The sequence below is a fragment of the Daucus carota genome, chromosome 4 (assembly GCF_001625215.2).
Source record: "Daucus carota subsp. sativus chromosome 4, DH1 v3.0, whole genome shotgun sequence".
NCBI classification, from domain to species: Eukaryota; Viridiplantae; Streptophyta; class Magnoliopsida; order Apiales; family Apiaceae; genus Daucus; species Daucus carota.
Genome location: NC_030384.2, coordinates 25,576,821 through 25,714,606, shown reverse-complemented (window position 1 = coordinate 25,714,606; position 137,786 = coordinate 25,576,821). Strand labels below are relative to the sequence as shown.

At 34.3% G+C, this 137,786-nt stretch overlaps 13 protein-coding genes across 31 annotated transcripts; 6 read left to right on the top strand and 7 right to left on the bottom strand.

The window, feature by feature from the left end:
• The first annotated feature begins 11,194 nt into the window (after positions 1 to 11,194).
• On the top strand, positions 11,195 to 11,710 carry LOC108217079 (uncharacterized). The gene has a single exon (XM_017389929.1). It carries the CDS (start codon positions 11,195 to 11,197, stop codon positions 11,708 to 11,710), a length of 516 nt encoding a protein of 171 aa, XP_017245418.1.
• Positions 11,711 to 12,698: 988 nt separating this feature from the next.
• Positions 12,699 to 16,210, bottom strand: LOC108215702 (uncharacterized). 4 transcript variants are annotated; one of them, XR_010291346.1, is made up of 4 exons: positions 15,608 to 16,210; positions 14,330 to 15,196; positions 13,204 to 13,933; positions 12,699 to 12,961 (listed from the first exon to the last, which is right to left on the bottom strand). XR_010291346.1 is itself a non-coding variant. In XM_017388250.2 (3 exons), the coding sequence occupies exons 2-3, from the start codon at positions 13,921 to 13,923 to the stop codon at positions 12,866 to 12,868; spliced, it is 816 nt and encodes a 271-aa protein (XP_017243739.1). In that variant the 5' UTR covers positions 13,924 to 13,933; positions 14,330 to 14,485; the 3' UTR covers positions 12,699 to 12,865. The 4 variants fall into 4 exon arrangements, 2 of the variants coding, with proteins under 2 accessions (XP_017243739.1, XP_017243738.1); XR_010291347.1 differs by lacking the exon at positions 13,204 to 13,933 and having other exon boundaries at positions 14,218 to 15,196; XM_017388250.2 differs by lacking the exon at positions 15,608 to 16,210 and having other exon boundaries at positions 14,330 to 14,485.
• An 8,072-nt stretch (positions 16,211 to 24,282) lies between these two features.
• On the bottom strand, positions 24,283 to 31,494 carry LOC108216206 (ENTH domain-containing protein C794.11c). Of its 3 annotated transcripts, none has more exons than XM_064092556.1 (5): positions 31,325 to 31,494; positions 25,866 to 25,982; positions 25,569 to 25,691; positions 25,297 to 25,458; positions 24,283 to 25,201 (listed from the first exon to the last, which is right to left on the bottom strand). In XM_064092556.1, exons 1-5 carry the CDS (start codon positions 31,342 to 31,344, stop codon positions 24,586 to 24,588), a joined length of 1,038 nt encoding a protein of 345 aa, XP_063948626.1. In that variant the 5' UTR covers positions 31,345 to 31,494; the 3' UTR covers positions 24,283 to 24,585. The 3 variants fall into 3 exon arrangements, with proteins under 3 accessions (XP_063948626.1, XP_017244390.1, XP_017244388.1); XM_017388901.2 differs by having other exon boundaries at positions 31,328 to 31,493; XM_017388899.2 differs by lacking the exon at positions 31,325 to 31,494 and having other exon boundaries at positions 25,866 to 26,146.
• Positions 31,495 to 40,336: 8,842 nt separating this feature from the next.
• On the bottom strand, positions 40,337 to 41,840 carry LOC108215972 (fasciclin-like arabinogalactan protein 4). Its single transcript, XM_017388616.2, has one exon. The coding sequence runs from the start codon at positions 41,682 to 41,684 to the stop codon at positions 40,449 to 40,451; it is 1,236 nt and encodes a 411-aa protein (XP_017244105.1). The 5' UTR covers positions 41,685 to 41,840; the 3' UTR covers positions 40,337 to 40,448.
• A 15,476-nt stretch (positions 41,841 to 57,316) lies between these two features.
• Positions 57,317 to 59,772, bottom strand: LOC108217078 (uncharacterized). The gene is made up of 3 exons (XM_017389928.2): positions 57,931 to 59,772; positions 57,759 to 57,850; positions 57,317 to 57,668 (listed from the first exon to the last, which is right to left on the bottom strand). The coding sequence occupies exons 1-3, from the start codon at positions 59,770 to 59,772 to the stop codon at positions 57,317 to 57,319; spliced, it is 2,286 nt and encodes a 761-aa protein (XP_017245417.2).
• A 1,455-nt stretch (positions 59,773 to 61,227) lies between these two features.
• On the top strand, positions 61,228 to 78,536 carry LOC108215910 (pentatricopeptide repeat-containing protein At1g71490). 12 transcript variants are annotated; one of them, XM_064092501.1, is made up of 8 exons: positions 61,228 to 63,534; positions 64,569 to 64,685; positions 64,805 to 64,906; positions 65,078 to 65,155; positions 65,764 to 65,841; positions 67,097 to 67,695; positions 67,952 to 68,273; positions 78,069 to 78,536. In XM_064092501.1, exon 1 carries the CDS (start codon positions 61,364 to 61,366, stop codon positions 63,530 to 63,532), a length of 2,169 nt encoding a protein of 722 aa, XP_063948571.1. In that variant the 5' UTR covers positions 61,228 to 61,363; the 3' UTR covers positions 63,533 to 63,534; positions 64,569 to 64,685; positions 64,805 to 64,906; positions 65,078 to 65,155; positions 65,764 to 65,841; positions 67,097 to 67,695; positions 67,952 to 68,273; positions 78,069 to 78,536. The 12 variants fall into 12 exon arrangements, with proteins under 12 accessions (XP_063948571.1, XP_063948573.1, XP_063948572.1 ...); XM_064092503.1 differs by lacking the exon at positions 78,069 to 78,536 and adding an exon at positions 69,776 to 72,742; XM_064092502.1 differs by lacking the exon at positions 78,069 to 78,536 and adding an exon at positions 68,858 to 69,485.
• A 255-nt stretch (positions 78,537 to 78,791) lies between these two features.
• On the bottom strand, positions 78,792 to 82,512 carry LOC108217728 (laccase-14). Its single transcript, XM_017390607.2, has 6 exons — positions 82,380 to 82,512; positions 81,776 to 81,927; positions 81,439 to 81,683; positions 81,113 to 81,241; positions 79,471 to 80,418; positions 78,792 to 79,176 (listed from the first exon to the last, which is right to left on the bottom strand). Exons 1-6 carry the CDS (start codon positions 82,467 to 82,469, stop codon positions 79,046 to 79,048), a joined length of 1,695 nt encoding a protein of 564 aa, XP_017246096.1. The 5' UTR covers positions 82,470 to 82,512; the 3' UTR covers positions 78,792 to 79,045.
• An 11,471-nt stretch (positions 82,513 to 93,983) lies between these two features.
• Positions 93,984 to 97,313, top strand: LOC135152443 (protein MAIN-LIKE 1-like). Its single transcript, XM_064092761.1, has 2 exons — positions 93,984 to 94,187; positions 96,233 to 97,313. Exon 2 carries the CDS (start codon positions 96,239 to 96,241, stop codon positions 97,022 to 97,024), a length of 786 nt encoding a protein of 261 aa, XP_063948831.1. The 5' UTR covers positions 93,984 to 94,187; positions 96,233 to 96,238; the 3' UTR covers positions 97,025 to 97,313.
• A 7,706-nt stretch (positions 97,314 to 105,019) lies between these two features.
• On the top strand, positions 105,020 to 107,129 carry LOC108218722 (probable receptor-like protein kinase At1g11050). The gene has a single exon (XM_017391803.2). It carries the CDS (start codon positions 105,068 to 105,070, stop codon positions 106,955 to 106,957), a length of 1,890 nt encoding a protein of 629 aa, XP_017247292.1. The 5' UTR covers positions 105,020 to 105,067; the 3' UTR covers positions 106,958 to 107,129.
• Positions 107,130 to 108,035: 906 nt separating this feature from the next.
• Positions 108,036 to 111,709, top strand: LOC108218721 (scarecrow-like protein 14). Its single transcript, XM_017391802.2, has 4 exons — positions 108,036 to 108,112; positions 108,350 to 108,433; positions 108,771 to 111,089; positions 111,305 to 111,709. Exon 3 carries the CDS (start codon positions 108,799 to 108,801, stop codon positions 111,070 to 111,072), a length of 2,274 nt encoding a protein of 757 aa, XP_017247291.1. The 5' UTR covers positions 108,036 to 108,112; positions 108,350 to 108,433; positions 108,771 to 108,798; the 3' UTR covers positions 111,073 to 111,089; positions 111,305 to 111,709.
• Positions 111,710 to 113,022: 1,313 nt separating this feature from the next.
• On the top strand, positions 113,023 to 114,564 carry LOC108215981 (uncharacterized). Its single transcript, XM_017388624.2, has one exon. It carries the CDS (start codon positions 113,023 to 113,025, stop codon positions 114,562 to 114,564), a length of 1,542 nt encoding a protein of 513 aa, XP_017244113.1.
• A 2,028-nt stretch (positions 114,565 to 116,592) lies between these two features.
• LOC108217783 (uncharacterized) lies at positions 116,593 to 118,977 on the bottom strand. Of its 3 annotated transcripts, none has more exons than XM_017390669.2 (9): positions 118,852 to 118,977; positions 118,243 to 118,314; positions 118,087 to 118,152; positions 117,897 to 117,994; positions 117,772 to 117,809; positions 117,588 to 117,675; positions 117,250 to 117,501; positions 117,106 to 117,171; positions 116,593 to 117,004 (listed from the first exon to the last, which is right to left on the bottom strand). In XM_017390669.2, exons 2-9 carry the CDS (start codon positions 118,295 to 118,297, stop codon positions 116,849 to 116,851), a joined length of 819 nt encoding a protein of 272 aa, XP_017246158.1. In that variant the 5' UTR covers positions 118,298 to 118,314; positions 118,852 to 118,977; the 3' UTR covers positions 116,593 to 116,848. The 3 variants fall into 3 exon arrangements, with proteins under 3 accessions (XP_017246158.1, XP_063948320.1, XP_017246159.1); XM_064092250.1 differs by having other exon boundaries at positions 118,243 to 118,380; positions 118,852 to 118,957; XM_017390670.2 differs by having other exon boundaries at positions 118,243 to 118,317; positions 118,852 to 118,922.
• A 1,456-nt stretch (positions 118,978 to 120,433) lies between these two features.
• LOC108216697 (laccase-2) lies at positions 120,434 to 123,222 on the bottom strand. Its single transcript, XM_017389528.2, has 6 exons — positions 122,988 to 123,222; positions 122,747 to 122,898; positions 122,419 to 122,663; positions 122,204 to 122,332; positions 121,117 to 122,070; positions 120,434 to 120,833 (listed from the first exon to the last, which is right to left on the bottom strand). The coding sequence occupies exons 1-6, from the start codon at positions 123,210 to 123,212 to the stop codon at positions 120,703 to 120,705; spliced, it is 1,836 nt and encodes a 611-aa protein (XP_017245017.2). The 5' UTR covers positions 123,213 to 123,222; the 3' UTR covers positions 120,434 to 120,702.
• Positions 123,223 to 137,786: the final 14,564 nt, after the last annotated feature.

Genomic DNA, 137,786 nt, shown 5'->3' with positions numbered 1-137,786 from the left:
TCCGCAGTTCGGAAAGTTCTGTCATTCCTAGGTTAAAACCCAACCCCTAATCTCAGGCTCAAAAAGTCCTTTTATTAATCACTTCTCATTTATTTGGTCTAAAAACTATCCATTATACTTTTATTTGAATTGAAAATTTTAAAATATGAAGTAGGTTTAAAATTTTAAATGATATAATTTGATAATGATTATATCTTTACTATGAGTGATATTTGTAGAAAATACGAATTTAAAAAGAAAAAGAATACTTGTGAAATCTTAAGCACTTTGAGTTTAAAAAGAAAAGACCTTTTTAATTACTCTCAACTTAACCATTTTTTTTTATTAAACATATACTTGATCGTATATATTGTATCCAAAGAAGTATACATAACTTGACCTTAATATTTTTAAGTTGAATATTATTTTAAGTTGAATATTATTATCTCGGAGAATATTTGTCTGTATTCCGATAAAATTTTTGCGGATCAACTGAAATCCAGCTTATTGATAGAATCTGCGATCCCAATGAAGGCACAAAGAGTGGAAACAATTTTATCTGGTTTGGGTTACGTTGATTTGGAAGTCAAACAATTGGGTTCGAGGAATTTCTTCATTCATTTTAATGGGGTTGAATCTACGGAACATCTGGATAGAGATCTTCTGGAGTTATGCTTTGAGAAAGTGGAAGATGTACAGAAAGGGCGATTAACTGTTTCTAGAGAATGCTGGTTGGAATTTAGAGGACTTCTTCTACTGGGCTGGACTGAGAAGAATCTGGAACAATTAGTTGGAGGCGTGGGTAGAGTTGTACACTGGAAAATGGGGGAAGATGAGGCGGGCAGATATTGGAATCCTCTGATCCTGATTGAAACTTGGGAGAATTCCAACATCGACATAGAGCTTAATATCATGTTGGATGGAGAAGACATAAAAATTAGATTAATTGAGGTGTGTCTTCACTCTCGGGAGATTCATTTGCCTTCCATATCTCCTTCCCCGAATTGTGTACACAGACCAAGTTCTTCTCCTATCCTTTCGAATAAAGTGTTCAGTAATCCCCCTCCCACATTAGGAACTTTATCTCATGAGAAGGCCAAGGATGAAGAAGCAGATGTAAAAAGTGGGAAAATTGCGTCAAAAAGCGATGAGGAAAGTACAGTGGACTGCTATAGTCTCCCCAAAATCAGTTTTAAGTTCGGGCAATAGCTTCGTGGAGGAATCCCAAATGGATGTGGTAGCATCAAGACTTACAAATCAGGAGTTAGTAAGGGTGTCTTCTGAGGAAAATTCTCAGGTAGATCCCGAGCACTTTGTGGACATAGCCAACTGGAAACCAAGGGCAGCGGAGTCTGACTCTACCATTACAGGTAAACAGGATTCTCACTCGATTTCCTCTTTAGATCATGCCTCAGGCAATGATACAGCAGTTATCGGAGAGGTCTCCAACTCTATTATGAATGACTTGGTAAAAATGAGGATTAAGCCTAAGCGAGGTAGACCCAGATCGTCAAAAAAAGAAAGAGATAACAAATCGCTTAAAGTCCCTAAGAGAAAATGCTCTCATAAAGGGCCGGGTCTACCGAAAATCTGTGTAGGTAAAGGAATTGACAATAGAGATGAAGCTCAAGCCATCTTTGAGACAGGTATTATGATGGGGCTTATTCCAATTCATGACAAGGAAGCATCTCTAAAATTAATTAGAGATAATCTGGGTGTTTGAATAGTTTTTTCCTTCCATCATTCAAGCTTTCTATGGATTGTCTTAAAATAGCAAGTTGGAATATTAGAGGTGCAATCAGTGGAGTGAACAGACATCATGTTAGGACTAATTTTTCAGGAGAAAATATTGCTATCTTGTGTCTCCAAGAGACGAAGTGTGGAAAATGGAATCCAAGGGAAGTTATGGCCCTTATGCCAGGGAAACAAGTTGATTGGGCGGAAGTGGCTTCGACTGGTTTATCTGGGGGCTTGATTACTGTATGGGATAGTAACCTAGTTAAGATTGATTCAATGGAAGTTGACAGGAATTGGATAATGATGCTTGGATCAGTAATCAGTTCAGGAGAGAAATTCTTGTGCGTAAATGTATATGCTCCTCAGAAGGGAAGAGAGAAGACCAGAATGTGAAGCGAAATTTCGAGCATGCTAGACTCACTAAGAAATGTTCCTCAGCTGCTTATTGGAGATTTTAATGCAGTGTTGTCAGATCAAGAAAAGGAGAATTGCATCTTCAGGGAAAGGGATTCTATGGAATTTTCTAAATTTCTATTGGATAATTCGTTGCTAGACATTCAACTGTGTAACTGCGACTTCACTTGGTTTGGCCCAAAAGGCAGGAAGGGCAGACTAGATAGGGGCCTTCTGAATGCTTCTTGGATGGTCACTGGAGATTGGTTCTCTCAAGGTGTTCATAGGAAATCCTCAGACCATAGACCGATAATAGTCAAGTCAGGTAATACCTCTTGGGGTCCAAAACCTTCCAAGTTTTTTAATTGTTGGCTGAAGGAGGATGAATTGATGTCTACACTTAGACATAACTGGTCTCTACAAGGTAGGAAAAGTTTGGCCTGGAAATTAAAGAAAGTGAAAGCTTCCTGGTTGATATGTTTTCTATGGAGGAATTGGAAGCAACTCTGAATTGCATGAGTCCCTCTAAAGCCCCTGGTCCAGATGGTCTCAACATGGGCGTTCTAAAAGCATTATGGGGCCAAATAAAACAGGAAGTGTTTGATTTTTTTGTCGATTTTTACCACTCAGGCACCATTCCAGGGGGGTTAAATTCTTCCTTCATTGCTTTAATTCCAAAGATAAAAGGGGCCAAGCAAATTACAGACTTCATGCCAATCAGTTTGATGAACTGTGTCATGAAGTTGTTGACTAAAGTCCTGGCGTCTCGCCTACGGGGAGTTATGGACATGTTGATTTCAGAAAATCAAACTGTGTTTATTAAAGGTAGGCAGATGACAGAGGGTATTCTGCTTATGTCGGAAATGTATGCGAGCCTGAGAGCCAAAAATAGCGAAGGTGTCATCCTTAAGCTTGATTTCACCAAGGCCTTCGATACGGTGAATTGACAATTCATAAAATCGGTATTGGAAAAGATGAATTTTGACTCCAGATGGATTAACTGTATTATGAACATATTCAACTCGTCTCGTATCTCTATTCTGGTTAACGGTTCCCCAACGGAGGAGTTTTCTCCCATGCGGGGATTGCGGTAGGGAGACCCTCTTTCCCCCCTTTTATTTCTCCTCTGTGGGGAGGTGCTTTCTTCCATGCTCTCCAAGGCCAAGGCCATAGGCCTTTTCGAAGGAGTTTCTCTCCCTTCTAGCTCAAGATCCATTTCCCATCTTCAATACACAGATGATGTAATCATGTTCATCAAAAATGAGTCAGATTCAATAAAAGGGGTTAAGATAATTCTTCAATGCTTCCAAGGAACGTCCGGGTTAAAGATCAATTTTCAGAAAAGCAACATCTATGGTTTTGGCGATCCTGAAGAGAAGATGTTGGAATGGTCTGATATTTTAAATTGTCGAGTAGGGGTAGGTCCCATCAAGTATTTAGGTGCTCAAATAGGAGTCTCCCCTAAGCGATTGGCCTTCTAGGATCCGTTGTTAGGCAAACTAAGGCAGAAATTGAAGGGATGGTTTACGGAAGGTATGTCAATGGCTGGAAAATTAATTCTTCTGAAGGCATCCATTGATAGCATTCCTATATTTTGGTTTGGCATGTACTCAATCCCCTCGGCCACTCTTCATGAAATCGAAAAAATCAGAAGAAATTTTCTTTGGGGCTCCTCTGCAGACAAAAATAAAATTCATCGTCTTAAGTGGGGAGAGATTTGCAAGCCTAGGCAAGATGGAGGTCTAGGGCTGGTCCCTCTTAGAACTAGAAATACATCTTTACTAACAAAGTGGTGGTGGAAGTGCTATCATGATAGGAATAAATTGTGGAATGAAGTTTTAAAAAATCATCATGGTCCTCAAATTCAGTACAACTTGGCAGGGGTAGTCAATAGGTCCAACTGCTCAGATATTTTTAAAAGCTTTTAATCCATCCATTCAATAGACTCAGCTGCTGCGCTTATTTCTCGGCTCTGTTTTAAGTGGAAAGTCAGAAATGGCAGGACAACCTACTTCTGGGAGGATTTCTTGTGCTTAGATGGGCCATTACAACTCAAATTTCCCAGCATCTATAAGGTGTGTTTTTTAAAACATGTGTCAGTTAAAGAATTCTGTGATCGATGGAAATCAGAAGAAGTGGGGAAATTATTCAACCTCAATTTCTAGTCTCCACTTTACCAATCAAAATTTTCCCATCTTAATATCTTAGTCTGGGCTACTTAGCTAGACTGCACAAACAATGATCAGTTGTGCTGGATCCCAGGTAATGGGGAATTCACTACGAAATCGTTCTCAAGGCTAAGTCTTTCTACAAGCTTACCAGTGGATCGTGATCGTTTCTGGAAGGTCTTATGGAGAATTAAAGCCCCTCCGAAAGTTTTGATTTTTTTATGGAAGATTCAACGCATGATCCTCCCAACTAAAGTTTTCCTGAGTTGCCGTATCAACTCCATTAATCAAAGATGTTCTTGGTGTGACATCGAGCCTAAAGATTTAGATCACCTTTTTCTGGAAATCCTCCTTAGCAAAATCTTGCTGGCTATTCCTATCCTCATGGTGGAGCAAGCCTCGCTTGTTAGGTCGTAATCATTTCTCTCTGAAATCCCTATTGTTTACCATTAAAGATGTGAGGTCCTCCCCTATCTGGCACCTTTCAGTTAGTGCTGTGCTTTGGACCATTTGGCTAGCTAGAAATGACCAAGTGTTCAATGGTACTCGCATGAGCTCAAAATCCTTAGCTAATTTGATAATTGCAAGAATTAATAAGTGGGGTTCTTCTTCAAAGATAATTTCTTTTGGTAACGACACTTTGTGGCATGTAAATCCACAAGGGGCAATTGCTTTATATTTTTATAGAGTCAACAAAGATTACTGGAAATTCAAATCAGACAATTTTGATTTGGTGTGTGCGGTAGACGGGGCCTGGGGTTGTAACACCTCGAAAGTTCTGGTGGGTGCAATAGGAGGAAAAATTTGGAAAGGGAATTCAGTCATTCTTCACTCCTTTTCTACGCAAATTAACGCTCAGACAAGCAAGCAAGCAGAGGTTGATGGTATTATTTATGTAATTAGGCTATTTCTGGATAATAGAATTGCATGCCGAAATTTAGTGATATGCTCGGATTCGGTGGAGGCCATTGGGCTGGTCAACTCTGGATTAAAAGCATATTATCTGATTGAAGGTCCATTAAATTTGGCCCATTTAATCAATTCCTCCATTTTTGTTCATTATGGTCTAAAAGAATTAAATCTGGATGCAGACTCCTTTGCAAAAGCGGGCCTGGACAGGCCTCGTGGCTCCTTCTTTTGGGCTGAAAATTCAAACTCTGGCACCAATGGTTGATCAACTCCGGGATGAATATTATTGCCTATTTTTTGCCCGTTTGCTAATAAAGGAGGCCTATTCTATTAAGTATAATTACTTCTTGGATTCTAATATTTGGTGGTACAGCTTAGGGAGACGCTTGCCCAATCACAGTGGTGCAGAAAAATATTTTGCTTGCTGTTTTTCCCAAGCCAGGATCTCTTTGTTCATTTTCAATGCACATTTGGTTTCCCTCCATGCAGGCCGCCGTTTTTTTGCTCTTCCCAGTGCAGTTCATGATGCCATTTGCTCCAAAGTTCAGATATTTAAGCAGCTCTTATCCTTCACTCTTAGCATCACTTCTGTTTTTTCTCAAATCTGTTGAAGGCATGGATGATGTGTGGCGCCCTCCAGATGCCAACTATGTTAAACTAAACATTCATTGCCTTCAGATTGATCACCCTCTCCCCAATGGAAACTCGATTAGCATAGGGGCAATCCTTCGTAACAAGGCAGGGGACAAGCTGTGGGGTGGTCTTGGCCCTCTAAATGAAATGACTGAGGGTCAGGCCTTACTCTGGGGCATGCATGCTGGTGTCATAGAAGCTCTGAAGTGGAAGGAACATCGTGTTCATATCGATTTGGATAATCAAGATATCTTTGAAGTCCTTCGATTCCAGGATGAAATAGTGGTAGTCGACGAACTGGTGGAAGCATTAGCTCAGTTCAATTCTTTGCACAACAACCACTTCGAGGAAGGTCTCACAGCTCAAAGGCTCTCGCTAGTCAGCCCAAAAATGAATGCCACTGCTATCTACATGGCAAGCTATGGGATGGAGCATCTCTCTTTGTTTGTTGAGGCTCCAGGAATGTTTGGAGATCTTCATACTTATCTTGAGAGGGATATGGGGTTATACCTTCCAGCTTTCATGGTGGAGAATATCGAAAAGTTCGATTCTGGAGAAGTGGAGGATCCCCCCTCTCCTCCCAGCCCTTTACCTAAGAAAAGGCGCATCTCTCCCTATCCTCACTCTTCAGTGCCTGATCACTGTCCTATTGGTGAGAAGTGCGCGTGCCTAGGCCCTCCTGCTTCGATGAAAGTCGCCTTCAGGTTTGCGCCTGTTAAGCCTCCGGTTGGGGTTATTGACCCTGGTGCCTCGACTTCCAAAGGCAAAACAAAAGTTCTATCGGGTTTCAGCTTTAATAATGATGGTCTTTTCTCTCAAGAAGCAATCCAGATTATTGACAGTGGAGAACTGGCTTCTATCCTAAATCTTAAAGCTAAAGCTGGAATGGATCTTGATATGCAGATTCGGAAAGACAAATCAGTTAAAGACTTTCTTGAGGATCTGACTCGCAAAAAGCTTCAGAGTTTGAATCTTGCAGAAGAAATGCGTCGTCTGGAGTCGGAAGAGGATCCTGCTTTCAACTATATGGGCTTGGAAATCTCTGTCTCATTCTCATCTCCAAAACTGGAACTGATGGAAGTTGAAGAAGTGCTTTTAGAATTGAAGAAACTCAAAGATTCGAACGCCCCAGCTAGCATCTAGTGGCTTTAGTCTTATTCATGTGTGCTTTTCTCTAGTGTCTGTTATCTAGGTTAGCTAGCAGGTCAAGGTCATGTGTCGGTAGTAGTATTTGTCAGGTAGTATCTCCAGTTGTAGTTGCTGTGTTGCATGTTTTAGGTCCTTTTTTTCCAGTGGCTTCTGTTTCTCTATCATTATTAATGAAATTCTCTGTTTATCAAAAAAAAACTCTACAACAATGCATGGTAGAGAACTAGAGATTATGAAAGTGGGAGGGTCAAATAGGTATAAAATTCCACATATGAGCAAAACAGCTTTGGAAAGACAGGGCCAACTCCCTCGTCAGATAAAATGTGATAAAAAGCTTGTTGAGGATGTTTTAAGTGTTTTGTGAGAAATATAATTTAAACAAAAAATTTGGATCTTGTTAAAGTTTACTTTAATTATATATGTTTTGATATGTACAACTTTATATATTCAACTCTAAATTAATTAGTCATATATAACTATCAAGTATGTACAAAGTCTAAATTTTGGCTTTTACATTAATTTTTTTTATAAATAATGCTATTTTTTTATCAAATCAAAGATTTTTTTTAACAAATTAAAACTTTAATATAAAAAACTTGTGATGATGTTTTAAGTGTTTTATGTGAAATATAATGTAAACAAAAATTTTGGATCTTACTAATGTTAAAATTTAATTGAATTATATATGTTCTAAATTTTGGCTTTTACATTAGTTTTTTTTTATATAAATGATGCTAATTTTTAATCACATTGAAGATTGTTTTAAAAATTAAAATTTTAATATAAAAAGCTTGTGATCATGTATTAAGTGTTTTATGTGAAATATAATCTAAACAAAATTTTTGGATCTTGTTAAAGTTTAATTTAATTATATATGTTCTTCATATTTACAATTAAAAAATATTGCACATTAGTACAAATTACAAATAAAAGAAATATAATTTGAAAAGCAAACATCCAATTATATTTCACTAAACATAAAACATTCTCCATTACAAATCATAATATACTTCCAATGATATCTCAAACTAGTTAGAATTACTTCCTAAACAACATAGAAATTTAGGAAAATATTTTTTCCACATCATAAACACAACCGGGTGACTAGAAACTTCAGTTTCATCTTCAGGAAATTCATTCAAATCAAATTTGATTTTTTGATTCACACCTTTTTCCAAATTGTTGATGCTTTTACTTTCCTCTTTGGCCTTTTCTCTTTTCTCCATCTTCAATAAGAAGTGCTGTAAAAAGTTTAAATAAACAAGATAATCTAGAATAATGTATATGAATGTATAAACAAAATATACACAGTGTCCTTTATATATAGGATGGGGAGAAGATGAATACTCACGTATTAGGTGGTGGGTAGGTAACTGTAAATAATAATAAATGACATAGCGTGAAAACAAGAATATAAGTAGGTGACAGTAATAGCTGTGTTTTGAAAATACAAAACGACTATTAAAAACGAATTCAAACTAGGTCAAAGAACGTCTAATATATAGGAACGGAGGGAGTATATTATAAAAAATTTAAATAATTATAATATTATAAAGTACATAATTTATTTTAAGATATAATATTAAAAAGTTTATGTTTAAGTTTTAATTAAAAAATAATTAAATTGATAATTGAAAGGTTTTTTTTTGACAAAATAATTGAAAGTTAAATGAACAATTGTAAAAAAAAGACGGAGGGATTACATGGTGTACCATCATCATTAATAACATGAATTGTTCGGAGACAATGTAAAACTTGAATAAAAGCAGAAGGGTTCAGATCCTAACATACGTATGACAGTCACCACCAACATTAATAACATGGATTGTTCGGGGACTATGTAAAACTTGAATAAAAGCAGAAAGGTTTAGATCCCAACATACGTATGACAATACCGGTTTAATAACATATAGTCGTTCATCGGATGTATATCCAACGGCCAGGATTAAAGTACATCGTTTTTTAAGTGCTGGATTAGGCATGTCCAATGCTTAACCGTTGGACGGGGTCGTTTTCCCCATCCAGCGGTTAAAAATGCTGGATGTATTAAAAATTTTCCTATAATCTTGTCGCTGAATATTTATCCAATGACCAGAAAATTATATGTTGTTTAACCGGTCCCTGGCCTAAATATGCTTGGGATGTGAACCCAAAACAGATTTATGGATCATTTCAGAATTTTTTTTACGGAATGATCGTCCAAAAAATTGTATGTTGTTTAACCAATCCCTAGCTTAACTATGATCGTCCAGAGTTTTTTCCGAAAAAATGATCACCCAGAGTTAATGATAACCAGTAAAATCATATCATAAAAAATTGACGTAGAAATCGGAAGTTTTAGGTTGAGAAATTGTACCAACCAATATTGAAATACCAGTCTCATCATCATGAGGATGGTTATACTAGAACCGATTGTACTAACAAATATTGACTTAACAACAAACAACTATTAGGGCATAAAATATAATGATTGAATTGGATGCCATATTTATGAACTTTTTCCTTTAATCAATTAATAATAAATATATGAATTAGTGATAAATCATATGTGATTTTAATATGCAAAACATTGCGGATGTTATATAAAATGTAGTAGAATTGATGCAGAGTTATTAGGATTTAAATAGCATTTTAAAAAATTCATGCATTATGGTGGGACTTCAAAATGTATAAAAACACTGAATAATTCACAAAAGTCATTATTTATGAAGTCCAAAATATTTTGTCAGCGTTCGAATATCATCAAAATTTAATGTATTGAATTTTTTTTATCAAATATTACCGGATTTTGAAGAATAACTCAAAATCTAACTGATTATCATCAAATTTTTGTAATATTTATAATCTTGACCGAGTAACCCAAATAAATTTTTTAAAATCTGTTGGATTAATAAACAAAGAAATCTTCAAAGATTTCAATTGAATATGTCTGTCGTAACTATATCATGTTATTATTTACACAGTTGTCGTCAACAAGAATTGATTTAGCTTCACTAAATGCTGTCGTCCGAACAAATAGTAGTGCGTTTAATTAGCAAGCAGAAAGTATATAGGACTGAGAATCATATAGGAAATCTGATACAAAGGGGCACATCGGAAACAGCTTTAAATTTAAGCTTTCATCGTCATGGTTCATGTATTCATATTTTCTTATATTTCATTCTCTTTTCGATTGCCGTACGTGGTGTATGTATATTATGCATGCCACATGGGTCGAAAAGATTTATTGTCCAAGCCCAAAAAGCCAAATAAACTACAAAAAGTAGATGACACTATAAAATATTGAATAAAACGTAAAATAACAGGTGGAATGGAATTTTTTATCAAAAGAGTGACCGAGTATGTTATGAATTTAACTAATATATTATATAATTAGAATCGAAATATAAAAGTTTTGATCATTTTAATCCAACTAGTTGAAAATCCGCGCGTTGCGGCGGCCTATAAAAAATTATATTAATGATTTAATATTAATATTTGTAGAATAAAATAATTTTGTGGCTGTCTATAAAAAGTATATTAATGATTCAAAATTAATATTTGTAAAATAAAATAAATTTTACATTATTAAAGTCTTGATGCAATACCAATAATAATATATAAAATTGCAAAACTGGACTATAATTCATGATGAAAAAATGAAAATAAATTTATACACGTAATTAACATATATAGGGGTATTTATAAAGTTGTGTTTAGATGATTCAAAATCCTACAATCTATAGGGGTATTTATAGGTGTAGAGAGACTTGTGTGCTACAATTTCCCATAATTAAATAATCTGAAACAAAATCAGATTAAAATTTTCAAGCTACTATATTCTATAAATTCCATTCAAAAATTCCAAAAAATTTGAAAAATAGAACGAAGCGATGTGAGAGGCGCCACATACACGTTCCTCGCTTCTCCTTTATATTGATATATTGAATATTGATGATTGATTGATTGTAAATTTTAATTAATTAAATGAAAATATAAAATATTATTAATGAGAAAATAAATTATATTTCATTATAGATGTGTTTGGACAAAATATTCCGAACAATAGAACCTTTTTTCTGCGTTCAAAAAATAGAACCTTTTTTCTTGCACGTTAAAAAGCGCTTACAACAATATAAAAAAAATTCCTTATTCTGAAAGGAATCACAAATTCATCGTGTATGTGATTCTGCCCAGCTATTAAACTCGAGACATTCCTCTGAATAACGTCAATTTTAATTGCAAAAATGGTTATCTCTCTTGGTCTCGTCATTAGCTTGAGTTTCTTGTGTGCCACCCTCCTCTTAGGACTTGCAGCAAAGCTGTATTATCTATCAAGGTCGAAAAAACACCCTTCTCCTGTGAAGGTCAGCTGTTTGCATGAACAGGATTTAGAAGTAGGCGGAGACGATGAAAAGAACACGCAGGATCTGAAAAATTGTTGCGGTGAAGGGGGTGTTGATACAGAGCTTATGAGGCTGCACAATCTTAATGGGCCGCCAAGATTTCTCTTCACAATCAAGGAAGAAACTAAGGAGGAGTTGGAAGATAAGTGTTTGAATGATTTTCTTGATCTTTCTCCTTTGGCTTCGCCAAACTCGAGAGTTGAGTCGTCTCATGAAGGGATTAGTACGTTGAGATCTTCACCGCCTTCTAGGTTCAAGTTCCTGAGAGACGCGGATGAGAGATGGCTGAGGAAAATGATGGAACAAGTTGAGACCGTAGAAGTTGAGAAAAGAACTGGCCGGGCTGCACTTTGGTAGTAAGCTTTTTTTTCAGAAGTTGGAGCGCTAGTTAGGTAATGAATGTGGTTAAATTGTTAAAATTTTGTTATTAAGGGATGTTTCTGAAATTTGGAGAAAACAGGGGTAATGCATGTTAACTCTGTCACTGTTACCATACGTGTAAAAAGAGTTTGTTGCGGACGTTTAGTATTGCGCTGGTTCTTGTTCTTTTGCTATTTATTGCTAGTTTGGCCTCATATAATTTATTCATGACTGTACTATCATCATTCTTGGTAGAATTCGATGATTGATGGCGCAAATTAAGGGTGAGGAACACGGAAATCATTATTGTTAATATGGTAGTACTAGTAACTATTATTATTAGAGCGAGTGAAATCTATTAAAAATCATTAACTAAGATTTTGAAAATAAAGTTGAGAACTCTAACACGTTTCTTTTAATTTTCCGGTCTTGGAGGTTCGAAATGTTAGGAGTTGTCCCACATTGTTTGTGCGAGAGACATAAAATTAGAATTTAAGTCAAAACAACTCCAATAGTTAGTATGAAACCTTTTGGGAGGTGTCCAAAAATAATGTCGTGCGGGCTAGACCCAAAGCGGATAATATCGTGTTATCGTGGAGTTAGGCTCGTTTAGTTAGCCAAACACGGTTCCGTTTATTCAAAATAACAATTTCTATGAAGTGTTTCTCTTGATGGCCTTATTTTGGGTACGCAACATCAAATGCAGCTCTAGATTAGCGATTGCCTCTGTTACCTTATCACATGCAGAACTGCCTTGACAACATCACTCATCTTTACAACAATTTATCGAGTTCTTCAAACAAAACAAAATAAAGCCTGCAAATAACTGATTTTACTCCATCGGACAAATGTAGTTACTGCTATGGTAGTTTTGTTCATCGAGTTGTAGTGTTGCATACTTAAGAATTCGAATGCCAAACATTAATTCTTTAAATAACGTTCTGGAAACATCATTTGTAGTAGTGTCTGGTGCGGAACATTATGCTAAAACAAAAGAACACGCAACACTGCAGTTTTTTATTTAACAATCAAAATACATGCAGATAGTAAACGTTCTCTTCGACAAAAGTTTTAGGAGGAGCGGGGAGGGGGTACTAGAAGAAACAAAGTTTTAACTAGGACATACATTCTTTGTGGAGTTGGAAGCACTCATCACTCATCAGTATCACATTTCTTCCCCGTCTTTCCAACAAATACGTCCGTGAGAACAGTACTGGATTCAAAGGAAGTCTTCACCAACTGCAAAGCCTGAAATCGGCCAATATGTGAAGAAATAGTTAGACAAGAACAGAGCCTAATACTGAGAACATCTCAGTCTCAGGATGAGGAAAAATGTTATTATAAGAGTTAAGAACCATATACTAAACCATATACTTTTGATATTAGATATGCTAAAGAGATTAATCATATGAATGTTGATGTAAACTTTAAATCTGGATTCTAATATTGTTGCGGAGACATTGTAAATTGGATGTTGAAATCAGGGAGACCTTCTTGGCGTCGATCTTCACAATTTTTTCTTCCACGGTATCCATGTCTTTGACACCTAAGCTCTTAAGAAACCTTACACAAGAAATGCCTGGCTTGGGCTTCACTGTCAGGTCATCTGATATCATGTACGTCACTGATCCTTTAACATACCCATTCACTTCCTTCCTATCATCATTTCTTGGAGCCCTGAATAAACCACTAAAATCAAAAGAACCAGGACTTGTACCAAAAGAACTAGGACTGGGGCCAAAAGAACTAGGACTGGAGCCAAAAGAACCAGAACCGGAGCCAAAAGAACTAGGACTGGAGCCAAAAGAACCAGAACCGCAGCCAAAAGAACCAGAACCGGAGCCAAATGCAGATTCAAATAAATTAGGAGGAATGGTGCCAAAAGAACCAGGGGTGGTGCCAAAAGAACTAGAACTGGTTGAAAAAGGAGGGGCGCCCTTGGTGTTTGAAGGAGGCATGTTCGGATTCAGTAAAGTCTGCTTGGTTTGTTCGGTCTGTAGGTACTCGTCACCAAGTTTAGTAACACTCAGATAGACTTTGCTCAAAGACCAGGATTGACACATCCCTTCCTTAGCAAGATCCCTTATCAGAGATCCCAGAGGAGTTCGTAGCAGTCCAAATAAGAAGTCCACGAAATCCTTTTCCGCCTCTGCACAGATTACCTTTTCGGTGCTGTTGTCTATGACCAGTTTCAAGCTTAAGGGGGCCATCTTACAATTCCTGGTTATACCGATACACAGAGAATGATTATGGTTGTATCTACTTAAGTTATTAACAAGCGAAAAAGGACCCGAATTGATCAGGTCATGTAAGATCAAGGTCTCACACCTGATTTTACATATAATTATCCTATTGAATGACTAGTGAAAGCTTCGCTATATATTAGTAGGTGTATTTATGCAACACAAAACTAAAATTATAACATATAGTATGGGATGTCATGAATTGCAAGCATATGTTAAAGGCCAAACAAGAGATATCACTGATACAGCAAAGAGAATCACCAGGAGATGTGAATACAAAAAGAACCTCATTGCGAAAGCAGACAATTCCTCAGATGTAATCTTATTATAGCAAACACTGAAATCACGAAGACATAAAGAGCAGTGCACTTACCTTGAAGCAGAAAACACTGAAATCACGTAGAGTCTAAAGACTGTTGATACTTAATAATGTCTAATTGAAAAAAGTAAAGGTGGTGCCAGGGAGATGTGGATATCCAGTGGTACCCAATAGGAGATGTGGACATCCTGTAGTGACATATCCAATTATCCAAACTTGAGCCAACTTTACTCAGTACATCTCAAATGATTTACTTTACTCCAAACCAATTTCAAAAAAAGATTATATGAAACTAAACAAGATTTAGCATTAACATAATCTTTCACTTTCACCTGTACTCTGTACATATGGTAAAACCCCCCAATTAACATCAATCTGATACCATGACAAATATGTGGCATGGTTTCACAAAAATCAAGCCACAGAACCATTCCTTTCAAATGCCAGTGTATAGCTTCATTTTAAGTAAACCAATTAATATCATACTTAACCAAAAAGAATCCTCCTGAAGTAAAGTCATCCTTTGATTCAAATTTTCATCTATTTCTTATCTACTTGGTATTACAATAAATTGTATGTATGTTAATCTTTTGCTTTCATTTTCTTGTATGCTTTTTTTGTTTTGTCCGAGTCCACACTTTAATCTTAAAAAAAGAAAAACTTCATGTATTCATCAAAAGTAAATCTTACCCTCAAATCTGAAATCTCAAATTCGATAAAAAAAAAAAACAATAGTTTAGAAGCTGAGCAGGAAACATCTGTTTAATAATAAGTTGCATGAATTAAAACTAGAAACTGCATCCCTCATGAAGTGCCGAGCACTCATCAAGCACCATTCTAACATTTCTTTACTGCCTTCCCAACAAATACATCTGTGAGAACAGTGCTGGATCCAAAGGAGGTCGTCACCAACTCCAAAGCCTATAATTGATAACAATACAAAATAAAGAATCGAATAAGAAGCGAGCAGAAAAAAGATCAGAACATGCTACAAACCATAAAACGAGACATATACACAAAAAATTAGATATGTTAAAGCGGTCAATTATTCCTTTTAGTAAGAATGTCATTCACTTTTAAACTAAACTACCCGGACTCGGCTAAAAGTGTCCAATATGGATATGTGTCAGAGTGTCGGACTCGACAATAATTTGTAAATTTTACAGGTTTTTGGCTTAAAATAAGTGTCGGAGTGTCCATAACCATGTCCAAGTGTCGAGTGTCCGACACGGGTACTCGAGACAAAATGAAGAGTCCGGGTAACATAGCTTTTAAAACATAATGTAAATATTATGATTCTAAGTTTATATTGGATGTGAGGATCAGGAAAACCTTTTGCATGTCGATGTCCACGATCTTTTCTTCCAGAGTAGCAATATCTTTGACACCTAAACTGTTGATAAGACTGATGCTGGAAATGCTGGACACAGGCTTCACTGCTAGGTCATCTGATATCATGTATGTCACCGATCCTTTAACATACCCATCCACTTCTTTCCCAACACTACTGTTATAACTGGAACTGCTTGACGACTGTGACTTTCGATATCCCAATTGTTGCATTAAAGGGGCACCCTTGGTTCTTGACGAGGACATTATGGGATTTAGTAGAATGTTCTTAGTTTGATCTGGCTGTAGGTACTCTTTGTCAAGTTCATTCACACTTTGATAGACTTTGCTCAAAGCCCAGGATTCATACACGCCTTGCCTGGCGAGATGGCTCAGCAGAGATCCGAGGGGAATTTCCAGGAGTCCAAACAAGAAGTCCACAAAATCCTTTCCTGCCTCTGCAAAGATTACCTTCTGGGTACTGGTGTCCACAAGGAGTTTCAAGCTAACAGTGGCCATCTTAAAAGTATCTGGTTTAACCAATAAGAAGAGAAATTATGTTTAAGTTATCCTACTGTATGACGATTGGGTTCTCAGGGGCTTAAGCCCCCCGAGGCCCCGACTCTTGCAATTTTTCTTATTTACAAAATAATTTAAAATATTTTATGTTAAAAGCACCTTCTTCTGAATATGTCACTACCCAGAAAGTTATCAATCAAGCATATAAACTTTTCTATGAAAAAGAAGTCCCTATCTTAGTGGATTTCTGAATTGCCACTCCACATGCATTGATCAGTCAATGTTGTCGCGATATAAGAATTTGTATTTAGGTAACCCAGAGAGTCAACAATAATTTTTTTTTTGGAGAGATATCATAGGATGCAAGCATATATGAAGATATAATCCTTCCGTCCCTTGTAGTTGTTACGTTCATTGTTTGTACACATTTTGAGACTCCTATAAAGTATAGTTTCATAATTTTTTTCTGAAAATTCCTTTTTTAGAATAAAAGTTCAAACATCAAACTTTTATTGATACAAATTTTTTTTTAAAAAAGTTATGGAACTATACTTTAAATGAGTGTGGAAAAATGTGCCAAAAAGTAACGTAAAAAAATGAGAGGGACAGAGGGAGTATATAAGTTAATAAGAACAATACTTAACATGGAAAATCCAAATGGAAGAACCACAAAACAAACAAAATTTATCAAAAGAATAAAGAAGGTGCCACCACAAATATGCAAATTCTTGCACTAACGACAGTGACTAACTCATCATCTCATATCCCATAACCGAAATAATGAACCTGTAAATTGATCAATTTTAGAGGACGTCACATATGTACGTACTTCACAATTTCAGAGAACAAAAAATATAAATCAAGCAAGACCACATTCGAATTAGTAATAAGATTCAAGAGAAAATAACTACAGTACATTTTTGGTGTGGCAAGTAAATGATTATAGTAATTAACCGTATTAACTTGACCATATATTACAAGTGTTCAATCAACCATTACAAATGTAATTTTTTGTTCGAACCTAGAAATAGAAACCATTAAATAGCAGATCTCAACTTCATGTTCAACACCTACAAATATCATATTCCCTCTATCCTATTCATTTCTATAGACTTCCTTTTATTGATGTCCAATTCAATTCTATAACATCCCACAAGCTACCAAAAATTATAAAGTTTTATTTATTATATAAAAATCCACTTACGTACATCTATTATTCTCTTCCACAACACTCACTTTATATATTAATTATTCATCGGTTCCACCACTTTAACTACTTTCCTTATGCTTTCCGTGCCCAACTTCGGTGCCCAAACCGAATGTATACTATTGGGTGGGATGAAGGGAGTACTGTTAAGTTTAAATTCACGGACTAGATCTGTCAGTTATTATGAAAAAAAAGTACATAAATGTGAATAGTGACCTGTTTCATCACAGAATAAGGTTGTTTATATACTGATCAAACCCTCACAGAATAAGGTTGTTTATATACTGATCAAACCCTAGTTAAGATCATCATTATGTATGAAACTTGTGTGCATGTCGTCACGAACACTAGATCCGTTACGGACTAACTAGATCACGTGAGCAAGTTAGTGACTACTCACTAAAATGGAAGTAAGAGAGCGAAAGCCAAGACGATACACAAAATGATGATTAAAAACATTAATAATAAAGTACGGTGGGTACAATATGACGATGATATATACACACATAATGAATCAAACAAAGTGACCTTACAAGCTGCGAGATGGTGTGGAGGGCGGTAGACTCTCGTTGAGACTAGTCTGTAGGTTTTGTGTTCTCGCGACACTTTATAGTCGCGGAGACCGGGGAATTAAGCATCAAGGCCGTGTTTGTCGCCTAGTTTTATGAGAAAACTTAAATATGATTTTCTCTTAATTTATCTAATTATTTTAAACTAAAACTGAATATTGTATTGATAATAATAAATACATAAGAGCATCTCTAACGGCGTTGACTATAATCGTTGGCTAAATTGGACATGTAAGACATTATGTAAAATTTGCTGAACCTGTAAGACATTTTGCTTCAATGGTACTGGCTATATTGGTTGGCTATAATTTAAAAATAGTATGTTATTAATATTTTAAATTGTTAAAATAGAATATATCAGTTCAATATGGTAATAAATTATGTACAATCTTCCTACAGATTTTCTTACAGACCTGTAGAGGTTCGACAAATTTAGCCATCCATAGGAGGTTGGCTAAATTATAGACAACAGCTGAGCATGGTTGGAGTTGAGTTTTTGGAGCTGTTGGCTAAATTTTTTTATTTTAAGTATGTCAACTCACCTTTTAACCAAGAGATTTAGATGGTTGGAGATGCTCTAATATTACACGTAAAGATAAATGGATATAGAAAATTACAAAAAATACAAAGAATAAATAAGCCACGACATTATATATGGTCTATGAGCATAATTATATGTCACTAGTTATGGTCATAAAAAACAGTCTGAGATGTATGTCATCAGTTATGTGATTATGTCCATAAATAAACGATACAAAAATGATACATATTCTTGATTCATATCACTTCCCAAATTTATATTATTTATTATAACAATTTATAAATATTATTCATATATATTGACAATATTAAAATTAAACCTCATCAATAGCCTCTTTTCTTTCTTCTTTTTTGGCTGTCGTCGAAAATTTCATCGATTTTCACCGATGAAAAGTTTCGAATCAGTTTAATTCTTTTGATATGTTCTCATTTTCTCAATAATACTCCCTAAAGCTTCCAAATCATTCCACCAAATAAGTCTTATTGCGACTGAGGAATCATATCGTTTGGGCAATATAATTCCTTCTAATGGTGACAGAGTGCCCAAAGGAGGACTATTTTTGGGTCTTTTTGAAAGAATAATAATGGGTCTCACGATAATGGAACGGAAAGAGGAGTGCTGGTGATTCTTTTCCAACATCCATGATACACACTTCTTCTAATCGTTGTGTTGGGGCTCATTTACGAATCTACATGTCAAGATTTCGACATTCAAAAACAAAGGTGTACTCTCTCCAATTCTTAATTTATATGTTTATGTGACTATTTATTTTCTTAGTATATTCAATGTTTTATGTTTTTAAAAGTGTTGATGTAAAACTCGAATTTTCTCTTTAAGTTTGTATTTGTTCGCGATTATCGATTATTGTAGGTGTTGTTTTATGTCTTAATTTTGTTTTTTTGATTTATCTGGTAGATGAGAATGTACGTGAAGTGTAGTCAAATTTATTTTGTATATTATGTGCCTAATATGTTGTCTTCTTATCAATTTTTTTAGTCACAAGTTTTATTTGCAATTGTGTTTTTTGAGTTTTTAAGGTTAGAATTTGTTCATCGTTGTTGTTAGTGACAATGACGAGTTATGGTGATTCAATATTGGTGATGATAAGATGGTACTGTCAATTAGTGTGATTTTGAAAAAATATTATCCAATAATTTCTTGCATGATTAAAGGTTTTGCTTTGTAAAATTGGTAAGCGCTTCTTGCCCTCTTTTATTTATTGAAATGGCTTTAATAGTAGTAATTGCAGATTTAAATTTCAGCTATTTTAAATGGTAAGTTGACTCACTTGATTGTTGCTAATTTTTGAATTTTAATTTTTCTCGAGTGATTGCTTGTATATATATGCTCTAAATGCTTTAATTCTCATTGATTAGAGTTTAATTCAATATGTTAACCGGTGTATATTGACTTGCAGTCTTAATTAAGGGGCTTTTATTTGTACCATTTATAGGTGGCCATGATTGATGACGTATATTCTTGGCCTAATAAACGGCAATTCAGTGCCATTTTGTTGGCTTGTATATTACATTTTATTTAATTTGTTACTTAAAATTTTAGATATTTTTTTAAGGTTACGATTTCATATTTTAATATGTATATTATTAATTATTCTTAGTAATTATTTATTTTGTTATATATCTAGCCAAAGGGTCTCCTTTTGGTTAGATATATTTTTTATGTTTTCTTTCTTATATTATCTTCTTTTTGTCGAATTATTTCTATATTTATCATTTCATTCATTTTTACCATCTTTTGATAAACTATACTGATTTTAATTATTAAATTTATTATTATTATTTTCTTGTTATTAATGAATCGTATTTGTTTTAGGTAGGGTGGTCTAACAAGTTGGGACGTTTTCTTTTTGGAAATTAAGATCTTATTGTCTAAACTTCCGGAGACATTTTCATGTCTTTCGGTTAGATGATAAACTTTTTTGAATGAAAAAAACTCCTCGAAGTATTGGTGTATATCGGTAAGAGCAAGTGCATTTTCTGTCAAAAAAAATTAAACCTCAATCAAAGAATGCAAATGTCACGTTCCGAAACCCGCATCTCGTGCATACTCGTCACACTATTTCCCGCATACTTGTAAGGGATCGTTTAGCTGAGGGTATCAGCAATCGGGTATTAATTTCGTCCATTCTAAACCTACAGCTGGTGTTTGGTTAAAAGAAAACAAATTTTCAAACTCATTCCTTCAACTCACAAGATATGATTTTTGATACCTAAGAGATGAGGTGGGTATGAAATGAGGGTATGTGTATCAGTTTTATATTTTATTTTTTTGTCTTTATTTAAGTAATTAAATATTAATATTTAATATAAAAATAATCAATAATGCAAAAATATATAACAATTATAATTTTATTAATATTTTAATTAATATAAATAATTAATATAATTATTTTTAAAAAGTTAAATATATTGATTCCAGCAATCAGTCAAACACATGATATCAGATATGATGATATCTTAGAGACTTAAACCCATACCAACTTAACCCGACTCCTCATTCCAAACTCATATCACTCCGCGAACCAAACAACCCCTAAATACACATAAAAATATTAATTTTGAAAATAAAAAATTGAAAATGGTGTCAAATACCGCCTTAAACTCTTCCTCTATCTCACTTTGAAAGGCTCCTGGACAGAATAATGAGAGGTCTTCTGTATATCTAAGAATAAATTGTTTTATTTTTGTTTGATTATTGTCATAATTTTAACATATGATTATAAATAATCAATATACTTATATAAAGGAGAAGCATGAGGCGTTTAGGTGGCGCTTCTCGCATCGCTCCGTTTTATTTTTCTAATTTTTTGGAATTTTTGGATGAAAAATATCAAAAATTAGAACTACTCTTTTTAGTTTCAGATGTATTGGAAGCAAGTTTCGAATCTGATTTTGTTTCAGATTATTTATGAAATATAGCAGCTTGAAAATTTTAATCTAATTTTGTTTCAGATTATTTAATTATGGGAAAAAATAGCACACAAGTCTCTCTGCACCTATATAAAGGAGAAGCATGGGGCGTTTAGGTGGCGCCTCTCACATCGTTTCGTTCTATTTTTCTAATTTTCTCGAATTTTTGGATGAAAAATATCAAAAATTAGAACTATCTTTTTTAGTTTCGGATGTATTGGAAGCAAGTTTCAGAATCTGATTTTGTTTCAGATTATTTATGGAATATAGCAGCTTGAAAGTTTTAATCTGATTTTGTTTCAGATTATTTAATAATGGGAAAGAGTAGCACACAAGTCTCTCTGCATCTATAAATATCCTTATAGGTTGTAGGGTTTTGGATCATCTAAACACAGCCTATTCTCTCTCAATACCACAACCCTACCTCTCTCTGGTGATAGTTCTCTTACTCGATTTCTAACTCGATGGTGCCGTTCTTCTACAACAATAAGTGAAGGCTGTTTCTAACTCGATGGTGCCGTTCTTCTACAACAATAAGTGAAGGTTGTTTATACGATATTAAAAAACATAAAGGTTGTTACAAGCAATGGTAGTCATAGACCGCTATGTGAGAGTCGACAAATCCAAAACACGGGAGAAAAATATAGTCTTGACATGATATTGATGGATAATATCAATAAATTAACTATTAGTGATGTATGTTTGTTGGTTATTCTTTTATAATATTTGTTTTGTTCATCGGACATGTTTGTTGTTAATTTTTATATGATTTACTTTGTACACAGGAAAATATTATTCATGCATTATTTGTTTGCTCCGTTCAAACAACTTTTAAGTGAAGACTGTTCATATAGTATTAAAAAGTAAAGGTTGTTACAAGCAATGGTAGTTATAGATCGCTATCTCGCGGATTTAAGTTAGACGTTTTTGTGCACAATCAATCCAAAAAAATTGGAGGAAGGTGACAATGTAAGAACATGATTACTTTTAAAAAAAAAACACAAATAAAATTAAGATTCGTCGTGTTTTAAATTGTTAATTACGTGCACAAATTTATTTTTATTTTTTTAACGTGAATTATAGTCCAATTTTGCAATTTTATATAGTAGTATTGGTATTACATCAAGATTTTTATGATATAAAATTTATCTTAACCTACAAATATTAATATTTAATCATTAATATAATTTTTATAGACAACCACAAAATTATTACATTCGACAAATATTAATATTGAATCATTAATATAATTTTTATAGGCCGCCGCAACGCGCGGCTTCTCAACTAGTTTGAATTAATAGGTTGATCTATTAGAAATATATTAGAAATTTATAATTAAATCAGAGTATAATCAGTATATCAATAAAATATTTCTTAAAAATTAAGAGTGTTGCTAAATTCAGTAAAAAATTACTCTTTCCAGTAATAAAAATTTACAAGTAAGACCTTCACCTTATTAAATACTTCAAACCTCACTAAATGTACTTATTTATAGATTTGTGTATAATAAATTGTCACCGGCAAGGATGGTAGTTCTGTTTGACGCGCTGGATACTCGAGCCGTTCCGAATCGATGGTATCTACCTGAACCCGATATTTTTGGACGGATTTTCTTTTCAGACCCGAAAAATTTTGAATCTAGATTTGGGTTTCACGTATTCCGAACCGAGACCTCACCCAAAACTCGATCCATACCCGAAACCTGTATTATATATATGTATATTAAATGTAAAGTATATATAGGGAAATATTATGAATTATTAGATATGTATATTAACATTTTATTTAATTTTACATGCACGATACATAATTTACATTCATTTCATCAGTATTGCATTTTTCTTAATTTTTGTGCATTAAATAATCAAAATATAATAAAAATATAAAATGATAATTTGAATGATTATAAACAATTAAATTAGTATGTTTCACCCGTTTATTATACTAAATGAAACACGTGAAGCCTTTTTTTCATATACTTAAAATTAAAAAAAATCAATCATCATATTTTTTATAAATATACAATTTTTAATATTTTTTTAAGTATTCGAATTTAACTCGAACCCAAACTGAAATCTGGAAAAGACCCAACAGATGGGATTTGGATCTTCATTTCAAATATGCGGACCCGGACCCGACCCGAACCGGAAATAATAGATCGAATTTAGATCTGAAGAAACCCGAGCCGATCCGACTCGTTATCATGCCGATCAAAATCTAGTTAAACTAGCAGTCCCAATTTGATCGGTAAATGCTGAACTCAGACTATTCAGATATTTACTTATAACAGCAGTCCCCATGACAGATGTACACGATGAGGCACATTTAGTGTTTCTCATTATGCAGTCTTTCTCCTTACTTCCCTGTTGAGAATTGTAGACCTAATCTTTTTCTGCATTTGACTGAGAAATATAAACCACGCATTGACATTTGAATTTCTGCAGAACTGTGATCTCTTAGACCAATACAATAGACTGATAAATTAGAAAGTGCAAATTTGAAGGTTGAATATAATATCTGTGGATGAGTGCGCCAAGCATTGAGCTAACAACAAAATCAGTTCTAATTTAACTCGAACTAATGTTCATTTTAGCTGGCCTCTAAGATGTGCTTTTTTTCCTTAAATCAGTAATATCTGAGCATGGAATGTTTGAGCAGGAACTTTCACCCTAACTGTGACACGTCAAGGTCTGTTTTGTTGAGTGTATGAACTCCTTTCTGCCAGAAAATGTTTTACATTGTCGTAAGCAGCCAGATCGCTTAAGTTAAAATTCAGCTGTAAAGTATAAGATATTGTACATCTATTCTAGTCAAGCAATCGTCGACAGGATGCAAACAAGAAACTACACATAAGGAATCGATTAGCATTTATGTAAGTAGTTGAAGATTTGTTGATGGTTCGAAAATGGCAATGGACCTAAAGAACAATCACATTCATTCTTAACCATTGTGATCAGCAATTCACAAAGGCTTAATTGCAGACTTTTTTTCTTAAGATGATCATTTACAAACACCCTGATGAGGCTCAGCAAGTATATTGGCAACTACGGTTCGATCAAGATACTAACTTAAAAACTCATAAAAGTTGCCACTTTCCATGCTTACTTGTACAATACAGGTGCTTGGAGTTCCAATGGCAATCACACTTGCAACTTTAACATGTAGACTTTTACAAGATGTAAATTGAAAGATCCCAACGCTATAGATATTCAATCTTAGAATGCCTGAACAGTATGATCCTTTGACAGAAGGGAGGCACCGGTTAGATGGGCCGCATCATTGAATGGATGATCTTCCTCTACAAGGATATTGATCCTGGACTCATCATTTTCATCATCCAAAAGGGGTTCTGAATCTCCAACACTAGTGCTCCTTTCAACGAATCCTCCTAGTATATATTCTTTCTTGGGAGCTACATTTTCTTTGGAAACACTCTCAGTTTCTATGTTCGCAAGTGGCTGGCTATTGAAGGAATTGTTTAAAGTCATATGTTTCACCTCCTTGTTTGACACCAAGCAAGCATTCTCGTCACTTGAGTCACATGAACCATTAGCCATTGTTTTTGTTGTTTCTTCTCCGTGTTTGGATGAAAACCAGTCTTCCTGGTCACCATTCCCAGTAAACTGAGACTTCGACCTTGCATACTTCGTGATGGGGGATTCACTCAGAATCCCTTTGGCAGATGAAGTCCTCTGCGAGAAGCTCCCAAACCCCTCAATACCTCTACTTACTTTTCGAGCTCTATTTCTTTCTTCTTTGAGGAGGGACCCCTCTTCAAGGAGCATCAGTATCTTTTCAGATTTCAATCTAACATTAAGGCCCCAATTAAATCTGCATATCGAAGGTATCCCAAATTTATAATCAATATCAAATCATCAAAATTATACAAACACCTACAAACAAATAATCAGGTAAAAAAAAGGTACCCCTTCTCATCAATAAGCTGAAAGCATCCCATATCTCTAATAACATCTTTATCAGCCTGAAAAACTTTTGCAACACTTTCCGGTCCATGGGTCATCAAATGCTCAATTACAATCAGTGCCTGATATGATGTTCTCCAGTTCTTTTTATCAAATTTGGACAATCTAATAATTCCAAAAATATCAAACAAGTAAAAACACATCAACATTTACATTTCAATTTCAGATACAGAAAGACCAAACTCTATCAAACAAGACAAGACAAACTAGTAAACCTGCTACGCAAAATCTCAAGTATTCTGAAATAATCATCAACTTCAAAAGCAGCCTTGGATATCGCCTTCAAGGTACGCGTATCAGGAGCCGATGAACTCCCATTTGTTGCCTCTTCTGTCAATCTTGAAAACCCCAAACATGATCCAATTTGAAACACAATCGAATCAGATTAATTACAGCACATCAAAACTGATATTCAAACACATCTTCAAAACTAGCTTTAAAATAACACACATACATTCTTCTTATTTCAAAAACAACTAAAATGTCAGACTATCGTATACAAGAAAACATACAGTTGAGCTGGGGTAACATCAGTAAGAGCCAAACGGGCAGTCTTGATCTTCTCCTTAAAGAAAAAAGAAGCTTGTTTCTTGAATTCTTGAAATATCGGACCATTATTGCTGCTGCTGTGATACCATTTCATGCCAGGCATCCAATGAGCACATGGGCACAGCTGAGCTGGCAAGAAAGGATAACAAAATGGTGGCCCAAATGAAGGGGACCAGCTCTGAGGAACAGATTCCAGCCAACAACCTTTAGCATGTTTCGTTATTTCCATTACTCTAGTACTTTTCAGAATTAGGCATGAGCTATATATAGCCCATGAGAACAAGGCAGATGTATGCCAAATTTCACTATTCTCTCTCTTGCATTAAAAACTCTTGTCTGTCCCTTCCCAGCTTATATTTCGAGATATCTATTCTCAGCTGATTATCTCCTGGTATTAAGCTAGATTCAACCTCCATTTTACTTAGTAAAATCTGGTAGAATCATTTATCTCTTGTCCAGTTAAGTGTAAGGTATCATTGGTATCAGAGCAGTCCTTTCTCGGCCACCATGGTTTCATCACGCAAAAGCAGAAGCCAAGACGGCGACGATGATATTCATCGTATGGAACTCATTCTGAAATCTCTTCTCGATGAGCAGAGCTCGAAGCTCGACTCCACTTACCAGTTGCAGGGTAACACTATAGCTGCCAATGCTAAAGCCATAGCAGATCTGAACGAGATGATTGTAGGTGTCTCGGTTCAGTTAAATCAACTCATGTCTGAACGAGATGCTGTATTTGTGGGTCGAGGCGCAGGTTACATTCCTGGCCCTGGTCCAGGCCCTCGTGGAAATCAAGAGCGACCCCTAACTCACTACTCTGCTCGACTCACCAAGGTCGATTTTCCAAGGTTTGATGGTACGGAGTTAAAATCTTGGCTGTATAAGTGCGCCCAATTCTTTGAGCTCGATGGCATTCCAGATCCAGATAGGGTCAAGCTTGCAGCCATTCACTTAGAGGGAAAGGCCCTACTATGGCACCAGACGTACATCAACCGCAGAGGCCATGCCATTCCAGCTTGGAATCAGTATATTGAGGATATAACTGCCAGATTTGGTGACCTTTATGATGACCCTATGGCTGATCTTAAGGCCCTCACTCAGAAGGGTTCTGTACAAGATTATCACGATAGTTTTGACGCTCTCGCGAGCAGATTAAACTTATCGGAAGAATATCTCTTGAGTTGTTATGTGGGGGGATTAGAAGAAGAGATACAACTTGCAGTGAGAATGTTTAAGCCAAAAACAGTACAACAAGCCCTCTGTTTAGCCAAGCTTCAAGAAGCCGGTGCCCAAGCTAGAAAAACCAAAACCCATGGCAAACAACCCTTATTACCCACGCCCGTTACACCAAAACACCCAACTCCCACCACCACTTACACCAAACCAAACCCTACACCTGTGAAACCCCAAACCCTCCCATCCACAAACAGAAAAACCCTGACCTCGGCTGAGTTTAACGAAAAAAGGGCTAAGGGCATTTGCTTCTGGTGTGACTCGAAATACGAACCAGGTCACAAATGCAGAGGTAAGAAACCTCAGTTGTACCATATTGAAGTGGAAGAGGTGGATGATACTGGAGATGAAGAACCGAGAGAGGGGGATAATAGTGTCAACCTGGAAGATTCACAATGTGCCCAGATTTCGGTACAAGCTCTTGATGGGATGACTGCATTTCAGACTATGCGCATCCAGGGTCACCACGGCAAGAAACCATTGCAATTGTTGTTAGACACGGGAAGCACCCACAACTTTATTGATGCCTCCAGAGCCTTAAAAATGGACTGCAAGGTGGAATCTATACCACCTATGTGGGTGAAGGTTGCTGATGGAGGACAGCTACAATGTAACTCACTGATTAAAGAGTTTAGGTGGAAAATGCAGGGAACAGAATTTCAAGCAGATGTCCTCCTGCTCCCACTTAGTGGCAGTGACTTAGTATTGGGGATTCAATGGTTTACTTCTCTGGGTCCTATTCTATGGGATTTCAAGAATCTTACAATGGAATTCCAGAAGGAAGGCAAGAAAATCAAACTGAGGGGGTCTACAAGCCATAAGTTGAAACGAATGCAGGGCAACCAACTCAACAAAATTATGGGGAATGTGGGGGAGCTCTCAATGCTACAGCTGATTCCACAGGAAGCTGCTCTCAAAACTGGTACCACCAATAACTCTGATCCTTCCTTATTGCAACTACTTGATGATTATGCATGTATATTCAAAGACCCTACTACCTTACCCCCTGCTAGAAAGAATTTTGATCATCACATTCCTCTTAAGGAGGGCACAAACCCAATCAACCTACGACCTTATAGGTACCCTGTGTTACAAAAAGATGTCATTGAACAGATGGTGGGGGAGTTACTAGAACAGGGAATTATAAGGCCTAGCAACAGCCCGTTTGCTGCACCAATTGTTTTGGTTAGAAAGAAAGATGGGGGATGGCGTATGTGTGTAGATTATAGAAACCTAAACAAAGCCACTGTGAAAGACAAGTTTCCAATTCCGATAATTGAAGAGTTGTTAGATGAGCTTAAAGGTACTAAGTATTTTTCGAAAATCGATCTCAAATCTGGGTATCACCAGATCAGAATGCACCCTCCAGACATACCAAAAACAGCCTTTAAAACACACTTTGGCCATTATGAATACCTAGTGATGCCATTTGGCCTCACTAATGCACCTTCTACCTTTCAAGCCCTCATGAACCATGTCTTCAAACCCCTGCTCAGAAAATGCATTCTCGTGTTTTTTGATGATATATTAATTTACAGTCCCACTTGGGAAGATCACCTGAAGCATTTACAAGAGGTTTTGACACTGATGAAAACCCATACCCTTCACGCCAACCTTAAGAAATGCTCATTTGGGACTACTCAGATTCACTACTTGGGCCACATCATATCGGAAAAGGGGGTCGAGACAGAAAAAGACAAGGTCCAATCCATACTTCAGTGGCCTCAACCCACCAATCTGAAACAACTCAGAGGTTTCCTTGGCCTTACTGGTTACTACAGAAGGTTTATCAAAGATTATGGGAAAATTTGTAAACCGATGACTCAACTGCTCAAAAAAGATGCTTTTCATTGGGATGATGCAGCAACAGCTGCCTTTGACAAACTGAAATTTATCATGACTTCCCCTCCAGTTTTGGCTCTACCTGATTTCAACCAACCCTTCCTGATTGAAACTGATGCCTCAGGGCAAGGCATGGGAGCCGTGCTAATGCAATCCGGACATCCTATTGCTTTTGCCAGTAAAGCATTCTCAGAAAGAACCATGCAACTCTCAGCCTACGAAAGAGAGCTTCTGGCCATAGTAATGGCTGTAAGAAAGTGGCAACATTACCTGATGGTACAGCCGTTTGTGATAAGAACAGATCAGCAAAGTTTGAAGTTCATCTTGGAACAAAAATTGGCAACCCCATTCCAGCAGAAGTGGCTCTCTAAACTAGCAGGATTTGACTACTCGATAGAGTATAAATGTGGTGCAGATAATAAGGTAGCTGATGCCCTGTCTAGAATCAACCACTCTGAGTTACAATCCTTGATAGTCTCAACTGTACACTCGACATTATGGGAAGAAATTGCTCAGACCTGGCAGGATGATGTGAATTTAAAGAAGATCATTACAGAACTACAGAATGACTCTACTACGCATTCCAAGTATACCTGGAAGGACCAACAGCTGAGAAGAAAGGGGAAACTAGTGATTGGCAACAACAATTTGGTCAAGCAAAAAATTCTGGATTGGATGCATGACTCTGCACAGGGAGGACACTCTGGTATAGAAGCAACTTACCACAGAATCAAAAATCTATTCTATTGGAAGGGTCTAAAACCAGCAGTTCACACTCATATTCGGAATTGTCTTACTTGTCAAAAATGCAAATACGACAATCAGGCATATCCGGGCTTATTACAACCACTCCCTATACCCACCACTGTATGGGAGGCCATTACAATGGATTTTATAGAAGGCTTGCCGAAGTCCCAGGGGAAAGAAGTGATACTGGTGGTCATTGATCGGTTAAGTAAATACGCTCATTTTATAGCGTTGTCCCATCCATATACCGCTCTGAAAGTCGCACAAGCTTTTCTGGATCAGGTATACAAACTACATGGCTTCCCTACATCTATTATCTCTGACAGAGATAAAGTTTTTATTAGTCAATTCTGGACTGAATTCATCAAGTTGCAAGGAGTTCGGCACAATTTGTCTACCTCTTACCATCCTCAGACGGACGGACAATCCGAGGTTCTTAACCGGTGTGTGGAAACTTACCTGAGATGCATGTGTTTTGAAAAACCTAAGGAATGGGCCAAGTGGCTTCCTCTCGCAGAATTCTGGTACAATACTACGTATCACACAGCTGCTAAAATGACCCCTTTTGAGATTGTGTATGGGCAGACCCCCCCTATTCACAGACCATACTTGCCCGGCGGTTGTATGGTGGAAACAGTGGACAGAAGCCTGGTGGAACGAGAAAACACCATCAGGGTCCTCAAGGAGAATTTAGCCAAGGCTCAGAACAGAATGGTGCAATTGGCTAATAAGAAACGTTCAGAACGCAGCTTCCAAGTGAGTGACTGGGTTTATCTCAAGCTGAAGCCTTACAGACAACATTCTGTAGAAAACAGACCCCACCAAAAGTTGGCAGCAAGGTATTTTGGTCCGTATCAGGTCATCAAGAAAATAGGGAATGTTGCATATACCCTCGACTTACCACCCACTGCAAAAATCCACCCCACCTTCCATGTGTCAATGCTCAAAAGGCACCATGGCCCTCCTCCCCTGCACCCTGTAGTAGAAGCACCACCCTCCTGGGATGATCCCACAGAAAATTCACCTCTTGCTGTACTGGAGAAAAGGAGTATCAAAAGGAGAAATGCAGCTGTAGTTCAATGGTTAATTCAGTGGAATGGGAAGCAGCCCGAAGAAGCCACCTGGGAAGATGCATCAAGCATAATGCAACAGTTTCCTCAATTTGATCCTTGGGGTCAAGGATCCTTTCAAGACGGGAGTATTGATACCATTTCATGCCAGGCATCCAATGAGCACATGGGCACAGCTGAGCTGGCAAGAAAGGATAACAAAATGGTGGCCCAAATGAAGGGGACCAGCTCTGAGGAACAGATTCCAGCCAACAACCTTTAGCATGTTTCGTTATTTCCATTACTCTAGTACTTTTCAGAATTAGGCATGAGCTATATATAGCCCATGAGAACAAGGCAGATGTATGCCAAATTTCACTATTCTCTCTCTTGCATTAAAAACTCTTGTCTGTCCCTTCCCAGCTTATATTTCGAGATATCTATTCTCAGCTGATTATCTCCTGGTATTAAGCTAGATTCAACCTCCATTTTACTTAGTAAAATCTGGTAGAATCATTTATCTCTTGTCCAGTTAAGTGTAAGGTATCATGCTGCTCCCTAAGATTGACATTTTTGATGTAAAGAATGAAAAAACAGGAAACTTAGATCATGAAAGTAAAGATAACAGAGATTTATTTTGTTAAAGTGATGTAAGAGATGATAAATTAATGTAAGAAATTCAACACTGACTCCATTTATCTGATTAAGTGGGCTGTAATAAGGTGACAAATGTATTCAAATGATGTAACATAGGTTTGACAAATTCAAATGTGAGTTTGGAAAAAATAGTACTACTAGTAATGCTTTTGTCTGTGAGTATATTGCACGTATGTGGGTGGGAGGTTAAGATCTGGATCCTGTTTGAATATTGAATTGGTTAAACATCTTATGTGCATTGTTGTGCGGCCTTTCACCTCTGCATTTGAATTTATTGTTTGGCTTGTTTCTGGGGTTAAATGGCGTTTTGGTCACTTAACTGACCGGAAATTTGCAATTGGGTCATCCAACTCAAAAAGCTGTCAGTCACATCATTATACTCTTAAAAATTTTCATTCAGGTCACTGGCCGTTACACTCCGTTAAAAACTTGACGGAAAGCTGACTAAGCGGCGTGACTTGGCTTAAATAAATCCACCGTGGCATGTACAGTCAGCTGAAGTGGCATTTTGGTCACTGAACTGACTACAAACTTGCAATCAGGTCATCAAACTCAAAAAACTTTTATTTAAGTCACTTATCATAATATCCGTTAAAAATTGAAAAAAAAAGAATTAAAAGCTATCATGCATCATCTTTTTTCCTCTCTTGAAAATTTCGAAACTTATTGACAAATGAAACATATACACACATGTAAAATCAATAGCTTCAACCACGAAAACTTAATATTTAGTTATCTCTTATCATTGTATATATTCTAAGGCCATTTTGGAAAAACTCATTAAATTTTTTATGGACTTTTCCACAATGACCAAAAGATATTATAAAATGACAATATATTTATAAGTATGAAGTTTTTCAGAAATGACCTTAAGATATATAAAACGATAAGAGATAAACAAAGACTAAGTTTTTGTCGGTGAAACTATTGATTTTAAGTTCGTCAAAAAAAAAACTATTGATTTTAAGTGTGTGTATTTGTTTCATTTGTTAATAAGTTTCGAAATTTTTAAGAGAGAAAAAAAAAGTGTTGCATGATAGCTTTTAATTCTTTCTTTTTTCAATTTTTAACGGATATTATGATAAGTGACCTAAATGAAACTTTTATGAGTTTAATGACCCGATTGCAAGTTTGTAGTCAGTTGAGTGACCAAAATGCCACTTCAGCTGACTGTACATGCCACGGTAGATTTATTTAAGCCAAGTCACGACGCTTAGTCAACTTTCCGTCAAATTTTTAACGGAGTGTAACGGCTAGTGACCTGAATGAAAATTTTTAAGAGTATAATGATGTGACTGACAGCTTTTTGAGTTGGATGACCCAATTGCAAGTTTTCGGTCAGTTGAGTGACCAAAACGTCATTTAACCCCTTGTTTTTGAGCGTGTGCTCGTTTAATTGGCGTTTTATTTCATAATTTTGCCAAATGATAGTATTCAAGTAATATATTCTGAAAAGATGTCGTAAATATTATTCTAACATCATTTTAATTTGCGTTATAACATCGCCTAGCGTTTAAATAGAAAACGCTAAACGCTAATTCAATATTTCAGCTAAAAAATGAAATTTAAGTCAGTTTTTTTAAGAAAATGAAAAAAATAAATTAAAAACATTAAATAATCTAGCATTTTGGATTATAATCGAAAACAGAACAGGAATTAGCATTTGCACAGTAATATTTGAGGACATTTTATGAGGATGTGATATCGGACATTATTTCTAAAAAATGTGACAAGGGATGCCCATTCTCCTCGTAAACAAGGATGACAAATAAGTTGATCCACAGATTTGGCTACATTATCGATTTAATTCCGAAAATTTTGAAATATTAACCCCGGACTCGAAATCGTCGAGTTTCAATTGTGTTCGGGTTTCTCGAAACTCGAAAAAATTCATAATTTTCAAACGTCTAAAAAATCACAAATTTTTAGAAATGAATAGAATAAAAAAATTTATAAAGACATATAAACCAGTGAAATATCTTGTACATTTTGGAATTTTGGATTGAGTTGTAAATTGATAAATCAATCATGCTTTAATTCGCTCTCAATTTTATTAGTCACATATACACATGTTGATCGATCTAAATAAAAACATAGAATGAGAAATTATAATATTGTCACAAAAATAAAACTTAAAGGTTTGTTAATGCAACAATAATGTTAGATTTATATTAATATCATTTATATCCTAACTCGTGTTTTCATAAAAAAAATTATAAAGCCATCATTTTAATGTTCATCAACTAGTTATTATATTATAACAATTAATTACTTATGATATAATATGAAACAAATAGATGATGTGTATAATGAATTATTATATTTTAATATATAATATATCAGGAGACCGAACTATATCAGACAAGTTATCTGTATTTATTGAATTTTTTTGTTCAAATATATTTATTGAATTATAGATCAACTAATAATTTTTCAAGTAGAAGTGACAGAAGTGGTGGAAACGGCTAAATCAGTCCTTGTTCAGTGGAAGAATGCGCAAGAAAATTTTTTTTGTTCCATTTATTGGGTTTATGACTCAAACCGATGGAGAAGCGCTCTGGAGCTTACCAACTGAAGATATGATCAAGGTAAATGCCGATGCCGCCATTTTTGAAACTTCGCATTGCTTTACTTATTCTCCGGCGGCTCGAAATCATAGGGGGGAGTTGATAGAAGCCGAAATGTGAAGAGGTATTATTGCAGCAGAGATAACAGAAGCTATATGTATTTGAGAAGCGCTAAGTTGGATAAAGAAGAAACGATGGTCTAGAATAGCTGTATAAACAGATTGCATTGTAGTTGTTCAAGCTATTAGAAGTTCTACAACCAAGCTTTCTTACTTTGGCAGAATGATTGAACAATGTAAGCAAGCACCGGAAGAGTTAAAAGAAGAATCCTTTCCCTGACTGCCCATGTTGGTGTTCAAGTTTCCCGCACTACTCATATTCAATCTTTCCTTAACTACCCACCTTTTGCACTGTATGCTTGAAAATGTTTAAAAAGCATGGCCCACAACCTACTCTATACATTAAATATGATGCGTCTGTATATATCTGTCTGGACAAAAATGCAAATAACCACTGGAGTTTAAACAATTTATATGTATGCTGAAATTAAATTAAAATATTTCAATTTTAATATATTTATATCATTAGAAGTATTGAAATTATATATAAATAAATACTTTATAATTAATAATAATATGACCAATTTATATTTATAAACTAATAAAATAAATAATTTAAAAACTTTTTCTGAGTTATCAAATCCACTATTTATAAAATAATACATACTGTATGATATCTAACTTTTTGAAAATAATGTCTAACTTTGCAGTGCATTGTCTACTCAAATTTTAATAATGAAATGTCAATTCAACTGTTTGACTCATTTATCAATGCAACTATTCACACTTTATGTCTTGTCAAACTTGCTAAATTATGATCTAGTTGCTCGGCTATATATAACTTGCAATATGAGGTGAAATATACCAAGCTGATCATGTTTGTTTTTTTAGCACTTTTTAAATTCATATATTTTAGTGTGTTGTTACTAATTATCTTACTATATTGCAGATGGAGAATTCTATCAGTGATGATATAATGAGATCAAATCTTATTTATAATTTGAGTAGAGACGATAAATTTAGTCATTTATATGATTCAGAAATTGAAACATATTATGAGGATATTGATGATGATGATGATGATGATGATGATGATGATTCCGATTCGACAAATACTGATAATGATGATGAAGAAGAAAAAGAATACGTGCCTACTACACCATGGTTTACAGAAGAAACCACTTCTAACAAGTTTGCTAATAGTTCAGGTGCTTCTTTTAACTTAAACCCTCTTACTGATGACTTGTTTGTTGGTCAATATTTTGTAGATAAGCAAACTGCTATAAATGCAATACAAACGAGTCATATAAGAAATTCTAGAAACTATTGTTGGAGACGGGGTCAAGAAGGTCACCCAAGACGTAGTCGCCGATGCCCACAACATGGACAATAATTTTAAAGTAATTATGTTGTTGTATTTTAATTTTTACCTAAGAGTCGCTATCATGTAATATTTAAGAATTGTTAAGTTTAATGTTGGATTTTAATATATTCACATTTTCAAATAAATATTAGTTAATAATTTATAATTATTATAATTAATTAAGTTAACATAGAATCAATTTAATAAAGATAATAAACTTAAGTGACCTATATGTAAAATGTATGTGTGCATGCTTGTAGGTTCATTATAATTGAAATATTTTAATTTAATTTCAGCATCCATATAAATCGTTTAAACTCAAGTGGCTTATTTGCATTTTTGTCCGGACAGATATATAAAAACGCAGCATGTTTAATGTATAGAGTAGGTTGTGGGCCAGGCTTTTTAAACATTTTCAAGCATACAGTGCAAAAGGTGGGTAGTTAAGGAAAGATTGAATGGATGTGGGTAGTGTGGGAAACTTGAACACCAACATGGGCAGTAGGGAAAGAATTCGTTAAAAGAACATCGAGTGTCTTTAAGGTTTGTAAAATGGTCTGCGAATAATGTGGCTCACTAATTGGCGAGACATACTTGTTTTGTAGCTGATCATGTTTGGAGAGTGGGTTCTATATCCACGGATTTTTATGATGTACTTCTGAATGATTTGAAAAGTTAATGAAATTGTTTTCCTTTCCTGGCCAAAAAATAAAATAAAATTTCAAGCACGTCATCTACTAAGAAATTACATCGCAAACTGTGTGCATGCACATATATACTCCATCTACGCTCTTATCTTCCGGCATGTAATACTGTCAACGAGGTTAATTATATAGGATTTTACAGGATGTTATATATTTTGAAAAGGGTGAAGATGATGCTAAGAAAGGTTACAGTGAGTCCATACTCAAGTAATAAGTACACAAAAATATATTGCTTGTTCTAGTTATCATCGGAAAGTTTTGACTTTCCTCATTTCTATTAGTGAGTAACTATATATATTTTTCAGTTTTCCAATAGCAGCAGTTGTATTCTAAACCAATAAGGAAAGTATTATCTTAAAATCATTCAGTCTTTCTTCTTTATATTTTCTTTATTTTTTAATCTAGCAATGGAGAATGTAGAGTTACATAAAAGAGTCGAATAGTTTGAAGAGGAGAATGCAGAGTCGTAGAGAAACAAACAACTGTTGAGGTTTATAATAAAAAAACTAGGAGAGTATGATAGCACTGTTGAAAAATCATAAAGAGTGTTCGAAGTTATGTCATACATATTGTAACGGACCAGGAGAAGGAAGCAATACAGTTGTAACTTTTTTTTTAAATAAGTCAAAGAAAAAGATATTTTATGGATGAAAAGAAATATCTAACCAAACTATAAAATATATCTACATTCGGTTATTGTAGTTTACTAATCTTAAACTAGTGCGAAGTTCTAGTTTACTAGTCTTAAATCCGTGCGGAACACTGTTTGAGTATATTTTATTATCACTTTATTATCGATTTAGTATTGTTGGATGCTCATGATATTTTTGTCTTTAAAAATTTTATGATGTATGAAAAATTCTATGATAATTAATTGAAATTTGATTAAATTATATTAACAAATTGATTATATTTTTTGTTATAAATTTTGCTTTTACAATATTTTTTATATTGTAAATCAGTATCAACAAAGAATATTTTTATAAAATATATGTTTTTATAATATTAATATGTGATAATGTGTCCTTATTAATTTTAAATCATATTTTTCATATTTTATACTCCCTCCGCCCATGTGCTTGTTTATGTTCATTGTTTGCACATATTTTGAAACTCCTATAAAATATAGTTTCATAACAATTTTTTAAATTTTTTTAATAAATATTTAAATATCAAACTTTTATTTAGGGAAAAAAATTAAAACAATCATTATGAAACTATACTTTTTAGGAGTTTCAGAATACGTGTCAAAAAGTAACGTAACGATCCTGCTGGGATATAGGGAGTATTTGTTTATTTGTAAGGAAAAAAATATTATCTATCTTTTATTACTGCTTCATGTTTGTCTTGTAATAGATAATTTTAGAGTTAAATGGTTGTTCGTATTTGTTAGGAATCAATAATTTTTGATGATAATATAAACATTTTGTAACATGTCTTGCTTAGTATCTTTATTAAATTTCAGTTGTAATTGTTATATTTTTTGTCTTTGGGAATTGTCAACGGATGGGTAGAATAGGATGGCTAATTGTAAATATCAAATGCCATGAAATTTTATCTAAGTGAAGGACATTCAACTGATGAGATGTAACTATTCAACTGATGAAGACTGAACCATGTTTCAACTGATGAAAACCAAGCATTCAACTGAAGACAAAGTATTCAACTGATGATACAAAGGATTTCAACTGATGAGATTGGAACAACATTCAACTGATGAAGCTCGTAATTCATTCAACTGATGAAGCTCATAATTCATTCAACTGATGAGAATAGCGCACCTTTCAACTGAAGCCAAGAGCGGTTGAATGTAATCAGAACTTTTAACTGATGAAACAAAGAGCAGTTGAAAGCGACTAGAGCTCAAGTCTGACAAATCACATGGATTGAAAATCACATGGATCGAATTACACTAAAATAGACATGGAAGCCTAATTAGGAAAATAAAGAAGAAGCAGAAACATACTTATCTCATGCAATGCAATCTGGATCAAATCAAGATGATGGTCAAAGATGAAGACATCTCAGAAAGCATGCATAAGACAAAGATGTGCAACATTGTTTTTAGATTAGAGTGCATTTTGTAATCTAGCTAAAAGCTTTGTAAAACTTGGAGTATATAACCAAGTTAGAAGCATCAGTTGAACTTGTTCAAATTACTTGAGAGAAAATCTGAGAGTTAGAACTTGTTTTTGAGTGATGAACCAGCAGTTGTGCGAATTGTAAACAATCCACAGATTCTTCTATATAAAATCTCACGGGTGGATCATTCAATCCACCCGTATTTTTAATACTTGGTGTTTTTCTGTTTGCTGTATTCTTAGTGTATTGTTCTTGAATCTTTTAAATTTGTAAAAGATTGTATTCAACCCCCCCCCCCCCCTTCTACAATCTTTCTTATAGTCAGTGTAAAATAACAGTATTTATCTTGGAGTGGGATATTTTAGAATTAAGAAGAGTTACATGATGGTTCGTGTTTATTTTCGAGTAGAAAATGTTACTCCCTCCGTCCCTCCCATTTCTTATCGAATGGGTTGGGCACGGAGGTTAAGAAGTATGTATAAAGTAGTGGAAAAGAGAAAGAAAAGTGGGTGAAGTGGTGAGACCCATTGATTTTTAATGTTGAAAAAGAAGATAGTGGAGTAAAAGCAGTGCGAAAAGGAAAGAAAAGTGGAGAAGTGGTGGGACCCATTGACTATTTTTGGTAAGTTTTGAAATGTAAAGAATTGGGTGGGACACCCCAAAAAAGAAAGTGTAAAGAAATGGGTGGGACGGAGGGAGTATAATTAAGAATAGATATGTTGATAAATCTCTTATTATTTATATAATTATTCATATTTATTTTCTAAATAAAATAGAGAAAATGATAATTTAGGAATGATTAAAAGTATGTAACCAAATCCCTTGCTCCAACCATGGGGGCAACACATCAACTGCTAAAATTTTATACTACAAATGAATAAGTGCTATTGATCCTGCGGGGCAGGTACCCCAGTTCCCCAGCTCTGTCCTGCTTATAGTATTATCTACATACTAAGGCCAGTTCCAACCATGAAAAACCATAAGCTTAGAAATGAGTTCACATACTAAAATTGGAAAATATAAATAATCTCATAAAAATATCACAATTCAACCATACTTTCCCTTCGTTTATAAATTTAGCCAAACTCATATAAATAACTATATTGGTCGAACCACTACAGATTTGTATCAAATGTCACGTCATCAATTACCATATTGAAAGAATACATTATATTTGTAACAACCTAAAATAATAATAACATATTATATATAAAAAAAATATTCAATCAATAGACAGTACGATCATTAAAAAATGTGTTACAAGTTCAGCAAATTTCACATAATATCTTACATGTGCAATTTAACCGATCATTATAATCAATCTCATCAGAAATTCTCTACGATAATTGTAAGAAGACTAAGCGGAATAGAGATGTTGTAACTTCAATTTTATATTATGAGGGTGTTTGACCCCGGTTTTTAAGCCTGACTTCTAAGTTTATAAGTTAGAAGCACTTATTTGTATCGTTTGTGTAAAAGGTCAATAAGTACTTATAAAGAAGTTAAGAATACTAGTTTTCGTTTCATGATTTCTACTTCTTTCTAAAACACTATAATCACCTATAAATTTTAACTTACTTCTACTTTTTACCTCATTTTTTTTATTTTAAGCGAGAAACACTTATTTTAAATTCATTGTAAGGATCTCGTGTATACAACAAACTACAACTAACCAAACTAATTCACAAAGTACTTCATAAACATTTGAAGCGTGCGCCTCAGCCAAACAATTACCACGTCTCTCACGCAAAACCCATCTTCGTATGTCTATAAAAAACTTGTTGCATAAAAATATAGTAAATCGTACTCTTGTAACTCTTTCCCTTTAAACAAAAATCCAATATTGACTAGACATGCTGATGCAACAAATGCATAAAAATTGACCATATGTGAACTAAACAAAGTTACCAGAAATGAGGAAAACTCATCTTCACTTTCTCAATTCATCAAAACAAATATACTTGTGCCATACACTATCGAATAATTCATCTCATCAACAATAATGCAGCTTCAAAGCTTAAATGATTAAGATGTAATAGTGAAATATTCTTTCTCTAAATATCTTTCCAACCTCAATTATGATATACACCATAAATTCAATCATTAATCTCCCACCGTCAACCCCACCAAGAAAAGAAATGGCTTTGTTTTTCAGCCAATTTCGAATATCCGTGTTAAATATTACAAAAATGTATAATAAACAAATTCAAGAAAAAAAATGTAACAATTTTAAAGAAAACATATCAATGTGACAATATATACAGCAATAACGTACAACAAAAACCAGCAATGTCGAACCTGTCCAGCCGAGTCGCCTCCGATTTAATTTCTCGTTGTAAAACCGGAGGCGACGACGACGCCTGTGAGCTCTCGGGCGATACCGCCGTCTGTGGTGGTTGCGCAATTGCGTAATGGCCCCCGATACTCGGTTTAAAAATAATCGGATTGTTCCCGAATATTTCTCTAGGTAACAATACTCTCGAAACTCCGAAAATCGCAACCGGTTTTTGATCGAAAACGGTTTGAGTCACCGAGGCCTGTACGATACCCGAATTAATCGAAACCGAACCATTGACTCGGGAAATATTTAATGTAAAACTACCGGCTCCCGTGTCTTCGGTGGCTAAAGTGGGCTGAGCCGGGTTCACTATCGACTCGAGTGAACCAAGCGGATAATACGAATGTAACACGTGGAATTTAAGCACCACAGCTTTTTTATCGGCTGGTAAGGATTGGAATCTCGCACTGGGTGGCAGATCCGCGAAAGATTCGTCGGTAGGAATAAAAAGTGTAATCCCCGCGCCATTTTCGTCAGCTTCGAATTCATCGATCACCCCCGATGCTTGTAGCATCGCGACGGCCACATTAAAATTGTGGCCGTCGGTTATCGCTTTCGTGATATTCAGGTCTATCCTTGGACCGGACTCGGACGCCAAGAGATCAGCCCTTACAGGAACCAATAAATTATTTACCGAAAAAATCGAAATGTTGTACGGGACTGATTTAATGACACTGAGTAGAGTTGCATTGCTTTCCGGGGATACGAAAGACGTGACATCTGTTACAGGATCATGCGTGACATTGATCGAGCCGAAATTGTTAGGGGCTCGGCCAGTGGTTTGGAACAGGGTGGTGATTATTTTTCCCGATTTTGAAAATTTTTTAAGATCGGATAACGAGAGGTATTGCAGGAGCACATGATATCGCAGAATGTCTGCGATATCGGGGCGTGGGGCGGCGGTGGAGGAGCGGAGGAACGCGTTAGGGACAGCGAGGATAGTGAGGGAGGTGCGGCGAGTGAGATCGAGGGGGATAGCGGTGGAGAGGAGGAGGTTTGTGAAGTCGGATAGGTCAGGGTAGGAGGAGAGGAGAGTGGTGATGTTAGTGAAGGAGAGAATGGGGAGGGGAGATAAGAGGAGGAGAAAGAGGAGAGTGATAGGGGTAAAATTGGAAAGATGAGATGGAGGAGTAGTGGCCATGCTATGGGTTTTTATTTTCTTATTTTTGGGGTTGGTTCTTTGATCTGCAGAATGTGAAGCCGTGAAGGTAAGGTAGAGTTTGAGTTGAGTTGAGTTGGGTTGGGTGGAGAGTAGTGATGAGTGTGAGATGGATGGAGATGTGTGATTGGTTGAATATTGTACTCATAAATTATTGTATATTCTGTCTTTGTTTTTCTTCTTGCCTTTCTCAGTGGGTTAGACGAGCCGGGTGCTAGTCTCAAATGTCATTATTTAATAATAAAATATTTTATTTGAGAAAATATAACCTTAAAACGTAAGTTTTATTGTGTTTAAAATATCAGAAAAAACACAACTCGTTGAAATTGAGGTTTTCAGCTTAACATACAATTTCAAGTGTGTCTCCCTTAGAAAATTAAAACACAACACAAAGTTAAATTTTGGAGTGACAGTTGAAACTTTTTTTAAAAAAAATGATACTAAAACTCATTTATCTTAAAATAGTAATGTTTGGAGCCTTTTCTTGACTATTTCCTAACAAAATTCTGAAGCTGTCAGTATTGTTCAAATAACACATAAATTCATTAGAGCATCTCCAACGGTGTTGGCTATAATCGTTGGCTAAATTGGACCTGTAAGATGTTATGTAAAATTTGTTGAACCTGTAAGACATTTCTCTTCAATGGTATTGGCTATATTGGTTGGCTATAATTTAAAAATAGCATGTTATTAATATTTTAGATTGTTAAAATAGAATATATTAGTTTAATATGGTAATAAATGATGTGCAATCTTCCTACAGATTTCTTACAGACCTGTAGAGGTTCGACAAATTTAGCCATCCATAGGAGGTTGGCTAAATTTATAGACAACAGGTCACTGTGGTTGGAGTGTGAATTTTTGAAGTGGTTGGCTAAATTTTTTATTTTTGGCATGACAACTCACCTTTTAGCTAAGGGGTCTTGGTGGTTGGAGATGCTCTTAGAGGTGGCAATATGGATGCAAAACCATTAAACCAATTCAAACCAAACCAAAATTGTGAATTTGGATCCATTTGAAATCACATTTAGAAAAATGGATTTGGTTTGGTTTCTAGTCTCACATTTCTCACAAAATATGGTTCTAACCACATTTGGTCTCACTTTTAAGAATTCTTATAACTCTCCACACACACACTATTATGTTTTTTTTCTTTTCTTTCTTTCTTTTTACTAATTATCACACATGCACATCTCATGATTCGAACTCATGACCTTACTTGGAGAAGCCAAGAGCTTAAACCACTCCATCAACTCACACACTCACACATACTTTTGTTATATTTAGTATTCATTATATTGTGATTTGAGTGTACTAACTTTTGTTCATTATGTAATACTTATTTTTACTTACCAAACTAGTTACCCAAAATTCAAACTAAAACCATAACCACATTTATTAATATATGGTTTGGAAATGGTTTTGGTTCATCTATCCAAAACAAATCCATTTTATAAGAACCAAAACCAAACCAAAACCATATTTTGCCACCTCTAAAATTCATCTTCACCAACACCTTAATTAAAAGGGATCAAGCTTTTAAACTAATCCTTAAACCACTTAAAGGCCCATTTGGTTTGCTCAACCAATTTTTATGTATTAAAAACTATGATTAAATATAAAATGAATGAGATTATTTTAAATATACAAATTTATTAAATAATTTTCACTCAAAAAACAATAAAAGAGGAGAAACCTAAACCATATAAGCAAAACTGGGATGCAACTGTTTCCTTAATCATTATACTCCCTCCGTTTCTTTTTTCTTTTCTTGTTTCTAATATCAGTACTGTTCATAACATGAGACAAATTACTAATTTACTTCTAATCTATAAAACTAAATATAGTCATGAGTGATCTTGTTAGATTCGTATTCACGAGTACTTTAATACGATGAAGTTTTTATATTTAATGCTACTACGAAATTAAAGATATGAACGATCAAAAGTGTGTGTTGGCAAACGTGAAAAGTACAAACAGAAAAAGTATTTAGAGACGGAGGGAGTAATAATTTAGATCTCAGGCTTAATTTAATATTGCTGTAAGGGTCATTAGAATGAACAACTTGACAGAGTGATAGTGGAATCTTTCTAGTGCTTGAGGATTATTCTCATCCACCTATAATAAAAATAATAAAACTCTAATAAAAAGTGAGAAATTAGACCTATCTTTTAGAGATAGGGACACAAAGAAGAGAACTTTAATAAAAATGACAGGCTGTAGTGGGTTGGATAAATTATAAATAACTACTGGCCATTGGAAAATACTAGTGAGCTAGGATTCCTCCAAACATGAACTACAACAATATCCAGAGCTTTAATTTCTATCTACTAACTGTATGAGTTATTGTATTAGAAAAAACTGTATCAGTTATTACGAAAAGTTTGCAAGCAGACGTGAAGCAAATAAATCTTACTGTTAGAAAATAATATAATAAAAGAAAAACCAAAAATGTAAGAATACCGAAAAGAGTTTGAATATGTTTCTTATTAGGGCTGTTAACAAACTGAGCTGTTCGCGAACAAGTTCGAGCTCGGCTCGATAAAAGCTTGGCTCGGCTCGGTTCGTTAAGAACTCGAGCTCGAGTTCGAACACATAAATGTGCTCGTTAAGAAAACGAGCTCGAGCCGAGTTTTTACTGTGTTCGGCTCGAGCTCGGTTCGAACTTGTTCGCCTCGAGCTCGGCTCGTTAAAGCTCGAAAAATATAATTTTTTCAGGATAATTTTATAATATATACATATTATGAAACTCAGTATTCAACATATAATATATCAAATCGATCAGAAGAATATTAACTAGAGTTTATTGCAAAACACAACCCACTGGATTTCCGAAAATTCACTTTTAGACATATACTTTATATAATTGCACTTTGCACCCTGTTGGTTCGTTAGGCGCGTCACTTTACACCCCTTCCGTTAATTTTGACTGTTATGGTTAAAAGTCTCAGGGGTAGTTTGGAGAATTCAAAAAAATTAATTTTAACAAGATTTTATTTAATTTTTTTGACCCTCTAAACGATATTTTTTGAAAAATCTTAAAGAACGAAAGTTGTAGAGGACGAAAAGATCCTTTTAAAACAATAAAATTCAGAATTATTGATGATTCGGAAGCCTCTTTCAGTTGCCTATAACTTTCGTTCATGTTATTTCCTCATATTATGTTTCGAAATATTTTTGAAATAATGTTTACAACTCATTTTTTAGTTTTAAATTCAATTAGAGTAGGTTTCAATTGATTCCAGCTTCAAAATAAAATTTGAAAGTTATAGGTAATTGAAAGTGTTTTCCGAATCATCGAAAATCATCGAAATCTGAAATTAATTGAATTCGTCACGACTTTTTACAAGATATCAAAATTTTATAATTTATTAAACAATTACAAAAAATATTTCAATAATTTTGAATTTCATTGTTTTAAAAGGATCTTTTCGTTCTCTACAACTTTCGTTCTTTAAGATTTTTCAAAAAATATCGTTTAGAGGGTCAAAAAAATTTAATAAAATGTGGTTAAAATTAATTTTTTTAAATTCCCTGAACTACCCCCAAGACTTTTAACCTTAACAGTCAAAATTAACGGAAGGGGTGCAAAGTGACGCGCCTGACCAACCAACTGGGTGCAAAGTGCAATTATATAAAGTATATGCCTAAAAGTGATTTTTCGAGAATCCAATGGGTTACGTTTTGCAATAAACTCTATTAACTATAATATGATACCATCAAAACACACTAAGTACTAAGTGTTGGTTTTCAAGCATCAAGCATCAGTTTAACTAGTACCACTGACTAGTGTTTAGTCCTAAATTAGTATTTCGACTTTTTTAAAAATATTTTTCATTGATCCAACTGTATGGATGTCAACGTTTATATATTTTAGTGATGTAACCAAAGTTTCAGCTAATAATAATTTTATTTGGTTTGCTATTTTAACAGTCAAATGGAGGTTTGACTAGTATCTATAACAAGTGTTTAATCCTAATTTAGTGTTTTGATTTTAAAAAAAAAAATACTTTTTACCTATTCAACCGCATGGATGTTAAAATATATACATTTTAGTGAAATGACCAAATTTCAAAAAAAATAAAATTTATTTGGCTTGTTATTTTAAGAGTCAAATAGCGGTTTGACCTTATTTTCTTCTAACTCGGCTCGGCTCGTTAAAGCTCGTGAACAAGCTCGTGTTCGGCTTGTTAGTTAACGAGCTCGAGCTCGACCACAATTTTTGTTTGATAAGAAAGCTCGGCTCGACTCGATACGAAAAAATTTAAAGCTCGGCTCTGCTCGGTCAAAACTCGGCTCGGCTCTGTTCGTCAACAGCCCTATTTCTTATTTTATCAAGAGTAAAGTGCATTTTGTGTACTACTACTTTACTGACACTATTTGTAATACTATAGTTCAAAATCTAGCACTTGCAATATCAATCTTTGAATTTCATTACACTTTGTTGTATTCCGTTAATTTGGGTTAACTCCATTAATAATTTAGGAAGTAAAGTGCATTTTGTGTACTCGCACTCTACTCAAAAACATCACTTGCAATACTCTAGTTGAAAATATACAGTAAAGTGCGAGTACACAAAATGAATTTTAAGTAAAGTGCGAGCATACAAAGTGTACTTTACTTTCTAAATTATTAACGGAGTTAACCCAAATCAACGGAATGCAACAAAATATAATGAAATACAAAAATTGATATTGCAAGTGCTCGATTTTGAATTACAGTATTGCAAGTGGAGTATTGAGTAAAGTGCGAGTACACAAAGTGCACTTTACTCTTTTATCAAATATTTTCGTACAAGATTAATGAATCATAGATCCTTTTATAGGACAAAACATAAAATTGACTAAGTATGAACATTGAACTAAGTCATTGAAGTAATTATTTGAACATGTTGGCTAACTTGTGCCCTCAAGGTTAAGGTGTATTAAATACACCTTGTTGTGGCTCATAATTGTACTATATTGTTTTTCAGTTGTTCAAACTCCACCGCTTCTTTTCATTTTCACGGCCTTTTAAAATTTTGATGTTTATTTTTCTAATTTTTTTTTAACCATCATATTTAGTCTTACTTATTTTTAAAAAAACATGTATAATACAATATTTATTTTAATATAATAGTCTATACCTAATCTTTATATTTTTTATAACTAAAAAAACAAATATGTATATAAAAATATAAATTAATTTAATCCCACATATTATAACGAGGCCCCCCTGCATGCAAACTAATTTTCTAACTAAAATTAGCCTTCTAATTAAAATCAGCCAATTTGAAATTTAATAATAAATTTATGATTTTTTATCATTTTAATAATATTAAAAATATAGATGATAAAATTATGATTTTTAATAATAAAATTGGAAAATTGATATTTAATAATATTAAAGAACATTAATGAAAAAAATCATAAATTTATTATCAAATTGGTCGGTCAAGGCACCGCCCAACATTTAATCGGATAATCGGAGATTAATCGAAATGATTAATCGGATCATTAATCGTAATCAATGCACTATTATTTTTTAATTTATATATATTGTTGTGAGAGGAATTGATACAACACCCCCAGAACCGTATAACACAATTATAGGGATATCTGCTACAACTACGAAAAATACGGCTAGCTCTTAGGGGCTACCGTTAACATAAACTAAAGAAAAACAAATGTGTTTAAGGGCTGAGCTTGCAAAGAACCAAACAACGAGGCCGGAATTGTGGAATTCCGTCCTGCAATTGCCCGGAAATGTACGTCACGAAGGTTACACGTGCCTCTCTTTAGAGTGTAGAACCCGTGAGTTTATGAATCCGAATTTGTTCCCTCTACAAGGTGCCTACATACCCTATATTTATAGGGATCAAGCCCATGTAGTTCTTGATTTAGGACTCTGAAGAGATAAGCTCTTATCCCCTCTATTTTAGGATAAAACAACTTCCTCTTGTAGTTATCTAGCGGTATCCCACTCCAAGTAGGTCACTTGAAGCCTTCATCTTGCATAATTATCCGAGTATTTATGAATTATCTCCACCGATTGTAATTATCTCCATAATACACGTATTTATCCCTTAATTTGCAGATAAATTATAGCTGATATACTCCCAATATACTTCCAACTCGTCCTCCTAGAAACAAGGAAGAATAGTCCTGCTTGGAGTCTGCCTACCGTCATGCCCAGGCGGCGGAAGCCCTACCAGCGGTATCCCCTAACTACAGCCATGTGGCTGCAAGCCAGGATGCACTTAGCGGTAACCCCTAGCAGAGGTAACCCCTAAAGCGCCTTCAGGTGCAACCCCATTCTGATGGCAGCCTCCACTATGCCCCCAATGCAAGTCCGTATGCCTTCTTGTATGTCTTCTCTGGTTCACCCAGCCATGGTGAAGCCCAATATCCTTAACCAGATGACTCTAGTAAGCCCAAGTAAAGCCCAAATAATATGATGGGCTATAAAATAAGCCCAGAGAGATTTTATGGCACAACATATATATATATATATATATATATATATATATATTTATATAGTATAAATTTATAGTCATAAAAAATCAAAAGATTAATAATTTTTCATAACACAAAACATGCATTTATATACATATATAAGTCCAGTCATCTCAGAAATAAACTTGAATTTGATTGAATCTGCAAAGGAAGATATTGCAAATTTATGTAATTAGAGTTTACGAATTAATATTGAAAGAGTGAAATGTAATAAAAACAACTTTAATTTCTGTGTTTTGTCATTTCCGTGCCTTTTGTTTTATTTAAAATTAAATTTAAAATTTTGAATGTTTTTACTTTTTATTTTTAAAATTTTTAAATTCACTGATTTTTGACCGACTTTTGACCGATTAATCCCGATTTTGACCGATTTTCAGAAAAAATGATTTTTCACCGATTAACGCTTAATCGCGACGGTGGCCGACTGAACAGCGATTAATCGGCGATTAATCCCGATTAATCACCGACTTTTAGAACAACGGTTTTTAGTTATAAAAAATAAAAAGATTGAGTATAGACTATTATATTAAAATTAATCTTTTATTATACATGTTTTTAAAAAAAATAAGTAAGATTGAATATGGTGGTTAAAAAATAAATATAAAAAAATAAACAACAAATTTATGAAAGGCCGTGAAAATGAAATGAAGCAGTGGAGTTTGAACAACTGAAAAGCAACTCTAATACAGATGTGAGCCACAAGCAGGTGTATTTAATATACCTTAACCTGTGCCCTGAGGGCACAGGTTAGCCAACCCGTTATTCGAATTACGGCTTGTATGTATCGGTAATAAGAGATAACTGTAGAATCTAGCGGCCACTTTCAAACTTTAACTTCCAAATACGTTTACGGAGAAATGAGTTATTTGACAATCACACCATCATAATTTATAACACTCTCCCTTAATTGTTATATATAAATTATTATAGAGATTGAATGTCTCGTTAAAACCTTACGACGAAAACCTCAACTTCTTCGGCCAAACGCCCGCGCGCACAGTTTAACAACTAAAATATCCGTAGTTGATCCTGATAAAAAAAAAATATCTGTAGTTGATAAAAGAATCATGGAAGAGAGAAAGAGAGTGTCTCTCACTTTTTACTTTTAATACTCCTCATAATATTGAAAGTAATTTTTTATAACAGAAATAATTATGGTTCATGCAAAAATAAATAGATACTTAAGTAAACCAACACAATGCATTCAACACAAATTATCAAAAACATAAAAGTTATGCAATCGTTAAAAATATTTAGCATAACAAAATTATTTTTTGAAAGTGAATAAAAAATCTTTAATCCGACAATCCAAAATAAATTGTGACCAAATGAAAAGGCTTTAAACCCATAAACATTTTCACAAAATTATAAATGTCATTTTTAAAGTAATATCCTTGTGGTTTGTTGGTCGTATGATTATTCTTTGTTTTTGTGATTTATCGATGCATATGGGAGGTGGGAAGTGTCCTCAAACATGTACAAAGTACATACCACTAAAATACATGATATCAAATATATAGTGCCATAATGCAGATTATTGCAACTGTCAAGCCTGTATTGCAGCAGTCTTAAATGTCTTAAGAGTTGCTACATTAGCCTTATTGAATGAGGCTCATGATGAGAAATTGTGCTTTTGGCAAAGCTCTCGTACTGAATGAGAAACACTCTATAGTTATCTCCGATATAAACCGAGTGTTAAATATGAATTCTCACATAGAAGGAGGTGAATGTATTTGTGTATGTTATATTTGAATAAATCTTTGGATTTAATGAAGAATCAAACAAGTAACTTGAGTTTAGTTGCACAGGATGAAAATTGTGACAATATAATTTGCACAAATATATGTATGTTGATATATTATTAAGCAATAGATATTACAATCAAAATTTTCCTTGAAAAAAACTCAATTGCTTTTTTAGGGGTTTCAATAGAGTGATACATGTTTAGTCGACTTACTTCTTATAAAAAAAATGCTAATGATGGCTTATAATCACCATCACATGTGCATATTACAAATTCATAATCTATCACAACATAATTGCACAACGGATTTATCTATTATTGGATATAAAAACTATAGATTTTGATCCCGACATCTTTCTTATTATTTGTCTTATTCATCCTCTCATCCTAGCCTTTCATTTATGCGTGAGCTACAAAGGTAAAATTGTAGAAATGACACAAGTCTGATGCAGGTACACTTCTGTAATTATACTAGCGCTATAGTGTTTATCTCCCTAAACTTGTTTATACAATTTTTTTTTCTAAATTAATTCTATGTGTTCATGTTGTAAACTCGAATTTCCTCCGGCTTATCTTAATGAATTCACTTGGCAGTATAGAGAATAGACTTGCCTACATCTCCACTTTGTTGTGTAAATAATGACTTTTGCAATGATTGAGAAGATATAAGTCTGTTACTTTGTGTCATTTGCCCAGCACCCATGAAAAAAGTAGCACGCTTGTCAGAAATTTATAATATGAAAAGTTTATATGGTTTCATAATGAAAAATAATTTTAGAAATATTTCGTTCACAACCCCAAAAAAGTAAGGAATGCTCTGTTGCAGAACTAGAAGACCAACTAAGCTTTAGTCAAAGTATTATATGAATGTACATGTATGATTAAGATAAAATGTACGATAAAATGCATAATGCACGAAAAGTAATAAAATATACATAATCAAGTTACCTAATTCATTTCATCATTCTCTAATGTACTAAAATTGAGTCATAAGTATATTTTTTTAATTAACAAAATAAAAAATTCTAGACACATTGTAATACTCAATGTAGGACCATAATCACTTTTATGCTCGAATCAAGAAATTTTATCGACTCCAATTAGTCGGTACATATAGAAAGGCGATTAAGAAACAAATTTAATAGCAATCAATACAATAAAAAACACAAAATTATAACAAAATCCCAATATCCCACATAAAATTAATTCAATAAACTTATCTATGCAGGATTAGATTCTTATTTATCATATGCTATTTACATCATGTCCAAATTGTCACCAATGCCAATGAAAACCTAATTCCAAAAAAAAAAAAAAAAACTGTTGTCCAAATTACATCTAGCAAGGGTTCGAAAAAGACAATACAACAAGAGTTTGTTTTATATTATTTGATGTATAATTCATTTATTCTTGGAACTGACTTATATAAACACAACATGCAACAACCGAAAAATAGAAGAACAAATTTTTAGGGTAATACATTGCTCAAACAACTCCAAGACAACATAAATACAATTTCAAAACTGATGAACAGTCATACCCCCACTCATGATTCACGAAAGGTCATTTTTTCTGAAAAGTCCCAAAAAACAGGATATTCTTCTAATATTACAAACTAGCTGGATCGTATCCTGCGCGATCGTGAGAAAGAAATTAATATCCTCTTGAAAAAGATGACATTATTGCTAATTGATTGATTTTTAAAATATGTAACTGCCGTAGTATAAGAGCGCAATTAACCTAAGTGATAGATAAGGAGACTAAGTGCATGTCTCGTGTTCTAGTTTTGATTAAAAAAGAAATATATTATCTCATTCTAGATTGGAGTCGCATGATCACAATCTAATTTAACGATGATAATATTACTCTGAAGTGTCTTTAAAAGATGTTAGTCTCTGAGGAACCAAATTTTTTTTCCCTTTGATAACTTGTTTTCATTAATGTTCTATTGTTCTTGATTAGTATACTTCACGTTAGAGATGATTAAATAGAGATGATAAAAGTATTATATATGATGAAATTTAAAGAATATTTTCTTGTAAGGTCTTTAGCTATTAAAAAGGTGCATTCAGGGAAATTATTCATTTAACACATAGTTCTCGCTTGGACAAAAAGTTATTTATTTTAGGGAATTTGCCAGAAATACCCCTTTCTTACAATTTTATTGCACAAATACTATCTTTCTACTTTTATTGCACAAATACTGTCTTTTTAAACATAACATTTATTATTTGCGTAACTACCAACTGTGCGTGCTCTCCTCTCTCTCTTTCTTCTCTCGTTTCTCCGGCGTTTCTCACGGCGTTTCTCGTCGATTTTCCACGATTCTCGACTATTCTCTCTTCCAGCGAGTCTTGGTATGATTTTGTCATTCTTTTTTCCCTAATCTTTTACATATGCTTACGATTGCGGTGGTTATGTGTTACAATTTTATATATACTAACTCTAGCTTCATTGTTTGTTTAGAGCTTCATTGTTTGTTTAGAGACTGATTTAAGAAGATTTGAAGCTATTTGTGACTAGGCAGTTCCAATTAGGTTGGATATGTATGTTTTAGTTTGGATGCCTAATTTAGTCGATGTTGTTGATTTATTATGTATTTCGTTGATTTTTGTATGTTTAGTAGGTAGTCTGAATTAGGTTGCATATTTCTGATTAAGTTTGCTTTTGTTTATGTTGTGCTTAAAGTTATAAATTACATGATATTTGATGTTTTTTCCCTTTTCTGTTTTGTATTTTAGTGTTTTTAGTAGCATTATGGTGCATACAAGGTTCTCTTCTGCTTCTGCTACTCCATCTCCAGCATCGGCTTCTTCTTCGAGAGTGAAAACTAGAAGTATGAAAATGAAGAAGCCGAAGTTAGCTAAAAAAAGTAAGAAGCTCAAGCTGACTTCTACTGATGACTGTGCTGGTCCTCCTGAGGTGTGTTTTGACTGCTGATATATTTTTGGTTGTTATGTTTTTGTAGTTTCGTGTAGTTTACTTTGTTAAGTTGGTTCTTGCGTTGTATGTGTTGTTCTTCATACTATGTCTAAGTAGTTGCTGTAATTATTCATGTTAGTTTAGTGTTTTTTGTTTGCATTTTTTGTTAATGTTTGTTTTGTTGTTTAGGGAATGTGTTATGAAGTCTCCCTAGATAAGCACAAGGGTGCCAAAATCAGCACTCTAAACAAATTTGATCCAATCACAGACATGCGTGCATTGTTATCTGAGTCACAGCTTGCTGATTTTAGTCAATCTTGTTTTGGACATTTGATGAATTTGCCTAATTTTAAGATCCAGCATCAACTCATTCATAATCTCTTGCTTCGTCAACTGAAACAACCAAATAATCATGAAATTTGGATTGGCGTTGGTGGGGTGAAGCTTAAATTTGGGATTGAGGAATTCGCTGTTATATCTGGACTTAAGTGTGTTGGTAACTCTGATAAGATGCGCTTTGCTAAGCCAACGAATAATTTCCTTAGCACTTATTATTCTGGTTACAACATAATCTGCAAGAGCGCTGTTAAGAGTTCATTTTTCTTAAAAGAATGGGAAAATGATAAAGATGCTGTGAAGATGGCAAAGTTGTTCTTTCTGCATCACTTTCTTTTAACATCAAGTACTGATACTCATGTTCCTAAGGGCGATTTTGATATGTTGGATGGGGATAAGTTTGATGAGTTTCCATGGGGTAAAAAAGTCTTTAGAATGACTGTAGAATCACTAAAGAATAGTGGAAAAACTACCTCTAAAGATAATTATTATAGGTTGACTGGGTTTCCGTATGTTTTCCAAGTATGGTTTTATGAGAGTTGTCCTTATCTCAATGGCAAGTACTGTGAGCATAATGGAAGCTCCATTCCTCGTATGCTCAACTGGACAACGGATTATTCTGGAAGGTTTGATGAATTTTATACAACTCTTTCGCTTGACTCTGTTCAGGTATGTATTTGTTTCTTATTTTTCACTTTCCATGTATATTATTTGTGTATCTGCCATTTTCTAACATTTTTGGTTGTTTGTAGTTGCAACTGAAGAAAATTACTCCAACTGCGAAGGAGATTAATGAGTTGGATTTAGGCAGTTTAGTTGGAAAGTCTAAAAATGTTATCATCAGAAATAAAGAAACAAGTCAACATGATAGTGATGATGATTTTGTCGAACCAGTTGGTAGAGCTGTTAAAGGAGTTTCATCTGTGGAGGTTGTTTCCCGCAGTGCTATTTCTTTGTCAAGTAAATCAGAGGCTGCAATCAAAAATAGGTTAAAGGAGTTGATAATGTAGTTGCATCCATAGTTGGTTTATAGTAACTGCTTTAATTTTGAGATGTAATTAGTTCTATAATTAAATGAAGATAGTTGGATATTATGGTTGAATGGTGTTAAATTTATTTAAATCTTATATGTGTAATATAGGTTAATTTAGTGGTTGACTTTAATTGCACTTTGTTTAAGGTATGAACATATAAGTACTTGCATATATCAGTTGACTTAGTTGCATATGAGGTTGAATATGGTTGTATCAGTTATTTTTAATAAATAATCAAAAATAGTTAGTTGCATATATAACTCATTATAGTTGCATGTGAGGTTCTATATGGTAGTATGTATGAGTTAATATAGTTAGTTGCATTTATAATTTAAAGTAGTTGAAGCTCTAATTTGTTTATAGGTAAATGCATATATTAGTTTGCTTAGTTGCATATGAGGTTGAATATGGTTGTATTAGTTATTTTTAAAATAGGAATATGGTTGCATATGAGGTTGAATATGAGGTTGCATGTTAGATATTTTCAAAGTAGGAATTTGGTTGCATATGAGGTTGCATATGGTTGTATAAGTGATTTTCAAAATTTTAAAAAATGTTTCATATGATGCGCGCACGCTTTCGCGTAACCGACGACCGTTAGGGTTTAGGGGTGAGGGTTTAGGGCCTGTGTCCCTAAACACTCGCCCCTAAACCCTAACCATGCGAGGCTTCAGGGCCGAAGGCCCGGAAGCCGAGACGTAGCACCTAGAAATAGTTTGCGTTTTTTAACTTTTTGGGTTTAGTGTTGGGGTTTTAGAATGATTCGCGCACGCTTTATAATAACCAACGACTGTTAGGGTTTAGGGGTGAGGGTTTAGGGCCTGTGGCCCTAAACACTCGCCCCTAAACCCTAACCATGCGAGGCTTCAGGGCCGAAGGCCCGGAAGCCGAGACGTAGCACCTAGAAATAGTTTGCGTTTTTTTAACTTTTTGGGTTTAGTGTTGGGGTTTTAGAATGATTCGCGCACGCTTTATAATAACCGACGACTGTTAGGGTTTAGGGGTGAGGGTTTAGGGCCTGTGGCCCTAAACACTCGCCCCTAAACCCTAACCATGCGAGGCTTCAGGGCCGAAGGCCCGGAAGCCGAGACGTAGCACCTAGAAATATTTTGCGTTTTTTAACTTTTTGGGTTTAGTGTTGGGGTTTTAGAATGATTCGTGCACGGTTTCGCGTAACCGACGACTGTTAGGGTTTAGGGGTGAGGGTTTAGGGCCTGTGGCCCTAAACACTCGCCCCTAAACCCTAACCATGCGAGGCTTTAGGGCCGAAGGCCCGGAAGCCGAGACGTCGGCGGAATACATAAATTTACAACCGTTAGCACTTGGGGCACATAATATCTACCATCCGGGGAACGTACATTCAGCAATTTGGGGCACGTAGGTTCTAGAGTTGGGGCACGTAATTGCTACAGGTTCGGGGCACGTAATTTCTAAAACTTGGGGCACATAATATCTACCATCTGGGGCACGTACATTCAGCAATTTGGGGCACGTAGGTTCTAGAGTTGGGGCACGTAATTGCTACAGGTTCGGGGCACGTAATTTCTAAAACTTGGGGCACATAATATCTACCATCTGGGGCACGTACATTCAGCAATTTGGGGCACGTAGGTTCTAGAGTTGGGGCACGTAATTGCTACAGGTTCGGGGCACGTAATTTCTAAAACTTGGGGCACATAATATCTACCATCTGGGGCACGTACATTCAGCAATTTGGGGCACGTACATTTTAGAGTTGGGGCACGTAATTGCTACAGGTTCGGGGCACGTAATTTCTAAAACTTGGGGCACATAATATCTACCATCTGGGGCACGTACATTCAGCAATTTGGGGCACGTAGGTTCTAGAGTTGGGGCACGTAATTGCTACAGGTTCGGGGCACGTAATTTCTAAAACTTGGGGCACATAATATCTACCATCTGGGGCACGTACATTCAGCAATTTGGGGCACGTACATTTTAGAGTTGGGGCACGTAATTGCTACAGGTTCGGGGCACGTAATTTCTAAAACTTGGGGCACATAATATCTACCATCTGGGGCACGTACATTCAGCAATTTGGGGCACGTAGGTTCTAGAGTTGGGGCACGTAATTGCTACAGGTTCGGGGCACGTAATTTCTAAAACTTGGGGCACATAATATCTACCATCTGGGGCACGTACATTCAGCAATTTGGGGCACGTACATTCTAGAGTTGGGGCACGTAATTGCTACAGGTTCGGGGCACGTAATTTCTAAAACTTGGGGCACATAATATCTACCATCTGGGGCACGTACATTCAGCAATTTGGGGCACGTAGGTTCTAGAGTTGGGGCACGTAATTGCTACAGGTTCGGGGCACGTAATTTCTAAAACTTGGGGCACATAATATCTACCATCTAGGGCACGTACATTCAGCAATTTGGGGCACGTAGGTTCTAGAGTTGGGGCACGTAATTGCTACAGGTTCGGGGCACGTAATTTCTAAAACTTGGGGCACATAATATCTACCATCCGGGGCACGTACATTCAGCAATTTGGGGCACGTAGGTTCTATAGTTGGGGCACGTAATTGCTACAGGTTCGGGGCACGTAATTTCTAAAACTTGGGGCACATAATATCTACCATCTTCAACCTCATATGCAACTAACTATATATCATTATTTTTAAAAAATAACTAATACAACCATATTCAACCTCATATGCAACTAACTATATATCATTATTTTTAAAAAATAACTAATACAACCATATTCAACCTCATATGCAACTAAATGAACTGAGTATATGCAACTAAATGAACTGAGTATAAATAAACACCTTTCAACCAAATATTAATGCAATTACTATAAACCAAATATGCATGCAACTACATTCAACATAAAAGCAACTTAAGCTAATAACAACTGATTACAACTAATTAGTATAAAGCAAGTTATGCAACTACATAATACCCTTAAATAAGAGAAAATGAAAAACACCAAGTAAATTCTTTAAAAACAGAACCAATAGTAACAAATCATCTCACAAAATATGTCTTGTAATAATAACGTAAACTTCCATAAGCAGACATACAATTAATCAATGAAATTAGGAGAATATCTATTTGTTTTTCATTGGATTCCTACATGTTCTTCTGTTATGTCCAGTTTGGTGACATTTGCTGCATTTAATTGGTTTAAAAGTCTTTGCATTTCTTTCCCAGTGGGGTTTGCATCTGTTTTTCTTTGGCCTGCCAACTCGAATTCTTCCTTCTGGAGGGTACACTATCAATGCCTTCACACTGTCGGGCACTTCCCAGTTTTCTTTGCTGCCAACAGGATACACATTTTCTTTATATGCTGAAATCATCGTCTCCTTGCGGTAATAAGTTGAACAGTAGTCATAAACATCAAGGCCAGACATTTGCAGAACTGCAATGGCATGACCACATGGAATTTGATCCAATTCAAACCTGAAAATTATTTTAACAATCAATAAATTATGCCAAAAAGGATAAACATTACTGATAAAAGTATGTAAATGATACAGTAGTTGCACAAACCTTTTGCAGGTGCAAGTTTTGTTGCTGAGATCAACTATGTTCTTTTTGTCAGCATTAACGACTTCAAAAATGATGTGATTTGTTGGATGAACCTAATCATTTACAGTAAATTTAGACAAGAAGATGTCAAAATCATAAATAATTAAGTTGCATTAAAAGGCAAAACTCTTACAGTCAAATCAACTGAGAACGTGTAGTTTTTCTTCAACTGATCTTCATATTTCCTAGTTAATATTGTTGATGTAGCAGTAGCTTCATTCCTATTTCTCCAGCTCCATTTTTGAATCAAAGATCTTAAACTTTCTAACATTGTGCAGATTGGGAGTTCCCTGATAGAAATTATGACAGAATTGAGAGACTCTGCAACATTTGATGTCATATTAGAGTACCTGTTATTTGTTGAATGCACCTTGGACCACTTCTCATAGCCAATCTCTTCCAAAAACAGTTGCACCCTGTTGTCAACTTTTTCCAATTCCTTCATGTGGTAATTAAACTTCTTTAAAGTATAAGCATTTGCAGCACACCAGAATGCCTCTTTTATTTTCTTCAAGTTTTTCTTGAACTTGCTTTTAATGTTTCCAAGTAGGTGAAAAACGCAGAAAACATTTGGTACCTCTGGATACACTGTGTTGGCAGCCTTGATTATACTTTCATGTCGATCAGATACTATCACCATGTCTTCTCTTCCACCATAAGCCTTTCTAAACTTCTCAAAGAACCACTGCCATGAATGATCATTCTCTGAATCAACTACAGCAAAAGCTAATGGAAATATTTTCCCTCCAGCATCTTGAGTTGCTGCAACCAATAAAGTCCCTCCATAAGATGATTTTAAAAATGTGCCGTCAACCACAACCACAGGTAGACAGAACATCCAGCCTTTTATTGAACAATTCAATGCGACAAACACATATAGGAAACAATTATTCTGAGTCAGCTGCAACTCAACTATTGATCCTGCATTTGTAGTGTAGAGCATATACAAAAAAGAGTATAAATCAGCAAAAGATTGGGTTGCACTCCCTTGCATAATTTCCTTAGCTTTCTCTTTTGATCTCCAGGCTTTGTTGTATTTGATTTGCACATTATGATCATGCTTCATATCTCTAATAATATCAGCAACATTGTATTTTGTCTTGATATTCGCAAACTTGTGTTTTATGACATCTGCTATAACACTTGTTGTTGCTTGACGCTGATTTTTGAACCTTATTTCAAGAGAACAAGTATGATTGTTGACAAATGTTCTGATGATAAAGTGATTTGTGTTGCCACTTCTTGATGCCCGCAACTTCCACTCGCAATTTATGTCAACACATACTAGAGAGTACTCATTCTTGCAAGACTTTTTAACTTTATACTGAAAATTGTTGTTGATAGCATAGAAACTAAGAACCATCTGCAATGTTTCCTTATCTTTATATTTCTGAAACAATGCTAAATCTTTATGGTGCTTGTTGTTGATAACTGCTTCCTTGCTGATTTCAATTATTTCTTCCTGTGAACTTGCTATAGGTGACAAGTCCATCATTTGTCGAGATATTTCCTCTGCATAATCAACATAATCTTCAACAATCTCTGTATTCACCTCCTTGCTGTTAACAAGGTCAGTATTTGAAGATATACCCTGAATACTTTGAACCTCAGCACACAATTCATCATTTGTCATTTCACTACGATTAGACAGAGATGATAGTTGCTGAATTCGGTTCTCAAACGACACACACAAAGGATATTTGGTTAATTCTGGTTCCCTTTTCTTGAGCTCTAGATAGAACATAACATGGAGGTCATCAACTATTTTGAAAGGAGGATAACCATCTTTGGCTTGATATTCAATTATCACCGAAGTTGATTCTGTTTTCAACTGAAGTTCATTGCATATCATTCCCAACAGCTTGGCATAATCACAATTCGGAGCAACTAACAAACCAACAACCTTAAAAGCCGTATAGTTTGTAGTTTCATTCCAATGCCCACTATGCTGAACAATAACTGGAATATTAGACATCCCTGCAATGTCAATAAGCCAAAAAAAATCAATTGCAGTGCTAAATGGATTCCACAAACCATGTAAGATCCAAGATAATGCAACCAAATTAAAGATAAATGACACAAGACAAATGATACACAAAATATTGCAGAACTTTATCCAATATGGCAAAAAATACATCCTCTAAGAGATGCTGCAGGAGTTATAATATTCAATTGAATGCCACTAAACTAAATTCAAATAAAAACAGTCCAAAGTGAGGCAGTTGAATCAAATCAAAATAATCCACAATTTTAGCAAATATTACAAAAAATAAAATCTCTAAGAGATGCTGCAGGAGTTATAATATTCAATTGAATGCCACTAAACTAAATGCAAATAAAAACAGTCCAAAGTCAGGCAGTGGAATCAAAACAAAATAATCCAGAACTTTATCCAATATGTGAAATAGAACAACTTCTAAGAGCTGCTGCAGGCCTGGTAAGATTCAATTGAATGCCACTAAATTCAAGCCAAATGAAACCAGTACAAACTGATGCAGTGGAATAAGACAAAATAATCCACAACTATATCCTATATCTGAAACAGAACAACCTCTAAGAGCTGCTGCAGGCCTTGTAAGATTCAATTGAATGCCACTAAATTCAAGCCAAATGAAACCAGTACAAAATGATGCAGTGGAATCAAGACAAAATAATCCACAACTATATCCTAAATCTGAAACAGAACAACCTCTAAGAGCTGCTGCAGGCCTTGTAAGATTCAATTGAATGCCACTAAATTCAAGCCAAATGAAACCAGTACAAACTGATGCAGTGGAATCAACACAAAATAATCCACAACTATATCCTATATCTGAAATACTACAACCTCTAACAGCTCCTCCAGGCTATGTAGAAGTGAATCGAATGCAACTAAATTAAACTCAAATGAAACTACTTCAAAATCTTAAATGAAATCAACACTATATCATCCGCAATTTTATGCAATTTGTGTAAACTATCAACTGAACAAATTATAAACAGTACATCTACAGATCTCTGTTTTAAGCTTAATCGATTCAAAAACAAGTTCGAAAGACAATCAACAACATATAAAAACAAAGAACATACCTTTTGATCGTTAATCTGAGTGAAAGAGTTGCGAATTCGATTGAAGAAATCGCCAGTTTGGTTGATGTGTTTTGACGAGATGGAGAGGAACAAGAGCTCGATTGTTAACTGTTTTCTTGGAAAGGAGCAACCAAAACTAACCACCTAATTAAAAGCCAGTATTTCCGCAATTTTCAAAAGTAAGGGGATATTAGTGTAATTTTGGTTTTTTTGAAAAAGTAAATATGCAAAAAACTACTTTTTAATATATATTTATCAAAAATTCCCTTTATTTTATGAGATTATTAATTTATTATGTTTATATGATAAGAATTTTTTTTAAAAAAAAAAATCCTAAAACCTCTTACCCCTGTGCTTTGCCGGTTCTAAAACCCTCACTGCAAGAATATTCAAACACAAAGCCTTCAAACTCTTGAACACATCAAACTACACATCCGTGTTTGTGTACATACAACGATTGTGTATGCAGTCATGCATTCACTACCACTTCACATTGTATGCCATCATCTTCATTCTCCTCACTACCAAACCCCCACTATTTCCTCTCACAACTCCAGAAATGCATTCCTCGAAATTGGAAACAAAACCCATCTATTCCTAAACAACCCATGATTGATTCTTTGGTTATTTCCTTAAAAAGGTTTGCAACTCAAGGCCATTTAGAACAAGCCTTCAAAACATTCGCATCTATTCAGACACATTTTGGGTCTGGTGACTCATTTTACATAATTGTAATCTCATTGTCTCGTCTTTTGTTGTGTTGTTCTAATCTTAAGGCTTTGTCACATGGTAGACAGGTTCATTCTTATATTGTTACTTCGGGTTTGGAGAAGCACTCTATTTTGGTTCCTAAGCTTGTTACATTTTATGCTAATTTAGATGTGCTTGATTATGGTAAAATTATAGTTTGTAGTTCTGGGATTAAGGATCCGTTGTCGTGGAATTTGTTGATTTCGGGTTATGTAAGAAATGGGTTTTGTGGGGAGGCGATTTCGATGTATAGAGTGATGGTGGAGAAGGGGGTTAGGCCGGATAATTTTACTTACCCTTCGGTTTTGAAGGCTTGTAGTGAAGAATTGGATGTTGTGGCTGGGAGAGAGGTGCATAGGTCTATTGAATGTAGTGGGGTTGAGTGGAATTTGTATGTTTATAATGCTTTGATTTATATGTATGGGAAATGTGGGGAAGTGGATGTTGCGCGGAAGCTGTTTGATGGGTTGCGTGAAAGGGATGCTGTTTCGTGGAATTCTATGATTTCGTGTTATGCTTCTGGGGGGATGTGGAAGGAGGCGTTTGAGGTTTTTGAGTATATGCAGGGAGAGAGTATTGAATTGAATATGATAACGTGGAATACAATAGCTGGGGGGTGTTTGAAGACGGGTAGATATGATACGGCGCTGGAATTGCTTTGTCGGATGAGGAAATGTTTGATTCACTTAGATCCTGTTGCGGTGATTAACGGTTTAGGTGCATGTTCTCATGTGGGTTCTTTAAAATTGGGGAAGGAGATTCATGGTTTGGCGGTGCGTAGTTATTGTGATGAATTTGATAAAGTTAGAAATTCATTGATCACTATGTATTCTCGGTGCAAGGACCTTAGGCTGGCAACTGTTTTGTTCAATTTAGTACAAGTTAAAAGTATGATTACGTGGAATTCTATCATTTCTGGTTACTCGCAGTGGGACCATACTGAGGAAGCTTTCTTTCTATTTAGAGAAATGATTCTTTTTGGGTTTGAACCTAATAATGTGACAATTGCAAGCCTTTTGCCTTTATGTGCTAGGGTAGCAAATCTTCAGCACGGTAGAGAGTTTCATTGCTATATGATTAAGCGTGAAGTGTTTAAAGATTACTTGCTGTTATGGAATGCCCTGGTGGACATGTATGCAAGATCTGGAAAAATATCCTTAGCAAAAAGATTATTTGATTTACTAATCAAAAAGGATGAAGTGACTTACACATCACTAATAGCTGGGTACGGGATACAAGGAGAGGGCAAAACTGCGTTGAAACTTTTTGAAGAGATGATTGCTTCCCAGATAAGACCGGATCATGTAACCATGATTGCTGTTTTGTCAGCTTGTAGTCATTCTCGTCTTGTTATTGAAGGTCAGTTGTTGTTTGAAAATATGTCACGTGTCTATGGCATAACTCCTCGTTTGGAGCACTTCGCTTGCATGGTTGACCTCTATGGGAGAGCTGGTTTAATTCATAAGGCAGTGGGAATATTGAGAGGGATGCAATACAAACCAACCCAGGCAATGTGGGCCACTCTTATAGGATCTTGTAAAATTCATGGAAATACAGAAGTTGGAGAATGGGCGGCAAAAAATCTGTTAGAAATGAAGCCTCAGAATTCAGGGTATTATGTCTTAATTGCAAACATGTATGCTGCAGCTGGATGTTGGAACGAACTAGCAAAGATTAGGACTTCCATGAGGGACTGGGGTGTAAAAAAGGCTCCTGGTGTTGCATGGATTGATGCTGGAGCTGGAATTTCGCCTTTTATGGTGGAAGACATGTCCAACACCCAGTCTGAGGAGATTTATCCTTTGCTCAGGGGATTACTTAAACAAATGAAAGAAGCTGGATATGTTGCATGTGAAGATTCTTATGTAGAGTATGAAGTTATTGAAGACCAAATCGAATACAATATTTCTTCTTAAAGGTAGGACACTCAATCTTTCTATGTATTCTCTCTCTATATTTACTAATGAGACCTTTATACAAAGATGCACTTCTGTTTATATTGATTTGTAATTATTTACTAGTTCAAAAGTTAAACAATTAAGGTTATCACTTTTTTATGTTTTAGGTTTGTCCTAAACAATATATAATATATTATAATACAGCATAAAATATGCAGATAGTCCATTTCTAAAATTTCCAAACTTTACTATAATACATTTTTAGTTGGCCAGTCTTGAGAATTAGAAGTAATATACGCTTTTTTAAGTTGCTGTACTGTCGCCGTTCTTGATAGATCCGGAAGGTTCTGCTTTTTTTTGCTTGTCAATGTCTGCATGACCTTCTTATAGTAATGACTTCGTTTTTAAGTTACCAACAAGTTGATGGATTAATGTTTTTGTGAAACTTAGAGTTAGTTTCATAATGTGGATGCAACTTTATGTAGTAAGTTCATATAGCCCATCTCCAATGCAAAGTTGAGTTGTCAAAACGTCATGCTTCACATCTCATCAGCTGAGACCTGAACCTCATCGAAGCTGCTGCTTTCCGATTCTGTTATACAGGGTGTTGAGAGATGCAAAGGTGATTTAGTTTGCCACCTTTGAATAGTACATTAGTAAAGTATTAAACAGTAGAACAAGAAAATTTTTCCGATAAGTGTTTGAGACTTTCAGTACAGTAAGTAGCTTGATACTATGCTAACATGTTCTGTAAAAAATTGGTGTCCAGTATGTTTTCCTAGAGGTTTTTCGAGTGAATCGTTTATGCGGTAAAAACTGATGCAGGGAGCATTGAGGCATATTCCCAAGAAATCACGTGCCATCTTACTAAAATTGAACAGGTTCAGGCATAAAACACCAAAAAAGCTGTTATTTGCTTTTAATTTTGGGTGTGTTCCTCATGGTTGCAGTTTTAGCCATGTAACCTTTTGCTGCTCTCCCCACTTTTCTAGTGTAAAGTTGAGTCTAAATTTGTTAACTCGGTGCACACTTAGCAATCAATGTGCCTTTTCAGATGATGATAAATCAGCTATAGTTGTTGGAAATTTGTGAGGCATGGCATGGAGGCTGCTCAATCCAGTTGTCTATGACATCATAGCTAATATATGGTGTTCTGTAATCAGATGTACAGGTAGGACCATCAAATGCTTGGGTCGCTTTCTGCGTAATACTTGAGAGTAGTATGTTACAAATATAGGTAAAACTTAGTTATGGTAGCTAAGTTATTCTGCTCTCATGATTATAAATCAGCTATAGCTGTTGGAAAATTCTTAGGCATAGCATGGAGGCATCTTAATCCAGTTGCCTGTGGCATCATAACTAAGAGAAGGTGTTCTGTAATCAGTTGTACAGGTAAGTCCATCAAATGCTTGTGTCGCTTTCTGTGTAATACTTTTTTTTTTTTTGACAGAATGTAATACTTAAGAGTATTATGTTACAAGTATAGGTAAAACTTAGTTATGGTAGTTGAGTTATTTTGCTATCATGATTATAAATCAGCTATATCTGTTGGAAATTTCGTAGGTATAGCATGGAGGCATCTCAATCCAGTTGCCTGTGGCATCATAACTAAGAGAAGGTGTTCTGTAATCAGATGTACAGGCAAGTCCATCAAATGCTTGTGTTGCTTTCTGCGTAATACTTAAGAGTATTATGTTGGCTTAATGACCTTTTAGCCCTTGAAGTTTGGGTGGAAGTTCCGATGCGGCCTCGAAATTTAAAAACGCACCTTTCGACCCTCAAAGTATCTTTGTCGTACCTTTTAGCCCTTATGGCGTATACCGGTATATAACGGGGTGGACAAAGTTGACACTTCACACGTGAGGGTTAAAAGGGGCATTAAACGTTAAGGGTTAAAAAGAACATCTAATGTATTTTAATGTATTCTTTAGGGGTTAAAAGGAACGAGATGTATACTTTAAGGGTTAGAAGGTACGCCCAAACTTTACCCCGAATATGAATTGTCAAGTTTATCCCCCGATTTATACCGGTATTTTTAAAAAGGGCTAAAAGGTACGACAAAGATACTTTGAGGGTCGAAAGGTACGTTTTTAAACTTCGAGGCCGCATCGGAACTTCCACCCATACTTCGAGGGCTAAAAGGTCATTAAGCCTATTATGTTACAAATATAGGTAAAACTTAGTTATAGTAGTTAAGTTATTCTGCTCTCATGATTATAAATCAGCTATAGCTGTTGAAAATTTTATAGGTATAGCATGGAGGCATCTCAATCCAGTTGCCTGTGGCATCATAACTAAGAGAAGGTGTTCGGTAATGAGATGTACAGGTAAGTCCATCAAATCTCTGAGTCGGTTTCTGTGTAAAACTCAAGAGTATTATGTTACAAATCTAGGTAAAACACTTAGTTGCGGTAGCTAAGTTGTTCTTCTCTCATACATGGTTATGCTAAAAAACAGAAGAGACCTCTGGTGCTGTAGTAATTTTAAATCACCAACATAGTCAGTTAATAGGATCTCGTTAGCTTTCTTAGGTACTGTTTGGGGTTGCTGTTGCAGACAACAACAACTTTTTGCTGAAAAGCAGGTGAAAAACTGTTTGGTAAATCTAAAAGCAGCTTTTCTGAACAGCAGCTTTTAGCTGAAAAGCTGCTTTTAGAAAAAGCAGGTCCTCCCATGCTTTTGGAAAAAGCTGTTTTCAGCTTTTGCAGGAAGCTGTTACGAATTTCACTATCAAATCTCACCGGCAAAATTATTTTGTTTATATTATAACTCAAAATAAGCAAATATCAAAAATATTACCAAACAGTTATCTGATTTCTACAACAACACTTTTTTCACCAGCACTTTTTCTGACCGCACAACAATTTTTAACAGCACTTTTTGAGTTAATTTTACTTGATAAGTGGTCATTTATAGGTCCTTCTAGAGCAGCTCCAGTGCTGCTGGCTATTACTCTTCACTAGCTATAATAGCTAGTGTGTTCACTTAAATGGGCTGATGTGACTAATGTATAATTTGCATAGCGGAAAAAATCCTGGCAATATGTAGCCTGTTCCCTGGCTATTATATTAGTTATCTTATTTTCGTTACCTGCCACCTTTGGCAGCAAACAAACACTACACAATCTCATATTTCCTATGTTTGTTTTTATTTTTCTTGAATTTCAAAATTAGTTAATGCAATAGCAAGCCAATTTAGCCAAGCATAATTGGTGGAAAAAAGAAATTTGACTAGAAAAATTCTAGATAGTCAATACTTTATAAATATTCTAGCTAGCCGAAGGGGCAGTACGTTTGGGGTTGCTCTTACTATTATTTTTCCTGTATTTTTATGATTTGTCACAGCCCAATAGATTAGTAAATTTTGGTCATTTGAATGATATTTGGTTAATTATATAGAATTCCCATCAAAGGTTGGTACTTAATCGTTCCTTTATATGTTTCCTGAATTACACTTGGTGTAAAATGTTAATCACAAATTTCATAGATTTTATAGATATTAGTGTCATGCTGAAGGTAAACCTCCACTTTTTTTTGCTTTAATTTGTTTGAAAGACTCAACAACTTAAGCTTTCTAATGCAGTGATCAGGACACAAGTTGTGCCAGAACTAGCATATTGTATTTTGGCAACTATAATTCAACGTGGGAACACAAGTTGTGCCGGAACTAGCATATTGTTCTTTGTGGCATCTCTGGAGGTGATCGAGAGAAATATTTAAGGTCTGATTTAGATGAGGCAACTAAACTGGAGTTGATGCACATGCTTGTGTTTTTTTGCAAGTAGAGAGACCACTGATTAGAAGCAAGTGCTAACGTAGATGTTGGTGAATGAACACGACTAGTTGAGGCATATTCAAGCCCTTTTGTTGTGGATATGGGCATCTACCTGCTGCGATTCGGGGTACTGAGTGCAGGGGCAGATAAAGTAGACCATGGTGTTGAATTCTCAGTGACTGATGAGTGGGTTAGTTGTTCTGCAGGGGAGTTTAAATTAAGGCCTCTAAGGCATGCTTTGATGCTGATGTTAGCTGGTTTTACAGTCTACCAGAAGTGCTTTGTAATTCTAGCTATAGAAACGCTGCATATCTGATGCTTGATGTGGCCTTTTATTGCAGCTTGAAGGCTGGGAGACGGATAACATTGTAAAAGACTTTCTTATTATTTTTGTACCAGTTTTCCAGGTACTCATTTTTAGTCAAAGCTGAACGCCTTTTCTAGTTAAGAATGACGTCTTTCTGTGTATCGTTTCTTTGTTCTTCAACCTTGGGATAAGAAGAATTTCTTTAGTACAAAAGCTATAATGAAAATATATGTCTGTCTAAATTAGGTTCAGTGATATATGTTGTACTTCACGCATGAAATTAAGAACAACAGTCACAAACAAGGAGAACAATTTTACAAAGATTTGTTGCACTATTAATGATCTTGTGATTCCAGGTGAAAAATTAACAGGTTGTTATGATGGTGGAAGAGCAAAAGGAAATAGAGATTAGATACTATACTGATCGTGGAAGCACAAAAGAAAACAGAGATTAAAACTTTTATTAGTGATTCAGTTTGCGAATTCAATGAGACTGCGGTAGCAAGGAATCATCGTCTTGGGCGCTTTCCTGGTAGTGAGATTCTGGGAAATGGGAATAATCAAGAAATTTGTCAAACTTGATAAATGATCTCTTTGTCAAGGTCAAGAAGAAAGAAACTTCTTCACCCAGGCAATAAAACAGTATGATGCAGAAGCTTCTTCAGACTAATGGATAAGGTATGTGCTACCGATTCAACTTTTAAATAGGAACTGGTGAACTTTCCTTTCTCAAAGCCTTGTTGTCTCTCTGGTTCTAGCTGCTACCAAAACATTTAAGCTTGCTGTACTTCAAAAATTCCCACACAAAAGACTTTTTAGCCCAAGATCTCAATAACAATTTTGTTTACAATTTTACACTAACCCGTGATAGTAACTGCTACCCTATTATTACAGAGACTAAGAGCATTTCCAACTCACAAAACCCTTAGCTAAAATTTAATATATTATACCAAACTAAAAAATATACTAATAACATGTAAAATGTTGTTTACTCCAACCACATATTATCCTTGTCTAAAAATATAGTCAACCCAACTAAAAATATAGTCAACCCAACTGATTTTGGTTATATTTGGCCAATCTCGGAGACTTGTAACAAGATTTAACATTATCTATTATCACTATATTAAAACAATATATATGCTATTTATAACAACTTAAAATAATAATATCATTTTTTAAATATAGCTAATCAATATATTCAGTACCACCAAAAGTAAAATATTCAGCAACTTTAGCAACTTTTACATGATGTCTTATAGGTTCATTTGAGCCAATCATTTTTATCTAACACCACGGCGGCAATTCCACAATCTTTCACTTGGGGAGATTGTTATCGAGTTTCTGATCAGTATTATCCCCTTTGCATGAAGAGATAATACGTGAAGGCTTCTTGCCACGACTTCAGTTCAGTGGGACAAGTTGCATGAAATAATACATGGAATGATAACCAAATCTACATAAACAGGGAAAAATAAAACTCATCATGTCACTAAAGCTAGAAAGGCAGAATATAAGTACGTGTGAATTGTGATCTCCATATTACAATAAAATTCAGCAATTGTGTGAAGAAACAGTTCCAGATCTTTGGAACGAGTCCCTATTTTGTACTACAAATCTGACATCTATATTTTGAGAAAAGCTAATTAATAAACATAAATTTTAAATTGATGTCTTGTCAATTTTTTTTAATGATCTGTCAATATATTTAAGCCATTGCTTCATATATATAATAATGTCATATAAAGGAATGAGGGTTACAAAATCTCAAAAAAAAATTCATTTTAGATTATAATTTTAACATCAATTATATCTTTTTATGTATAGAATTAAGATATAACACGAAATTAAACCAAAAAATAGCAGTAAGCATAACATTATTATTACAAATGAATTTTATAGATAGAATACATATTAAAATTCTCATTTTAAATTCAATATTTAATTTGAATAATCAATTTTATTACTAGAAAAAGATTAAGGTATTATGATTGTGTGTCTACTGCTTTTGACAACCCAAATATAAATCTGATTGAAATAGTTATGTCGATCGCATTCGGTTGAAAATAGAAAATTTTTCCTGACGTCGAAATTATGCTGGTTGAAAATAAAAATGATCAAATTATTTTTGAACATTTACTTTCAACTGAAAATTTTGATTGGGTAACGCTCAATAACAGGTTCGAGGCAATTTATGATTGTTACGTAAAATCTGATTTACTAAGTTGAAACAACTCAGCAAAACCATTGTTACTGTCCTTGTTATTCGAAGTTGGGATGAGGATAATTCGTTTACGAACTCACATGAATAGTTGAAATTATTTGTGTATAGTGAGTTTCAACACAAGTCACACATCATACGTATAAAAAAGATTTGTCTCGAATATCGAGTATAAATAGTCAAACAATTTCATTAGTATGATACCTTTTGTGAGAAGTCCAAAAATACATACGTGCGAGTTTGGTCATGATTGAAAGTAGACAAAAATTTAACTAATGTACAATTTATGAGTGTTGCGCGACCTTAGAAGTAGTTCTGTGATGTGGGATGCTCTCACTTGAATAGCAAGTGACAACGGATAAACAGTGGAGGCATAAGAGTCACGTAGTGGTTCTTCAAGTGTGTGTTAACCCAAGTTGACATTATTTGTGTAGGGTGAGTGTCAACACAAGTCCCACATCATAAGTATGAAAAAGATTTGTTTTGAATATAAGCAGTCAAACAACTTCATTCGTATGAGACCTTTTGTGAGGAGTACAAAATCAAATACGCGTGGGCTTGATCACGGTTCAAAGTAGACAATATCATATACTAACATGGAGTTTATGAGTGTTGCATGATCCTGCAACTAGTTTTGTGATGTGGGATACTCTCACTTAGATTGTGGTCAAAGATCTTAGACAGATTGTGTTTAAAATATTCCTAACATTAAAGTCGTCGGGCAGTATGTCCCACAAGAGAAGTAGCAGCTGATAAACAATAGAGATATATATAAGGGTCACATAGTGGTTCTTCAAGTGTGTGTCAACCAAGTCTCACATCGTAAATATAAAGAAGACTTGTCTTGAATGAAGTAGTCAATGAAGTAGTCAAACAACTCCGTTGAAATAAAGCCTTTTGAGAGGAGTACAAAAATAAATGCTTGCGAGTTTGGTCAAGGTCCAAAGTGGACCGTATCATTAGTATTAGGGGCCGTTTGTTTTGAGGTAACTTACAAAGGGAAGAGAATTAACTAACTCCATTCTGTTTGTTATTATTTGTTTACAAAAAAATATCATTCTTTTTGACCATTTTTAATTTTGGGATTTATCCAAAACTCTTCAATTCTCTCCGTGCTACCAACTAGGATTTTGTATTCTCTTTCCCGTTTCATTACTGGTCATTACCCGCAAACATCTCCCAAAAAGAAAAAGACTGAACATCTTCACTACTCTGCTTCATTGGATCTAGAGAGAAAAAAAATAGGCACTTCTTTCTTCTCTTTCTTAATCTTTTCCTTATTCACCTTATCACATGTTTATGGATCGCTGCTTTAGCATCTCCAATATATGTACATGTTTTAGATTGTATAAGTAAGGCAGTTTGGTTATTTTCTTAATTTGGTCTTTAACGTTTAACCTGTGTATTGAATTTCACATTGAAACAATTCGAGAAAAGTGCGCCTTGGGGCAGTCAAGGAACGAGGCTTGTGCTTACTAATGCTATGTTTACTTTGCATGTCTATTTTCTTCATTTTTGTTTTATTACTGGATTCGCTTATAATTTAAATTCAATGGAAATTCAGGTTTTTAATGTTTTCATATATATAATATTTATAATGTCCTTATATAGAAAATGGCTCGAATCGGTGATCCATTCAGAAATAGGAGAAATTGGGACAATATTTGTTTTATAGTTACAATAAGTAATTGTGTTGTAATCTTGCATCTAGTGTGTTACTCGGTTAGAAAAACATTAGATAATTCTCAAAGTATACAATTTAACAAAAGGACTAGAATATGAAGGAGATCGCATAATTTGAATCAAATTATAAGAGAGGGTGACACTATGTGTAGGAATTTTTTTCGCGAAGAACATTTTGTGTTCTTGAGATGGTCAGAGATGTAGGTGGATTGAATGAGACAAAAAATATGTGTTTAGAAGAGATTCTTGCAGGTTTTTTATACGCACTAGCTCATCATAAAAAATAGAACAATCAATACTCAATTTTATACAAGTGGTGAAACTATTAGTAGACAATTTCTTGCATCTTTGTTTTCTATCCTGAAATTACATCGTTTGCTACTTAAAAAACCAACACCCATATCCGAAAACCGTAATAATGAGAGATATAACTGCTTTTAGGTATGATATTCATTTTTTATATATATAAAAAAGTTTAGATATAATATATAAGTTATGGTGGTTATATTTTTGTAGAATTCTGTAAGTGCGCTTGATGGTACAATGATATGTTAACTATGTTTCGAGGAATTCATATATGTGTTACTTAGTTGGCAGGGATCCACACATGATGTCCGGGTTTTTCGAGATGCAATTTTTAGGTCTAATGATTTAAATGTGCCAAAAGGTAGTTAACATATTTGATACTCTTATATTATTATTATTATTATTATTATAACACACCTACAAGAGTGAATAGTAAAATAAGTTTTGTTTTTTTCTTTGTGTCAAGGTTGTTATTGTGTATGTGATTGGGGATATACTAATGGAGAGGGATTAGCTTCATATAGAGGACATCTTTATCACCTCAGAGAGTGGGATAATGGTGCATGTCAACCACACATAACTAATGAGTATTTCAACTTGAAACATTCAAGACCTAGAAATATATATTTTGGATTATTGAAAGGAAGACAGGGGATCTTAAAATGTCCATCCTAGTTTAGCTTACAAACAAATGACCGTATTGTGCTTGCATGTGCTTTATTACATAACATGGTTAAAAGAAACACTACAAGAAAAACGCAATCAGACAACACACATCAGACAACGCTCGGTTAAAAAAGTGTTGCCTAAAAACGACAGACAACTGTTAATGTTCAGCATTTAGAAAGTATTGCCTGAACCATGATTCTTACAAGAGTTTTAAAACCGTTGTCTAGCAAATCAAAACAGACAAGTGTTTTTCTAACGGTGGTGTTGTCTAATCCCAACGCTCAGACGACGGTTTACGTTGTATTGAGTGACAATCATTCAGACAATAGTTTTTAACCCGTTGTCTAAATTTTTTAGTAAGACAATTGTTTTAAGTAGTGGTGGTGTGTTTAGGTGAACGATTACACAACTGTTTTAGTTAGTATTGTGAGAATCAAAATGAGACAATGGTTCTGGAAACCGTTGTTATAATTAGACAAGTGTTTTATGTATGGGTGTTGTTGAAGATGAGTTCAAATAACATTTTATCTTGGTCATCTAGACAAGTTTTTAGTTATAAAACCATTGTGCCATTTCTACTTATACAACACATGTGTGTTAAAAAACCGTTATCTATTAAACACTAAAAGACAAAAATGACCTTTTTATAATAAGACAAAATTATGATTATGACTAGTTTCGTTATAAAAAGCATATAAATAAGCATAAAAAATTTTGAAAAAATTTGTACATAACTAATATTTGTATATACTGACATCCGTACGGTTAGATCATCGAAAAAAATATTTTAAAATTAATATGAAGCAAATCGTATAGATAACAAAAGTTCTATTCAGTATGTCTCATATTGTAACCATAAAAGACATATTAATACTCACGTTTGAGTCGCAAAATTATCTTCTTATTACAAATGAATAATACACATTCATGTATATGCATAATTTAACATATTTCTTTAGACAAATATTACAAAAATTTGAATTGATCAAGGAAATGAGAATTTTTAACTCTTGAAAAGGAAAATTAAGCATACAACGGTTTCCTTCGCATAATGTGTTGTCTATACTACTTACATAGTTTCAATAAACCATTGTGTGAGTCTATTTTAGACAATGCCTCTCTTACAAGTGTATTATGACGTAACCGTTGTTTCATTTCTACTCATTCAACACATGTGTGTTAAAAAACCGTTGTCTATTAAACACTAAAGGACAAAAATGACCTTTTTATAATAAGACAAAATTATGATTATGACTAGTTTTGTTATAAAAAGCATATAAATAAGTATAAAGAATTTTGAAAAAATTTGTACATAACTAATATTGGTATATACTAACATCCGTACGGTTAGATTATCGAAAAAAATATTTTATAATTAATACGGAGCAAATCGCATAGATAAAAAAAGTTCTATTCAGTATGTCCTAAATTTGTAAGCTTAAAAGACATACTAATACTCACGTTCGAGTCATAAAATTTTCTTCTTATTACAAATGAATGATACACATTCACGTATATACATAATTTAATATATTTTTTAAGACAAATAGTACAAAAATTAGAATTGATGAAGGAAATGAGAATTTTTAACTCTTGAGATCCTGCCCAAGATAATTTTTTAAAACAATTTTTCGGACGATCCAACCGTACAAATGTCAAGATATATTGATTCTAGTCTTGTGAAATAATAATAAAGAATTTGCAGATTTATATTGCATGAATTAATAAGAGAAATCCAGAAAAAGTTTTACACTCTTAAACGAGATCAGTTCCCGATTGACCATATATTTTTTAATTTTTATTTTGGACGATTCAACTGTACGAATATCAAAATATATTGATTCTATTCTTGTGAAAAAATAATTACAACAAATTTATCTTACATGTCTTTATAAGAGAAATCGAGGAAAAGTGCTACTCCCTCGAACCAAATCAGTTCCTGATTAATATCTTTGTTTTATATTTTGACACATCACTAAAATAAGTATATATTAATATTTGTACGATTTGAAATAATTTTAATTTTTTAATTATTTTAAATCTTTTAAATATAATATATGAAAAAAAATTATTATAATTAATATCTCACCAATTTATTTAATATTATAAAATGATTTTTTTTTCATTTCTATTAGTGTTATCTTAATACTATTTGTGTCTTTCATATTCAATTTGGTTGCCGGCTAATCCATTTTCATTCCCCCCCCCCATTCATCTCCCACCCCAAATTTTGAGTTCCCCCCTCACCTCTTATCTCTAATTTTTATCCCCCTTTCCAATCTCTTTCTCCTCTCCTCTGGTGAAGCTCTTCTGCAATTGTATAGGGTATTGAAACACAAACACCTCTCTCGATTCCAAACATATCCATTTTACAAATTTTAAACCTCTGATTGATAGTTACAAACTCCATTTATAAACTCTCTCTACAAATTAGGGTTTCAACTCTTGGGCTTTCATTTTGCTGGTAATCTCGTTTCTTTATGAGATTTTGTAGGTAATCTCGACTCTATGCATAAGTGTGAGATGGGGTGAAGTTGTTTATGTTTTTGTTTTGATTGTTCACTTGCTGGTTCTCATACCAAATCCTTCTTGGCATTGATTAGTCTTCTCGTCTATCACAGGCTGTAGGTAAGCTTCAGATTGAGATGCATAACTCTATTTCTTGAATTAGGACCTAGGACATGTCTAAGAAAACAAAGCTCCTGAATTCAGTTTTTCTCTTTAATTATTATGTTGACCTAATTTTATTCAAGCACAATATTATTTTAAATTCTTGCAATTTATTAATTGATGCAATAGGGGATGATAGCAGACTACATAAGATGTTAGTCTATGAGTTTATGCCTAAAAAAAGCTTAGATTCTTTTTTATTTAATAAGTCGTAATATATTTACTTGTTAACTTGCAATGTTACTGTATGTTTAATTTTTGGAGTTTCTCCAAATTGTTACCAGTTTATGTCAATTAATGAAAGTAAGAGGAGACAGCTGGTAATTATGGATTGGATTAGACTAATAGATGTGGTAATGGGTGTGGTTGTAATGGACAGGGAGGAAGCAGCTGGTATGGTAGTAATTGTTCTCAGCAGTACTTGGTTTGAAGAGTGTTTGTTTGAAAATGAACTCAATCAGCAGAAGCCTCATGCATCACAAGATCCGTACAGAACACTACTCCTGTAGAGATGCACCATACAGGAAATAGATGGGAACGGTACAAAACATATGTATGTTGTAGTCAAAAAGTAGGCAAAACATCTTTCTCTAATGATATCTTTGTGATAGTCAGTTGTTGCATAGTCCATGGATTGTGTTTTGACCGCTAATGTCAGTTCTTTAGTATATGAAATAGATGGAGGAGATAAGAATGCAGATTCTGGAAAAAAATCTCAGTTTTCGTTAACTCGAGTACCAACATTAACCACTGGTCTTCAACAAGAGATCAGATCATCAGAAGTTACATAAACAGGCCCTCTTCTATGATTTCGTATAACCCCTCAACCCTTACTATCTGCTCTGCTATTTTATATTTTTATAAATATATGAATTCTTCACTTGATATTTTTTCTCTATCAGTCAAGTAATTCTGATTTGATGATCATTTAACACCAAGCAAAAATCTTAGGTCTTCCTGCAAGTACATGAAAAACTGCATGTTTGCTCTTCCAGAATGCACGAATTCAGTACTAAGTCCAATCAGGTCTGCCTGTAGTATATATTGATATCTGATAGAATATAGATGGAAGGTATATTTCGAAATCTAATATAGCTTCATGTAGTTAAAATCCAATTTGAATAAGTCTAGTACACTAGTTTTCTTTTATTTTGATTTTAGCAGATATTGCAAAACCAGATAGATGGGAGGGATAAGAATATATTTTTGGCCGTTTTTGTAGGAATACATCTTATACTGTATAATTTATGAGTTCTTGTATTTAAATATTTAATTGAACATAAGCTTATCTATGTGGTTGGTTCTGTATGTAGGTCCCAATGTTGTTTGTAGAAGTGCATAACATATATGAACTTCGTGAGGCAAAGGATTCTGCTCACTTTGTCTTACAATTGCTGCAAAGTGGGATTCTGCTCACTTTGTCTTACAATTGCTGCAAAGTGGGCTGTTGAAAGGATGCAGCTCCTGCTCCTTGTGCTTATTACAGTTTTCTTGGTTTATTATGAGGCTGCTTCTTTTACACTTCTATTTATAATTCTGTTTTCTACCTTCTGAGTATTCCTAGGTTTAGTACTCAACTGCTTATTTGTACTGCAGGAACTCTCTCTGTCTCACGTGTGGGATAATGCTTTCCTATAGAGATGGTGTGGAAGTGCCAGATATGGTGGAAGTGCCATAGAATGAAGAAGTTGCTTGCTACGGTGATATGAATCCAAACAAGAAATTGGATATAGAGATATTGTAAATATTTGAAATTGTTTAATTGTATCTTCACCTCTTAAAACTAGCTTTTGTATCTAGATTTTGGTATTTGGTATATTGTAAATGCTTTTGTTTTGAGGCCAAATTATTTATAAAAATTTTATCATAAAAATATAATGAAAAACTATTGTCTATGACCTATTCACACAACATTTTAAAGAATTGAAGACTATTGTCCAACATTAGTCACACAACAGGTTAGGCACCAATAAACCATTGTCCTACAAGCTCAACCACAATGGGAACAAAATGTGTAAGGTTGAATGCAATATACAATGACAACATGATTTTGGTTCAAAAATATTGTCTACATGACATTAAAACAACAACCACTACTTAAAAGACCCTTGTACAAAACCAAAAAAACAAGCATTCGTTAACAAAACCGTTGTACAAACATATTTACATCGAGTGTTTTCCCTAAAGAAAAGGTTGTGTAAATACCTCATTACAACAGTTTAGATTTTATAAAACAATTGTTAACAGCTCTTAAGGACAACAGTTTCTCAGTTGAAGAAACCGATGTCTTCTTCAGCCAACAACAACAACATATTTAGAAGAAAGACTTGTACAAAGTTATTGTTACAAGACTTTCTTACCAATATGTTGTGGTTTCTGAATATCACACAACACGAAGTTATAACAGGACTGTAGAGTGAAGCAGCTTGTACAACGGATTTCTTACCGTTGTCGGATACGCGTAACAGACGGCAGCTGGGTAGACAACGGGAAAACAGTGCATTAGACAACGGGCAAAAACCGTTGTATCATTCGTTTTTCCTTGTAGTGAAATATGCTTCTACAATCATTCAATGACAATAAAGTATATGTATGAGGAGGCCGATAATGATAATGACGACGTGATGAAAGTGCTCAAGCAAAGTATATAGATATTATTGTTGTAACTGACCCATGAACTAATTTAAGAAATCGAATGACTCAAAATATTTTCAATGAATGGAGAGTCACACACAGTTGTAGATTTACTTTTGTGATATTATTAACAGTTTTATGATGATTTTAGTTGCAATTTAATGGAACTAGCTTGTAGTTGAATTTGAGATATTTGAAATATGGTACCAACTTAATCATTTTATTTGTATATATTTTATAATTTTCTTATATTATCTTGCATGTTTTATGTGACCAAATTGTTATGATAGGATGAAAGAAAATGATGCTAGTAGAAATGATCGTGGCAAAAATAAATGTGTTTGGACTGTCGAAAAAGATAATGTTCTTGTTTTGTTAGAGTTGGCAAGTTGTGAACAAGTGCTCAAATACTTTCAACTAGTGGGTGTATGTGGATTATGATAAGAAGATGACATCTCTGTGTGATGAGTATAACAAGGTACGAGCAGAATATTTCATGCTACTTATTTGTTATGTTTTGTACAACTTTCATTATACTGTATTAATGTTTTTCGTTTAGACTCAAATTACGTGCAAGAACTTGTCCAGAGTCATTTTTCCGCATTTTCATGAGTTTGATGACTATTTATGACAAATGATGTGTTTCGATTTTTTAATACGATTAATAATATATTTTTGACCAAAATTGGTGGGTAGGAAAGATTCTATTGGTTGCATCTGAAATTGGTTGAAAATATATTAATTTTGATTCGTCGTTATTTTCGGCTACTCTCTTTCTATTCTAATTTGGATTTATTTTGATTCCGTTTACATGTCAATAAGAAAGTTCTGGTTGTGAGACTTTAATATTCAATCCTTAAGCGCCTGCAGTTTGCTTATTTCTGATTATATTCAACCGGTTTCATACTTGACCGAGATTGATCAAAAATAAATAATTTATACTACATATTACATGTATTAATTACATAAGATGCATGATGAGTTTAACTATCAGAAGTCGGAGAAGACCGGGAAGAAAGAATATCATATGTTTTATTGAACCAGAGCACAGAATAATAGTTGATACAAATAATGAAACTGACGAATTCAAACAATCATGTTCGACATATTACCCTATCGTTATTACAACTTTACAAGATCTTTTCCTTTGACGAGAAGATGACGATTATTACAACAATTCAAAGAATAATAATTAGCTGACCAAGTACTCTAAGTCATATCATGCAACCTCAAGTTTTCAACCGTGATGAGGCATGCACATCTTGGATCAACATGGTGGCATGTCAGAAGGTCGTGACAAGATTTTTTGCTCAGACCGCTTTCCATTCCTCACAATGAAAGTCATCTCCATTCCCCAAGTTATGTGTCGCTCAAAATGGCAATGCATCAGCCACACACCTGAAATTTAACAACTTTATTAAGTCTGTAAAGTTTACTTATCTCAAAATCATCCCAACTCAGGGGCGGATCTAGGATCCGAATTCTGGGGCGCACAAAATAAATTTTCGACAAAATTTATTTATTCTTAAAATTTTATAGGAATATTTCTATAATTTTATAAGATTTAGAATGATGAAAAAATATCAATTTTTTAAAGAGAGCACGTTCCTATGAATCTTACTAGATCCGAGCTGAAAACACTACAAGAAATACGATTAAGACCGCAAATTCGGTCGGCAAACACTAAATTACCTGGATTATCTGCCGTGAACCTGATCGCTGTCCAACCATTTCTAGGAACAGAAATAGTATTCACCAGCGGCGGATCAACAAGATTGTACCGCTTAGGATCCTCCTCTCTATCAAAATTTCCGAGCCCGGTACCGACGACAAAGAAACTATATCCATGCAGATGCATAGGATGTTCTATGCCCCTTAGCAAATTGGTTCCTTGATAAACAAGTTCCACTGTCGTATTAAACGGTATAACCCTCACTTCAGTGCCGTTTCTCGGTATCCGCAGTGCAGCTGAAAGATTATCCGCAGTGTAATCGAATTCCAGAGGCGGATTCGCTGGGAAATCATCCCCATACACACCATTAATGCCTCTGTAATAGGCCTCCAATATATCAATCTTCGGAGACTGAAACGTAATGTTGTTTATACTCGCCCTGAATCTCTGATTATTTGCAGTACGACAATCAGTCGTATTGTTGCACGGTACGAAATTCACAGAAACCGTGAACAAAAACTTCTGGTCTACATTTACTGGTACTTTTATAGGGTGATCCGCGCTGGCCAAACTTCGAAGGTTGGCACTAAAACTTTGTGGCGCCGTTGAATTAGTGATGTTTGGAAGAATAGGCAACGGCGGTGGTGAGGAGGCAGTGTAGTTTCCGCGGTATTCGAGTACGGCTGTGGTGGTGGATCTGACGAAAGGTGCTAAACCAGCACCAATGTAGACTTTAGAAGCCATGTAGTAATGGTTAGGGGGTTGATTTGCTTCGACTAAGACGTCGAGGGTTTGGCCCGGGGTGATCGTGATGTAATCGGATTTGAAGGGCTTAACGTATGCGGCATCCTGGCCGACGATTGTGAAGGTGTGATTTGCTATTCCGAAGAAGAGGATGTTGTTCATTCCCGCGTTGATCATTCGGAGCATGTAGGTTTTTCCATAGTCTACAATTAACTTGAATGTGTCTGCATTGTGATTGAAACACGGAATTAGAAATTAGTGTCTTCTAGCAATAATTTGTTTTTAGCCTACAAATTAAGGCAACTGAAAGAGAAGGGAATCTAACGTATGTATTTTTATGGTGCTGGTGCCACGGACGGTGTAACCAGCATTAGTTTTCTCGATCATAAAATGAATACTCAGCAGTCAGGATTATAACATATCTTTTTTTATGTTTAGCACTTGAACCAATGTCTGTCCAACAGTTATAACGCGCGTGACGTGCTAAATTTTTGTTATAATCCTGAACGCTGGATATTCATTTTACGATCCAGAAATCAAGGGCCAGTTAAACTGTCCGTGGCAGTCGACTACGAGGAGTGGGGCACCCGTATTTTTGTATGAAATATTTATATATGATAGTTTGATGACATTTCAATAGTATAATAGAATTCAGCTTCCTATATTTACAAAAACAATTTCAATTTTATGTTGAAATATGTCTAAAGATAATTATCTAAAGATGACTTCATGATCATCAATTCTGAAAAGCATCACGCAAACTATTTTGTCATAAGCGCGTTGTGGTTGAACTAGTTCTTAAAAACTTTAGGTTTAGTATAATGTCAACTATAGATTTATAATAACAGTAAAATTTTGTTTTACAATATTAAGCTATAATGAATTTTCGCATGAAGTAATTATAATTGAGAAATGAACCTTGTTTGGAACAATTATAAAAATCGCCAGGTTGACCATTGATAGTAAGAGCATCAGAGGCATTTGGGTCTCCACCTGTCCTTATAAACTCTTGCAAAACCTCCTCTATGTCACTCTTCCACCAGTCCCCTACATACATACAAACATCCAGATATTTCAAGATTACTGTACTCGCGAATTCAGAAGAAAAAAAAATCCCAGAAATTTTGTACCAACATCAAAGAATATTTAAGATAGCAAAGTCGCGCTCAATGGAGAACACATTTTCACGTGAGATCCTCGGTCATCAATGTGTGGGAAAATCAATGTTAGTGTAAAAACTGTACCTAAAATTAAAGGCACTTCTTTGTGAGGCTTAGGGAAGGGATAGTTAGTTCCCTGCTTGGGGCGAATAACAATGGCTCCATGCACGGTGGCTCGTGACCAGTCACTGTGAGCATGCCACCACAATGTTCCTTCCTCGTCGGATAATATAACCCGTTGGCTAAATCTTCCTCCTGGTTTTATCGGACACTGGGTTATGAATTCCGGGCCGTCCGTCCACGGATTTCTAGGCTGTTTCACTCCATGCCTGCACAACAATCAAATATTACGTGTATCAGCTAGCAGCCGCCAAACATACCTTGTATATTCCGAGAGACATATGCGCTATATATTTCTTACCAGTGAAGGGTTATGTTTTGGTTTCCTTTGTTTTGGACATCGACGATTATCGTATCACCGGTTTCAGCATACAGTGTCGGACCAGGATACTGGCCGTTAACCGTTAAGATTTTCTTCGTATCGCAGAGCCTTGTGTACGAAGTTTCTTGCACCTGCATATCATGCATATATTGTACTTAATTACCTGCAATATGTACAAGGGTCGTTCCTGGCAGCCGCCAAGGACGGGTTATACAATCTACTCATTTTTTATTGTTGGATAAATATCGAGTGGCTAAGCTAATATATTCCGTGTTTTTCAACTGCTGAACATGTTAAAATTTTGTTATAATTTTGACAAGACTATCAGCCTATGTATAAATGTGTGTGTGAAGAACGAGATGGATTACGAAAAGACACAAAAAATATTAAAATTTTGTTATAATTCTGACAAGACTCTCAGCCTATGTATAAATGTGTGTCTGAAGAACGAGATGGAATATGAAAAGACATCAAAAATATTGAAATTTTGTTATAATTCTGACAAGACTGTCAACTTATGTATAAATGTGTGTGTGAAGAACGAGATAAAATACGAAAAGACACTAAAAATTGCGCTACATACCACGAATGTAGCACGGCGAACCGCAGCTTCGGAAGCAAAAACGCTAACGAGAAACAAGAACCCGAAAACTTGAAGTGAGAAAATTTTCATGTTGAGAACTGAAAACTGCTTGTAGTTAACTGTGCGTTTTTTGTATATTGAAATTTTAAGAAATAGACATGGGTATTTATAGGGACAATTTGAAACTCAGACCAGCTATAAATGTTCAAACAAATGAATTTATCTTATTATTCTTAAGAAGTACTCTCCCGTTAAAATTAGTTTAAGATTTTGTCTTTGTCACGTGTAAGAAAAGTTATTGAATATCTATTGTTCTTTACCAAATCAATTTGATATCTAGAATAAAAAAGTCACTGTAATTTTATAAGATATAGGATACAACCCGGCAAAACCACGCGTCGAATGATTTGAAAAGTCAATTTTTGTTTATTTACAAATTGTAGTGGTTTGTGTCGAAAAATACATAAACCGATCAGGAAGTTTTGTTTTACCAGCTCTTTGAAAAGCGAGATCCTACAGTTGTGTAGAGTACTTGTGTTACTATCATGCGTTAATTAATACGGTATTACTCCTTGTTTGTGCCTTTAATAGAATTAAATACAATCATATCAATTAATTTTATTTTTAACTGAGTTCTGTTCAATTGAATTTTCAGTTTTAAATTTGATATAAAATTTAGAAGAAATTTTTAACTTGAATTGAAATCGGGAACTGTTTCAAATCCCGAATTAACCATATAATAATGAAAGTGACAGACGTGGCCCAAGAATCGGAAATTTTATTGAAAGTATATTTATTTAATAATAGAGCAATGTCTGGCAAAAATAAAATAAAATAATAGCAATGAAAGTTCAATTCAAATTAATAACATTTACTAATAACATAATTAAATTACGAATTTTCTAGTGTGCCCATACTTTTTGGTGAGGTAGAGGGCTTTTATTAGCCAAAACCTCATTAATAATCATGGCTTCTTGCATGTACACAAAAATTACCAATAAAAGCCCTCCACCTCACCAAAAAATAATTATTAGTGTGTGGACTTAGGAAGACCCTTTAAATATTAGGGGCCGTTTGAAAACATTTATTTCATTTCAAATATACTAACATTTGAATGTGTGGATCTCAAATGAAATCTAGATCCAAATTCAAATTCTTAAACAAGTTATTTGATTCCTAGTTCAAAAAACAAAAAAAAAATATTATTTGATTCAATTTGGAATTTTAAATGAAATCTTGTGTTCCCGAACAGGTCATTATACTCATTCTAATAATTTACCTCAGGAAACACAACACTAAAATTAAAACTTTAATCTTTAGAGTGTATAATTGACTACTCAGACTTAATTCATATATTTATCAAATATCCGCCTAAAAGAATCGAAAGCAATACATATTTTCCAGCACATGGACTATAATAAGATGTTTGCTTGCGTATTGAAGATTAATAATTTATAGTGTTTTTATGTAATTTTTATATACGGACAACGTTTTTGCATGAAAGACTGGTCAAAAAGTGCATCTTTGAGAAAAGTCTACGTAAAACTTTGCATTCTAGTCCAATGAACCATATATTTTATACAGCTCTTAATTGTAGTGTTCAACTAGGTCTTGTATTAGGTAAAAACATGAGCTGTTTCTCTCACATATATACCGTTTCGTGTTTTTAATTAGTCAGTAGTGTACACCTTAATTTCGAAGTTATCCATTTTATTTTTACTTCATAATGATTAATAGTCAGCGAGTTGAACAATAACTAGCTAGGGATAAAAACTCTCTCTTCAAAACCCTAAAGCCGCCTCTGCCATTCATCCGAGGAGCTTCCATCGGCTTTCACCGGTGGAAAGCCCCAATCTTGCCTTCTTATATTATTATTATTAATTAATATCTTGTTTTCTTGAATAAGTTCTCAATTTATTTGGGTTTTGTTTGGTCTCTCCTGGTGAGAGTTAGGTTTTTATTTGGATTTTGTGTGTTCATCATGTCCGGGATTACAGATCTGCAGGATTTTCATGGTGCTGATTCAGTGATAAAGGTTTGTATGGTGATATATTTATGGTCGATTGCTCAAAACAACATTGGGAGTATTACAGCATGTACATATCTCTTCAAAAAATCGCTTGGTTGCCTACCGAAGAAGGAAGGATTCAACAGCGACATGATTATGCGTTTGTTCAATTTCGATTATATCTGTAGATGCCGTATGGCTTTTCATTATTGATTTTTTTTTTTTTCAAAAAATAGTCAGCGAGTTGATTATTGTTGATGTTTCAAGATTCTTTGCGTCTAATAAATAACACCAACTTCTTACCGAATCATCATCGTAGCATTTCAAGGTAGAAAGAACATCAATCACATGGCCAATATTTGATACTCCCTCCGTCTCTAAATACTTTTCCTGTTTGTACTTTTCACGTTTGCCAACATATATTTTTAATCGTTAATATCTTTCATTTCGTAGTAGCATTAAAAATAAAAACTTCACTGTATTAAAGTACTCGTGAATACGAATCTAACAAGATCACTCATGACTATATTTAGTTTTATAGATTAGATGTAAATTAGTAATTTGTCTCATGTTATGAACAGTACCGACATCCCAAATAGGAAAAGAATAAAGAGACGGAGGGAGTAGATATTACAGCCCTGTTTCAAAATAATGGTGTATTTTATAACCTTGGTACTGGTACATGTATTTTATTAATATATATTAGCTTATCATGTGATGTATGAGCGTGGTTTATAATATTTATTTAATTATATATATATATTAATTTATTTTTAAAGTGTATTTATAATCGAATATTTTATACATTTTAATTAAATTTTTTTAAATAATTTATAAACATGCTATAAATAAGTCCGAAATATGTACTATAATGAGTGTGTTTAAAATGTTTTACTTATAATAAAAAATATCTAATGTTACAAGTTAAAAGAGGTTCACTAGGTCAAATATCGACCGACCAAAATTTATAATATTTTAATTTTAATAATGATTAATAGAAACTTCTTCAATATAAAAATCAAGAAAAATTCATCCTAACATCATTCATCCTCTCTATATGTCATGATACGCTTCTAAAATGATATCACCCATCCGAGGCTATTTCCGATCCTATTCAATCCATCCTACAGTATAATTATATTCCCCAAAGTGGTTCTGCACCAGAACCAAATTTAAGAATTAAACATTTTTACTTAGTTTGTATGTGTTTGATTGTTTGCGCATGTTATGTATGATTAGTATTATACATTATAATCAAAATTTATGTATAATTATAACTAATTTTACAATCATTAGTGACCTAGATCGTATAATCCAATGAATTCGACTTTCATTTTAAAGCCTTAAAATATTTCAATTGAGATTTGAATTTAACTAAAGTCAAACTAAATCCATCAATCTATGCTTGTATAATCCAAGTTAAAGGCATGAATTTAAGAACTTTCAAAGTATTTCTCGCCTTCATCTTCACAATACTACAAAAAAATCGGAATTTTACGACGGATTTTTAACACTACATTCGTCGTAAGTGGGATAATTACGACGGAACATTTTCGTCGTTTTTTATGGCGTCTTATGTTCAAAATTTGGTCGTATGTACAATTTTCGTCATAAGTTTATCACTGCGTCATAATTTATTAGATGGGTGGGCTCCACGTAAAATATTACGACGGAAAAAATGTCGTAAGATAAAGGTGGTTCCCACCAAGCAAATTTTTTTGCAAATTTTTTTGTATCAACTGATAAAAGAAGATAATTTTCGTCATAAAATATGTATCTTAATTGCGATGAAAGAAACGTCGTACTTTCAAGGTGGGCCCAAACTGTAAATGTTTTGTGCCAACTATTGACAGAACCATTTCGTCCTAAAATATATTCCTTGTGATGGAAAAAACGTCGTATTTTGAGGGTGTGTCAAATTCTTTTTTAACTTACGACGGAATGTAAACATCGTAAGTAGTATATTGCGACGGATTACAGAGTTTTTTGTTGGATAATTCCGTCGTAAGTTTGGGATCCCTGATTTATATACCTGTTGCTTTTCTTAGTTTCCCGCCATTGTTTTGGCATCCAATAATACACACGGATATATATATATATATATATATATATATATATATATATATATATATATATATATATATATATATATATATGCTTTTCTTAGTTTCCCGCCATTGTTTTGGCATCCAATAATACACACGGATATATATATATATATATATATATATATTTATATAAACTTCCCAAACATGCAACAAACTTCTGAAATGCTAAAAATGCAAACATATTGATAAACACGCAACGATATTCATACTAGAAAATGCGAAAACGTAAACATTTGTTACAAATGTTTGTCCATGGCTCCATGCCAACGTACAAAAGCTACAAATTAAGCTACAGTGTTTCTTACATTTACTATTAAAATTTAACCCTTAATCACGGGACCACCTTTAGATCTAATATTAGATGGTGTACGGAGTTTAGGATCTTCGGACTCCGTACTAGACCCCACCCTCACGTCGACCCGTGTTTGGGTTGCCACCATCCTCTGCAATGCCTTTACCCTGAAAATTTATATACGCGACTTCAAGGAAAAGTACAAAGATAATAAGAATATAAATAACATGAATGTGTGTATGTTGTCACGTGAAACTAGATTTGTTATTAAGAATTTCAAGGAAAAAAGGGATGTCAATTAAAGCAACAAGCAAGAAGGTTTGTTTATTTTGATCCTACCTCAATTACTAAATTTCATATCATGAAATTAACAAATTCAAAGGATATTTTCGTTTCTCGTGTGCTTACGAAATGCCACTGGACTTGGCAAGGTTAGAAAACAACGATATAATTTATATTAATAGGCTCCATAGATTATGAGAATTTGAAATCATGAAAGCAATAATACAGTATCATAGAATTTTTAAGAATATCTCGATGAATTAATAATTAACAATATATTACGATCTTAAATGTATATTTTTTATTTTAACATAATTGAGATAGTGTGCATTCAAAAATTTAACATATTAATAGATGCATATAAGTTTTATAATAACAATGCTACTAGTTTATCGAGTCGTACGCAAAAAAACTATAAATTCATCAAATTTTAATTAATTTATTGAAGAAAATATGTTGTGCTCCCTTACTTTATTTGTTTTGGCTACTGAATATGCTATGTGCTATGCTGAAATTTGTTTACCTTAATTTTTTTTTGCCTGTGTGTCTTGTATAAATTGTTGAGTACCTCAACTCCTACTCGAGTAATAGATGTCCTTATCTCTATCATCAAGGGATAGTCCTAAGGTCTATCGTTGTATCATTCAATCACATTGCTTGTTAAAAACTGGATAGCCTCAGGTGTGAGTGTATACTCCTCTGGATGTGCTCGTGCTCGGGTTAAGGTCTCATCCATGATTCGCAAAAACAGATCATCTTGAAGGCAAGCCAAGGAGGATTTGCCAGAGCTACCCTCCCCCTTTCGAGGACTCGAGGAATTCGCATATGGCCCTACATTGAAAACATTAGCATAATAGGTTAGAATGAGATACTAAATTAATACATTTGCATAATAAGTTAGAATAACATACAAATAGTTAACTTACGACAGACTACTTATGACAGAAATCAGAAACATATTATTTTTCATTTATTTTCCGTTCTGAAATGCATATAATCAATTAAAATATTTAACTTACGACAGAATAATTACGATGGAAAACAAACATATTATTTTCCATTTATTTTCTACCCTAAAACGCATATATTTATCTAAATTACTTAACTTACAACGGGACGCGGAAAAAATTTATCGTCAAAAAATTCCCATATCTTATGACAGATACAGAATTTTCGTCGTAACTCCGCTTTGCAAAAATTTTCATCGTAAAAAGTTGGTTTTGTTGTAGTGCAATGTGATCTAAGATCATATCATCTCAAAATTAATTAATAAGGGGTGTTTCATTCATAAAATTGCACTGAGATTAATGTGAAATAAAACAACGTTTAATATATTTCAGTATTAAATTCACATTTGTATGATATTAATCAAATCAAAATTCATGATTCTAGCCGTATGAAGTAGAGTTGAACAAAAGGACCGGCCTGCTAGGCTCAGGACCGGAAGCCCGAGCTTTTTTAAATAAGCCTGGACCAGATTTTTCTTGTTACCGAGCCGGGCTAAGCCTGATAATTTCTGAAAAATGAAGGACTACCATTAGTCTGGTGGACCAGCCCAGTTTAACCGGGCTTTTACCCTGACTTTTGTTTCTTATTAAAATAACTATATACATATTTCTGGAAATTGCCTGCCATGCTTTTACGTTGGAGGAGAACCTGCTCTTTTTATTACTGTTAGCATCATCTTTAACGACAGACTTGGAGCTTCCAAAGACTTGAACATCCCTCTGCTTGCCAGAGAAACCTTTCCGATGGTTGATTGATCTATCCTTGTGTCTGTATTGGGCTGTTAAAAATAACTTATCAAGTTTCCATATTAATGATCCTTATATAGTGTCAATCAATGTATTCAAAGGCAACTGATAAATCAAATCAGTTGAACTTACACCATTTCATCTCTCATCAAGAAATTCATTGACAGCTATGACATTCTGCCCATACATCTATATAGAAATATCTGGACTTTTACCAGGCTTTTGTCGCTAAACGGGTTTTTACCTGCCAGGCTTTTATCTGGGTTATAATTGGGCTGGACCGGGCTAGATTTTTATAATAAAATTAATACCTTGTAAGGACTTGCAGGCCAGACCGGTCCGGGCTTTTCATAGACTTTTTATCGGGCTTATCAATATAGACTTTTTAGGACCGATCTTTTGTTCAGCTCTACTATGAAGATGTCACAGACAAAAATTAGCACATCGCCGTAGTTTCAATATTCTGATATTAAATTACAAATGTACCGATTATAAATGTAGGAAAAAGTAACATGATATTTAATATTTGACTAATTTTAGGGTAAAACATTATTAAAAATGTACATAAATTTATATTTTATTATTTTTAGAGAGAAAGGAAATTATTAAATTACAGCCATGGGTATTCATGACAATAACAATTAATTATAGATGATCCAGGCTCAACTGGATCACAAGCTTCACCGAGACGATAACCAATACTCTTGCAGTGTCCATCACAATTTAGAAAACCACGACATGATCCTTGGTACACCTACATGTAATGTATTGTAATTTGTAATTATATGCATGGTTTGACCACAAGTGTATATAAGAACAATATTGCACATTTTAACTAATTGTATTAATTTTTACCCTTGCTTATTCATTATTTGAAAAAATCCTATAAACTTGTTATTGCTCACTTCACATAACAAATATGTAAATTTATATTTAAAAATTATTAATTTTTTTTCTGGAATAAAATTTATTAGAATTTCATTCCTTATGTTTAAGACAAATATAATTTAACTTACTGTGTAACTAGAAACAACATTTTGTTATTGAAATAATATATTTTTAAGTCGGAGTCCTTGGCAATCGATTGACTGCTACCAACGATTTGTACACACAACAAAATCTCACCCGTTAAATCAACAATTTTATAATTGAGATTAACAATTCTGCATCCCTCATAACACAAAAATATTGTTAATTGGAAAGAGTTCTGTTCCCAGTTAATGAATTATTGTAAGGAGGTATGACTTCCAGCAAATTTCTTTTTGCCACTAAAGGAGCATCGACTGAGATTTGGTTGGTGATATAAATAATTCTCGATCATCGGAGGAAGACCCATCTATATATAATTTATATATTTATTACCTGCATGCATGATGAGAATGAAATAAAAAGGAGGGCACTTAAAATGAAAGAAGGGTTCTTTTCCATCCTTAACAATTAATATCGTTAGCTTTTTTTTATGTAAGGGTGAGAAGGCTCGTACCCATTTTATAATCAACTACAAATTATAACTAGAAACGTTGGATACTGTATAAAATATCTCTTATGGGTATTCAAAATCTGCAAATCTGATAGATATTTGGATAGAAACAGTATCTGAAGTTATTGCACAAATATGCTAATCTATACTCTTATATGATATACGAATTTTATCTAAATAATATCTAAGGGCCGATTATTCAGTTTAAATACAGGACATATACTTAATTATATTAATTTGACATTTATTTTATTATAAATATTAATACAATAAATTTATATATCATGGAAATTCTAATTTCACACACACAAACTAGTGTCTTGCAAATTATAAGTTGCAAATAACAAATTTGATCAGCTGGCACATTTCTTTTTTTAAATTCTTTGGCTTGGTGGTTGGATTGTATTGACGATGATTGGAAGTTGCATAAACGAATCATAAATTTCTGCCCAATTTATAGTCATAAGGGAGAGGCAATAGCTATGTTGATTGAGAAATGCATGCGAGAATGGGGAATTAGTAGAGTTCTTACTATAACTGTGATAATGCTAGTTCAAATGACGTCGCATTAAGTAAGGTGAAAGCTAAAATAATTAACTGGGATACTAGCATTTTAAGAGGAGAACATCTCCACATGAGGTGTATCGCTCACATTCTAAATTTGATAGTCCAAGATGGTTTGAAAGAATATAACTCTTCTATTTCTAAAGTTAGAAATGCTGTGAGATATGTGAGAATCTCCCCGGCCAGGTTGAATAAATTCCAAGAATGTAAAGATCTTGAAAAAATTGAGTGCAAGAAAGGCTTGTGTTTAGATGTACCTACTCGGTGGAACTCGACATATTTGATGTTAGATGTGGCTCAAGTATATGAAAGAGCATTTGAAAGATTTGATGAGCAGGATCCGGGTTATAAAATGATCTTCAGGAAGAACGTTATGAAACAAAGCTTGATGAGAATGGGGTCAAAATTATAGAAAAGATGATAATTGATGGCAGGCCTACTTTTAATGATTGAGTTATGGTTAGACATTTTTCGTCGTGTTTAAAAATGTTTTATGACTTAACTTTGAAGATTTCAGGTACGTCCTACATTACTTCCAATATGTTTCTGCATGAAATATACAGGGTGTACTGTACCCTGCAACGATGGGTGAGTGGAACAAATCCGGACCTGTTTGAAATTGGGGAGAAAATGCTTGTAAAATTTCAAAAATAGGTGATCCTTTAAAAATGTTTATGATATTGTTCATTGCTATGGTTTTGGATCCAAGGCATAAGTTAGACTTTGTTATCTGTTTATTGAAGCATATGTATGGAAATGAAATTGGAGTACTTATTGCAAGGAAAAAAAATTGCGAGAGACTTTATTTAGATTGTTCACTGAATACAAGTCTAGAATGGAGCCTGAAAAGAGAAATTTAAGCAATCGACCAGTACAAAAAGCACCAGGTAATGGTATGGTCAATGATCCTCTTTATGAAGTTAGGATGCAATATGAAAAGGAGAGTGGCAGTGATGTGATAGGAATGATTTATCCTGATGATGACAACTATCCTTCTGATTTAGATGAGTACTTGAGTGAAAAACCGAAAAATCTAAGTCATGCTGATGAGGAATTTGATGTCCTGGGCTGGTGGAAATTCAATTCTGTAGGGTTTCCTGTTTTATCTGAGTTGGCTCGTGACGTGTTAGCCATGCCAATCTCCACAGTTGCTTCTGAATCCGCTTTTAGTACTGTGATCGGATACTTAATGATTTTAGAAGTTTTTTGACTCCTAGAATAGTGGAAGCTCTTTTATGTTCTCAGGATTGGATTCGCAAAACTAACACAACTAGTGGAGCAGAATTAATTGAGGAGGTGGATGATTTTGAAAAAGGTAAACTTGAAATGGTTATTTACTCCTCTGTTTATATTTCTGGAATCATATTTTGTTGGTTAAAAACTACCATGTTCATATATTTCCAACAGGTTTATCGAGGTTGAATATTAGCGCAGGTGAAACTTGATGATGTCTATTGCACTTTGTGTTTCTTAAAATATGTGAGTTGCAGAATTGTTCAGTTTCTCATATTTTTTCTTCTAGTCTTTGAACCTACATCTTTTTTTTTATTTCACTTGCACCAGATAGTTAATATCAGTTACTCTGTCTCTGTCTGATCAGTTTGAAAACAAAGATGTCATTATATAAGCTTTTGACACTAGCTTTCTTATAATAAGGTTTAGTCGTATGGTAGCTGTCATTGTATCTCTGGTGTACTCTTGAGCTTGCATGGGTTCATTAGTAAGACTCCATATTTTGTTGACAAGATTATAGTTATCAACTTCTTGCACTTTACATTGTTCTTCACTTCTTTTGTAAGAGATTTAGTATCTGTCACTTTATTAGTAACAATTATTATTTTTATTGTCCTTGATATATTTCTATTTAGCAGCTTGCATTCATGGGGACAATTGTTATCAAATTTGGATAAAAGACGACTAGTAGGGAAACACAGAAGAAAGATGATGACTCCACATTTTATTTTATGTTTAATAAATTGGTCGTGTGTTTGACCCTCTATCCAAACTCTCAAGTTCCTTTTTGGTTTTAATTTGAAGTTGAACTTGAAGACATGTTGCTGCTTTCCGTATTTGCATGATTTGCACTTTGTTTCATTTGAATAAATGGTGCCTTATGTTCTTTTAGTTTGACTATTTAATATGTTCTAGAATGAATATTATAATTTCATTTTAAGAATTTCATTTTCTTTTTATTTTTGCTATACACATGCAATTTGTGTTATATGCACAATTAAAGCTGTGTTATATGATACTTTCTATTGTTTGGTTTTTTTGGAAAGTTTGGAATGCCAATCCGGATTAATATTAATGGTTTGGTTTCCATCCGAAATTAATTTGGTTCGCTATTTGGAAATGAAATTTCACATTCTTGAAAATTTAAATATCCAAAATAATTCCGGTTCGGTAACAAAATTTCCGAATACTCACCCCTAATATCTATCTTAGAGATATTGAAGTTCGATGCTCCTATTGTTTAATAAAATTCTGATTTTCTAAAAAGAATGTATTTCCTCATCTATTTTGTTATTTAAATATTATAAAATGATTATTATATTTTTTTAATTGTCATACTTTGTTTTAAATAATGTGTGTGTGTGTGTCTATATATATATATATATATATATATATATATATATATATATAGGGGGCTGTTATACAGCCACCGTTGGATAGCGAACCACCAGATCCTAGCCGTTGAATGAGAAGGACTCCCCGCAATGAAACATTGCGGGGACATAGGTACCCGCAATGAAACATTGCAGGGACTTACATACCCGCAATGTTTCATTGCGGGGTCCTAAGTACCCGCAATGCTTCATTGCGGGAACTATGAAGCATTTTAACTCCCCAGACTACCCTTCCACTACTTTAGTTTTAATGAATTTTAACATTTATTTTCAATTTTAAATTATTTCTTTCATTTTAAATATATGATTATCTTCATTGTTCAATATATATATTTTTAAAATTTAAAATTTTAAGATTATTATTCATAATAATTATATCACTATAATGTATAAAATATTAAATTCATTTCTTATCACAAATATTTTAAAATATTTAATTGTTTATAATTTTAAAATATGTAAAAACTAGACCTCGCAATGAGATATTGCGGGTGGTGATAAACCGGGTACAACCCGATGTCTCCTTCTTTCATTTCAATTGCAAGTTAGGTCACTGGTTCCCCTGCAGACTTGCGACCATCCCGATTCCCACCCCATCTCCCATCTCCCATCTCCCATCCGTTCGACATTCCCGGCTCCCATCTACTATCTTCAGCATATTCTCGCCTCTTCATCTTCGATTTTCGTAATTGGGTACTCTCTCTCTCTCTCTCTCTCTCTCTCTCTCTCTCTCTCTCTCTCTCTCTCTCTCTCTCTCTCTCTCTCTCTCTCTCTCTCTCTCTCTCTCTCTCTCTCTCGCTCCCCCTCCCCCCGCTCTCTCTCTCCTCCCCCCCCTTCCCCTCTCCCTCCCCATCTCTTGCGATTGAATTTTATTACATTCCCCCTATAATTCCCTAATTTTGATCATATGTGTGGTTTTTGGTTAGTTATTCTGAAATAAGCAGTGAATTGAAAGTTGGCCAAAGTTCAATCATGCTTTAGTCTATTATCCTGTTTTTGTATTTTTATTTTATCGCTATTGCTTGTAGTTAATATGAAATCAAGGCTAGTCACTTAACTTTGGTCAATTTAGTCTCTGATATAACTTCAGCTGTTTTAGGAATCCCAGACCGATGATTGGTGTAATGAAGCTTACTATATATTGCTAATTTAGTAAAAAAGGGGAACTAATCATCATTTCAGTGGAGGTACATTTGGTTTGGTTTATAAGATTGACACCTCTGAATAGTCTAAAAGTTGCATGATATCACTTGGAGATCTATTCAAATATGAAACTTTTTATCAATGTGGGATTCCAACAATAATTTTTCACTTTGGAACATTCTTATTACAACCATTTGCAGCACTACAGAATATTTTCCTAATAAATTCGGAATAGCATTAATTGAAAATTTACAATATCCGAGACCGAGAGCAATAGACCAACCTACATTACCAGACTTGGTATGTATAAACAACAATTGTTAAACAACTAAAACCGAAAGAAAGTCAATTATATATAGCTAATAGCATTAATGCATAAATGTCATAACTGTAGCTGTTGATAGAAAAAACTATGGCATTTTTTACGAACTGGACACCATTCCTCTTGCACAAGGAAAAGGTTTCAGGTTGCAAAAAAGGTAATAACAGTTGAGACTAAAGAGTAGATACAAGTTGAGTTATATACAATTAAGTGGTCAATGTATTTAAGGAACTATTTGGAGCATTTCATCTCTGTAGAAGAGTAATGGAATGAAATTCATAGAACTTCAGCTATAATTATGTAGTTCTCCTATAGATTTCTCATTTCTGCTTTATACATTTAGGTACATATATGCTCTGGTGAGCTAAGTTTATCTTTTACAGTGATAAAGTTAGTTATATTTCCATGTGATAATTCTGCCTATTTCCATGTAGCTAAGTTTGGCTTAGTTTAAAAGAAGTTGCTTCTCACTTAAAATGAAGAAGTAGATTATAAGTGATAAGTGAGTCATAACTTATAAGTTATTAAAGTGTTTGGATGTTGTGGCTTATAAATTTTTTATGTGTTTGAATAATTCTACTTATAATTTATTATTTAGTTGATTGTTAATAATTGAATTTAAAAAGTAATACTTTTCAAAACAAAAATCAATTTAGTCTAGAGCAAAATTTATTATTATAAATTTTAGTCACAAATATATATTTTTAAAAATTAAAATTATAATATATATTATAAATTTTCATGTATGCGCTATAGCCCTGTCCAATACTATCTCATTAACCAGTAGTTACAAGAAGCTCAGCCAGTACCCAAACACCCACTATATGTTATTTTGTACTTGCTGCCCACCGTCTTCTATAGTATATGTGACACGCTCTGTTTAATAGGCTTGATATATACCTTCTGACCGCAAAGGCAACTTAGTGATATGGAAGTCTTCGTATAACATGTAGAACAGGATCACAAGCTTTTTGTTTTATTTTAATTATAAAATGAAAAGAGATGATAGAATAAAGCTAGGCATGTCATTTGGCTGTTTATTTTATTTAGTCAATTTTTTATGACTTTTGATGTTAAATATTTATTTGCATTATCTGCTAATTAGTCGACTTAGCTTGTCCTTTGTTGGCATGACTTTGGATGTAATACTGACATGGTATTCTTTTCTGGTAGCCTAATTTGTAATGCTGTAAAATTAGTCATTTTTTTTATGAATTAAAATTAAATCACTTGTTCATTATATTGATTGGTTTTTTGATTTGAATATCTACAGATTTTTATGGAGAAATCTAAGGATTCAGCTTGCGGCCCTATAGATCGATCACTGTTGTTCATGCAGGAGGATCATATTAGCACCTCCATCTGGGAGGGCGATGATAGGCTCAGGTTTGATGTCAGACAGTATACCACATGTATGGATAAGTGGGTTTTGGATGATGAGCAGAGGCATCTTCTTGATTCTTGGGGTTTTGGGGTATTTGCTCACCCTCAGGTTGTTCGACAGAACGACATTGCCCTGATAAGAGCCCTTGTTGAGAGATGGAGGCCGGAGACAAACACCTTTCACTTCCCATTCGGTGAGATGACCATCACACTAGAGGATGTCTACATGCTTATGGGTCTGCCGATCAGCGGTCGTGCTCTTACTTTCACAGATCTTGCTACTCCACAGCAGTATTGGCTTACTCAGTGGGAGGATTTGAGGTTGGAGAAGGGGCCTGTCCGAAAGAAGAAGTCTGACAAGAAGAAGAAGAAGAAGAAGTCTAAAGGGAAGGAGAAGTCTGAACGGGAGAAGATGTGGTCAGAAAAAGCGAGTGCGGTTAGTTTGTATTCATTGCGGGAAACATATAAGAAGAAGCCAAAGTCAAAGCGTCCTGAATATTTAGAGCAGGATACCAGGGTGTATACCCGAGCCTATGTGTTCTGGATCATAGGGGCTATTCTTTTTCCTACATCATCCAGATCTACTGTCCATCCCCGATACATACAGTTGCTGCAGAAGACGGATGAAATCATTGATTATGCCTGGGGTGCTGGTGTGTTGGCATATCTGTACATTCTCTAATCCACCGAGAGCTTCCCCCATCACTTTCAACACTTTTGAGGGTCCTATTCCCGATTTGTTCAACGTCTCAATTAAAGATCGGGCAACCGGACCTATATTACGCGATCTTTGCATGAATTGTACTTTGTCTGGGGTAACCATTGGATGATTGTGTTCTAACTCTACTGTGGTTATTTCCCATTTATCCGTCTTCACTCTATGAACAACCGAAATTCGAGCCTTACATTTTGTCCGATCAATTGTATCACGAGTCCTTTTTAAATTCAATTCCTCATCAACATTAGCCGAACTTGAACATACTCTCCCACCTAGCCGGCAAATATACATACGTGAACAAGCTTCATTGCTTCTAGAATGCCTATGAGTATTTCTAATGATAACCTCGAATCCAACCCTACGCCCGTAATCCCGATAAAATCTTTCCACCTCATCTAAATTATCAAACAACATGCCACTACAAGGAACAACATCATTCATATTGGAAAAAGTAAAATCATGTATTTTTTCCCCAACATCAACATTATCATAATCATTTTTCCGTTCACTTCTTCCAAAACTTGTATTATCATCCTTTTTCCCACCATTATCATGACAATCATCTTCATCATCGACAAAAATAACCTTTTTTTTTCCTTTATCAACATAATCATCTTCTTCAACATAAATTACCTCATTTACAACATTAGCTTTTTTCCTACGCATAAAAGGATTTGCAACGGAAGCATAATCGAAATTATCATGATCACTAGAAGAACTAGAATCATTATCAAATAAATATGCCATAAGTTAAGGAGAAGTACCTTTTTTTATCTTCAAAACGTTCAAAATCAAAGAATGAAATGGGTGAAGGAGATAGAGTAATTTTGTTGTAACTGGTAGGTAAAAAACATTAATTACGGTCCCCGCAATGAAACATTGCGGGTACTAATAATCCCCGCAATGAAACATTGCGGGTTCAAATACACCCCGCAATGAAACATTGCTGGGTACTTTTAATACCCGCAATGAACTATTGCAGGGAGCGTAATTAATGTTTTTACCTACCCGTAACAACAAAATTACTCTATCTACCTCACCCATGTCATTTTATTATTTATTATTAATTAAATTAAATTATTTTAATATAAAATTGATTTTTATAGAGTATAAAATTAATTAAAACGCCTGAATATAAAAATAATTTAATTAAATTATTAATTAAATTAAATTAATAATTAAGTTACATTATCAAATTCAATATATTTATTGAATTTATTTATTATTGAATTTTATTTCAAAAGTTATATATCCCAATCCTAGTGGACAACTATCAGTGAAACATCCATTGTCAAATTGGTTTCTTTACTTGTCTTGAAAACGCAAGGTACAAGGTTCGAATCTTTATTTGGTTGTTTTAGAGTAAAAAAAAAAAACCCCGCAATGAATCATTGCGGGTATCTTTTAAAAAAAAAAACACCCCGCAATGAATCAATGCGGGGTCTATTTTAGAAAAAATATACCCACAATGACTCATGGCGGGTATCTTTTTCAACAAAAACTATCCACCTCATCGAACCACCTTGTGAATCAAATTTAACACCCCGCAATGAATCATTGCGGGGATGAAAATTATGTAAACTATCCCCACAATGAAACATTGCGGGGATGAAAATATTACTTGTTTTGTTTAAAATATTTTAAAAAGTTCAATAAATTGTAAGAATTTATACTACTATTAATATATGTGTTCTTACTAATATTTCACTAATTTAAGTAACATTTATTAATAATTTAGATATTTTTCTTTGATTTGTTTTTGTTTGAGTATTATTGATTTGCATTTGTTCGAATATATATTCAGAACACTACTTTTACATACGAGAACTGGAAAAAGTTAATAATTTGTCAAAAAAAACTCTTCTTATATGTTCTTAATAATATTCGACCAATTTAAGTGATGTTAATTCATAATTTCGATATTCATCTTTGATTTTAATATTTTCGAGTATATTTGAAAACACTACCAGTACAAAAGAGAATTGGAAAAAATGAATAATTTGTAATAAAATAATTCAACTTTAGCTGCAAAAAGTAAATCAACCTTAAAAGAGCATGTGAACTATGTAGTTCAAACATATGTTCGATATATTTAAGAAACAAGCAGTAGTGAATAAGTAAAATTATTCGTATAGCAAAAAGACATAAAATATTTAATAAGATAAAAATATATAGAAATTAGGTAGAAAATTATTCATATATTGTACTAAGAAAAATTAAAATTTTCTCATTACTTCTAATATTAACAATATTTTTAATATAATTTAAAATGTTAAATAAACTCTACAAGGCATATGATATGTGAAAGGAGGGGTAAAAGGGTCCAAGGAAAAAAAGGAGACTACCAGCAATGAAACATTGCGGGGACTTGTATCCCAGCAATGATTCATTGCGGGGACAAGTATACCCGCAATGTTTCATTGCGGGGTTGCAATGTTTCATTGCAGGGAGTCTCTTTTTCAACCGTAGGATCACAGCAACGAGTGGTTATGATTTGGTGGCTGGAAACCGGTCTTTATCCACCGGTGGCTGTGGACCTGTTCCCATATATATATATATATATATATATATATATATATATATATATATATATATATATAGGTGTGTATTGGACATATACTAAGCGTTATATGTTATATCTTATGTATCTATTGCTGTGGTTTTGTATATATAGTGAGTTCATCATTATTAAGAAGCATGAACCGATTAAAATAAGTTAAAATTATAAGGGATAATTAATTCAAACGTCCCTGAACTATAGGCTGTTTATTGTCTAGGTCCCTATCCTATTTTTCTCAATATTGCGATCCTTAAACTTTCAAACTTTTCTGATTCGCATCCTTCCGTTAAAAATCAACTAACAGACGTTAGCGAATGCTTACGTGGCAGATCAAAAAAATAAAATTAAAAAATTAAAATCTGAGCTGTCATCTTTTAAAACCAATTTAAGTTAAGTCAATTTAAGTTCAAAAATAAAACATCCACGCACCTAACACTCGCTAAGCAGCGTATTAACTAGGGGTGGCAATCGTTTCGTTTCGTGTACTTTCGTTTCGTGTATTTTCGTGTTTCGTGTACTCAAAGGTGAAACCCGTATCCGCCCGTTATTAATTTCGTGTACCTAATTTGAAACCCGTATCCGTTTCTAATCGTTTCGTGTATATTTCGTGTACTTTTCGTGTATATTATATATAAAAATATTAATATATTTTTTAATCAAAAAATGGATTTAATATATATTTTCCTTAATAAATTTATTAAATGTGAATGATATATATTATATTTGTGTACAATTCTTTATAAATTTGTTAATGTATCTACAATATATATCCACACATACATATAAATATATACTTTATACTCAATTATATATTTAATATATCATTACATATATATAATATATATAATCTACAAATATTTCGTGTACTTTCGTGTATTTCGTGTACTCCAAATGAAAACCCATATCCGACACGAAATCTGTCGTGTAATTTCGTGTTCGTGTACTTTCGTGTTTCGTGTATCGAAAATCAAAACCCGTATCCATTTTTTTCGTGTCGTTTCGTTTCGTGTTAGCGTGTTACGTGTCAAATTGCCAGGCCTAGTATTAACACACGAAAATTAAGGTTCCAGAGCGATTGGGGATTTTCTTTCTTCACTAAGCTGGGGTTCGATTGACAGCGATCTTTCTATCATATGAGGTATGTACAGACATACAAGATCATATAGATACATGTATATATTTTTCTTTTATTGAGTGTGTGTATATGTGCAGGGATGGGGATTTACTATGTCAATATTCGAATTCATCACGGGGGAGTGTTTACTTACAAGAATCGCATACGGCTCTATGAAGAAGGTAAAGTAGAACTAATTTACTGCCAGAGCATAGATACAATATGTCTTGATTCATGTAAAGATTTGGTAGAGAAGAGGCTTGGGTATGAAAACTATAAGATATATTGGCACAAGGAGGGTGAGTCACTTGATAATTGTCAATTATTGTGGAGTGAATATATTGTTAATGACATGTGTACTTATGCTACTAAAACTGGTACTTTGTCATTTATGTTGATCATGCTTGTGAAAATGTGAATGAATGTAATGAGGATGAAAAATATGTGAGTGAAGACAGTGGGAGTGGTGATTATTATGATTATAATGATGAGGAAGGGTCTGATTTTAGTAATGAAACTGAAAGTGATCGACATTACAGTGAAAATGAGAGTCATAAGGATGATGAGCTTAATGAGATAATTAGTAAGAAGAAACAGGTTGTTGCTACTAAAAAGAACCCAGCTGTAGATGAGCTTAATGTGGACAATGTTGATGATATGTCTGTTCCCATTAGTAGTTTCTTTGATAAGGCAAAAGCTAAGGCTAAGAAAAAGAATAAGGAGAAAGTTGACTTGGCTGAAGATGTTGATTGGGAGAGTGATCATGGTAGTGACTCTCTTAGAATGCCTTCAATAGACTCCACAGATTCAAGTGATGTTGAAGGGGAATCTTCTAAGACTAAAAAAAACTGTTTTTAATATGTTTAGTCCAGAAACTCCTATGAAATATATTGAGTTTCAGACTGGTTTATTGTTCACAAGTGTCAAGATTTTAAAAAATGCTATCATTGACTATGCAATAGAACAAAAAATAGAAATATGGTTTAGCAAAAATGATTTACAAAGGGTTCAATCTAAGTGTAGCAAGACTTGTCCTTGGTATTTGTTTGCTAGTAAAATTGATGTTGATGGGACATTTCAAGTGAAGACATACAAAAAACAACATAACTGCATGTTAGTCCATATGCACAGCTTTGTTAGGTCTGATTGGTTAGCAAGAAAATTTAGGAATCATATAAGGGCTAATCCAAAATGGAAGTTGAGGGAATTTCAGCAACATATCAATCAAGTACATGGTCTTGTTATTTCTAAAAATCAGTGTTGGTTAGCTAAAAGTTGAGGGAATTTTTTTAAGTTAAGACAAAAAAATCTTGTTAACTACATTGTACTTTTTTTTTGCTTCAAATTGCAGAGGATGAAAAAGGCATCAAGTCAAAAAAATAAGAACGAGCAACCAACAAATGAAGGGGGACAGCCTAAGAGGAAGAGGGGAAGGCCACCCAAAGCAAAAATGTTGAAGTTCTACCTCCACCTCCTCCACTTCCACCAGCTGGTGTAGGTGTTTATATGTTAAAAGATGGTCACACATATTTCTCAACAACAAGAGAAACAATCAGAGTCTCATCACAACCAACTGGAAGTGTTTTTGATGTGTCATCCGCAGCAAAGGCCAAACCAAGTTCTAACCAGCCTTAATGAAACAGTTCCATTTTGATGTTCACAACTGAAGTAGTTTATCTTAACTTTTGGATGTTCAGTATTACTATTTCTAAGTGTTCATTTCAGTTGTGAATTGTGATCTTTATTTGTCTTCCACTGTTAAACATGAGTATATTTTGGATGTTAATTTAAATGTGATATTGCTGAATGTCCGATTTTTGTTGATTTCAGTTGTGAATTGTGATCTTTATTTGTCTTCCATTGTTAAACATCAGTATATTTTGGATGTTAATTTAAATATGATATTGCTGAATGTCCGATTTTTGTTGTGCTCATAATTATGCTAATTTTTAATTGCAATTCGAGCACAATACAAATAAACAACAAATTTTATGAGATATTAAATTTTATGAGAAATTGCCACGTAAGCACTAGCCACGTCAGCTTTAGCCACATAAGCATCTGCCACGTAAGCATTGACTAACGTCAGTTAGTTAATTTTTAACGGAAGGATGCGAATCAGAAAAGTTTGAAAGTTTAAGGATCGCAATATTGAGAAAAATAGGATAGAGACTTAGACAATAAACAGCCTATAGTTCAAGGACGTTTGAATTAATTATCCCAAATTATAACAGTTAGGATTTATCATAAGTTCATAGACCCATACAAATAAACCTTACTAATCCTATTATTGTCCAGAAGCTGCCCATGTTTTTTTCTTGAAACAAGAAGCTGCCCCATGTTAAACATCCATTTTGAGTGGGAATGCAAAAAGAAACCAGCGACAGTACTTCGGTCTCGTTAATTTATGGTGGTCAACGTTGCTTCGATCGGACACTCATATTTCTCCAAATAATAAAATGATACTACAAACCTAGGATCACAAATAATGTATTTGCCAGCAGAAGCCTCTTGATTATTACTCCCTCCGTCCCCTTTTACATGTCCATTTTGCTTTTCGAGGAGTCAAATTGACCAATTTTTGACTAAACATTACAAATTATCTACTCATCATCCTTAAAATCTGAAAGTTGCATATTAAAATAGACTAAATATACTTTCTAGTGATATAATTTTTATTATTTTTCTCAATTATCTGATATATGTAAAGTTCAGTCAAAATATAGTCAATTTGACTGGTCAAAAGTCAAAATGGACATGTAAAAGGGGACGGAGGGAGTAGTAATAAAACTTTGGTCAAACGGTCAATCACTATTCTCTAAAATTTTTATTAAATCAAACATGATACATCTTCAATAATAAGCATATCCGCACTTCCGCAGCCCCTTTGTAAGACGAAGATTGTTTTCAAAGATCGCGGTTGAGGATTCACTTCTATGAAATAATTGGCGGGATACACGCGAATTAAAATTTATGTTATGTAATTTTTTTAAAAAATGTAACAAAATTTATGTTATGTAATTTTTTTTAAAAATGTGTGTTATTAATACTAGTTTATAACCCGTGCAATGCACGGGAGTTATAATATTTGCTATTTTATCGTATATATTTTAACTTAAAGTAATATTATTGTGAGAATAAAAAATGATAGACTACTATGATTAAATAAATTTTTTATTTAGCAGAAGATAAATGCTTACTAGTTAATTTCATCAAATGGCTAATTAAAAATTAGGTCGAACATATATATTTTACTGAGAATGTTAAAATACGTTTTTTTTATGTTATAATTTAAGGAGATCTATAAAATCGGATATAAATCAACCAATCCATCTTTTAATATTTCGTTATTGATAATTAATAATATAGTATGGAACATATTAAGTTAAAAAAGACGTGTAAAAATAACATATTTTAGTTAAAAAGAATAATTAGTATATAGATAAACCCGTATTTTGGCCCTAGTACCGACTCATTAAACTTTCAATGTTTCGACTTTAATATTATAGTATAGATGTGTATATATTTTTAAGGTTTGATTTTAGTTTTTGGTATAGTCAAATAGGTCTTATATTTGTTTTATGTTTTGATCTTATATTTGTTTTATATTTTGATTTGTTTATATTTTGTTTGAAACCCATCAATTTTGTTTGAAGCCGCTAATTATAAAAGTCCGTATAAAAACTCGTGTACCGATCGATCAAATTTTTAATGTTTCGGCTTTAATAATATTGTATTTTTTAATGTTTGACTTTTGTTTTGGTATAGTCAAATAGGTTTTATATTTGTTTTATGTTTTGATCATATATTTATTTTATGTTTTGATTTGTTTATATTTTGTTTGAAGCCCTCTAATTTTGTTTGAAGCCCGCTAATTATAAAAGTCCGTATAAAAGCCCGCGTAACGACCGAACAAACTTTTAATGTTTCAGTTTTAACAATATAGTATAGTTTTTTCAGTTCTCCTTGAGTCACTAAACATATATATGCACTATCAAGAAAAATGCAAAACAAATAATATACTAAGATCAGAACAAACTTTATAAAATGTCTCTGATAGGCACAAAATATCTAATACTCCTCACCAGGACATTATTAATATTGAGTCAAAAAAAAAAAAGCACAAAACAAATATATAAGCCCCACTTATGTTTTCAGATTAGCATAGTTGATTCCCCCCCGACTAATACAAATTAAAATATAGAGTTTGAAGTAGTTTAGTGTTACTATAGTCAACAAAAGCCAACTTTGATGCCTTTGCACTATCACAGGAGAATAATAATGTAACAATTTTGACATGTAATGACCAACTAGCAAAAAAAATACGCAAGAAATGGGGAAGCCCCAGAAGTTGTCTTCAATCCTCTGGCTCTGCCATTTGACCAATCTATACTTCATTTCTTCTGCAAGTTCTTCATGCCTTGTTGATTTTGGTTATGTCAACACATTACCATGGAAAAAATCAACATGTACAGATCAACCTATAGACAAAGTGAATTGTTGTCAAACCATCCAAAGCCTCCTTGGTGTTGGCCTTGCAAAATACCTCAACAAAACTTCCATGTTCTATTTTCCGGATTCACAGACTGCGACTTCTTGCATGTCAGACTTCAATAGAAGGCTTACATCGCTGTCGATTAATGTTTCGTGCACGAGTGGATTGTATGATGAGTTGGTGGTTAACAGAACAAGTAATTGTGGTGGAATTACTACTCTTGAAGATTGGAAAAAAGAAGTTGGCCTTAGTGAACTAGACTCGACTTGTAATGGGGAACTTTTGACTCCCACGCGGTGCAATGCTTGCTCTGATGCTGGCCAAAGAGTGGCTCCAACTTTGGCATCGATGAAAGCAAATTCAACAAGATGTTTCTTTTACACTTGTTTGTATGCTGCAGGAATTGTTAATCAAGATGGCCCCGAGGATATTGCAACAGCTTCTTGTATACTAGGTCTGGCTATGGTTGAGTCGGCATCTAAGAAGAAAAATGTAGTTTACAAGATTGTTTTTGGATCATTAGGGGCAATTCTTGGAGTTTTGACAACTTGGGGTCTCATTATTCTTTATCAGAAATTGAAAGAGGGAAGAAGATTAGCAGCGTTGCGTGAAGAATATGTAAGGGGTGTTAAGGCCAAGGTTTTGCCCAACACGGGAGCAAAATGGTTTCATGTAGATGAGCTTGAGCAGGCTACCAAAGGGTTCTCAAAGAAAAATCTAATAGGGCAGGGCGGATTTGGAGTCGTTTACAAAGGCACACTTTTGGACGGCACCATTGTTGCAGTTAAACAGCTTCTTGACATGGATATAAATGGGGATGATCAAGAATTTACTAACGAGGCAGAAATTATTAGCAAAATCAGGCACAGGAATCTTCTTGCTTTACGAGGATTTTGTGTCACTAGTGACGCGAGTAAAGGTAATAGAAGGTATCTTGTTTATGATTTCATGCCAAATGGTAGTTTAGATGAGCATTTATTCAATGATGAACAAGAAGATTCTATTAGTAGGCCGCCACTGGATTGGCCTGTGAGACAGAAAATTATAATTGATGTCGCCAAAGGGCTGGCTTACTTGCATTATGGAATCAAACCAGCCATTTATCACCGTGATATAAAGACCACAAACATACTTCTAGATTCAGAAATGAAAGCAAGACTAGCAGACTTTGGATTGGCAAAACAAACCACTGAAGGAGAATCTCATCTCACAACTCGAGTAGCTGGCACGTACGGGTACCTAGCTCCAGAGTATGCTCTTTATGGGCAACTAACCGAAAAGAGTGATGTCTATAGCTTTGGTATCATAATTCTTGAGATCTTGAGTGGGAGAAAAGTACTTGAGACATCCTCAACATCATCAAGACTATTAATCACTGATTGGGCGTGGGATCATGTCAAGTCAGGAAACGTTGATGGCATTTTTGATATTCGAATGGGGGAAAGTGGATCAAAAGCAGTAATGGAAAGATTCGTACATGTTGGTATACTCTGTGCTCATGTAATGGTGGCTCTAAGGCCAACGATTTCTGAAGCTTTAAAGATGTTGGAGGGAGACGTAGAAGTTCCAATGTTACCTGATAGACCATTGCCGCTTAGCCACGAGTCACTAAGATATATCCCACAACTTGCCACATCAACAGTGGATACATCAGGAGGAAGATCAAGCCTTGGTATATCTGGGAGCAGATCAAGTAGTGACATATCAAAAGCTCGGTCTAGCATTTAGCGTGTGAGCTGGGACATGGCAAACAAAATAGTTTTTACTTCAAATTTTTTCTTTTAAGTTTCACAATCATAAATAGAAGGTACAAAAGGCAGCTATGCTTTATTCAGGGAACAAAGAATTGGTTTGCTACGATGCACAATGCAAAAGTAATTGTTTTCTTATTTATTTCATCCATTTACTATTCTATTTGAACCTCTAATGGCTACTACTTTCTGCATATACTATATATGATCAGAAAATTGCCTAGTAATTAATGGCTGAAATGCTTGATCTCGATTATTGGCTAGAATTCGTGGTTCAAGTAAAACAGTTCTAAGGCCACTTCATCAAACGGCTAAAAAGAAAATGCCACTTATGATGTCTTTTATAAAAGCCAGGGCTTTGAAGATGTAGCTAAAAATTAATTGGGAATGCCTATGCAGATCATCCATTTTTTAAAAGGAAATTTTGTGTATGTGAAAATTAATTAATTGTTAAATCCAAGATCATAGGCTTGATTACATATTCAGCCTTCGATTTCATAACAGGCTCACGGATTTGGGACTTATTAGAAAATGCAACGCTTAGCATGTGCCCATAGGCACACACTGGCCAAACCCTTCATTATACTTTTAAGAATTCTTCCCATTTGCATTGGTCAATTGGCTTCACCGAGTATAGTTAAAAGTCCATCATAACGTAAGCATACAAAATACAGATAAATTGATTGTATGTTAAGAGCAGAAAACAGATAAATACAGGTTGAGATGCTATGGTACTTCGAAAAATAAATAAAGAGAAGTTGAATGTACAGACCTTGTTCTAACAGGCCTCTGTTCCAAGTTTCAACCATCCTTTCCCTCACAATTCCTTTTCACACCCGTGTAACGCTAATTTTGTAATTTTAAGAAAGGGTTTCAAACTTGCACCCGTGTGGTCAACAAATTAGTCAAAAGGGAAAATTTGTGGTGCAGCCAGATAACACAAAAACAACCGGCAATAGCCGGTGTCCTGCTAAACCCCTTTACAATCTCTCTCCCGCTCATCTCTCTCTCGATCTCTCTCGTGTTTTTCTTAACGCTTTCGTTTCTTTCTTCTCCTCCCATCCTTCCATTCCCTTCATTCCCTGTTTATATAATAGTAACAGACACACATACATAATTAACCAATTTTATACTCCCTCCGTCCCATCAGGTTCTTTACGTTACTTTTTGGCACGCATTTTAAGGATTCTATAAAGTATACTTATATTTTATATATAATTTTTAAAAAAATCTCGAAAAAAAGTTTGATGTCTAAATTTTTATTCAGAAAAAAAATAATTTTAAAAAATATTATTGAACTATCCTTTATAAGAGCCTCAAAATGCGTGCAAACAGTGAACGTAAACTACCTGGTGGGACGGAGGGAGTATATAAAGTATCACAGCACTAATTCTTCTGCTAGGATTCTCTCTCTTTCTCTCTCTCGGTGGCTTATCCTCTCTTTCTCTCTCAGGTACGCTACGTTTTAACTTTTGTTTCCACTACCTCTTTACTAGAGACATACCCACATACATATATATGTTTGTTCTTATGTCAATTTTCAGATCTGATACCTAGCTATCAACTCTTAATTGCATACTTCCCTGTTTTGTATGTATGTGTATATGTATGTTGTAAATGCTAAATTAGGGTTTATCTCTTTTCCCCTTTGTTTGTAAAAATTAAATTTAATTATATCTGCTAATTAAGTTATGTGGGGTTGTTTGATTTGGTGGAATTGATTAATATTTTTAGTTCTATGGCACTATGATTTTTTATGATTTTTCTGACGTGTATATTGCTGAATTTAGTGTTAGGGTTTGGAAGTTGTTTTGATACATGGTGATGGATCCGGGCTCGACTGATTTTTCCGATGTGCTAAATGGTTTTGAATTTGGTGATGAGGTGGTTTTACCGGGTTTTGATTCGCCTCCAAATTATGCTAATACGTTTAAGTTTAAAGATGAACTTGTCGATCTTAGTTTCTTGGATATTCCTGATGTCCAACCTGAGCCTGATTATGCTGGTCCTGCTACGAACACGAGTACTTCTACTGTTAATAATACTTCACCTACTGGTAGTTCCGAAATGTACTCCCCTGAGGATAACGACGATGGTGTGCTAAAGTTCCTTAACCAGATTCTTATGGAAGAGAAAATTGAGGAAAAACCTTCCATGTTTTATGATCCATTGGCCCTGCAAGCGGCAGAGCAGTCTCTCTATGAAGCTCTTGGCAAGCAATACCCTCCTTCCTATGGGTCGGGTGACGTCTACCAACATGCTGATAGCCCATATGATTACTTTACTGGAAGCTCTAGTGAGTACAGTACAAGCAGTGGTGGTACTACTGCTGGAAATTACTATGAGCCTCCTCACTGGGTTGCGGACTCTGTAAGTCTTAAATCTTCTACTGTGCAACATCAGCCTTCAGATTATAACATAGATAGCAGATCACAGTGGTCAGTAACGTCGGAAAACAGCTTGAACAATAATTTGAGTGGTGTATTGGACTCACCTATGAGCACCCAGGTGATCCCAAATATATTTAGCGACAGAGATTCTATTTTGCAATTCAAAAGAGGGATGGAGGAAGCTAGTAAGTTCCTTCCCAAAATTCCTCAGTTAGTTGTTAACTTAGATAACTATGCGTTACGGTCGGACACAAAAGAAGGTCCTCCTGTACTTCAAGTGAAGGTAGAAAAGGATGAGGAGATCGCCTTTAGCAGTTTAAGGGGAAGGAAGCATCTTCTTCAGCAGGATAGTGTAGTTGAAGATGAGAGGAGTAGCAAGCAGTTAGCAGTTTATGAGGAAGAAGTTGAGATAACAGAACTGTTCGATAAAGTTTTACTCTCTGGACCTTGCTGTGACAAAGAAGAACCTATTGAATTCAGCCCGGCCTTTCATCATGAAAATGGGCTAGCACATGGATCTAATGGCGGCAAGAGTCGTTTCAAGAAAACAGACAGTACAAGTGAAGCAGTAGACCTAAGGACTCTTCTGATCAGTTGTGCACAGTCTGTTGCTTCTGAAGATCGCAGAACTGCACATGAACAATTAAAGCTGATTAGGCAGTACTCGTCTGCCTCTGGTGATGCATCTCAGAGATTGGCTAATATATTTGCTAATGGGCTTGAGGCACGCATGGCTGGCACTGGCACTCAGTTATATGCGGCCCTTTCATCCAGGAGGATTTCTGCCACTGAGAAGTTGAAAGCATACCAAGCATACCTGAAAGCCTGTCCGTTTAAGAAGACATCAGTTTTCTTTGCTAATAAAATGATTCTGGAAAAATCATCAACTGCCACAACACTTCATATTATTGATTTTGGTATCCAGTATGGTTTTCAGTGGCCAGTTCTTATCCAGTGTCTCTCAAAGAGACCTGGTGGACCGCCTAAGCTTCGGATTACGGGAATAGAGTTGCCCCAGCCTGGTTTCAGACCTGCGGAATATATGGAGGCAACAGGTCGTCGGTTGCGAGGTTATTGTGAGCGTTTTAATGTTCCATTCGAATACAATCCCATAGCAACCCAGAAGTGGGAGACAATAACAGTGGAGGACCTTAAGATTAAAAGCGATGAAGTTGTTGCTGTAAACTGTTTTTTACGTTTCGAGAACCTACTTGACGAGAGTGTTTCAGTGAACAATCCAAGGGATGCTGTGCTTGAATTAATCAGGAAAGTAAACCCTGCTATTTTTGTGCAGGCTATAGTTAATGGGTCCTACAGCGCACCTTTTTTTGTGACTCGGTTCCGAGAGGCTCTCTTCCATTATTCTGCTTTGTTTGATATACTTGATAATAGTATGCCTTGTGACGATCCACAAAGATTGAATTTTGAGAGAGAGTTCTGTGGCCGGGAGGTGATGAATGTTATTGCATGTGAGGGTGTGGAAAGGGTTGAAAGGCCGGAGACATATAAACAGTGGCAGGTTCGGAATATGAAGGCTGGTTTCAAAATTCATCCTTTGAACAAGGAACTCTTGGACAAGCTAAAGTGTAAGGTCAAGTCAGAATTTCATAAAGATTTTGTATTTGATGAAGATGGTCAGTGGATGTTGACAGGGTGGAAGGGTCGGATTCTACATGCTATTTCTGCATGGGAACCTGCATAAAAGTACTTGTATTCAAGGTACCATTAATTCTTTCAGATTAGTATGTATTTGACTTGGTACCTTAGAACACTTCTATCTTGCAGAGAGATGAACATGCATGTGCTTATAGCTTGATTGTGCTGTATATATGTTTTTTAGTTGCTGCTTTGTCTTGGAATTGAAATTTGATATTGCTGAGAGCTGAGAATGGTTGCTTTTATATGTTCTAACCTTGAATAATTTGTCATTTCAGCTGATCTCCATGTTACCTAATTAGTTCCGAGTTATAGAAGATTATATTATATACTTACAGTACTATCACCTGAGGACATGTGACAAATAGCCCGGTGCCTCTTTGTCCAGCAACTCTTTTGAATAATTGAACATCAGGAAGCTTCAAGCATGTGGAGGGGAGTTGTAGGATTGACATCACTATGCAAGGACTTGGTAGAAAGATTATTGTGGTCTTGTGGACAACCTTTGAAAACCATGTGGGATGTGTATGGGATTATTCACTTGTCCCTCACTGCTAGTTTACATTTTTACTTGTTTGTAGGTAAAACAGAGCGTAGGTTCCTATACTATAATGTTGTTGTATATTCTATGATGCTACATTGGATGTACTGATTTGTGCTAATATATGGTTATAATTACCTAATTTTGTATTCGACTAATTACATGCCCTGCAGTTTCTTCATTGCTAGTCAATTATATTAATTGAACCACTGCTGTTTCTCCTATTATGGGGTCTTTTACGAGTTCACAACTATGTTTTGTTAAAAGCTAGCAATCAGAATCTTAAGTGATATGCAAGTAGAGACATGCTTCTTACTTGTAAATTGTAATTTCAGTTTTACCTTCTTTTTTGTTCAGTTCTCTGTACAGATAATAGTATAGTAGCAAAGCTTGAGATCACGGCCAGATTACATAGTTGCAAGAATGACCTCAAGGCTCAGAGGCTTGAAGTGGTTAACTTTGATTGATTTAATGAGGCTTGAAGTTGGAAAGTATTGATTGATTTGAAGGGAGTTTTCCCGGTATCATTGTACCTTTTTTTTTCTTTTTTGTTGATTTTGATTGATACAAAACTGTATGATATTTCCTAGTAATGCAATCATCTTTTATTCATAAAAAAAGAAAAAGATTGTATATGATTGATTTTGGTTATATTAGTTGCAAGAACCAAAAATGAATAATTGTACTACCTCAAATAAAAAGTGTATTGGTTTATTTAGATTGTGAAAAACGATTAAGAATTGTTGTTAAAAATGGATGGACCAATGTTTTTTTTTTTTTTTTGAAAATAAGATGGACCAATGTTACTCCCCTCGTTAATCTTTAATCTTTACATCTTGCATCTAATTCTTTTTATTTCAAAGCTTATTAAACATTACAAAATTTTATAATATAAAATTAAACTAATCCCGTTACTTTTCTCCGCTAGTTATACGTTAGATTGATCCACCACACTTTTTTACATTTTCACCGTTACTTTACTTGTTTTCTTAATTCCCATACTCAACCCAAATATAAACATTTAGGTGGGACGAAAGACGTAATATAATTGTTAATTTGAAAATTATTAAAATCTTAACATATAAATATGATAAAATAATTAATCAAATTCGTGACGGCTTGTATTTTAATAAAGTGACTATGTCATATTGTAAAAAAAATATTTGAACAATTATACATTATTCAAGTCTATTATCCAAATCCTTGATAATTTAGTTAATATATATAATATACTAACATATAATATATCATAATATTGTAATCCTTTATAAAATAAAAGTATACTTATTTATATAATAATATTTCAAAGAATTAATAAAATTACCTAATCAATCATCAATATACCTGAATATAAGAGAGAATATAATGGAGGGATTATCATATATAAAAGGCGGCACTGAGCCACCCATGACCCACCCCAGTTGAAAATATGAAATCTTGAGCCACACCCAAACAATGCTCTGGTGCGATAAATGTCTCGCCAGTCGCAGCCCCAACCATCTCTCCACCTCAGCCAACTTACGCTGCCCACTCTGTACCAACATCTTATCATCTAACCCTAACCCTAACCCTAGCCCCCCTCCACGTCTCCGATCTCACCCTCAATCCCACTCTATTCTCAACCGCCAAGATTTCGTCCACCGATCTCACCAGCAATCTCTCAATTTCATCGACAGTTTCGCATTGAAGTTGTCAATTTTCGACGCTTTCGCTGTCCAACAGGCCCGTAAATTTTATCAAACAGCTGGTGAGCATGATCGTGAGCGTGAGGGTGAGGGTGATTCTGGTAATGGGAAGGTTGGAGCTTGTTGTTTGTATATTGCCTGTTTGTTGAATAGGGTTCCGGTTTTGCTTTTTCGCTTTTCGGTTGAGTTGGGGGTTAATGTGTATGAATTGGGAGCTGAGTATTTGCGGCTGTGTAGGGTTTTGGGGTTTAAATTGTCTTCTTTTGTGCAGAAGGCTGTTGATCCTAGTTTATTTATTCACCGGTATGTCGGTGAGATGTTCAAGGAGAGGAATTTGAGGGTTTGTATGGTTGCGCTGAGGATTGTGGAGTGTGCTAAGGGGGAGTTAATGAGAGATGTTGGTGGAGTGTGTGGTGCTGCAGTTTATGTTGCAGCATTGGCTTGTGGATTGACATGTCGCAAATCTGATGTCGAGAGAGGTGTGCGTTTTTGTGATAGGTTGTTTAGTGGAAGGTTGATTGAGTTTGGGAAAAAGGAGTCTGGGGGAGGGGGATTGACAGTTGATGAGTTTAGGAGGATTGCTAAGGAGTTTGAGGATGATGAAGATTTGGAATTGCGAGAGTTTGGGGGTGATTTGGAGGTTCTTTGTCGACATAAAGATGAAATGGCTTATCGTTATGGGCTTTGTAATTCGTGTTATAAGGAGTTTGTTCAGCTTTGTAAAAGACCGAGTTGTAAATCAAATACTCAGTCTTTTGATCGTGCTAAAGTGGAGGCACTGATTTGGAAATGTAATAATGATAAATTTGGGTTTTCGAAGAAGTTTGGTAGTGTTTCTAGTTCAGGTAGTGATGAATCAGAGGACCTTTCTGAAGTTGAGGTTGATGAATATCTAGGAGATGACAAGGAGGCTGAAGGTAAAAAGGTTTTGTGGGAAGCAGTGAACAAAGAATATATTCGTGAACAAGTTTTGAAGAAATCTGCAGCGGCTCCGGCAATTAAAAAACCAAAGAAAAAACAGATGCAAAAGCCAGGTAGTAAAGTTGACAATGCTACTGCTCCAACGTCTGCAGAAACTACACATCAGGCCTCGAGTAAGAAGAGGCTGAACTCACTTATAAATTTTGATGCACTGACTGAAATGTTTGAAGATGATGTGGCTCCTGATGGTAAAAAGAATCGTACTGAATCTCATCATGATACTAATGCCTTGGATGAAGAAGCCGCTGGGGTAGAAATTGTTGGTGGTGATTCGGATAATGAAGACCATCAGGGAGTAGAATACTATGATTCTGATTGTGATTTCTTTTAAAGAGACAATATACAACATAGACTGCAGAAGAAGCCCCTGTCTGGACTCTGGACAGAGTATATATATGCCTACAAGTGGATAAAGATCAGTAATTTATATATGCAATCAAACTGGCAATTTTGTGGTATGGCAAGTTGACATGTATTGGTTAGGTCAGTCCTTGTGTATTTTGCTCCGTTGCTAATAAAATTTTGTTTGGTCACCCACCAGGGAGTAATATTTTTTAACTATTTGTTTCGACAAAATATGATGAATTGGTGACCAAGTTGGATTTTAATTGTCTTACGCATCATCTATTGGTTATTACGGGTGTTTGTTTGGGTTATTTGTAAGTAAAAGAACTTATTTGGAGAAAAAAAATTCACATTTACATATTACTTTTCGGATTGGAGGCTATTTTAGCATTCCTTGCTTCCAAAATTAAGTATTTATTTTCAGAAAAAAATAAACATTTACATACTTTTTATCGGAAAATGAATGACTTGTTAGTGAAAATAAGATAAGCCAAACACAATACATCCCATATGAGTAAATTTCGTTGCAAATTAATGGGGTTTAACTCAAGTCAAAGATTTTGAAGCTGAAGAAGGTGAATGTGTGGTTGTTGATTGTTTGTACAGTTAATGACAAGTATCTGACAACAAAGTAGATAACAGTGGTCCAAGAGACATGGTGTTGAACTTGATTAAGAAAATTGATTCAGAATTGCCCGTCCTTTGATTGTGGGAAGCTTCTCTCATCTCTCAACTCAGACATGTTTGGGACTAATTTGGGGACTGAAGATAAAATCAGGCTTGTCCTTGAGCAAGCAATGCTGGCAAAAGATGCCAGAGAAGTAATAGCTTTTGACTGAACAAGCAGGATCGTAAGGCCAAAGAGATACAAGAGATGGATGCTCTAGATTGTGAAAGCTAGTCTTTGTGCAGATACCTTGGGTCGAAAGATGTACTTGAAGCGATTAAAGCACAGGTGAGGCTGCAATAGAACAAAAAAGGTTTTTCCTTGGTGAAAAAAACAAGTGGATGGTCCAAGGATGCAATGGATGGAATGGAAGAGTTTTACATGGTCCGTCTCAGTGCTGCTGGCTGCTTAGATGCTTGCATAACAATAGGAGCATCAAGGAATCCATGTCGATGTTCTTAATCCTTTTAAAGTGAAATCATTTTAATTCAGGCAAGCACAAGGAAATCGCAAGTGATGTACATATACAAGCATCGTTACCACATCCATCAAGATATGACTGCATCTATGTTTCTCTCGTATTATCTTAGAGTAGGTTATAATAATATGTTCTTATAGCAAAAGTCTGATAGCTGGCAATGATGAACATAAGATCCTAACCAGATTGAATCTGAAGTCCTGTAGGTCAATGGATCCGCCATTTCCATGGATGAAAGCTGTCTTAACACAAATTCAAGGTGCTTCAGTATGCTTCATAATAGAATCAGCTCATCAGCCTTAAGAGGCTGACAATCTTAGGCGGATTACACCACTTTGGCATCTCTATTTTTGCTCGTTGTCTGCCAAGTATTTCAGGTACGGAAACACAGGACCAGATAAAGATACATTGTGCCTTATGAAGCTTCACTCTTCTTAGATTACTAGGGAATAGGGATGATGATTTACAAGGCTTCTTATTTAGACAAGAGCCGCCTGTCACGACACATTCTCACTAATGTGGAAGTAGCACCTCAAAAATCTTTGGCCCTTTTTGATGTGCAGACTTACTTTTATCATACATGAAGAAAAAGGGATACCAGATTTCAGGACGAAGGCCGATGTGACTTCATCAACAGAGAAAAGATAACCTCATTGATGTTAGAAGCAGAATGTTATCTCTGCTTGGTTTACTGAGATGCTGCTCAAGCTTCCTGCTGCTTATTAATGTCTCCTTGGTGTTTCTTAAATAATGCTTTGCAGTTACCTTGTTATGTGTTCAGTCTGTTTGCCTGCTCCATTTTGATTCATGCATGCTATTAATAATTAATATGTAAATTCATACCGAACAAAGATGAACCAGAAGTAGTCTTGATCAGTAATCAGATTGTTAAATCAATTTATTATATATATAGTTTTACAGATAATGTGGTCAGATTTAAAATCTAAATCCACTATGTAGGTTTATTACACAGTTGGGTTGGAAACCCTACAGACCATGATATTTCCTTGCTTGCAAGAATCACACAGTTTTTCTTTCATTGCAGCCTCTACCATTTCGAGAATTCAAATGGAAGATGAGATAGACTTTTAAAACTAGGTTATCCCTAAGTCCTTAGTCACACACTTAAGCTCTCACAATCGTCTCAATTGCAGCTTCCCTGGAATAGAGAACTTCTTCAGACTTCTCAAGTGTTTCCCACAGCTCTGGCAATGCTTCTCTGATGTTATGGATACTCTCTAATGCATAATCCACGCCCTTAGCACGGTAAGAAGATCCCACCTTCATACATCAACAGCCAAACAGATATTACAACTTCTGTAAACCTACAAAGGAACTTGCACCAAACATAGGTAGTAATCTTTGCAGCTATCAACACTTACCACCATAGTGTGGAGCCCCATACGTATAGCAGTTTGCAAATTGCGTGCACTGTCATCAAAAAAGAGCTGAAACAGGAACAAAATTAGAACTACAACGAAAATGATACAATGAAAATCAAATCATAATTTGTTTTAGGATCTTACTGTTTTCTCAGGGTTTATGTTAGCTATCTTAAAAGCCTCTTCAAAAGCAATTTTAAATGGTTTGCAGATGATGGGAGACTCCAGGAGTGCTGAATCATTTCCATCTTCACCAGAGTTTCTAGCATCATCAGTTATGTTACTTTTGTGGGTTGGGTTTAATGTCTCAAAGCATATAACACTTTCAAAGCAATCCTCTAATCCAAGTATGCTAAGAACCTTAGCGACATGGGCTTCATCTGCATTCGAAAAAATCTGTAATGGAAAAATAATCAGTTACTAAAGGGAGAATGCTGATGACCTTGTAATTAACTTCTCTCAGATAGTTAGAAATAACGTACAACTTTACGAATGGGTATGCTGTGCAAAAGATTCCTAAGAACAGGGTCTGGTTTCAGATTCTGATACGGTAATCTCCCATGAACAAGACTGTGAAACAGGGAAAAAATAACTAAATTGTTCTTCAATATTGACACAATAAGATAAGCACTGTTGTAGTATGCACAAAGTGGTAAGTTAAAGTACCTGTGATAATGATCATCATCAAAATCATAACCAATGGCCTGGCCATAAGAAGAAAAGCAACTAGTTAGCATCTTTAAGTACATGTTTCTTCATCAATACTATCTTATATATTTGATCATACATACCCGGAGGCCTGACATCGTTGTGCCATAGTCCTTGTACAGTTTCAGACACATCTCAGAAGCATTAGTAGCATCTATTCCAAGATATTGAATCATATATTCTAGACAAAGAAAACCATATAAGCAACAAAGTCCACAAAATATAAACTAAGGAATTGCAATGGATTAAAGTTCTTGTGCTGATATAGCAAACCTGTAATGTTCTTGGTGCATTGAGTGGACAATCCGGAACTAAACGGATATAGAGTATCATCAACATCTGAAAGTCATACGATTGTGAGTTAATTATATCTGTCCGACATAAACCAAGTTAATCTTCAATCAAATTCAACTAACAAAAGAGTCTTACCGAAGAGAAGGCATTCATATCCTGACTTTGATAGGTACTGATTTTGGTAATCCATTTAGCTCAAATAGTCTTCTGCTTCAGATTTGAGCAAACTTAATGTTTGATACATCTTCCTTAATAATCAATACAGGAAATAATCTGTTTTGCATGGAGTTCTATCTTAACTAATTCAGAAATATAAAGTTGGTATGTGGAAAGCTGAGCTTGCAATGAATATAATGCACTACATGAAGAACAATATGAAACTTACAACTCGACAGATCTTCAAAAATTAATAGAGATTTTGTCGAAAACTTAGTAATAAATATTTTAATCTTGGCTGTTTCATAATCCAGCCAAGCTTACAATTTGACCAACCTTCAAAATTAATAGAAATTTTGTCGAAAAATTTGTAATAAATACTTTTAATCTTAGCTATTTCATAATTTAACCAAACTTACAAACCGACCGACCTTCAACCATCAACAGAGGTTTTGTCGAAACACTAGTAACAAATATTTTTAGTCTCTAACTGTTTCATAATCATAATTCCGCTTATCATACATGCATAACTACATCATCAACAAACAAAATATAAAATCAAAATAAACCTCTATAAATAAAACTTACAGAAATTTAAAGATGGGTAGATTCAGTGTATGATTCAACAGAAACAGAGAAAAAGAGAGAAAGTGTGGGATGAAGCAGTTGGGCAGAGCATGTTATATAGGTGATTAGCAGCTGAGAAAAGTCGCTGCCACTAAATATATTATGTTTTTTATATTTAATAATTTGCCTCCAACAATAAAAAGTAGTCATGTTTGGCATGGAGGCAAATTATACTGATCAGACTTGTTTTCTTGACGAGAATAGTGTTCAAAATATTATATCTCTCACGTGTCACAGGTCACTAAGTTTGTATATTTGAGGACATGTCAATAATTTTGTTTCTACCAAACAAAGATATATTTTAGTATTGCGTTGCAATCCGCGTACACTTCGACTGAATAATTTCAATCTCAAATGCAGAAGTCGTTTCCACACTCAAGAATTAGTAAAACATAATTGTTCAAGTTTTTTTTATTGTTGCGTCTAAAATGTATCTCGAACATCTCAATGACATAGTTTCTTTTTTATCAAAAACTACTGTTATTGTTTTCGACAACAATAATAAACATAATCTAAGTGAAATCCGAGTTTCATTAAAATTTGAGTACAGAAATTATAATATCTATGTTGATGCCTGTGTTCTAAAAATCGATGATTAATCATAATTTATCATGTTCAATCATTCGCCGAACTGATTAAATTTCTGATTATTCAATTAATCCTCTGAATAATCTCTCATCAATCTAACTACTCTCATTTTACTTGTTCCGTGATATCAGGGATTAAGTTTGATTTCTATTTCTCACGAATAATTATTCTTGTTCCGTGATCCCAAATATTAACTTGAATTTCTGTTTTTCACGACACTGATTAGTGTGTATATGTAAAATTGTCCAGCCTTGTAACTTGTAACTAATCCGAGTTGGATGAAAGTATGCATATGCGGACTCTCCTGGACTCGTACCAAACAGCTTTAACCTGAAATAACATGTACACAGATCCTACGTAAATGTGCTTATTAATGCGTTGCAAGCGTCATGTATTTGGCATTTTAGCCTATCAATTTACAACCACACACTCAATATTTTTTAATATATCCTATGTCATGCTGTAACTTTTTTATGCATATTATCTTACTACTACGTACTCAACTCGAGTCTTTGTCAGCCTAAACGTGTAATCCATATTTACATTATAAAAATGCAACAACAATAATTTTTAATCAGAGCTTTAATTATTGCTCCAGCAATTTTGCATACAAGAAATTTGGTCAATTGAACTTCGTCACTTTGCATTCTGATGTGTAAATCACTCCCTCTTTCCTCTGTTGTTACCTCTGGAGCCTCCCTTTGGACCAAATCTACAATTAATTTTTTTTGTAATATATAATTTGATAAATTAATTCAGTTTTTCCTTTTCTAAAAAAATTAATATTTAAAATTTATTTCAAAAAATTATAAAAATAGAGTATAAAATTATTATCTATTTACCCTTTAAAAAATACGTGTCAAGCAGAAAAACCGTAAAATATTAAGTGCTTGTATAAGTTATTCCACCAGCTTAACAGGAGGATGCATCAGTGATTAGATAAACAAATATGAAATAAAAGGTGCGATGATGATGAATTTTATTGATGAATACAATACAAAAACTTAACTTGAAATATTACAAAATCTTCTGGGGTGGCAAGTCAGGGTCAAGAGCAACAAAACATAAAACAAACAAAAATATCAGTGCCTAATTGGAGGCACATCTTTGATCATGATATGCAAAAAGAAACAATAACATGTATACTTGTGTAACAAAATTATATGATGATGATATGGAACTTAGAAAGACAAGGACCAATGAGCAACTCCTTGAAACAAAAGCTTAGCACTTGGGAAGATCTGCAGGTGGAGGAGGCAGTTTCTGGCTTGGAAGCTTCCCATCCAAAACAACCCATGCCATCCTTAATCCCCAGCTCAAATGCACGTCGAAATGACAGTGCATGAACCACACCCCTGTCATTCATAAGGACTTGTAAGTTCACCGGGAAACAGGTTTCGAGTGAGGGTGAGCGTTGAAATATATTATATCAGATCTAATTAAGTTCTTCAACAAACACCCTCAGATTTTAAGTCGGATTTTAAGAGAACTGATAAAATATTATATCAGATCTAATTAAGTTGTTCAACAAATACCCTCGGGTTTTAGGAGAATTGATAACTTAACGCATGCAAACTAGATATGAATAACAATTAACCGGATTTACCATGTAGTGAATGAGAAGATAATAGTGCTTACCAGGGTTATCAGCCAGAAAACGAATGGCAACCCATCCACCAGAAGGCACACCAACTGTGTTTCTTTCAACAGGATCCACAAGGTTGAACTTGGCAGGATCATTCTTAGCATCAAAGTTTCCGAAACCTTGGCCAACTATAAAGAAGTTAAAGCCATGAAGATGGAGAGGATGGCTTTCAGCACCTAGAATACTAGTATCTTGCATCACCAGCTCCACAGTAGTGTTATATGGCAGCACCACCAATTTAGTACCATTAGTCACAATGGTGTTATTAGGAGGAGTGCCAGTGTAATTAAATGGCATGAGGGGAGTGACAGGAAAATCAGTAGTGTAGACGCCATTAGATTTTCCGAAGAAGTATGCTTGGAGAAATGCAGTTGTAGGCAGAACTAAAGAGATGTTGTTAATTGATGCGGCGAATTTAGAACTATTGTTGGGTCCTTGACAAGTTTGGTTCTTGGGACAGGGGTGTGTTCCGAGGCCTACTGTGAAGAAAAAATGTTTGTCAACAGTTTGAGGTACATTTGCTGGATACTGTGAATTAGCTAGGCTTCGAAACTTGCTGGTAAAATTAGCAACAAAAGATGTTCCATTGATTGGAGGAAGAGTAGGCAGAGGAAGGTTTGTGATATTAGAAGAGTCATTTTCATATTGGAGGACTCCAGCTACTGTGGAGTTGTCGAATGTTCCTTGGCCAGTGAAGTATGGTCTAGCAGTCATGAAGAAAGTAGTGGCGTTGTGAGAAAGAGGCTTTGTTTTCAGAAGAACATTAGTCGTTTGTCCTGGCGTGATGAAGAGGATATCAGTCTGGAATGGCTTGACGTAACTGGCATCAGCTTCAACTATTGTTAAGGTGTGATTAGCTATACTGAAAAAGAGATCGTCGTTGAGTGCAGAGTTGATAATGCGGAGAAGATATGTTTTCCCAGGCTTCACCTTCAGCTTATATGTTTCTGAATTCACCAACAAAAATCAAGCAGACCATCATATCACCGCGAGCAGGAAACTACTTATAAGTTATGCAAAGTAGTAGTGATTCTTTTAGCCGTTAATTAACATTAATATGTACATAAATAATAAATATACCATGAGCAGAACAATTGTACAATGGTCCAGGGAAACCATTGATGGTGTATGCATCAGACACATTAGGTCCGCCTCCGGTTTGAAGGGCTTGGCTGATAACAGCCTCTGGATCAGCATTCCACCATTCTCCTGTAATCCAAATGTACAACTCATTAGCTCTGCATAATTTAATTTATTTCATTCAATAAATAGGGTTCATATTTTAGAAGTTGTACCAAACATGATTGGAACTTCCTTGTCTGGTTTGGGAAACGGATAAGGAACATTGTGCTTGGGAAAGATGACAATCGGTCCATAAACGCTAGCTCTTAGCCATGAAACATGAGCATGCCACCACAGAGTTCCCCTTTGTCCAATAATGGTATAATTGTAAACATAAGTCTGGCCACTCTGAATGGGACATTGTGTTACATATGCCGGTCCATCTGCCCATCCGCTCTGGAGTTGTCGAATTCCATGCCTGTGTTCATCATCAATAATCAGAAAACACTTCCAAAAATAAATACTCAAAAAACATCAAACTTCTAGTATTGCAAGATGTACCAATGGATGGTGATATTATTGGAGACATGGTTCACAACTTTAATGAGCACGCGATCGCCCTCTCTAGCCACAATGCGCGGTCCAGGAAACTTGCCATTGACAGTCACCATGCTCTTTGTGTGACACAATCTTGTCACATTTTGCAACCTTATCTGCAATACTCAATTCAGACAAATAACTAACAACACTGCAGATTCAACTCAATTCTGCGGAAAATAAACTTAGTTTCGATCACACATACATTAAACTTATAATGCCTTGTAATGCCAGCATGCATTGCAGTTGCCACCTCAGGAGCAAAGCAGACACTACTCATGAGGAAGAGGAAAGCAGGCAAGAATGCTGCTGGTGCAGAAAAAAGACAAGTAGCCATGATTTGTTCTTTGAACACAGAGCTTGTGTTTGAGTGCTGTGTTTGTTTGTACCATGAGACATGATCGAATCTTGTTATATAGACAAAGATCATGCATGTTTGGTGGGATAGGATTTTCAGTTTTGAGGTTCTGGTAAAATATAAGTTTAGAGAAAAAATTAGTGTTGGAAAATGATAGCTTAAATTTTACTTTTATTAGGAGTAAGAGAAGAGTAGTGACTGTAGGGCTCCCAATTAGATTCGCTACCAACTATTGGTCGAGTAGACCATAGAAGTGAATTTAAAGTCAATTTTCGTACCTCATCTCTGTGACTACTAATTTTATTTATGCTCCCTAATTCCTCTTGAATTACCCACTCTAATAAATTATCTCCAATTCAGGAGGAAAATACGGCCATCATCAAACATGGAACGAAAAAAGTAAGACTGGATTTTTCTTGAAAAAAGGTTTTATATGTCATAACTTTTATAAGTAATATTTTAAATAATAGAGTTGGAGAAATAATCCAGAGTATTATTTATTAATGTTGAATAATCGAGTGTTTTGATTTTTTAGAAGAAAACGTTAAATCGTGTTGTGTTATGTCTGAAAATCACTACAAAATATAGCACAATATAACGTTTTAGAATAAATCGTCACATGAAATGGTGTTTAGAATCTCAAAACGATTAGATGATGTAGCGTTAAAAAAGAGAAATAAGATTAAACACCGTTTTGAATTGTTCCAACTAATCCATATAATAATTTGTAGTTAAATTATTAAGATCTAAATTTAATTTTTAATTTTTTGATAAACCGAACCGAAGCAACTTTGTTTTGGACATTTCAACGCTCTTAACTTTTAAAAGCAAAATGTATTATAAACTATCATGATCATATATAAAACTCGTCTATTATTATAGGCTGGCCAATTTTTAAAGAGGACATGCAAATATCATCTCACCCCCATTCGTGAAAGGAGCATAATTTGTAATTAGTAGTTATCAAGATTTTATATGATTAGAATTTTAGAAAAAAATATTTATGATATTTAGATATATTTAATTCGAATATTAAAAATTACATCAGAATTTTGAGATATTCAATTAGTATCAAAAAATTATGTGTGTTATTCAATTAGGATTTTAAATTAATTTTGAAATTCGAGGGTATTCAGTTGAGATTATTTTAAATTCATTAAAATATAGCGATATCCAAATGTCGATGAATTGAACTTCATAAAATGATAAATTTTGTTTGATTGTTATTTTATATTTTTTAAAATCTCATCATAATTCATACGATTTTGAATCATTTTTCTTAAATTTTATATACTTTATACTGATTCCCTAACATTTTATCTTAATACTCATAAAATAGAAATGAAAGACAATCAATTAAAATCTATAAAATATATATATATATATATATATATATATATATATATATATATATATATATATATATATATATATATATATATATATATATATATATATATATATATAGGGTAGCACTCCATGGCATACCCTCTTATATGGAGTTACGTAGCACACCATTATAAATATATACATAATATATATTCTATTATATTTTTTTATGAAATATAAATGCTAATTTTGATTATTAAACCGAAAACAAAGTCATACAATTTTTTTATTCCAAAGATCATCTAAAATTATGCAATATCTCAACATGATTCTATAACAGAATAATAATCATCCAGAATTATTCTGTTGTAGAATCAGTTTCGAAAATATACTTTTTTAATCAAATTTTAAGTGTTAAATTACTTAAAATAGATATATTTTATAGTATTATATATTAGAATCACATTTTATATGTATTCTATAACAGAATTTATAATAAAATTGATGATTTATAGTGGCGCACTATGTAACTCCATATAAGGAGTCCCTCTCTGGAATGTTGGCCTATATATATATATATATATATATATATATATATATACTATACTATACTATTAAAGCCGAAACATTAAAAGTTTGGTCGGTCGGTACTTGTGCCAAAATACGGGCCTATCTATATAACTAATTATTCTTTTTTTTAATTTGGACCAAATTACGGGCCTATCTATGTAACCAATTAATAATTCTTTTAAAATCGTCGGTACTAGGGTCAAAATACGGCCTATCTATATAACTAATTATTCCTTTTAATTTGGGCCAAATTACGGGCCTATCTATATAACCAATTAATAATTCTTTTAAAATCGAAACATTAAAAGTTTGATAGGTCAGTACTTGGGTCAAAATACGGGCCTATCTATCTAACCAATTATTCTAGATCTATCCATATAACTAATTATCTTTTTTTATTTGGGCTAAAGTACGGGCCTATCGATATAACCAATTAATCCTTTTAATTGAAATATATTACCTTTTTTATATTTCTGACTAAAAAACTTAATCTTCTAAAATAACATTGAGAAACATGGTAATTACTTTTTTTACCTAAAATATATTATCTTTTCATAAATTTTCTAACTAAAAAATTAATCTTTTACAATTAATACGGACATGGGCAACATATTTATACGTAAAGACGTGGGCCAAAAGTCTAAACGTCAAATAATAAAAAATAGAGAGAGTATTATTATATTGGTCGGGCGGTCGGTACTTGCACCGAAGTACGGGCCTATCTATATATAAAACCAATTATTCTTTTTAACTAAAATAAATTATCTTTATATATTTATTAGCTAAAAGAACTCAATCTTCTAAAATAATATCGAGCAACATAGTAATTGTCTTTTTAATCAAAACGCGTTAACATTTTTAGATTTTCTAACTAAAAAATCGAGTTTTTACAATTAACACGGACGTCATATATATAAAAATATAATATCATTAAATATAATTATTAATAAATAACATGTGATATTATTAAACCAAAAATACATTAATAACATTATTTCTAAATACTCTAATGATCTCACATTAGAAGAAATATTACAAATCTATCATATACTATATATTATTACAATTACAATATTAATAAAGCCGAAATAAAAAGTTCACTCGGTAGTTAGTAGAATTGGTGAATGGGTTGGTATTCGACCCACGGAGCTCTTGAATTTATAACATGTTATAGTATATTTTTTATCATCTATCAAACCAAAACATTAAATTCAAATTAGTATGATGGGTCGATATTTGGTTTCATGCGTCTCTTTAAGCTATAATATGTTTTATACCATATTATTAATTATTAATAACGAAATATTAAAAAAGGTTGATTGGTTAGTTTATATATGAGTTTATAGGCCTTCTTAAATTATAACATGTAAAAAAAAATATTTTAAAATTCTCATTAAAATATATATGTTCGACCTAATATTTAATTAGCCATTTGACGGACTTAACTATGAAGAATTTATCCAACTGCTAAATAAAATATTTATTTAACCATATTATTCTATCATAATTTTATTTTTACAATAAAATTAGATAAATTTAAGATATATAAAATAAAATAACAAATATGTTAACCGCTCGTGCATTGCACGGGTTATAAGCTAGTATATATATATATATATATATATATATAATTGATTAAAATTTCAGTTTCTCGTAAGTTATAAAGTTTTGTTGAAAAAAGGATTGCCGCACAGAGAAGCCGTTAAATAAATGTAGGTGAATCTCTCAATCGATTAGTGTTTACTTTAAAGCTAGGTTCATGTTCATGCTAATCATCATCATGTTCATGTAGGAACCAAAGATTAAGACATTACTGCTCTCGCACCCGACCAAATCCTTAATCTTGGGGGCTTCACTGTGACAGAACTCGACGTTTTACCTTTTATTCTTGCAGATGAATTTTGTTTGGCCCGTTGATTTTCCTGTTGTCGGGCTGGAGGATTTACGCATTGTTGAACGGGGTTCTAGTCCCTTTGCGGGGATCTGAGAGGTCCAGGGGTGTCGTTTCATCAGAATGAGATTGCCCCCCGTTGCTAACATAATACTTATAAACTTAGCCAATTAGGTAGTGATTCATACCATACCAAACTCAGTATATCCCGCTTGGAGCAGCTCTGAGGAGAGTAAAACGTGCGCAGTTCTGCCCCTACTCTTAAAGTTTATAGACTGTTTCTATGAAAACCTCCTGCTTAGTGTACGATAAATAAAATAGTGTGTAATTTAATATGAATATAATACTTTATCCCATGACATTCTTCATATGAGACTTATCTAAACATTCCCCACCATCGATATATCCATGGCAAAGTTTGATGAAGGAAACGAATGGAGAAATCAAGAACCATCACTTTCACGGATTGCAAGGTTGAATGCGTAGACGAAGAGAAGAGAGATCGGTGCAAACCAAATTGAAACATAAAATCTTAAAATCTTACAACAATCACATATGAAGACCATCCTTCTTTCACGTGCTTCATGTTGAACAGACTAGCGCTGGTTAGGAGGAGTGCAACGATCCACGATGCCACCAGAACCCATATTTTAAACCGCCAAAACCCAGGCACATATACATTACATCAAATCAAATACAGAGAACCTTCCCATGAGACCGACGCCACAATCGACGCCGATACCGAAAGCAGGAACGAGTTGACCCAGATTCTTGGAACTTACACCCAGTAACTTACCTAGATGTATATATGATTTTGTTTCACCGGCGAACGTCAATTAGGTAATTTTATAAAGACGATTTTATTCACTTTATCAATTTGGGCCACCTTAATTTGATTCGACTTATCATGTACTCCTATAATAATACACGAGTCAACGAAACCGACTAACTGGTCCAAAACGATGTTATTTTCAGCCTATTCCAATCATTTAAATTCAAACAGCATATACATGTTGAAAATACTTCAACTCGATTGCAATGTTTTGAGTATGAGTTTTGATTTTTTTTTAACCCACCCAACCCAACTCTACCCGATTTTTAAAATTCTTTTCAGTTATAAAATTTGTTGGTATTCAACTTGATAGTTAATGTTATTGTTAATAAGTTGGTTTAATAAAATAATTAAATATTTAATAAGTATCAAATAATTAGTTAATTAGTACTTTGTTTATTGTTAGTTTGTACTCCTTCTATCCCAACTATTTCTTTACACTTTTCTTTTTGGGGTTTTCTATCCAATTATTTAAATTTCAAAATTTACCAAAAATAGTCAATGGATATTACTACTTCTCTGCTCCTTTTTCATACTACTTTTACTCCATTATCTTCTTTATATACATTAAAAATCAATGGGTCTCACCACTTCAACTACTTTTCTTTTCTTTTTTTTTCACTATTTTTATACATATTTCTTAACCTCTGTGCCCGACCCATTCGACAAGAAATAAGAGGGACGGAGAGAGTAATTAATAATTTTAATTAGTGGATGTGTTTAATTTTAATTATTAATGTATATTTATCATTGTAATTTTAATTCCCGATTAGATAAAATAAAAAGCTTTCCCACAAATAAATTTGTATAATTCGCCTAAATTAAAAATTAAGAAATTTTTGATAATAATTTTTATTCTTATGGTACGTATCTGAAAATACTAAAACGGGATCGTGTAATTGCGATTAATTTCAAAATAAAATGTTTTTGGCATTATCAATGAATTAGCTATAACAAATTCACAGAAACTGAGTTTGCTTAATTTATTCAAGCAATACCTTTGAAAATAAATTACTTTATTTATATGAGTTCATCACATAAAATGGCCTCATATCCAACAAAATGGAGAAGTAATGCCCAGAATAAAATGTTTGGAAAAAATTGCCCCAAATATCAGTTATTAACGCCAGATAATCTAGCGTTTTCAATTTGAGGAGAAAACGCTAGATCGTGCAGCGTTTTATTATTTTAACCCCAACAAAGTACTACACGATGTCTCGTTCTGTTCTTTAACCCTAACAGAACGCTATACGATGTAGCTTTTGTATGAATATCCAAAATGTTATACGATGTAGCATTAATAAATGATATTTAGGACTATTTTCTCGGATTATGATATTCAAGGCATTAAAAATGGATATAGTGATAATGGGACCAACGCCCTCATTTTTGATACGAGGTTTCAGTAAGTTATAAAATGAGTTTCCAATATAAAATTAAAAATTTACTTTTCGACACCATCAATTTTAGACTTCTTGATAAGTCTTTTTCAAGCTATTGACAACACACTATGTGACTTCACGATAAGTTCCAAACTATTCAGATTACTTGTCGACAAATGATACATGCACTCGTATAAATATAGAACTCTCGACATAATCCATTTTTCACCTTTTACTGAAGCCTAAATGTAGAGACGTCAACAACATGACATTGGTTTGATTTTAAAGATTTTCTTTGTAACATCTCAAACTCATAAGTTTTTAGCACTTCATATAAATCTCAAATGATATTTTGTTGAGATTTTTGCTTTCTCTTATAACTGAGATCTTTTGCTCTAAGTGATCTCAAAGTGTGAGAAAAAAATTTAAGTTTTACCTTATGAGTCTAATAGTATTTGTCATGAAATTGCAAATCATTTATAATATTTTTAAAGCTTTCAGACACATTTGTGATGCCTTCTCTTGGCTTTGCCATAAAACCTTCATATTTGCAAGATCAGGATTTGCCTTTAGTTGGCCCTCACTTCTTCTGTTCCTTCAAAAAGAACCTCAATTTCCCTCCAAATCTGCTTTGTGGTTTAACAGCTGATAATGTTACTGTATATTACATTATCTAAGGACTCCATCAATATCAACCACAAGGCACTATCCATAGTCACCTTCTCCTTCTGAGAATCTGTAAAATATTAAGATTCTTTTGGCACATAGCGTGCATGAACAACTCATCACCTTCAGTTATAATGGGAACCAGAGTCATGGGGTGAAAAGTTCATTTTTCAATATCTCAGGGTAGAGCTAGTTTGTCATTGTGATAAGGAGCTTCATCTTCTTTTTTCATAGTTTGTAGTTAGCTTAGTCAAATTATGGGATCTTCGTGCCGCTCAACTTCTATGAACTCATTCTTCCAAGTTTTTTGACTATGTTTCTTTTGTCTTTGCTCTGATGCCACTTGTTGGAAATGAGTTGAACAAATGTGTGTATGATTTAATTGTTAGATTTTCTTGATTTTTAAAGCACTATAAGCACACAAAAAAACAAGAAAAATTAACTACGAAGGCACTGTTAGAAAATAGCAGTTTATTATGCATGTAAGAATAAACAGGATAGTGCACAATATTACATATATTAAAATCAAACTATATTTATTTTGTTTAAATTCTGCTATAATATAGGTTTTTCTTGATGAAAAACCCAACTCCCTTTTCTTTAAACTTACAGAGATGAATGTCTTCACTAGTGCTCCAAAATTTAGAACAAGAGTGACAACTTTATAGACGCTCATACACTCATTTCGTACCCACGGCCGATCAAATTGCAGACATCTTCACTAAACCACTTGATGAATCCACTTTCTCTAAGTTGGTTTGTGAGCTAGGGATGTTAAATATGTCATGATTTTCTTTGTATATATTTTATATTTGTTATATATGTTATTATATATTTTTGTGAATTTTCTGTGTAATTATATCTATTTTATTAGATTTTATATAATTGTTTGTAAATTATCTGATAATTTTCTATGTAATTATGCATGTTCATATATGTTTCTATAATTTTCTAAGTGCTGCATACTCCCCTGTAACATTCTCTGTGCATTTAGATAATTATATGTATTTATTTTGTATTTTTCAAAATTAATTAAGCATAAATATTTGATTTTAAGTTAATTCATTTTAATGAATTAAAGTTAAATTTATAAGTATTTATATTTAATTAAAATTGAATTTTACAAAATATATGTGTAATATATTATATATTATGTGTAGTAGATTTTTGATTATTTGTGCAAAAGGTTTTATCATTTTTAATCAATCAAAAATCATAATATTCTATTTTATTTTATTAAAAATCTGTTTTAGAAGCGCGGTATGACTTTTTCAGAAAAAGCCATACCACCTGTGGCTTCCTTGATACACTTCGTAGCTCGGCATGACTTTCCTTAAGAAAGTCATACCGAAATTGTTTACCAACTCTTTGTAAATTCGGTATGACTTTTCTTAATAAAGCCATACCGAACGCACGAATATGTCATGCTCATAATCTCGGTATGACATTCCTTTGGAAAGTCATACCGACTAACTTAGTTTGTATGACTTAACTTAGAAATGCCATACCTCCTGCCTCACTTCACCATCTCCATTACATACACACTGCCATTGTTGAGCTTCGACTTTTTCAAGTTTTCTTAGTAAAACTTGCTGGTTACGATTTACAAGTGTTAAACACTTGCTGGTTACTTATTTTAATCACAAAATAAGTCGAATTGCTGCCAGATTTTCGCTGAGTTTCGAACCCCATTTCACCGAGTTCACCGAATTCGACCGAGTCAAGGTTTTTGTTACCGTTTCTAAACGATTCTCGACTGGGTTTGCGATTATTTGACTGTGGATTACCTGTTTTGATCGGTTTGTGGTGATTTGATTCAAAAGTGTTCGAAACCCTTGCTCTTGATTTCGAATTTTAGGGTTTGTGGAGACATTTTTGGGGATTCTTGAAGTTAGTGGGGATTAAAGCATTGTTTGGGAGTTGATTAAGCCATTTTAAGATTAATTAAATTTTAATTCGAATTTTATTCATTTAAATCGAATTATTAATTAATTAATTAATTAATTGCTATTTAATTATTAATTGAAATTTGCGAGAAATTTGAGAATTAATATTTTATTTGAAAAATTCTCGCTTAATTCAATTTTTAATTCTAAAAATGGTCGGTCGTTTCGTAATTGAGGAGACGAACTTGAATGGATTCTTTGACCCCGAGGCCAGTTTGGTTCGTTTTAGACCCTGGGTGCGGTTTCTGAATAGCCTGTCGCTCGTCAGCACTGCTATTATAGCTCATGCAGAACTTCAAATACAACCTATCCAGGATTTCTACTCGTCGGCATTGAATACTACTTTGTTGGATAATCATCGTATGTCTGGAGAAGTACATGGTGGACGTACTATTCATATCAACACTGATGATGTGAATAGAATACTTGGGTTTCCGAGGGAAAATTTTGCTGAACTCCCCACTGAAGATGAACTCTCCCAATTCTTTCAGACAATCTTGTATCAGGGAGAAATTAATTTGCCTCGGATGTTGAAGGGCAATCTGAAACCGGAGTGAGATCTTTTCTTCGACACTTTGGCTAAAGTGTTTGCTCCTAACACTCGCAAGAACTTTAATGTTATATCATCCTTGCTTTAGAAGATTGGGTTCTGTATTGCTCATAATCACCCGGTCAACTTTGATAAACTCGTACTTCAAGCCATACTTACAAAGTTGGGACCACCAAGGAGCAGATCAGTCGAGCAGAATGCAAAGGTCTTGTGCTTTTATCCAAGATTTATCATGTTGTTTCTGAATGATAAAATGACTGATGCTGAGAAGAACCACTACATCAACTCTCCAGTGGCACCAGTTCCTCGTGCATGCACTAAGTTGATGACTCAGCTGGACAATAAGAACAAGTTTGCAGCTGTTCCTCTTATCACCACTCCTCATATGCTGCAAATGTTCAACGCTCCTCTGCAGCCTTATCAGCTCCAGGTGGCTCTTCATCCACAACAGCAACAACAGCCGCAACAACCTCAACCCCTGCAGATTCAACAACCTCAACAACAACAATCACCACAACAATCTCAGGAAGAACAATCACCGCACCAATCATCAAACCAATCATCATATCACTCCCCTCTTCACCAGCAACACCCTGATTTGTCATTTGAAGATGAAACCCTAGAATATGATTTCTTCGAGAATCAACCGTCTTCATCTAAACCACTACCACACCAAACACACTCCCAAATCATACCACAAACACAATCAACCTCACAACCTCTTCACTCTGACTCTCCTATCAACCAGGAGTTGCAGTCCTTTCACCAGGACCTACAGGTAGCTCAGGTACTTACTAACTTCTCATCTAATTTTAATGTTGATACGTCGGATTATGTTTGTGACCTTGATTTTGTTTACCAGCATGTCAGCAATGAACCTGACAACACACAGGTTCATAACCTAGCTGATGATTCACTTCAACCTACTCTTCCTTCTCCAAACACTTCAACCAACACTTCGATGTAACTAGTTCGTAAAGTTGCCAGGAAACGGAGTGGAAGTAGGTTACTTGGTCAACCCGCAGCTCTGTCTCCCTCTAAGAAGCAAAGGGTGGAAGCCGTGGAGACAACTGCAGTCTCATCTTTGCCTTCTCAACAAGGCTCAGATTTTGAACAGGCAATAAAACAGTCTCTGGACCCATTCTCTCTACAGAATGAGGCCATTGAAATTGACCGTCCTGCCGCGGTGCCCTGTACAGAGTCAAGCACTGCGCTAGCACTCACGCTAGTGCAAGACCAAACAGATTCACAGGTTAATATGTTTACTGAGTGCACAGATTTTCAAAATCAATGTCTAATGTATGAAAACTTTTCTGATCACTCTTTCTTTTCTGATCAGGCGGAACTTGGCACCGTGCAAGTTAATCTGCCTTCACAGGCTTCCAGAGGACAATTTGTTCCTCCACTACCTTTGAACCCATCTCAGGGGACATTGGTAGTCTATACAGGTACAGCAGGAAGAGTGAATGAACAGAGTGATGTAAGGCAAACACCGAGCGATACACATGCACGTGAGGCTAGTGAAACAGCTTTGAGTGTACGTGAGGTGAGTGCACACACTGACCCTGCTCTGTTGGAAGAACAAATGTCTGATGATCAACCCTCCAGAGAGGATCGCTCAGCTAAGGGGGAGAACAGAGGAGACAAAGGAAATAGCTCAAATCAGTCCAACAAGGGAAATACCACTTCTGGATCTGCCCTTGACAAGGAATATGAAAAGTCTAAAGGCAAAGAACCGTTACATCAGTCCGACAATGTCTTCAACTCTGATAGTTATGATGACTAGCCAAATGATATGGATGATGATGACGTCTTCGATGCTACTTACCGTCAGGCAGAAGAAGAAGGTAAATTTGATGAGAGTTATTTGTTTCAGGAAGAAGAACCTGTTGATCTAGAGCATGAGGAAAATGTCCGGAAGTTCGAAGCTGAAAATGAAGCTAGGAAGCGTAAGCTTCGTGATTATCAAAAACTTCTAGAGGACAAGTTGATCACAGAAGAGCAAATCAAGATCGAGAAACAGAAAATCTATGATGCTGCGTGCAAGCAGAAGAATCTTGATATTAAAAGAAAAGAAGGAAAAAGCTGGGACATTGCAAGGAGGATCTTTAATGGACCTCAAAGGGAATCTTTCGATGACAGAAAGTTCTTATCTCTGATCTACGATCTCCGAGAGGTAAATCCTGATGAGGATGTCTTTATGCATGCCTTTGCTTTTGGAATTGGAGTTTGTAACTGTTGCAGTTAAGGGTTTGCTAGAAGAATGGGAGTTGATTGTCTATACACAGAGGAATGGTTCATTCAGACTATCTGTTGAATTTCTCAAATCATTCTTTGTATCTGAGCTCTGGGTACTTCGCAACAAGGTTAAGTGTTGCTCCAACCTGAACGAACTCCTTCGCGACAAACTGCTGGATTGTGCTGTCTTCAACACTCCTCATGTTGTTAAGAATCCTTATTGTGTCAAGTTCGTTCACAAGGAAGTCTTTTGCACTGTCTATCTCAATGAAGAAGCCTTGCCAAAGTATCCTGCCAAGAGACTGGCTCTAGCATCCACTTTACTAAGAACCAAGGGCTTCGCTTCTAAAGCCAAGTCTGATGCTGATGATGTGATCTTATCTTACTGCACCCGAAGAAATATTTCTCAATACTTTCGGAGGATGAAGGGTGTTACTAAATATCAGCCATCAGACTTCCGTGAAGACCCTGTGGAATTGGAAGTACTACACCAACTGGCTCTGGCAAGAGAACGAAAGAAGCGTGGTGAATCCACTACATCTGAAGTGCACACCAGGGAAGAACCGTCAACTCCTGTCCTTCACAGTTCTGATATCGAAGAAGGAGAAGTTGATCTTTAGATTCATTAGGGAATTGTAATATATGTTCAGTAAGAACATTCTTTTGTAATCTAATGCAATCTTTTGACTTCTGGTGAATGTTTAATTAAATACCAGAAACTTTTTGCTATTTAAAATTCATGTTTCATCCTTTGTCTTATCAGTTAGTTGAGTTATCCTCTCGAAAATTTGCATGTTATATTAACAAACAAATAGGGGGAGATTGAAAGGCACATGTTTAGCCTATTTGTAATTAAAGAGGTACTAACTCAACTCTGATAAGAAAGCAAGGTAAATAGCAAGTACTTTTGAAGGAATCCGTATGAAGAACGTCAAGTGATTTATTGAAATCATATGTCTGAAGAATTTCAGGATGCTGCTGCACAACACTGGAAGAAGTTCATTAATATGTTCAAGCCTCAGTGTACAAATAATCTTTTGTAGCACGTCCAGAAGTCGAGAAGGTATAAAGTTTTAATACTTTATTTATTCAGAAGATTCCATATTATTGTTACTTATGAAGAAGAACTACGAAGACAAAGACTCGACGAGCAAGCCACGTCTCAAATGTTTATTTAATAAAGAATATTTAATTCAGCTAGATACAGATGAACCAGACAGTACATTTTTGTGTCAGCTACTCAGATTAAGTGTTCTGCATCAACTACAAGTGGCCGTTCAATCAAGACAAAGATCTACAACGTTTAACAAAGTCAGAAGTCTCTGCTGCTGAAGGAACATAATTTTATAAGTATTTATTTAATTATTTCACTTATCAAAATAATTAAATTAGTTGTATAATTTATTTATTAAATTGATTCACCTTCGAATTAATTCAATTTATGAATTTATATAATTAATATAATTAAGTGTGTAATTATTGAATATTTATTCAATTAAAAAGAAGTGTTTTATTCGTTAAACAACTCGGTATGACTTTATTAGACAATGTCATACCGTTTTATTTAATATGACTTGAGCAGACGGTATGACTTTATTAAATAAAGTCATACCGTTTCTCTCTCACTGACTTTCCCAGACATGACATAAAATGTCATACCGTATGCAGTTGCATGTCATTTTAGAATGTCATACCGTTTGTCTTTGAATGGCATTCGGTGGTATGACTTAAAAAGTCATACCGTGTCCTCCAGAACGACTTTCTTTAATGTCATGTGTCTTATGCCTATATGACTTTATATGTCATACCATTTGGTCCCCCATGACTTAATAAATCATACCGAATGTTGGTGTATGACTTTGGCTATTTAAGTCATGCCAATTGACCCTTGAAGGCCAAGGAAAGAAAGTCATACCGCACCTAGCAGTATGACATTCTTTAAATATGTCATTCCTTCTTTGTTTTTGGCATGGCTTTGTTTTGTAATGTCATTCCTAAACTAGAAAGTCATTCCTATCAATGTCATACCTAGTTCCAAGTGATTTGCCTATAAATATGGTTTCACTTCTTCATTTGTAAAGTGTTCAAGCATTGTAAAAGCTTTCAAGTTGTTTGTAACTTGCAATTGTTATATCCACAGTTTTCTGTGCTTTGATCACTCGGTTGTTTTAATCACTGAGTTAGAATACATCCTGTCGAATTTATTCTACGAACTTTAGTGGACATTAAAACGAACCATATTAATTATATAACGACTTAAAACATTGTTATATTAATTAATTAAAATCTGATTAACAAGTTATATTCTAATCAGATTATTCCGCCGCGATTTTTAGTGACGATTGTATTCAACCCCCCTTCTACAATCGTTTCAGGATCTAACTGTAAAGTCTACCACAAAAACTCAAAGATACACAAAAGTCGTGGATAGCCGCCTGAAAGGTGTCAAGTCACCATCCACTAGGATTTGCAAATACTCCCTCCGTCCCAGTCATTTGTATACAAATGGCTGGGACACGGAGACCAAGAAATTGTGTAAGAAATGAGTAAAGTTAGATGAAAAGTGGGTATAGTGGTGGGACCTATTTATATTTAATAATAGATTTGAGATAGTGTAGGAAAGTAGTGGGTGTAATAGTGTTTATATTATTATAGAATGAAGATAGTGGATGAAAGTAGTTGGTGTAATGATATTTTATATTATAAAAGTTTACTATTTTTGGAATGTATACAATTGATAGGACGTCCCAAAAAAGAAACTGTATACAATTCACTGGGACGGAGGGAGTATCAAAATAGAATGTTCCTAGGTTGCTTTTTATACATTGTAATATCTGTTTGATTAGCATTTTAGGAAAGTCACATGAGCTGCAATCTACAAGTAGCCGCAAAAGCAAAATCTACTTATAGAGATGATTGTGATATGTTTACTCTAAAAGACGTATAGAAAATATCACAATCTGTAGAGAGCAAGTAAGCAAGAGCAAGAATACTAATCTGTATCTCTAAAGAAGAACTAAAACTCGAGAAACTCTTTTTTGAAGTTGCAGCAAAACAACAAAATAAATAAATCATTTATTTTGTAAAGGTAATCTACAATGTTCTTTATGGCTTGCATCAATATCTACTGATAATTTAAATCTTATATTTGTTGTTGAATTAAGATTTGGAATTATCAGTATTGCATTCAACCCCTCTGTAATACATCCTAGGACCAGCACTTTGAAATTTACTCTCTTATA

Bases quoted from the DNA above. Each gene is read 5' to 3' on its own strand.
- LOC108217079 (XM_017389929.1), top strand. From the start codon at position 11,195: ATGGTTATCTCTCTTGGTCTCGTCATTAGCTTGAGTTTCTTGTGTGCC.
- LOC108215702 (XM_017388250.2), bottom strand. From the start codon at position 13,923: ATGGCCCCCTTAAGCTTGAAACTGGTCATAGACAACAGCACCGAAAAG. The intron at 12,962-13,203 runs GTCTCCCTGATT...GGCCGATTTCAG, and splicing joins TGAAGATCGACGCCAAGAAG to GCTTTGCAGTTGGTGAAGAC.
- LOC108216206 (XM_017388899.2), bottom strand. From the start codon at position 26,131: ATGGAAATAACGAAACATGCTAAAGGTTGTTGGCTGGAATCTGTTCCT. The intron at 25,459-25,568 runs GTTTACTAGTTT...TGGAATTATTAG, and splicing joins CTTGAGATTTTGCGTAGCAG to ATTGTCCAAATTTGATAAAA. The intron at 25,202-25,296 runs GTACCTTTTTTT...TTCGATATGCAG, and splicing joins CAGCTTATTGATGAGAAGGG to ATTTAATTGGGGCCTTAATG.
- LOC108215972 (XM_017388616.2), bottom strand. From the start codon at position 41,684: ATGGCCACTACTCCTCCATCTCATCTTTCCAATTTTACCCCTATCACT.
- LOC108217078 (XM_017389928.2), bottom strand. From the start codon at position 59,772: ATGTCTAATATTCCAGTTATTGTTCAGCATAGTGGGCATTGGAATGAA. The intron at 57,851-57,930 runs GTAAGAGTTTTG...GTAAATGATTAG, and splicing joins CGTTCTCAGTTGATTTGACT to GTTCATCCAACAAATCACAT. The intron at 57,669-57,758 runs GTTTGTGCAACT...AATAATTTTCAG, and splicing joins AAAACTTGCACCTGCAAAAG to GTTTGAATTGGATCAAATTC.
- LOC108215910 (XM_064092501.1), top strand. From the start codon at position 61,364: ATGCCATCATCTTCATTCTCCTCACTACCAAACCCCCACTATTTCCTC.
- LOC108217728 (XM_017390607.2), bottom strand. From the start codon at position 82,469: ATGAAAATTTTCTCACTTCAAGTTTTCGGGTTCTTGTTTCTCGTTAGC. The intron at 81,928-82,379 runs GTATGTAGCGCA...CATGATATGCAG, and splicing joins TTCGCCGTGCTACATTCGTG to GTGCAAGAAACTTCGTACAC. The intron at 80,419-81,112 runs GTTCATTTCTCA...ATCACAATGCAG, and splicing joins TTATAATTGTTCCAAACAAG to ACACATTCAAGTTAATTGTA.
- LOC135152443 (XM_064092761.1), top strand. From the start codon at position 96,239: ATGGAGAAATCTAAGGATTCAGCTTGCGGCCCTATAGATCGATCACTG.
- LOC108218722 (XM_017391803.2), top strand. From the start codon at position 105,068: ATGGGGAAGCCCCAGAAGTTGTCTTCAATCCTCTGGCTCTGCCATTTG.
- LOC108218721 (XM_017391802.2), top strand. From the start codon at position 108,799: ATGGTGATGGATCCGGGCTCGACTGATTTTTCCGATGTGCTAAATGGT.
- LOC108215981 (XM_017388624.2), top strand. From the start codon at position 113,023: ATGCTCTGGTGCGATAAATGTCTCGCCAGTCGCAGCCCCAACCATCTC.
- LOC108217783 (XM_017390669.2), bottom strand. From the start codon at position 118,297: ATGGATTACCAAAATCAGTACCTATCAAAGTCAGGATATGAATGCCTT. The intron at 118,153-118,242 runs GTAAGACTCTTT...TATGACTTTCAG, and splicing joins ATATGAATGCCTTCTCTTCG to ATGTTGATGATACTCTATAT. The intron at 117,172-117,249 runs GTAAGATCCTAA...TTCCTGTTTCAG, and splicing joins ACATAAACCCTGAGAAAACA to CTCTTTTTTGATGACAGTGC.
- LOC108216697 (XM_017389528.2), bottom strand. From the start codon at position 123,212: ATGATCTTTGTCTATATAACAAGATTCGATCATGTCTCATGGTACAAA. The intron at 122,664-122,746 runs GTACATCTTGCA...TGATGAACACAG, and splicing joins AATAATATCACCATCCATTG to GCATGGAATTCGACAACTCC. The intron at 120,834-121,116 runs GTAAGCACTATT...TATGAATGACAG, and splicing joins TTTTCTGGCTGATAACCCTG to GGGTGTGGTTCATGCACTGT.